At 38.3% G+C, this 144,179-nt stretch overlaps 2 protein-coding genes and 1 long non-coding RNA gene across 7 annotated transcripts; 1 reads left to right on the forward strand and 2 right to left on the reverse strand.

Annotated features, from left to right (window-relative positions):
• Positions 1-22,210: 22,210 nt before the first annotated feature.
• Positions 22,211-47,214, reverse strand: LOC104056756 (Y+L amino acid transporter 2). 5 transcript variants are annotated; one of them, XM_054057694.1, is made up of 11 exons: positions 46,216-47,209; positions 43,792-43,932; positions 38,509-39,026; positions 35,349-35,474; positions 32,445-32,589; positions 31,369-31,492; positions 30,782-30,885; positions 30,378-30,474; positions 28,633-28,782; positions 26,596-26,779; positions 22,215-25,858 (listed from the first exon to the last, which is right to left on the reverse strand). In XM_054057694.1, the coding sequence occupies exons 3-11, from the start codon at positions 39,008-39,010 to the stop codon at positions 25,767-25,769; spliced, it is 1,524 nt and encodes a 507-aa protein (XP_053913669.1). In that variant the 5' UTR covers positions 39,011-39,026; positions 43,792-43,932; positions 46,216-47,209; the 3' UTR covers positions 22,215-25,766. The 5 variants fall into 5 exon arrangements, with proteins under 5 accessions (XP_053913672.1, XP_053913671.1, XP_053913669.1 ...); XM_054057696.1 differs by lacking the exon at positions 43,792-43,932 and having other exon boundaries at positions 22,212-25,858; positions 32,445-32,493; positions 46,216-47,214; XM_054057695.1 differs by lacking the exons at positions 43,792-43,932; positions 46,216-47,209 and adding an exon at positions 45,458-46,139.
• Positions 47,215-49,804: 2,590 nt separating this feature from the next.
• RIPK2 (receptor interacting serine/threonine kinase 2) lies at positions 49,805-73,601 on the reverse strand. Its single transcript, XM_009558041.2, has 11 exons — positions 71,727-73,601; positions 68,621-68,774; positions 67,331-67,486; positions 64,274-64,431; positions 61,421-61,470; positions 60,912-61,073; positions 57,742-57,827; positions 57,486-57,575; positions 56,751-56,856; positions 53,695-53,874; positions 49,805-51,903 (listed from the first exon to the last, which is right to left on the reverse strand). Exons 1-11 carry the CDS (start codon positions 72,515-72,517, stop codon positions 51,578-51,580), a joined length of 2,259 nt encoding a protein of 752 aa, XP_009556336.2. The 5' UTR covers positions 72,518-73,601; the 3' UTR covers positions 49,805-51,577.
• Positions 73,602-78,545: 4,944 nt separating this feature from the next.
• LOC128851319 (uncharacterized) lies at positions 78,546-88,437 on the forward strand. Its single transcript, XR_008448657.1, has 3 exons — positions 78,546-79,108; positions 84,430-84,593; positions 85,844-88,437. It is a non-coding gene; the product is annotated as an uncharacterized LOC128851319 (long non-coding RNA).
• The last annotated feature ends 55,742 nt before the right edge of the window (positions 88,438-144,179 follow it).

Genomic DNA, 144,179 nt, shown 5'->3' on the forward strand with positions numbered 1-144,179 from the left:
AAAGGAAACCAAAAGAAGAACCATACAAAGGGTTTTATCCCTTTAAATATTTGATTTCTAAATTTTAAGAAGAGCAAAGTACCCACCGATGGTTTGTTATAGCTGCACCTCCATAGCAACAACACTTCGACCACATTTTGCAGTTGTGTGTGAACATGCCTTATAATTTTAAGTCATACTATTTTAATTGTTACAGTTATTAACTCCTTCATGACTGTAAAAAGTGGAAGACTTCAAAGATCTTGGAATTTAAATAGTAGGACAGGAGGCATGACCAGTCTGTAATGGGATAGGCAGATGGAAAGCAGAGACTGCATGTGGCAGGAGAGGGAACCAAAAGGGAGTTCACGTTGTCTGTGTGCATGTATGTGTTCTTCAGCTACACCTCCATGTCCAAAAAAATGACAGCATCCAATCCAAAAAGCAAACTAGATGATTAACAAGTATTGCAGAAAGATTTAGAAAGAACAACAGGATTTTCTCTTATGTACCCAATATATTATCAAGCCTCTCCTAAGCTTGCCTAATCATAACTTTCCTCACACTTTTCTAACTCTATCTTTTGTTCTCCTTTGTGTCTTTTGTCTTGTCTTGTTTTTCAGACCATAGGAATGGTCTGCAGCTTGCACTTGTTTTCACATGTGTTTGAGGACAAAGTGGGATTTGACTTGGATGGTGACTTGGCAAATTATTGGAAACACTTGCAAGTAATGACTGTACTCATAGCTTGTTTGCTTTTCTAAAGGAAGCTTGTAGTGCATTATATGGGCATTTTTATGGACCAGTTTGAGGAAAATATGCAGCTAAAAGCAGATAAATAAATAGTAGAAAATATTCACTAAGCTCATATATTTTGAAAGAGAAGAGAAGCGACAACACAGTCTACTTGCAGTAGCTGTGATAAATTCCAAAAAGAAAGCCTGGAAAAAGCTGCTTTTTAGAAATTTTAAAGTCAGTATTACGTAAGGACATTCATTCCTTGAAGAACACTCTGATTTGTCAAAATTAGCAGTTTCACCACTGAAAATCTTTATTTTTTTCAGGAGGCTGTAGAGGAAAGTTAAACATTTGGCCACCTCACCTTGTAACTGCAACTTGTGATTTTGATGGTGTAGGTTTTTTGGCTGTAGGGAGTCTTCCACCGTGGAAGTGCAAACAACTTGAGAAGAAGTAGGAGAGAGATAAGAAACTCCACCTGGAACGGGCTATCTGATTTTTGCATTAAATCTGCATGAGTAACACAAGTGATGGTGAAGCTAGATAAGAGAATTAAAATAATCAGAATGAACCATGAAGCATTACCTGCACCCAACAGTAAAACTTGCTTCACCTTAGCAGCTATGTCTGAAGGAAAACAACAGCAATGATTTGGATGGAAAATATAGGGAAATGAAATCTGATGGATATTTAATAGTTATGCTTTAAAATGATTAAGTAAAATGCTATGTTTTTCTAGTGTGTATAGGATGATCATCATCACTTTGTCCTTCATTTTCTTACTCGAGTACTGAGTTCTACAGACTTTGAGGGAGAAATCATGTTTTTTTCTTGGTTTCTACAGCACCTAGTACTATTATACCTTAATCTGGATTGTAATCGTAGGGAATACTATAATACAAAGACATATTTATGATTATATTTTAAATGAATAAACAGCATTCTCTACTGGATAGAAACAGATGCAGTTATATCCCCCAGACTGTATTTATCTCAGTAGCCAAATATAGTTTGCTGGTGACCAGATGTACTGATTTGCATCCTCAAAGAATATTTTTAGATGAATGGATGATGGAAATAAAGTCATCTGGCTCCTCGGTGGGATTGCGTGAAAGTCTGTTGGGACAAGATAATGGGAACAATTGGCACAGAAGCAGAGACGGCTCTTAATTTTACATGTTCTTAAGTGGCTTAGTGTTTCTGCTATAACTTTGTTTCGGGCTCAGCGTTCGGTAATGCACATAGGTCTCTGCATTTGCTTAAAAAGCCCCATGTTATACTGCTGAAACAACAGATGAAAGACTCACTGATAATAGCTTTATTCAACCTTGCTGAAAATGTTAAGTCTAGTGACAATAAAGGCTTAACTGTTCTACATGCCAGCCAACTGGCCTTTGCATATCACAGCAAACAATTGCAAGCATTTAGCATTTCAGTACACATAAACCAGAACTACTTGGGAATTCAGGATATGGATACATACCCCTGATGCACTCACTCTGTAGAATCGTAGAAGTACACATTGTTGTAAACAATACTGGTGGAACCTCATCTTTGGAAAACTGCATGTTATGTACATTTCAATTGTACTGTAACACATTCAGATGAAACTGAATATGTTGCTTCAGATTGTACGGGGGCTCTTAGACAGGCTTTAGGCTTGCTCATTTTGCACTGACCTGGCAGAATAAGGAAGGTATGAGACACTCTGCAGCTTCTATAATCCACCTGGAACTGGAGTCAGGAATGTTTTCCATTTGCTGCCCACAAAGCCCAGTTAAGTGCAGCCTATGTCAATGAAGTGGAGCCAGCTGGTTTGCTTGCCACAGCTGTATCAGCTGGTTTAATGAAAAGCATCGTCTTTCCTGTTGAGTGTTACCTTATGCAGGTCTTTTGTGGGGCAAAGACATTGATAAATGAGAACAAGACTTTTAGGAAATTGGAATGTAAATAGGATAGAGGATGTTATTTGCACTTGTAGTCATTTTGGGTCTCTGACCTGCTCATGCTTGTAAATTCTACACATAAAAGCTGCTGTAAAATAAATCAGAGACCACAGAAGGAGGAAGGTGGTGCTTTATCTGTTTTGAATTTCATCTTTGTGATTTTTGTCTGAGCTTGAATCACTAGTTACAATTAAAATTATTCATCTTGTTAATACTATAAAAAGCAGATTTTTTGTTTGGTTTCGTTGATTGGTTATAGGTACTTATATTCTTGTTTTTCATAAGTTGCTTTATGTGATATAGTCTGATTTATTTTTACTCTTAAGCTATGTTCTTTATAAAAAAATATTTTCCACTCAGCATCAGCTGTTCATGACTTTGGTTTAAATAGTTGAAAATACTGATGACACCATTTTAATTTTAGGTGTGAAACATAATCTCCTCCTCCTCTTTACATTTAAGACTCTTTTGTCTCTCCAGTCCCTTTCTCTGACCCTTCATCACTCAGACCACCATCTTATGAACATCTGTGTTCAGGTCACTTGTGTTAAATTCTTACTTCCTACAGGAGTTCTTTTTCCCTCTCGTTCATGCTAATACCTTTCCTTTATTTGCTTTTATTCATCATGATTTATCTAATGTGTGATTTAGAAATACTTCAACTGAGAATAACAAAACTTGATCAAGTTAGGAAATCATCTCTTTGTCTTAGTGGAATGTAACTGCACATAATTGCAACTACAATCAAAACCTGCAGGACTCTATTCATTTATGCTTAGACTACCTGGGAACTCTAGAATCAATCCTTGGAGATCCACTAGCCAAAATTTTGCTTCTTCTACTCTAGTCTTACCCATGGCAGAAATGGGTTTTTATGGTCAGTATGAAACACCAACAGAAAGGTCTTATCGCACGCGTTGGCAGATAGTGACCACGCATTTTCAAATGAAAGATCACTGTAGCATTTAATAGAGCAAAAGCAATGTATCACCATAATCTTTCCCTTGTAAACTGCTGAGCTATAGTCTATGTATTTTATTCTGGCATTCATTTACAAAATCTACTGACTTGATAATTTCTTGGCATTGCTTACAGACTAAGGCCCAGTGGCTTTGGCCATCTATTATTTCCACAGTGCCTGATACCAGCCCCCTGGAAGTTAAAGCAGTATGTTTGTAGTACTCCCGTTTTTTTCAGACTAGTAGTTCTGAAGTTATTTTAACAAGATTTCAGTTGTTGTACAAGGGTAACGTTATGCCAGCAAGTAGTTTGCAAAGTTGCTTTTGGAATAATTTTTGAACATGCAGTAACAATCTCTTTTTTGAACATATGGATCTTTTTTCTCTGATTTATACAAGTTCTCTCCTGCATACTTAGGCTATTAGTTTAGGGTCTTTGGAGTTTTCTGTGTGGCTTGACTTGTTTATTTGTGCTTTGAGAAAACTGAGAGGGCTCCTGTTACTAGCTTCTGATGTATTTGTGATTAAAAGCTTTCCATTATATGAGAGAAAAAAAGTATTGCAGATGCCCAGGCTAGATTCATCTAATCTCCTAGGAAAAATCACTCCATAGCTGTATCCCAAAGAGAAAGAATGCTTTGCTGAGGCTGGGATCACATGCTGTGTACTGCCAGGGTCCTAATCCAAGGCAAACTGCAATGTTTCATAGCATCTGTGAAAGACTTTACAGTGCTTGGGGCAATCCGGCATCCAGCCAGTACCTCTAGAATCACTTTTTCTATGGCAATCTTTGTGTTAGAGTAACAGCATTTTTACTTTTAGAAGAATACGGTAAAATTTTCAAAGATGTACTTGTCGGTCACTTTAGTTTTGAAAAACTAGCTGCAGGCAGAAACATTAAGTATTCCCTTAAATGCCACCTATTCGTAATATTTGGGACACATCCTGCACAGCTCAGCTGCCTTGTCACATCAAATGATTGGAAGGCATTTTGACATCATTTAGCCTCTGACCTTAATTTTCACTCTCAATAAGCAGAAACCAAAACATATCCCACAAAACACTGAGAAAATAGAAACTGCGACTGTGTCATTCCAAAATGAATCCCTATCACTACAGATGAGACATTTCCCTGCTTTCACACAATAGATGCTTTTATTTATTACTATCAAGACTGGAGCCAAACAGAACAATCTCTCTTTGTGTACAGATAGTTCTTTTAATTTGTTAGTAGGTTGATCCTTTTAAAATTGCTAATTAGCTGAGCTGTTATTAATGTGACTCAAATAACTGGAAAATCTCATAGTCTTATGATCACAGGGCTTTTCAACTGACTAGTCTGCAAGCAGCACTTGTTCACCTTGTAAGAAAAGTGGTATCTAGCACAAAATAAAAAACCTAAATTAACGCATACTATTCAAATTGGCAATAAAGGAGTGTTCTTAGTATAGCATTTTAACACTTCCCTTACTTAGTTAAACGCTCAATTAGTTTCTTTAGCAAAAAAATAAAATACTAATTGCAAAATTAATAGGGTTTTTTTTTAAAGCAGTTGAGATTTCTTTCATTTCAAAGAGTCTTGGGACGTACTGAAGCATCTTACTTGCAATGGAAGTCCTACTATTGAACATACATCCTCATCTATATTTTGTGTAGTCTTTGTTACATAAGTAAGTTCTTCAGTTCCCCAGTGCTGGTTGGCATATCTTTGTTTTCAGTGAGTTTCATTGTTACTAAACTGAGGTTCACTTTATGTATTGTCTGTAGTAATTTAAAAATAACTAGTAGCATACTTTGCTCCAGTCACTAGTTCTTTGTATGTTAGATGTCTGTTTTCTTTTTTGAGGTTTATGATTAAAAAACTACTGATATTCTCTCCCCTTTTCCTTCCCTCTCCCTCCCCTGAAGAAGCAAAACAAACCATTGACTCTACTTCAGTTTTTAACTGGTAGACTGGGAAGTGAGGAGTTGTGAGAAATCTTCATAGCTTCTAAATCAATTTGTTGTTTCATACAAAGTCAGCAGAGTTCAGCTCAAATTACCAAATCTGCAGTTGGTAATAATTGATGTTTAGTTAAACAGTAGTTTTTGTTTGAATCTTTACCTTCTTTTGGTGGAAACAGTTGGAATCTAGTTGTTTTCTAGAAATGCCTGAGAAGAGCTACCAAAGAGGAGAGCAGAAGGCAGTGGGAAAAATATGACAGGCAAGTGCAGCTTAGTAGTAAATTATAGCTTCATAACAAAACTACCTACCACCAGGATATTACATAATCTGTTTAATTGAGTTAGATAACAAGTGTACAATGATACAAAATATGTGCTTAAGGTGATAAAAGTTACTATGGCCAGACAGATCAAGTGAACAATATTGCCAGAACTTTGTTTATTTGAGTGAAACTGAGGGATGTTATAAAAACTATATCCATGTCAGATTTGCTGGTCTAAGCAACTATGTTCTTGTAAGGATTCTCAGTTGTATCATCCCTATCAGCTTTTGAGTCTTACTTTTTACTATGCTTGTGAAAGATGTCCTTATTGAAATTACTACAATATTACTTTACCAATTCTCAGTTTTAGTGCTTTGCCAAATACCTGGGGGGGTAAAAGCATTCCTGTGCAATGAGGCATCTCCTGACACTGTAGAAAATAAAATGTTATATCCAGATAGGCAGGTGGAAACTGCTGTGTGTTTGCTCTGCTCTTGGTCCATGGTGTCCAGATTTTAATTCTGCTCTAGTCTGACAGCAGGACAGTTGTATAAGTGAAACATGTCTAAGCTCTGCCATCTAGGCAACTTCATTAGCACAAACACAACACTCCTTTAGTGAAAAAGTTCCATGTAGCCTGTCTGATCCCATCAACAGAGCCTAATCATATTTTAGGTAAGAAATGCAATCTAATTGGTGGGTGCATTGCTGCATGAAGGAGGTGGCAACTGTGCAATTGTCAATACCTAAATCTGCTGTTGGTACAAGCGTTTTCAGATTTTAGTCCACAAGCCTTATTTAGGTATGGCTCCAGTTCATAACAGCAAATTCATCAAAATGAATGTAGAAGAAGTGTAACATAGAAGTCTGTTCTGCAAGTATTGCAAGTAATTCATTTTAGAACAGGAAAAAATGAATTTTGAGGACAGGACCATATTCCACAGCAGGTCATTTTTTTACTGGAAATCTCAGACTTGGTTTAATTTTCCTTTCATTAGGTGTCACATCATGACGTGACTGTTTCAATAGATGCTACTTACAAAAGAGCAAAACTTTAAGCTGTTTTTTGGTAAAAAACTCAGGAGGAATTGTTGTGGCTCGGTTACCTAAGAGAGAGCAGCACAATCATCTTATTAGAGATGTGCATGTCAATTAGCATTGTCTTGTACATTAATTGCTTTCATTTGTGTTGATGAAGAAAGAGCTCATATATAAGCAGATTTTGGCAAAGAAAGGAGAGCTAAAGTTTGACATATTGTGTCACCTGAACGAATTAGATTGTATGTCACAGTGTAAAGATATAAATGATCATAAAAATAAATGTTACACAGTAAAAAGTTTATTATATTGGCAGAACTATTAAAAGTTTAATTTTATTTCTATGAATATTAAATTTCAAGATTATTCAAGTTGTGAATGTTCAGTATAAGGTACATAACTATCAAATATGAAAAAGAGCAATAAGGTTTCAGCAGGCCCTTCCTCGATGATTATCCACATCTGAGGGAAATAAATCTCAGGCTCAGTAGTCATAGGGGCTGCTGAAACTTCAGAAGGTGAGACTGTTGTTAAAGTTCATAGTTCTATATTAACAGCAATACTTAAAAAAAATCAAATCCACAAAGTTGAGGTTTTGGGGGGCTCTCTGTGTTTGGTTTTAGAGTGAGATAGGCATTGCAATTGCTTCTAGGTGGTGTTAAAATTGAAGAGGTGAAAAAAAAGGAATTACACTCGTGACATCAAGGCTGAGATATTTCATATGTTGGGGTTGTTTTTTTCTAACAGGAAAACTGTAAACTGGCAGTTTAAAGCAATATTTGAGAAGGAATAAGATCAAGAGTTACTGTACATGAAATGGAGAAAAGAAACCCCTACAGGGCATCTAAGGAGAATTATTTCATGGAAGAAAACCGATTCAGAATATGTTGTGACCATACTGTGTTCTCACTGAACAGTTTGATGCCTTTTCCAGGACATGTCTGCTCCCTGTTGCTCAGGAGATACTGGGGAGCTCAGGACTGTTGTATTAAATACCCTGAGGACGAGCGCAAAATAGTCATTCAACTACAATAGATAATGCACATCTCAAAGCTTTTAATTTGAGTTCTGTGCCTTTATGGAGTGGAGCACCGAAACAGGCATTCTTGATCCTTTCAACTAATCCTCTTTTTATAACACTGACAATGCTGTTAAATTGCTTCTCTCTTCCCCATCAAATACAATTGCATTTGAGTAGAAGATGATGCTTTTTATAGATATGTGCTTATGCTGGAATTCAGATGCCTAGTTGGTGTCTGACTGTCCTTTAAAGAAGGCTGAAGAGTGAATGTGTGACTAAAACTCTGATGGATCCAAGTTGGATGTTTTAAAAATATGTGTGAAGATCACCCCACGCGTCACTTTAAATAGGCATCTTATTCAAGGAAACAGATACTTGAGAAATAGGTCTCTGTTAAAATACTGTAGTCAATGAAAGATGTTTGATGGGATAGTGTTTGCTTTGCTTTTAACAGATCAGACATTTAACAAAGTAAACGTCTGATCTATATGATGTTTCTAGAAGTCACCATTTTTTTTTGTATTTATGGACATCCAGTAAAAATATTTGTATCTCTTTTATGTCCTCCCTTTTTTCTTCCTACAGTGTGTGCTTGTTCAAACACTCCTGGCAGCCTGCCTCTCTGTGCTTGTATTCTCCTCTGTATTTGTTTGGCAAATGATCTCCTCCTTTTGTTACAGCTGAGTTTTCTTTTCTGTTTCTCCTTAAAAAAGACACTCCTGACAGATGTCAGCCTTTAAAAGAAGGAAAAGGAAACCTGGAAGCAAAACTATTCAACCTTATATCCTCTGTGTTTGATTAAGCATAAGATTCAGTTTAATACAACATTGTAGTGAATTTCCCACAAATAATTCCAATTCAGTTCATGAGTTTATTTGACATTTAGTGTCATTGGTTGGACACAGCTCTCTATTCTCATCTTACTCTGGTTCTGAATTTAATTTTTTAATTAAAAAGTTTTCATACGTTTTTTTGAAACCACAAGTTCTCCCACCCCTTCCCCTTCACTGCCCACATGCACTTTCTGTCTGAGTTGCAACTGCTGGTTGGAATACTATTTGGAGTGCTCTCTTCTTCTCTCTCTGAGACATCAGTCTAAAAAAACAGTGCCTGGTTTGTTTTAGCTTTATTTCATCACTTAAGGAAAGACAAAAATAAAATATCTACTGATTGACCGTATCACATGAAGAATAATGGTGGTTGTGCTGTTGTTATGACAGGCTAAAACCACAATCAAGACAGATTTCATTGGGGGAAGCAATATCTTTTAACAGACAAGCTCTTATCACTGGCAAAATCAGACAAGTTCTTGGGCGTGTGAGTCCTTCCTTATATCTGGAAAAGAAGTAGCAAATTTCAAAGCTATGTACAAGTTGACAGCATTGTCTTAGTTGTGTCTCAGACCATCTCAAAGAGAAAGTAGGTCCTGTTTTTGACGGAAAGAAGTTGTTGGAGAAAGGAAGAGGGAGGAAGAGGAGTCTGAGAAAGAGAAACTTCAGGGTAGTGGTGGTAGATTTTAATCTCACAAAACCACTGTGAGTTCATGGCTTTTCATATCTAGCAGGTTTGTGAAAACACCCAAGTTGTTGTAGGATTCCTTGAGGCTCAGGACTAAAATTTTCAAAATGCAGTGATGATTTTCTAATAAATGGTCCTTCCCTGATAACTGAGTGCTTCTGTCCTTCGCAGCTTGCATATGCTCATTCTTTCTGATGCATAGTAGTTGCTTAGTTTCACCCGCATAGTTTCCCTGAGAGCACTTGATGAAATGTGTTACATCCCCAGAATTACAGGCATAGGAGTTGATTCTTTGGGGTTAAGGGATATTTATTGTGTTGGTAGTGGAGAGATATTGGTTACATTTTGCACTTGGTAGGGGCCTAAATATGTTTCATTTGTTTGGGCCACAGGCAGCTTGCTTCTCATAACGTATTTAGTAGGTTGGGGCCTGTGTAATTAGAAGAGTGGTTCTGGAGAGCTCTTATTTAAAAACAGGATTATCTTCTAATAAATCTTTCAGTGGTTGCGTGTACGTATGTTCCAGTAGGTGAAATTGCAAGTGGGAGGGATGTTTTAAGAGCTTGATGCTTTCAACATTTTGCACACACAACAGTTTGACTTGCTTTTCTACTTACAGCAGTCAATCTGATAAAGTATATTATTAAAACATACAAACAATATTAATATGCCCTTGCCTTTTAGAAACAGGTCTTAACAGCAGGAAAAGAGGATAAATAATGGTAACATTAACTTTGGTATGGTCTACATCACCATGTGTCCAATATGTTGATTCTACTATGGTTAAAACAACATTTATGCAAAAGATCGAATCACTCTTTGGGGATGGATTTGCTAATAGTGTTGCATTTAACTTACTCTCTAAATCTTCTTGTTTAGTCAGTTTCCTGACATGATAATCAGTGTGTGATCATTTTTAACATTTGCTAACTTCATCTACATCTTGACCTTTTTCGCTCCTGCTAGTTATAGTCATTCTTGGTGACTACTGACCATGCTAAAATACAATATCTATACCATTTAAGTTAACAGCCCGCACTATTCTGTTCACTGTATCTAAATAACTGGAGAACTGTGTATAGCACTTAGGCCTTTTCCAAGAAATGCCTCCTCTATTTGGGCAATGATTTATAATCCAATTCTCTTTGGTTCCTCATAAAGCTGTCCCATGATGTTGTCTTCTCTTTCAGCCAAAAGTTTTCCTCGAGTGCTTGTTCCCTGAATCTCCAGATGTATGTTCTGCCCTAACAAGACCAAGTTGTCCACAAAGGTGAGCCTCAAGACTTTCATCAAGTACACAGTACAGACGTTTGCCTTTGTGATGCTTGTAATATCAGTATTAAACTGATTTATATTAACAATTTGGTTTAATATTAAATCTTGGAATATTTACCGAAGTGGTGCTATGTACACTTGTAATTCTTTGGGGTTTTGGGATGTAGCAGCACTTCCACAAAGCTGTCATATGCCTTAGTGGAATACAAGAGAAAAGAGCTAGTATTTATTTTGAAGCTGGTCTCACTGTGTCACATCTGAGAGAAGTATCTCATCAGCCTCAGGATGCAGACCCCAGGAACTTCCAGTTTGGGAGTAGGTTTGGACAACACGTTTTCTGAGGGTTGGTTGGTTAAAAACTTAGAATGGTATGTAGAGGTGAAGTCTGGGCACGCCATGGATTTTGGATAGATATAGAACTTCTCCATGGGAATATAATATAATATAATATAATATAATATAATATAATATAATAATAATAGTAATGATGTAGCATGGGGAGTTGCAGCTGTTTTTAATCTAAAGTACTTCTCAGTCTTGAAGTCTTATCACTCTACTACTCACTACACAGACACATCCAAATCAATTCATACCATGGAATTTTCTTATCTCCAGCTGGCACAATGTGTTTCCAAAATACCTTTCCTTTTTCCATCCTACAACAACATGAGAAATGTGGAAAAGCCTGAGGTATTTAATAATGGTATAGAGAGATGGTGGTGTTCTCAGGGAATAAAAGCTCTTGTGACCTGTACTTTACAGTTTGATTTCAAAATACTGACTCCTCTGAACAGGAATGTTTTGTTTTCAAATTACGTCTTGTTTCACAACAAAACTTCCCACAGTATTTTCTGTATTTTCCGTCTGGCTTTATCAGAGCCTATCCATTCTTTCAAAGTAGAGACATAAGTTGTGGAAAGCCATTTGTAAAGCTAATGACGTATTTAATGCAGTATGTAACATGAAATTAATTCTTAGTGCTCTTTGGAAGAAAAACTCTCTGGAAAAAAGTAGTCCACAGGTTTATAGCTACAGAGAGTCTCCCAGAGTGACACCCCCGGGGGTCCTTTCCTTCCCTCAGGCAGGACACTGACTTTAGGGCCTGAGTGTACGCAGCTAGGGATTGCTCAGACATCATCTGGATCGCAGCCTCTGCAGATATCCAAGATTATGTAGAGTTCTCTGTATTACATAGTTGCATCCTGTACAGGACACACTCCTGAACGTACCTGCCCAGAATTCTCAGGAGAATCTAGGCACAACAACTTTGCTGCACACCAGCTCTCAGTCACCATTGTGGCCAAAAGTTTTGAGATGACCCTTCCCAGGGCAACGCAGGGCTATTTCTGCTGAGGCTTTGGCAGAGTGGAGGAATGGCTTCCCTTGCAGCTCTTTCGAATGCTCTCATGCGTGTGGCATGCAGTAGACACTAGACCACCAGAGCGCTGCTCCATGGTAAGGCTTTAATCTCATGCTGGTGTAATGAAATGATCAGTACTTACATCATAGAATCATGGACTGGTTTGGATTGGAAGGGACCTTTAAAGGCTGTCTAGTCCAACCCCCCTGCAATGAGCAGGGACATCAACTCGCTCAGGTGGCTCTGAGCCCCCTCCAACCAGATCTTGAATATATGAGCTATATTGGCCAGTGGCTCAACCTCTTTGACAAACTTGAGCTGATTGATGCAGCTGTACTGATGATTTTATCTGGTGTTTATTGGTATAAAATACTCAGTTGGGAAAGCTACACAGAATATAGGCATTTTTAATGCTACCAAAAAGCTTTTAAAATTTAATGTAACTTATGAGTGCTGAAATACTACATAAAGAAATAGAAATACTTGACTGAAGAAACACTTCACCTTGTTCTTTTACAGTTAATTTTTCTAATGCATCATTTATATTATAACAAAGTACATATTCTGTTTATTTGGGTTTATTTCCACCTCCTTTACTGATATTTCTCTTTGGCTCTGAAATTATGATTCAGAATATGTCTTGGTAATAATATCTTACCTGAGATATGAAAAAAAGGTTTAATTCCAGATGACCCATATAGGATTGTAAAGTATTCAGATTTGTAATCTAGAAAAGAATATTTTTTCAGTGGTTAGAAAACAATAGAAAACATATAGTTTTGTTGTCAGCTGGGAATACTATACAATTTTTCTCCAGTAAAGCAACAGCTAAAAAGCTGTTTATTATAGAAGTGCAAGTTACACTAGTACTTTGCCATTATTAAAAGGGAGAATTGATAATAATTCTCAATTAGAAAATGGATTGTTAGTCAGCACTGTTTAAAGAGATGTCATGCATTATAACCATATAGTAATTAAAAAGTAAAGGAAGATTTCTTCACTATTTTGTTTTTCATGTTCGCTGCTGTGGACTCCACATGTTCAGAGATGGGTCAAAAAAATGGCAAAACATCATTGGTGACAAGATAACAGGGTAAGGTTTTCACTATAGAAACAAATTTATCAAATGTTCTTAGACCCAATATAGGCTTTGTTCACAAAAGAATGGAGAGTAGGTAGACAGCATAAACTCTGAAGCACCACCTCTGTTTTAATTTGGCACATTTAGCTTATTTAATGAAGATTTATCTCTTTTAATCGGTATTAATCTTAGGAGTTGTATTTATTATACGTGGCTCAGGGAAACCTCTTTAAAGGCAGAAATCTCGAAGGCACTGCAGAAACACAGTACTGTGAACCAATTAGTTAAAGAACAGAATTGTGTTCAGACATTTCAAGACAAGTAAGCCAAGGAAAATTTATGTAATCAGTGCGCTTTAAGAGAAGCTAGTGACTTAACATCTGACTTATAACAGTAATCATATAAAGTCCTACACACCACCGTGTGCAGGTCCTCCACTTTCCTTTTTTTAATCAATCTCTTGCCTGCATGTGACAGCATTACTGCTGGGTACCTCAGTCACAGTTGTTTAGAGGGCTTTTATCACTTGTGTGTATACAGCTGAAAATCTATTGTAACACAAAGTCTTCTGAATATTTACCCACTTGGCTTGTTTATACTCACAAACTGCTCAGATTAATGTCAATGATTGAATAAATAAAACTAATCCCTTTTTCACTGACATCTTAGCTTTCAGCTAGGAAATCAGCTTCCGTGTGTCTGACAAGTGGGAAGTTCTTGCCCTCACATTTACAACCGGCAAAGAAAGTTGAACAGATCGTCCCTTGTCAAGGACTCACCAGAAGAGGGTAAGGTAGCTGTGAAGAGCTATTTTCTGCTGCTGAGTCCCTGTGCTTTAACCCCAGGAACAGATAAATGAATGCAAGCAGAAGACTGACCTGAAAATAGCAGATTTTCAGTCAAGATCACTAATGAGGATTTTAATTAGTGGAGTAAGCCAGTGTCAATACAATGAGTAAACCAAACTCCATGACCTAGCAGCCTACTTCTTTCTGAAGGAAACTGTATTGTAGATGTGTAGATGTCAGGCCTTTCTCAGCTATTTTTTACCATTTATTGGCAGCCTCCTGAAGACCTGCTAGTCCAGTCTTTCATTCTCGCCATGCAACTTGGCTTTCCCAATCCCAGGGCTTGGTCCTCCCCAGGCTGCCATCACTCACTTTTCATCTGGTCCAAGCTGTGGCCCGCCATGGGTTACAAAGGGAACTCTTCATCCTGTGTCAGTGCTTGTGGAAGTCTTCTCCCCAGCATCACTGCAGGCTTTCTGTTCCCGGGATCTGGCTGCCCCTTGGGTAACAACATCTAAAATAAACTTCTCAGCGAATGTCTCATCCCACTCTGATTTTTATTATTTTAGCACATTAACCATTGTGCAAAAATTGGCATCATCTATAGTATTACAGGTTTAAATTTCTGTAGACAATTTAGACATATTCTGTGATGCAATGGAGTCTCTGTCCTTTTAGTAGCATAATCACTAGTGGAAACAATTTGCTTCACTGGGGTTATTTCCGTGATGTCAAGTCATGGTTACAGCAACAGAGATGCTTTCTAGATGAAATTTTGTGTATATGCAATAAAATGGGGAACTTTTGAACATGCAAATAGCTCAGGATGACTGCATGCGCTATAAACAACAGCCTTGCAACAATCGCCAGCAATCACAAGTGCGATACAATATGAAAACACCGAGCAGGAGACTTCCATGTCCCACAGAGTTTGTAAACAAAACTGGGTGAAAGGGAGGAAAAAGGCTGAAATACAGTAGAGGAAAGGATAGTGTGGGAGCTGGCAGTCATCAGGCCAGCAGCAAGGACGAATTAATGTATCAGAAGAGAATAGAAGGACAAACAGGTAAAGAAGTTTCCTTGCAAGCTCCCTAGGAAGGGAGGAGAACAGCTGGAGAGAAAAGGAAACGGGGAAGGCAGAAAATAGCACTGCTTTGCTGGATTCTGCTGGATTAGTTGCAGAGTGTTCCTGTTTGACTGCACTGAAAAAGCTTTACTAGCCTGGGAAAACACACCATAAAATGGCTATAGGGCAGAGCTAGTGCTGGTTCTAAGAGCTATTTCACCATTAGGATTATCTGCCTTTCTCAATAGCAGTATGCAGGAAAAGTTCCCATATGGAAAGAGCCTGCACAGGACTAAGTGAAAAGAGTCTGCTGGAAACAATGTGTGGGTGAGGGCCGTAGGAAGCCTTTACAGCTCCATCACACCTGCACTTCATACAGGTGAATAGAGACAGAAATATAAATTATTCAGGAGTGAGAATGAAGAAGAAAATTGTCAGGCTAGGTCTTATAAAGAAAAAAAAATGGAATTAAATCAGAGCAAAATGTCTACTGGCTATTTACTTAGGTCAGTAAAGAACTATGGGTACAGACACCAAGTTAATAACCTTTTCAAACCTTCAAGGTGTTTTCTAGGTGCTGTTGGAAATGAAATGTTGAATGCACAAGAGATAGTCAAGCAATTGAAGATAAAAATAAAAAATGTAAATTATTTCCTCGTGTCTTGGTTATACAGACTAGTAAGTGGCAATAGAACAGTGTCAATTTATATTAACTTCTACCATTTATTAGCATATAGTATTGTGGATCTGTTTTTGTCCAGCATCAGTGATGTGCTGGTAATTAAAAATATCACGGCTTCAAACAGTTCTTTAGTTCAGTAATTTGTCTTCTACCTTTTTACCTGAATTCAGAGTGAATGAAAAGAAAAAATCATAAATGCTTACCAAACTCAAGCAAAATTTTCCAAAGATTACTAGATTTATTTTTCTTATCTGAAACTTTTTGAAAGAAGCATAATTTTTCTGAAAAAGAAATAGCATTTTTTAATGGTGTTTGTCAACATGCCTTGCAGGGGCAAGCAGTTTGCATACATATCCAGTATTTTATGCACCTTTCTAAGCACAACCCACAAACTTTGGAGCCTATTTTACAGAATTCTTTCCCTTTCTTACTCTTCCTTTCCTTCCTAGACAAAGCTCAGATCAATTAGGTGTGAGTTTTATCTGCATTGCAGGTCATTCCTACCAAATCATTAGCTCAGGTCTCAAACAACTGTCTTCGTTATATGGAAAGGTGCGAGGAAGTTAAGTTACTTCAAGGAGACTTGTACCACCCATCACTCATCTTGTCAGTGAAGAGGACTAGATTTACTAAGGCAATGGTGAGGCAGAGCTGCCCCTTGAAAATATCTTCGGTCAAATTATCAGCTAGAATTACTCGTTTTGGCCCCACAAATATTGGTTTGACTTTTGGTCCATTTCTAATAAGCTCAGAAGTATTAGTTTTATTTCAAACTGTGGTCTAGTTCTTAACACACTTACCCAGGTGCAGATTCTCTTTTTAAAAGTTAAAGTAACATGCATTTGGAAGACACACACGATTCATTTAGGACACTGTATCCGGTTTATTCCTAAAATGGAACTGTCTTCTTACCTTCCTTGAGTGGAAAGCTATAATAAAAACTAGAAGTGAGGTACCAGGTACCAGTTATAATGATCAGTCTGCATGAGCACCAAACCTGCAATTATAATTTGCAGGTTAAGTGATTACACCGCAGAAAATCTGGGAACATAATAAAGAGTTTGTTCAAACTTAATTAGGACAAGTCATTACAGCAATTTTGAGGGGGGGGGGGAGAGGAAAAAGGAGGAAATGAAAATAAATTGCTGTCCTTAATATTGCATAAAGTAAAATCACTCACAAGTGTTCTAATTGTGGCAGTGAAATGGTAGAAAAGGGAAAAGTAGGAAAAAAAAGCAAGGGAAAGAATTTTAAAAGAAGCAAACTGTTGCTATATGAAGGGAGAAAGGAAAAAAAAAAAGCAGGTATACGGCTTTCTTAAATCTAAGTAAGTTTTTTGTTACCATGGCTGTAGCAGAAAGGTTTATGTTGCCTTTGCACGCTTGTTGCTGATTTCTTTCTTGGTTCCATATCAGCTCATATACTGTTGGCTCTCTCTGTGCTTCTGTGGCAACATTTGGAAGGAGTTTATGAGGAGGTAAAGGGTGGTGCTGAGAAGGTATAACCAGAAGCAGCCCATCAGCCAGAGCTGGAAACTGCAGGCTGACCAGCTCTTCTTTCCGACTTTCTCAATGAAGGTAATTGTTAAAATCTGTTAATTGTATTTTTCACTTTAAACTGTTCTATATCTTTTGTTAAACCCTAACTTCAATCTTTTGATTCTATAGCATTCTCTCTTTTTTTAAAATAAAAAAGCAACTAATAAAAGAACAAAACTACTCAAACAAATACCTTTTTTATGCCTCATTATTGCAGAGGAAGGTTTGACATGCGACTGAACTATAAACAGGGAAACTAAAAGGCCTTAAGAAAAAAAAAGAATTCTACAGTGCTATACTAGATCTTATGTTTTGGTTTTTGGTTTTTTTTTTTTTTTTAGGTTTATTCATTCATATTCACAGTAAGAGTCATTGGGCACTGGAACAGGCTGCCCAGGGAGGTGGTCGAGTCGCCTTCCCTGGAGGTGTTTAAGGAACGGGTGGATGAAGTGCTTAGGGACATGGTTTAGGGAGTGTTAGGAATGGTTGGACTCGATGATCCAATGGGTCCTTTCCAACCTTGGGATTCTGTGATTCTGTGATTTGGGAGCCTGATTTCTGACTTTTGAACAACAAGTTAAGACAATATTGGTAGGAAAGTACTGCTGTCCTCCCGTGTCCCCCACAGGCACTGCCCAACCCTCCTGATGCTCCAAGAGCTGAACAGCACAAGCACATAGCTCACATCACTTAAGCACTGTCAGCGTCTGGTCTGTCAATGCAGGGGTTACTTAATTAGGATTATTTATATCTCAGTAGATGTCAGACTCTGGAGAGTCTTGTTCTGATTGTGGGATGCTGAGTATCTGTCTTATTTATGCAGAAGGCTACTTGTGCCCACCTTCATATACCGAGCACAGCTGCTGCATAGTCTACCTGTCTATCATCTTCAGCTGTAATAAAGCTGTCATCATTTATGCTCAAGTGCTTGTGGCACCACAGGAATGCTCTGGTGTCTATGATCAGCCAGAGCACAGCATTTCTCTGACAGTGCCCTATAGTGAACTTACAGAAGAAATGTATATCCTGGCCCTACTTCACACATAAAAGTCATTCTCAGCTGACAATTTCCTAGTGACCACAACTATATTGCAGACTTTTCATTCTGCTAAAGCAATGTGATAGAGTTATGAGGCAACTGAAAACCCACACTAGTTGATCCCAGGGTGCTGGAGGCATGGCGGTGACTCATTGTCACAGGCTTTTGCTTGTAGGTCTTGTTTTTAGGGACCTGATCTTGCAAAAGCACCCTGATCTGAATCAGCAGCAGAAGCGGATTGCCTGCACTGTATTCAGGAGGCTGAGTTACCCCATCTTAGCCTGTGCTGATACATCTTGCCAGTCATATGATAGGTGAAACTGCTGTCAATCTGCATCCTCTCTCCTGCCCTGGAATTTAAATAAGACATTCACAGATTGGTTTAGAAATGCCACAGATGTCAATAGGACATAAAACCTATGGCGCAGGAGGTACCAGACAGCAATTGACGCTGGCATTTTCAGAGCGGTTTGAGAAATCATAGGACTGCAATTATTGCAGTTGGTTCTGAGAAATGGGTGAGGAATGTAATTAGGTAAAATTAGCAAGGTAAGCAAGGTAAGGAGCGAAGGCACCTTGTGCTGCCCTACACATCCCCTCCACGCCCTGCATTGCTCTTTTGTGAAATCATGGGCTCCGCTTTGTGGTCCCAGCACCACTGCAGCAGTGCAGCACCATCTGCTGAGAAGCAACTCACCCTGCATTGCTCAGGCAGTTGCTGCCAGAATGTCCTCAAAAAGGGAATGGCTTTGGGTTTGGGGCCATCTTTTTTTAAGTGCTGTGTTAGTCTCTGTACTGAGAAATATCTTTTTCACATCCTTCTCTGTAGTGACAGTAGAGGTGGTGAGGGTACTGAAAGTGTGGGCTGTTTATTCTCCTTCTATTACTGTCCATTGGGAAGCAAGTTAAACACAGAAAGACTTATTAAAAATGCTTATTTTGTTTGTAAAATTAAAAAAAGAAAGATGTGTAAATCCTCAGGTAATGCTAATTATGAATCTCGATTAACTGTAATCCTTTTCATCCACTGTGAAATGGTCAGACCAAATTTTGACATATTGATACATGAGAATCAGTTAACACTGTTCACCCCTAACCTAAAATAGTGTTACTTTGAGAGTATGTGTAGCTGAAGAAGGCTGGAATAGATCCAGCAAAGCAAGCATGATTTTTTGAAATATTTCTGCTATTTATTTGCAAGTTGATTCCAATACTATAGTAGTATACTTCTCATGATTACTCTCTAAACCATATACTTTATGTAGTCAGCTCATGAAATGCCTTAAAGCAAAAAGAAATAGTTTCCTTGATCCTTTTTTTTGCCCCACACTCCCACAGTTTAAACTTCTTTTGGCAGTCATCTACTACATGACTAGTCCCCAAGCAGCAGCTAGATTGCTTGTGAAGCTGTTTGTAAAAGTAATTGTTTTCTGCATTCTAAGTCAAAATGTTTGCCTAGTTTGTCTTCATGAATTGTAGAAGCAGAAATTCTAAAAGAGGGAAGGGGATAAAATCAAAGTCACATTTCTCCTTGTGATTGCCTGAATCTCTTCTGAGCAGTTTGGTCTTACCTGTTATCTAGTGTCCTGGGTAAGGAGGAATAAGCCTATGCCTTGAGTGTGCGAGGTACTCAGTTGATTTCTTTGTTTAGTATTTTATTGTGGAAGAAAATAATTGCTGTTTGCTGAACAGAGTAAACATCTCCATTCTTTTTATTCTACAAAGTTTTTCTGCAGAGTAGTCCAATAGTCCCTGAAAATTTGTTGTACAGCCTAATTTTTACCTGGAACAAGAATCAGATCATATAGATTAGATAGATTACTGAATAAACCTTAATCTCCAAAAGGCCTCAAATATTTTAGAAAGTTGGATTGCTTCTCTTCTAGTACACAAAATATACATGAAGTCTGGTAATCTATACTGTCCAAGAAAAGCAGAAACACCTTAGTGACTTGTAGGTGTCAATTCAATAATTAGTATATCTGTCTTTTGATGTGTTAGTTGCAGTGGATGTTAGGAATAAATCCTGCTCACGGGCATCTGTTGCTAAATAGGAGCCAATATAATATCTGAAGCCCGGGCTGATGTGCTCGTGTCATGCACAAGGTCAGGAGGTACATTTTGGGTCAACTGGAATTGCTTCAGCATGAGTGACTTCGTCCTTAGACACAGTGGTGCCAAATAGTCCTGCCTAAATGCATGTCCCACAGAAGCAAGAAGAGGAAAAGCTCATGCGGTGTAAGATGACACTTTCATGAATGACCTAAATGCCACCACTTGCAGTTATTGCTGACAGAAGCTAATTTAGTGTATCTTCGTGTATCGAGAGAATTACTGGCAGCAGATGGATATCATAAACTGAGATGAAAGGCAGGGATGGCTTGGTATTCTAGGAAGTGGGCAGAGGTAGAAGATTACTCCAGAAGGCAATTAAAGCAGAAGTGAATTCAACAGTGTGATACGGGAAAAAACAACAAATATCTATAGAACAAAGGCCATAGCTGCCTGTGTACTGCTGTCATATTGGCAGGAGGTAAACAGGCAACTTCTTTGACCTAAACACAATATTTTCCAAAGGATGGCTTTATAGATAGCTCTTCATTAGCACAGACACTTGGAAATTTCACAAATTTTATCTGAGAAAGAGATGATACAGGAAAAAGGGAAGTAGAGGGTCAAAGAACTGCTCAGGCATTAAAACAGAGCAGTTTTAATTTTTTTCATTTCCATAAAATAGCTAATTTATTGCCATAAAATATTTACTATCTCTTGGCTATTATTACCTTTATTATCAAATAATTCCTGATATGTTTTTTTATTGAACTGTAGCATGAACCAATTAATGCTTAATGTGGAGGTTCTGAAAAGAATGTTCATCATCCTTTTAAATCCTTTTACTTCATATATGCTGACATATGAATGAAAGAGCCAGGATGAGAAAATCTGTTGTGATACAGGCACAAAGGTAGTCCTATAAGAAGAGAAATGTTTGAACTTTAACCTCATCTTCCTTTGAATTTTCAGCAGGCTGTTTTACAACATTATTTAGGAAAAGAGGCTGAGACACTTCACTGTAGCTATGCTTGTCCTCCTTAGGACTTTTGCTGTTGGCAGCTGTATACATACTGTGATTGTGCAGCTCTGAGCAGGTCTCAATACAACATTCTCTCTTTTTACTGAACGCATCAAACAAAGGACTTCTCCCTCTTGTGGAGTCAAAAGTAACTCCACTGGAAGTTTTAAATTCTACTTTTATGACCACACACGTGCTGAGACAGGCAGGACCTAGCTCCCAAAACAGCAAGAGAAAGGTGAATTTAATTTGCAGTTTTCCTTATATGTGATGTTGTAGTATGGGTAAGAGCTATGGCTAATCGCAAATAAGGTAATATTGTCATAACAAGCTTATTTTGACGTGAGCACATATATTGCTGAATTAATCTTTGTTCTGTTTGTATGCTGAAGTGTATTTGGTTCCCTCACTTGACGCACACCACATTTTGGGTGACCAGCTTTTTAAACACCTAATTTCTGCTCTGTTTTTTATTGAATTGTAGTATGAACCAATTAATTCTCATTTATTCTTTCTGTTAGAAGAGGACTGACTATCATTTGCTTTAGTGTTTACCTCTCCTGTTTCGAAACCAAGGCCATGTAAATCAAATTCCACTCCCTTGCTTTGACTCAAATGCTGACCATTCTAGGTGGCTAATAGCCAGACATTTTAGTAGCCCAATTGTTTTCATGTTTTTCAGTGACATTCTTTGCATTAAATGTGTGTTCCTAAATAAACACTTCTATTATCTTGTAGTTAAAATCCAGACTCCTGCTGTACGAAACAATGAAGTTATTCTCCCATTACTGTGCTCATCTTGTTTAGGTTTGTGTTTTATTTTCCTTGTTTGCCTTTTTTTTTTTTTTTTTTGTTTTAGAGCTTTTGAGGCACTTGCCAAATTATAGCACTCCATATAGTTGCTTGGCTGTAACTTCTCATAAATCAAAAAACAATCCTGCAGAAAAAAAGTGGGAAGATTTACAAATCCTGATAGCTTATCAGCTGGAGAATAGGGACTTGACAGATCTAGTACTATAGATTCAAAGATTGTGCAATAACATTTCTAAAGTTCCTGTTACACAATGACGGTACAATTCAAGAGAAGATATTTAGGAAACTTCTTCAGTGTCAAGTCACACATACGCCACAGGCACTCCATCCTGTAACAGAGCTGTGATCTGGCCCAGTGTCAGGGCGTGCATCTCTCAGGTTGTCTCAAGCTTCAATATCTTCATGCTACCTTGTTTGTGAAGGCATTTCTTCCCCTCTGCAGACAGGAAGCACAGAGCAGCCCTTACAGCTCTTCAGGCTCATGGAAAGCCCAGACATCTTCAGAGTTTCTGTGGTTGATTATCTTTTCTCTATCAACGCCAACTGCTGTTTTCCTTTTCTGACACAGAATTGGAATCTGATATAAATTCCCTTTTCCGTTTTTTGTTCAAAGAACTGTGGTTCTTCACAAAAAGCAAGAACCTTGTGTTTTCTTGATTCCTAAAGAAGAGCTAGAACTACTCCCAAGAACTGTATTGCCCCAATGTTTACCCCCGGAAGACCCTCCCTCAGCTATGGGTGTGGGCTTTTCTTCAGGGTTTCCTGTCAGTGCAGCCTGTCAGGCACCTGTTACACACCGCAGCGCAGCCCGCACCTCCACAGGCTACATCTTCCATAGTCTTCCAGTGTTATCTGTACCTTAGTCCCTTCCACCACAGAGATGTCAGCCTCCTAATAATTTATCTTTCCATAAATACTAATTTCGTTGTGTTATGGAGAACACAAATAACTGTCAGTCTTATTGCTTTCCTGGGAAATCAACTTGCAACATGTGAGGCAGAGCAAATTTCATTCACAATACTACTTTTATGCTTTAAACCCTCATAACTACAGCATTTGCCAAGGATCAAATCTTTATTTAAAGACTTTAGCATCTGTAGCCTGCTTTGGATATTTGACAATAACTTAAATGTATTATTTATCAGGAGTGAAACATCAACAAACACATTAACATTTCTGAGATTCCGATCTCCACAGAGAGTTTCGATAACATTATTCACATTTATGACCTTGCATCTGACTATTGCTTTCCTTCTGTCCAGAAAGAAAGAAAAAAAAAGGCTTCTGTGTCATACCCAGAAAGTTAATAAATTCATGCAAAAACAGATTTTGGCGAAAAAAAAAAAAAGAAGAAAACAAGAGAAAAAGAAAAAGTTTCTCAGCTCAGAGTTCTCTATGGGAATGGTCTTAGGCCGTGGCCTTTATTACACTACCTGCAGTGCCTGCTGTCTGTTACTACCTGAGATGCCACCTCAGGTGTCTCAAACCTCTTAGAAACTTTGGTACAGTAAGGAAAAACTTCAGAGAATGGTACACTGCTGTCTTGATGTGACACAGCTTGGTGCCAAGCATCACTTTGAACTCTGCAAAGGCAAAGACTATCACGTTTAGTTTGGCAATGATTTGTAGAATTTGTATTCTTTTTGTGCCCTGATACAGTCTGTGACCACAGCTCTGTCGTTAATCAGTGCTTTGTAAGACATGGTGTTTCCATGTCTTTTCCATACAATTGTTGAGCAGGATCAAAATGGGGCTATACTGTAACAGAGGTATGTGTTTTGTGTGTGAAGAATACATGGGTGTGTTCTGAGCTGAGCGAGCTAGACTACACCTTAGGTCTTCTTTCCTCTTCATGCTTTGCGATTGCAATACTTAAATGATTTTAGTGCTCAAAAGCTGTGGCTTCCAAAAAGAAAAAAACGCACCTTTAATATCTTCACATTTACCTTAATTTAGTGCACTTTTATTGTTCATACTTTGTACCAAAAGAAAACCCCACTGAAAGGAAAGTGCCACGGTAGATGACATTGAAATGTAAATGGGAGGTTTCACAGGACCCCTGTCAGCAACCACTATTTTGGAGATGCATTAAATTACAGTCCTGCAAATGACCTTACAATGTGGAGAGGGAATGAAGAGAAGTCTAAGTAGCAACAATTGCCTTCTTCTCTATTCCATTTCTCTTTCTGTGGGCCGACATCAAAAAAAGACAATAATGCTAGAAGTTACAGGGACCTACACAAGATAAAATCACCTTAATTGGCATTAATTGAATAGAAAAGATGAAACTCGAATTAGAAACAATGTATGTTATATTAAGATATACTTACAGAAAGGAAGTATGAGTTACCAAAGAGGATAATAATCAGTACCATATATCAGTGAAAAATATTGTGGCTGGAGCAGCTGTTTTTATGATCTGGGTTGGAAGGCTAATGTTTTGGGGTTTTTTTACAAACAGTTATTGCCTCTTCCATTTCAGGAGACTAAGAATAAGAACTAGTTGCACATTCCCATGTGCCATACTGAAAAACTTAATGTGCAAGAGACTGATCCGTTCTTAACTGCCGTTTTCTTTCGTGGCAAATACTGGTGTGTCCACTTGTCCAGTTCATGCACCTGTGCTGAGTGTTGTGCAACCACTACCTATGTGATTTGAAGACCTGGCAGTGAACACTGAAGGCTCTCTGTGTGCTCAGTAGGGGACCTGCAAGTTACCTTTGCCAGCAGGAACTGGTGAGGCCTGGAGGGTTGGGCAGGGGCTCAAAGGGTTGTGTAAGCATCAATAGTTTTTAATTTCTCCTTGCAAATTCCTTAAATAAGTTTCACTGTTGAAAAAATCAGTATGATTCAAGAGGTCACACTTTGATACTTCTGGGCAAACAAGAGACACTATGAGAAGGTGAAGTATTTTCCCTGAATATACACTAGCTGGAACATGACTCAGGTCCTTACAATGTTCCATGGCAGGTTTTTCTGCTGGAAAGAAAAAGTATTTCAGGTACAATGGCATAATTTGTTTGTTGAAAACACCTCTTCTGCAAAAGGGTGATCAATGTGGGATACTGTCAAATGAGAATTTCTGATAGAATTAAAATGACTTTAATGTTTGTTTTTCCCCTTTTGATACAATGTGCATGCTGAGAATTACTCATTAAAATAGTTTAATACTATACTGACTTAAGGCATGTCACTAGTTTGAATTATGTATTTTTTTTTACTTTGGCTAAGAATTTAGTTATAGTACACCATGTCTTCTACTTCCTACCTTGGGTTTTGAGACTTGAAAACATCTGGTCTGTCTTTTGTTATATTTATCAATCTATTTCTTAGGATTGTGACTAGACGTAATGCTTTTTATTACAATTTTGCAATTAATCTAATGTTTAGCACTTATTTTCTAATAAATGTTCATACGCTGCTTTACAGTTTCAAAGCGTTACTCATTATTAACAAACAGATTTTTTAAAAAAAATTCCTGTAGAACCGAGTGGTTTATAAAATAAGTACAAATTAACAGACATCAAACTGATGAATAATGCAATGGTTAGTGTTTTAGTATAACTGAATACATGGGGTGAACGTCAGATAAAAATTGCTCCAGATAGGAAATGTCAAGGCACAACTCTCAATGTCAAGGCAACTCTATTTATTCTTGGCTGCTGTAGGTTCCATGTCTATGTCCAGGTCCGACAGAGCACAGTAGAAAAGCATCTGAACATACTTTGTTGTTTTAGCTGTAATACATAGCAAAAATGTGTAGCTGAGACAAAGTTACAATATATCTTAGACAAATATATGGATTTTGAGGATTTGAAAGCACCACACAAATACTAGGAAAATCTTAAAACATTTGAGTCAATTGCATTAAGCACATGTCTTAAATAGCTAAAGGCAAAAGGAACTCAATAGATAAACAGAAAATATCCTTTAATCAGACTTTCATTGACATTTTCATTGAATTGTCAGATTGATAACCAAGTTCAAACTGAATAAAAATATTAAAGTTTTGCCTTTCAAGACTGCCTGAATTTGAGGAGTGGAAACTACCCTTCAGGCCAAAAAATCATTATTTCATCATTTACAAAACTACATGGACTTCTCTGACTCAGATATTCTATTCCTTGGACAGAGAGTGAAACTATTATGCCATGGTATTTCTACTTTCCAGGGAATCAGAACACATGCATTTAGTTTTCACAGGCCTACATGACTTTTATTGAGCCAACCCATTGAAATGGCTCTACACTACCAATGTCAGATGATGACATTGTATCCAAATATTGGACTGTTTTGTTCAGGTGTGCATGGTTTTGTCTCCAAGACCATGTGATGATGCAAATGATCTCAGGCATGGGCATTTACAAAAGCATGGCAAAATTCCATAAAGAAAAAAGGAAAAATATTCTTTTTTTCTTCTGATAAAGCATCCAAGATTTCGGCACACAGGCAGAGAAAGGATGATATTTCTTACCAGAGAGCCACTGTAGAAATTTAGGTCGTTTTTCAACTGGCAGATAGACTCCCACATAATATGCAGGAATGCCTGAGAGGGCAATACCAATGCCAATAAGGGAATTGATTGTGTCACTGTAGAGAGGAACTATGATGAGGAAAAGTGAACATAAGCAGTATACTATAGGGAAGATGAGGTTAAGCTGTGGAGATGAAAAGAAAAAAAAAGTTTTCACTATTTATTAAAAGATACAGTAAATATTGTAAAAATGTCAGGCTTTGCAGATTAAAATTAGACAAGTAATAAATAAAAATGTAGCTGTTGACCATGTGACTACTATGTACTGAATCCTTTGACTGCTTACAGTCACTACAATTTGCTAGCCTCTTGAGTGTGCTCCTGAGAGCCTCTTATCTGTTACATTTTATCTGAATATTTTATCATTTCCAGCGCTGCACAAGCTCAATTTCCTTCCACATTAGTAAGAGATCAATCCTTGAAAGCAGTACTTTAAAATTGAGCATTAATTGTTAGTTTCCCCTCTAATTTCAACTGCAAATTTTTAATTGTAAGTTCGATTGAGAAGTAACTCAGCTAGACTTTCCATTACTGTATTGATGCTACAGTATTAACTGACTGAGGTACAACCATTTTGCCTGGGCACTTACCAAATATCGTATGACAAATAAGGAAAGTTTCAATAACTTCTTTATGTATTTATTTTTCATTAAAATATTTTTTACTGGCTGTAGTAATGAGCCTTCTCAAGAGTCCAGGAATATTGAATATTATTTGAATGTTTTCTGAAACTCCCGAGGGTTTACTGATATAAATATTCCTTTCTCCTTATAAAGCTCTAAAATGTAAGTTGATGGAAACCAACTGCTACATTTCAGTAAGGGAGAAAGTATGTGTGGAGTTGTGACTTCAACTAAGCTGGGAAGTGCTGATAGAAATTAAATGATCATTACCTACGATCTGATTGTAATCCTTGATTTAGTAGAGTCAAAGGTAAAACTGCCAATAAGGCAAGACTTAATCCTTAACTTCCACATATTTTGAGGGAAAGTCTGGAAATGAAGTGTGAACGTGCTTTAGGAAAATTTGTTCTTGAAGACTGCAAGGTATTCTAGCAGTAGGTGCTTAAGATAATTTACCCCTTTGTTTGAACCGTGTTTTTTAAAGTCAGGATATTATACTTAAGTGGGAAAAAAAAGAGCTGGTAAAATTAGAGCAGAGGTTAGGACACATGAGTGACAAGGAAGAAATATTTAGATAGGGTGTTAATGTGGATTTCTATAACTTTTACTGCATCACTGCAGAGCTGATATGCAGCTCATGGAGCCAACAGAGTGCAGGAAAATGGGAGCCAGCTCATGGGTTTGTGTGGCTGGTGGAAGCTGTGGGTTTTTGTCTCTACTTCCTGGATAATCACAGGATTAAAACTAGAAAAAAGTTGTAGGTGCGCTTTGTTTCTGTGCAGTTTCCCTCTCCTAGCTGATAGTCAGATACTCTTCTGCAATCAGTCATCAAATGCAAATTTTACTGTGTGTGACCACTATGTAGTGGGAGGGAACACTCAAAATATATCTGATTATTTCAGATATTTTATTATTCTGCATGAACAGATTTTGGGCCATTTATGGGCTTTGGAGGGATTTTGCTGAATTTGTTAAGTTATGTAAGTTTGATCAGTGTGTGAACCTCTTTGGAGGCTCCATCACTAGATCTGCTCAGGTCCATTGTGATCAATACATAATGGGGTTGTTCTAGGATGAGCTAAGAACCCCAGGCATTTATTTATTCCTTATTTATTTTGAAATACAGTATTTATGAGGTTGAATGAAAGGAAAAAGAAGTGATAAATATCTTTTCAACCTCACAGCAAAAGTACCTGAACTGATAATCTTGTGTTTTGCTTCTTCATTTCTTATCTTATATGTTGAAAGGATGGTCTGTAACATAACTAGTAATGTTATGGTTGTAGAATTAAGGATCACATAAACACATGCATTAGCTGGCTTTTAGGGATTGTTTCTTCTCTTGTTTACTTACTTTAATAGGCCGTGGCCTATGCGGCTGAGTGTATCTCATATATATTAGTCCTGCGATAGACAGACCCACAAAGAGCCAGTAGTTGAAGCAGTAGTAATTAATAAGGAGGAAAACATCTTCCACAAGGAGATAGAGACAAGTCATTAAGCCCTAGAGATAAGAAAGACAGACATTTTACTGTGAAAGTAAAACATGTCTTATAAAATAAAAAGGTAGTACAGTTATAAAAAGGCTTGTTGCCTACATATTTGTCTGGACATAGGAGATCAGGCCCTTGCAAGAAGGATACACTTAAACTCTGACAAATCTGCAAATACACTGTGTGATACATAACTCTTTCTTAAACATAGCAGTAAGACCGTCACATCTGGCTGAAGAGGTGCTGGGTTCCTGAAGTTATGTGTCAGCACCAGCAGGAAAAGGAATCATAGAATCATAGAGTGACTAGGTTGGAAGGGACCCACTGGGTCATCGAGTCCAACCTTTTTTTTTTTTTTTAATTTATTTATTAATTAAATTCAGAGCTCTGTTCCAGAGAAATAAAGTGGCTTTAATACCTCTTCTGGGGTAAAAATATGCCGCTTTTTGAGCTTTTGCATCACCCGGATTTGGGGTTAAGAACCCGGCTTTAGGATCTGGAGAGGAAATGCTCCTAAGTAGGCCAGGTGAGGAGCCACAGACTCTGCTGTGCTGTGGAGAAGGCTGTGGTTTACTCTGCTGTTCTGGTTGGCCTCAGTTTGAAAGCAAACTTCTAGCTTAGTTTTACTTTTGAAAGCTTTCATAGTTCACTCATGAGACCACTAGAACAAATTCTGTGGTGTGCTCTACTGTCTGCATGGAAAGATCTAAAATAGTAGGAATTAAATGTCTGTTTTAACAGACGAGCTGAGTGAAATTGCACTGTGGAAAACATGAATGCTTGTGTATTAAGAGAGTATATCTCCTCTTACTGGTGCAAACAGAAGCCATCTGAGAAGAGTATTCATAATTACATCGTAAATGTTAGAAATTATTTGATGTTAAACAGGACCAATATGATAATCTATTCATAAGCCATATGTAACATAGGGCAATGAAAGACATCAAAAAAACCTCCAAGTTCAAATAAACAGCAGTGAAATGCTTTTGAATGATTCCACATTCTCTGTTGATGGATATCATCCCTCCTACCTTAATCTGTTAGATTTATGGATTATTTATTAAGATCACCTGCACTTAATCTATACTTTATGGTCTTGTGGCACAAGGGTAATTTGTATAGTGACAGCAGGAAAAAAAGTGAAAATGGCCACAGGCATCAAATGGTAGGTACTTAATTTTAAGTGCTTTCTTGCTCCTGTTATAGTTAGAGTCCTAGAAAGCAGCCTGTGGCAGGATCTAAGAGATGTTCCTGCCATATTATTCTCCAGTGACGCTCTGGAAATTCATGTAAGGCTTAAACAATTCCCATCTATACTGTTACATATTAAGCCATTCTCTGTTTTGTAAGTAATGCTGTTGCACTTACTCCTCACTAGTCTTATTCAGAGAGCATATGTGAATCAAGGCGTTCTCCCTCCACTGAAAAAAAAAACAAGACACCCTCTGCCCCCAATGTGTTTTAAAAATTGTAGGTCTTTGAGGAAGATATCTCTCTAGTGCAGGAGAAGCCCAGGTGAAATATTGAGCAGAGGTGAGGTGTTGACACTTCCCATGTTCAAACCCATGGCTGCCCCAGCTGGGCAGGTGTCTGGGCTCTCACTTACATTGAAGAGGAGAGCAGGGACTGGTGTGAAGCGCTTTACATGAATCAAGCTCAGACTGTCAGGTAGGTGTCCTTCCCTAGCCCCAACATAAAAAAGCCTGAAAAAAAGAATAAGAAAACTCAACCAAACAGGGAACCAACGAATAGCTTGTTGCTTTCTGACAAAGGCAGCGTTAATTCTTATATTACTTTATTGTAAATGCTGCTTTCTTCTGAAGTGGCTTTGGTTTATCAGTTTATGCTGATCATAAAACACTGAAGACTATAATAATCCTTCCATCATAAATAAACAATTTGACATGGCAAAAATTAACTGTGATGCTTTTATTATATAGTAGTAAATAATGTGGATTAATGATAAATTATTCTTTTTCAATTATTTAAAATAAACCTTCTATTTCATACCTAGATGCTGCAATTATTGATGAGTTTAAGCCACTATAGCAAGACATGGCCACTGATACAGGAATTATCCACTTAGCGTGACTAAGGGTTTCACCGCCAAACGTCTGTAACAGAAAAAGAAAATAATAGTGAGGCTTGTTACATTAAGCATATAAACAATTCTGAAAAACTCTCATGAAAACACACCAATATAATGTCATAACCCATGCTTTCCTATAAAACCCAATAATGATCTAAGAAATTAGAATTTGGAAAAACTGATCAGTACCAAAATAAAAATGACAGATACATTAAAAAAAGATTTTAAAATAGTACTTTGTTTGTCTGGCCCTGGTGAAAGCATCTTCTACAGCAAAGTACTGTTAGGAGTATGTTTCACAGTATATAAGAGGATTTCCCAAGATCAGATTTATTGGACATGGACTTCTTACTTTATATGCACCTTCTAATATACAAAGTTTATAACAAAGGAAAAACCTTCAGCATGGAAATATTTCTATTGATTTACCAAGGAGTATGCTATCTGAGATTCTGCTGTAGTGCCATCCATACAGTAACTTTTGGATTAGTTATTTTATACAACTTACCACAGCTACAGCATCACTTGTGAGGAGAGCTGACATGTCCAAAACTACATAGTACGCTATATTAGTCAGCAAGTAAATAACTGTCACAATAGGCATTGAAATTGCAATAGAAAGAGGTAGATTTCTGCAAAAGAAAAATGGCAAATTTATTTCATGTGGTTTAAATAACAACATTTAAATAGATTGTTCCTAAATTTAAGCATTTGTGAATGGATACCTCCATCACTTTTTTGTAATCAATCATTTTCTTACCTTGGTATTACAAAGTAAAGAGCAGCCATGTGTGGAACAACTCCATTAAACAGCTTAGTTGGCTGCTTGTGGGTCTTCACAGATTTTAGAGTAAAAACATACATCTATACTGCAAATTTCACATACTATCTTCTATATGAAGCAATTAAAAGAGTAATTAAGCAATGGGATGCATGCTTAGCAGTTTTCTTGAGTGTAGCATTTTTTTCCTGACTCATAACCTATGTATGTCTCAAGACAAGGAGAGCAATATTAGTCTGAGTAGGTGAGCTCACTTCTCTTACAGGGTGATTATCACTACAGAAAGGAGGAGATGGTATTCCCAGTGCTACTGTGGACTTTTTTATTTTTACCTAACCTTTCACCTCTAGTAAAAGTGAAAAATTTGCCTATAAACAGTAAAGCTGAAGATCACATGATAAAACAGTAATAAACATGGCACACCCTTACTCTATTGGTGCAAAATAAAGCAACTGTTCAATCTGACTGAAAAGCAATAGGGAATTTTAGAGGGCTAGATAGACCCACACTTTTTCCTGACTTCAGCAGTGATTTGTTCTCCTCCTTTAAAAATTCTAGCCTGAAGTGTAAAGTGTATAATACATATATGCAGACAAGTGATTAATTAGTGTGATACAGTTGGTGAGAGAGGAAGATAATCAGGAAGAGTTCTCACACATTACTTCTTTGGAAAAGAAGAAGCTTTTTGCAGAAGAACAGTTTGACTAACTTCCAATCAGAAACAAATACAGAGCGGCTTGTCCTGCCATCATTTGTCTTACCAGGACGCTCTTCAGTGATTCAAAGGAAAAGCACGTGTTTACCTTTCAGGATTCTGCATTTCCTCAGTGACATAATTGAGTGTGTCCCATCCTGAGTAGGAAAAGAGGGCAGAGTAGAGAGCCAGTGCGATCATCCCTGGGTCTGTTGCTGAGCCCTCAAATGGAGCTCTGAGGTTTTCTGTTTCTCCTGTAGAAACGTCAGGTACCAATTGCCTGTTACATTTCAGGGATTACGATGTGGAAGGACACTATACTAAAAGTCTCAACTAACCGAAAGGAAAGGAATCCCCACTGCATCCAGGTTTTATTACTGTTTCTAAAAGTGCACAGCTTATATTTTCACTTGACAAGGAGGAAAGTTTCAGTCTGACCTTCATACAACTGCACTTGAACAGGGGAACAGCAGAAGACATTTTCTGTGTTTATTATTTGGATACGACTTGTGTAATTCTACCAGAATCCAGAGCATCTCCTCTCCTGGCATTGTTGTCTGGCCTACAGAAGGAGAGAGCTGTGCTGAGGTCGTGCTATGCCCTGTCAGCCAGGCAGAGTTAGTTGGGAAACACAATTTCAATTCCCGAATCTGTCTCATATTTCTTCTTCATATCTGTGCTTTTGTTTTCACCAGATGAATTAGTGACCGCTGGAGGGAGAACTCCTGGAAGCATAGTTCTCAGTGGGATGCTCTGCCCTGCAAAAGTGTTCCCCAAAATTAAGAGGAGACTTGAAAATCTTTCCTTTCAAAATTCTCCTTTATTTTACGTCAATTTGTTGAGACAAAAACCTGCAGAATGCTGCAAAATAGATGAAACATCAACGGAACTATGTGAACTCTTCTGGAAAGGGGAAGAAAGCCCTTACTGAGTTTGCAGAAGGAAAGTCAACTCTCTAATATAAATGTAAGTGGGTTAAGTATTAAGGAAGACAGAAACATGCTGAAGACTCTGTTAGGAAAGAAAGTAATCTGTTGTAAGATGAAACAACTTCACTCTGTGGTTAAACTAAGAAGTTTATAGATCCCACAAAAGCAATTCAGTCCGTAGCAGTAACTACAAGGAGACTGTGTGAACTGAAGAAGGTGAAGCTATGAGATGTACACACACTTTGAGGAAGAAAATTGTTGAAGGAAAAATAAAATAAAAAAAAAGGACTGAGAAAAGCTGTTTTTACTAAAGGCAGCTCATATTCAAAGTCAGATATTTCCACAGTGTTTTAAAACACTAAGTGTATCTGAGCACATTAGAAGGAATACAGCAGGGCTAAAACATTGCAACTGTTCTTTAAAACAGCTGCTCAGTTTAAAAGAGTGCATTGACCTGATCACAGCTTCCTCCAGAAGTCTGTATCATTCCTTCTGCCAGTCCTTTCTGCAGTTAAGTGCTCAGTTCTACTTAAACAAAGCAGACACGAGACCTTTATTACCACTAAAAGCTCTCAGCATTTTGCTTTCCTCACAATAATGTTTCCTTTCCCCTTTTACCCTCCCTGACCCCACGGAGCAGTGCACAGGAACTGATGTAGGCTCTATGGATGCAAAAGCAGAGTGAATGGTCCCTGGGCCAAACTGCACTGCAGCAGCTGCATGCCAGTGAGCGGGTTGGGAGTTTTGAAGGTGGCAATTTGACAGCAGAGGTAAATTTGTGACTGGGAGGAGAGGGCAAGGCTGTTATAGGGGCAACATCATGGACTCACACCTTTTTTATAACAAAACTGCAGCAGCTTGTTTTATGTGGGGAACTACTCATTCATGCAACTGTGGCCTTTAAGCACCGGTTTTCTTCTGCATCTTCACATTCCTGCCCTTAGGACTGGGTTCATTTGTTCTATGTTCTTTAGACTTGAACAAACCAGTGACAACTGATGTGCATGGATGATGGCTGAACAAAATGTTTTCTTAAAGTCTGGTGTAGCTTTACAGTGTAACAGCTGATGTAAGTGCAGCCAAGGAAGGGACAAGATCAGCAAATATGGAAAAGCAAGCATATGCTCATTGGGTTTTATAAGCCAGTTTCACAGGAGAAAAAGACAATTCCTAAACTGAAGAGGGAAAACCATCTTTATTTTAAATTAATAAAGATACAATGACTATTTAGGAATTTAATGGGAAACGAAAATGAAAAAACCTTAGTAACTATGCAACAGAGCTAGAGCTGGAAGAGACTTCATTGTCCCAGAGTCCCAAATTAATGAAATTAAACGTATTGTCATATGCAAAGATCCGGGGTAGTGCCAGAATAAACTAGTCTCCAGCCTTTCAGTGTATTCATTCAGTCCAGTTTCTGCTGATACGAGGTGGCTCATTTGTCCTGTGATGCCTTATGATACCACAGAGACTGACGAGACTGCAGTATTGCAGTCTTCTCCCTTGTTTCTGCGATCAAGCACACCCTCTCACCAGCAAGGGAAAGGACGAGTTCCTCCCTCTCCAATCCTGTCCTCTCACAGAGTGCTGTGGCAGCTCTCTGCCATGGGCAGGGCTGGGAGAGCCAGCAGTGAAACTGATGGGAAGGATGTGTCAGGCAATTTCTGCTGCGTTTTCCTGTCATAGGACGAGTAGCAATGCTGTTCTGTAACAAGCATGAGTCAGAGACACTTAGACTGACTTTAAACTAGTTAGCACTAAACTGTCCCTGCCCATCGCAGGTGGGTTGTAACTAGATAATCTTTAAGGTTCCTTTCAACCCAAATTATTCTATAATTCTATGATGTTAATTCAGCTGCTATCTGGTATTCAGCTCAAGCAATGCAGAACTTGTAGAAGAATAATTAAACTCCCATTGCTTAACAAGCTATAAAATTCCCCTGATCTCCCTACAGGGGACTGTTTATTCTAGAATAACTAAACACTTTACATATGTAAGTCTTAAGGAGTCTGGACTTCCGGAACAGATCTTGAAACTCATATATGAGTTTTTAAGAATTTAAGTAAAAGAAAAATATTCTTACCTTTACCGATTTTGTAAAGGCCAACAGATATAACCAAGATAAGAGCCATAACTTTTGCATATGTGAAAATGTCTTGTACACGGGTTCCCCACTTCACGTTGACACAATTAATAAATGTTAAGGAACCTGTAGAGAAAAAGAATATGTATGAGAGGAGCACTGATGCTTTACATCACATAAACCGCATTTCAAATACATCCTTCCAGATGTCACCACTCTTTCAAGAAATAGAACAAAATAAAATTTCACCATTTCAGGACCACCCAGATTTATTAAAATGAGTGAAATACCTGATTTAAAAGTTACACAATAGTTTTTCTTTGGAGAACACTCTTCATGATAGTAGGTAAGACAAAATACATCAGATTTATGGGTATAAACTGGAGAGGGGCAGATTTAGACTGGACATTAGGAAGAATTTCTTCACCATGAGAGTGGTGAGACATTGGAACAGGTTGCCAAGGGAAGTTGTGGATGCCCCATTCCTGGAGGTGTTCAAGGCCAGGTTGGATGGGGCCATGGGCAGCCTGATTCAGTGGGATGTCCCTGCCCATGGCAGGGGGAGCAAAACTGGATGATCTTTAAGGTCCATTCCAACCCTAACTATTCTATGATTTTGAATTTCAGGACTAACTCCTGCTCCTTTTAAAAAATTTTTACATTTTATTAAAGCCGGCAGAGTCACTCACATGCGGAAGGTGGGATTTCTCAAAATCTTTTATTTGTGCAGAAGTCTTTCCTGAAGTTCTCTCTGCTGGCTTGGGCTCTAGTCTATGTACAGAGTAAGACAAGGCTCTGCACCAAAAAGTTAGTGAATTGAGCCAGGTCAGCATGCTGTTACTCTGTGCACATGGCTTGGGAACTGTGCCATTCAAACTTTGACCCAAGTCTGAAGATTACAGGAGTACTTGATTACAGAGTTCTCTCAAGCTTCAGTTTAAATAGAATCTAATAACAAAGTTGAGTGGTTGAAGACAGTGGGTGGGATCAATTAATTCTCCTTTCCTTCTTCTACCATATTCTTTGCATTCATTTTTGTTACAGAAGTTAGGCTCCAAAGAGTGGCCTAAGTGCTGTGAGGAGCGCTGCTGCTTGGCTGATGGCAGGTCCAGCCAGGGGCTGAGCCACATGCCCATCTTCTCTTGCTCTAGCACACACACACACCGCGTAATGGACAACTTATCTCTCTTGCAGCTCCATAATTCAAACCAGAAGTAGACGAGAAAAGGAGAGGGTATACATGATGTGAAGACCAGCTGCTGGAGAAGACAGCAGGCTGAATGCCACGTGGGCAGTACAATGCACTCTCAAGAATGCATCAGAATGGACTTTTTTCTTCTCTAGCAGTCTTGTTGGTTTTTCTTTCTGTTTCTTTGACCTGACTATAACCCAAACTTCAGTTTTGAAATTAAGAAAAAGGGGTTTGTAACGCTTAAAATGAAAACCATTTAGAAACTTTTCTATATAGTAAAGAAATTAGCATCCAACCACAGATGCTTACAAAACTTCTTGCCTTCATTATCATGAACAACTCGTCATATTTGACAGTGTCTTATCAGCTGTCAAGGTAATATTAAATCTATTTACAGAATTGGAACCTGATTTCCCTTACTATTTCCTATTAATGTACTAATGTTGTGCAATGGGGACAGAATTTTGGGTTTATTCTGGCATTAAAAAAACCTCAAAAGGTATTAAATGATTGTTCATGCTCAGTGTCAGCTTTGAATATAATTTCGAACAGGACTGTAAATGACTTCTCTAAACGTTGCTCAAGTAAATGTAGCAGATACATTGATATATGATTTTATGCTCTATAGTTTAAAAAATCTCATTCTTAAAAGTACCACAGTATATATAAGTAACTGTTAGAATTATAGGTCTATGTCTTGAAAATTGTAAAGTAAGTGTTGACTGAAGTTTTTATTACTGAATGTTCAGAATTCACTTGTGATGCTTTTAAGTGCTATTTGAAATACTGCAAAGGATGTATTTACTGCATGTGTTTATGACACATGACATCTATCATGTGCTGCAAACTCTACTTAAACTCAAGGCAATGGGATCTTGCCATGGAACTCCCTGTAAATTCTACTAAACATATAGATTTAAGCAAGTTCTCTCTGCTACGTTGATGAACTGCCAATTAAACCCATGTTCCTGTGCCCTACAAAAATTATTTAAGGTAGTAATGAAACTACTACCTGACACTGCCAAATTGCATATCACAGTTAATATAATAAAATGTAATTTTCCCCAGGAATCTAGGCTTTTATTCAAAATGCTTGTTATAAACTTAGTCAGTGGTGAGGCAACTAATTTAATGTATGGGAAAGCAGCAGCTGCCAGAAACACCTGGGGCATCAGCTCAGAAGTTAGAGGAACTAGAATACGCAGCAGCTGATTCAGATGAAGACTGAATCAAGAATAAGTAAGAAAATGAGGGCTTAGAGAAATGTCAGCATTTGAAGGCTGCTTCTCTTAAGCATTAGGATGTCATGAGATGCATCTCATGATCCCCAAAACACTGGAGAAAGAAATTCTGATCTAATAAATAACTGCTTTCTGATCTAATAAATAACTGAGTAGAGAATTTCAGTTGATCATTTCTTTTGGAATAGGTTAGTTCTGAGTGGTCATGATGGTCTCAAGGTGTATGTTGGAGCCTTTTTTCAGAAGTGAATTTCCTCTGCACCACAGTGCAAGAGTCAGTATACTTGCAGTCACGACAAAGTCAACTCTGCAGAGTATATGATTACACTATACAGTTTTTCTAGAGACAATACTCGTGTTAGCCAGAGTATTTTTAATTCTGGAAGAATTTTTAGATTTTTGTTCATCTTTTATGATTTGCAAGAAATAGAAGATACAGAGTATAGGGCAAATGTGGGCTATGAATCAGGGCAATGATCTGTAGAGATATAAGTTTCTTTAATCAGCAGTCATAGTTTCTGCTGGCCAAATTGTTGTAATTCTTCTCTCTCTTCTAATAAACTCAGCCTCAAATAAAATCCATCTGAATAAAAGATTATTCTTAACAACGTGTTTTAGAGAGGCAGTAATTAATTTCACAAAAGGTGAAGGAATAGAAATTGAGAAAAAACTCTCTGGATACCTACAATTATAATTCTTAACTTCTAGGAACCATAAGTTTACTTACAAATACAGGCAGCTGCGATCAACCTGACTGCATCATAGGGTGGCTCACAATGAGGAAAAATTGGTTGAACAATATAGTTAGCAAATGTGATTGCTATCACTGCTTGCGTTGTTGGTTCGATAATTAGCAAGGAAGACCACAGTCTGATGAAGGCCACAAAGGCACCAAATGCTTCCAGGATGTAGGCATAACTAGCTCCAGATTTAACGATGGACGTTCCCAATTCAGCGTAGCACAAAGCTCCGAACAGCGAAAACATCCCACCAAGTGCCCAGAGGACTAGAGAGAGTCCATAGGAAGCACTGTACATTAAAACACCTCTGGGTGACACAAATATCCCAGAGCCAATCATATTTCCTACAATTAAAGAAACTCCATTTAGTAAAGTGATTTCTTTTTTCATCTGCATTTTTTCACTTGTGTCTTCCGTATCGTCCACTTCAGCTTTTCCATGTTTAGTTTTGGATTTTTTATTGCAGCATATTCGCCAGGGGGCTGGCATCTTCAACTATCAGTACCTGAAAACAGGAAGAGGGAATATCTTTTGTAACACACGTGGCATCACAGACATGGAGAATATAGTTTGCTTATAAGGCATAGATATTGCAAAGAACAATTATTTTGCCTGGTTTTATCTTGTAGTCCAGGAACCACATACATATGTGTGTGTGTGTACCTGTTCTGTACCTCTTTAATGGATACATGTGAGCCTACAGTCCTTGGTTATACATTGTGAAGCTTTCATGAACTCCAGGTTTACTTTTATTATTAATCTGGAATTGTTATTGTATATTATGTTATTGAAGCTGTCTTCAGGAAGAAAGAGACATTGTAACCCTGGAAATATGTTCTAACACAGCTGGAGTGTCCCCCACAGGTATACCTTTTCCTAAGCTTTGCTTTCATCCCAGGAAGATCTCTACTAAATTATTATTTGTTTCATCAAATCACATCCATCTGAAAATTGCTGAGGAACACAAGAGAAAAGAGAGAAAAAGATACCCACACCCTCCAGCCTCAGAAGGTTAATGTCAGTATGAAGATAAAGAAGAGAGCTTTAACTGTTACTAGAGACGAGATTGCTGTCTCAGTAAATAATGTGGCTTGCTTAGTTATTAACCTCACTTGACTTCTGAGTAAAAGCCACAAGCGTGCAGAGGGATTGGGTTTTGAACACCCTGTTCCTGGAACTCTTTTGTATATGGGAGTCCAACAAAACATGTCAGTAAAAGCTTCCCACTCCTGTGCTTGCAGGGCAGGATCCAAGCAGGCTGGGAGCTGGGAAAAACAACATTAACTGCGTAGCTGTGAGGATGAATCAGCCCTGTGCACACATCGCACACCCTTCTGGGGCTGATGTCCTCAGGGATGGGGAAGGCAAATGTAGCAGCTGGGACTGCAGCGACTGTCTGTGTTCTTGGGTCCTGCTGACTCATAACAATGCTTAATTGGAACAATGACTTTTTTAGGTGCCTGTCTCAAAAGAAATTAGTTTAATCTTCCCTTCCTGTCTCCTAAGACACTCTACGAGAATTTCAAAGAGAACTTCCTCAGAATCCTATGAACTAAAGCCAAGCTTTCCATGTAGAACAAAACTCCTCCACGCAACACTGCCCAAAAACATTCGATCACAAATTTATACTGTTAAAACATGGGTCAATAGCCAGTTTAAAACAAACAACCTGCCCTCCACAAACTTCCCAAAAGATTTGCTTTCCTTTGTAATGCATGTCTGTTCTTGCGGCCCTGATTAATTTATAATGATGTGGGTTTTTCTATCTTTTTTTGGTGCAGCTCAGTTTCCTAGTTGATCAAATAACTAATGAGGCTTGATAAGGATTAAAGATTAAAAGATATGAAACCCTCTTTAAAGATTAAATGCTTTTCTCAGCCCAATGGCACTTTCTCTAACTGTGGGAACAGTGGAGTGAAGTTAAATATTTTTCCTTGCCACAGGTGTTCAAGCATGACTGCTGAGTCTCCCATCTTTTGCTGACCTTCTCTTCACATGCAAGTAACTCTTGATTTTCACTTTGTCCCTCTAAGAGTAAAAACCACCACTTTGATATGGGAAAGGAATTTCAGGTATCCAATACACCAGTCATATATCTTAAAATTCCTGATAAACATTCCCAGTTTCCTGACACTAACACATTTTTTCTAATTCTATGAAAGAACGGAGGCAAAAAAGGTCACCTGCCATCCTACTTCCACTTAAATATCAGCTAATACTTCCAGAACCTCCTGTCTTTATTTCTCCTTTCCATGGCTGTGAGAAACATTTGCAGTAACCCATTTGCAGTACCTGATTGCAGCTGTCTGGAGATCCCATCAGGACAGCAGCATGCTAGAAATTTGGGCAGAACTCTGTATTACTACTTCAGCAGCAGAGCTGGTTTAAAATCCACTTATGCTTTTTGTACTTGGCCTGGTGTTTTGTGGTTTTTTTCTTTTTAATTTTTTTTTAAATGTGGGTCATTGAGAATTCTGTTTCTGAGCCAAAATGTACACACATTTAAGAGGGTGCTACTTTAAATGTAGCTGTTCTTGAGATTATATGAACATGGAGCAATGCAAGTAGTAATCAAAACAATGGCTATTAGTTTTCCTGAAATGAAGTCTCACTGATAAATAAGATAAAGTTATTTTCCTGTGAAGTAGGATAGATAATGCAATTGGTAGGTTGTCACTAGGACAGGTAACTAGTGTATATTATATGAAACCTGAACTTTGATGTCAAATCAGGATGATCCAGTAGCTAAGGTGAATTTGAGCATTTAAACTAGCAAAGCTACTTGAGTCTAGTAGAACTTTTACAATCTGTAGCTTCCGTAAGAGTGCAAAGGTAAAGATTAAATTATTTTCTTCAGTAACACAATGTTTTGCGTATTTTTTTTCTTCTCTCTTGTGCTAACAAAAGATTATTTCAGATCTCTAATGTGTAACCAGAGCTGTGTAGGGAAATACTTCTTTCATAAATAAGTGACTGTGGAGGAAACCATTTTGAAAGAAAAACAATCAGAAGAAGAAACAGTTCAAACTTTTGTACTTTGAGACATATTACATTAACAAAACTTTTAACTAGACCCTGAATTAAGTCCGCAAATAGGTATAGCCTGGGAATCACAGGAGAAGAGATTCAGTTTCCATAACCAACATGTGTAACTTAACTACAGTGAAGCTATCACGATCTATATCAGCTGAAATTCTGCAAGAAAGTAGTAACGTGAGAACAAAATGTTTTAAACAGATTCTGTTTGTCCCTGCCCTCTCCCCCCCAGCCAACAGTAACATTCCCACTAGCTTTGAAAGTGCACTGATTTCATTCAGTGAGGTAACAATGTTGAAGTTGTTACTGATTTCTTTATTCATGATATGTCTTCCTTAAATTAAAAAAATGTTTGACTGAGGCAGGACTTAGGCAGTTCTCAGCAAAGTCTTCATGCTATTAAGAAAATCAGTGGAATAGAGAAATAGTCTTCCGTACTGATCTTACTGTATAACACCAAAAGGAGAAGAATTTTCTATCAAATGTGTGAAGTATTTACTGCAGTTGTAATCCAGGCTATGATGAAAACAATTTGAGGATGTGCTTAATATCTGTTGCCATGGTCTAAAACTTTCCCTCATTTATAGCTTCTAGTTTGTTCCTACTGAACCTGGCCTGTAGTCCTGCCCTGCTGTTATCACTGTCACTACATCCTCATGCTACTACCTCCCCTTTCTGGAACCATCACTGCTCCTTCTGCCTTGAACTGGTGTGCCAAAAAGCTTAAGCTAAGAAGCTTAGCTGTTCAAACATGACTCTGTTCTCTTTCACCTGGGAATCATTGTAGGCTGCATTTTGAGGATAACCATAATCTCAGTGAGAGCCAGTACTAAGGTCTGTCTTGGATAGGGGTTACAAAACTGTAACGTCTTATGAACTGCTTTCTGTCCAGAGGGACAGAGCTGCTTCTATTTGTTAGCTTTTGATTCAAGAAATAGAATCATAGACTTATAGAATCATCAGGTTGGAAAAGACCTCTTAGATCATCGAATCCAACCATTCCTATCTGCCACTAAACCATGTCCCGGAGCACCATATCTACCCGTCTTTTAAATACCTCCAAGGATGGTGACTCAACCACCTCCCTGGGCAGCCTCTGCCAGTGCCCAATGACCCTTTCTATGAAAATTTTTTTTCTGGTGTCCAGCCTGAACCTCCCATGGTGGAGCTTCAGGCCATTCCCTCTTGTCCTGTCCCCTGTCACTTGGGAGAAGAGGCCAGCTCCCTCCTCCCTGCAACCTCCTTTCAGGTAGTTGTAGAGAGCAATAAGGTCTCCCTCAGCCTCCTCTTCTCAAGGCTAAACAACCCCAGCTCTCTCAGCCGCTCCTCATAAGACTTGTTCTCCAGCCCCTTCACCAGCTTCGTTGCTCTTCTCTGGACACACTCCAGAGCCTCAACATCCTTCTTATAGCGAGGGGCCCAGAACTGAACACAGGATTCCAGGTATGGTCTCACCAGTGGCGAGTACAGGGGCAGAATAACCTCCCTGGACCTGCTGGTGATGCCGTTTCTGCTACAAGCCAAGATGCCATTGGCCTTCTTGGCCACCTGGGTACACTGCTGGCTCATGTTCAGTTGGCTGTCAATCAACACCCCCAGGTCCCTCTCCTTCAGGCAGCTTTTTAGCCACTCTTCCCCCAGTCTGTTGCTGCACAGGGTTGTTGTGCCCCAAGTGCAGGGCCCGGCATTTGCCCTTGTTAAACCTCATCCCATTGGTCTTAGCCCAGCGGTCCAGCCTGTTCAGATCCCTGTGGAGCCTCCCTGCCCTCCAGCAGATTGACACTTCCTCCCAGCTTAATGTCATCTGCAAACTTACTAAGGGTACGTTCAATGCCTCCGTCCTCATCATTGATAAAGATATTGAACAGGACTGGACCCAGCACTGAGCCCTGGGGGACACCACTTGTAACTGGCCTCCAGAGGGAGTTAACTTGATTTACCACCTCCCTTTGGGCCTGGGCATTCAACCAGTTTTCCACCCAGGAGAGTGTGAGCCTGTCCAGGCCAGAAGCAGACAGTTTCCTAAGCAGGATGCTATGAGAAATTGTGTCAAAGGCTTTACTGAAGTCCAAGAAAACTACGTCCACAGCCTTTCCCTCACCCAGTAGGTGGGTAACTTTGTCATAGAAGGCAATCAGGTTAGTTTGGCAAGATCTGCCTTTCATGAACCCGTGTTGACTGGGCCTGATCACCCGGTTCTCTTGCATGTGCTTCATGATAGCACTCAAGATCACCTGTTCCATGACTTTCCCCAGCACTGAGGTCAGACTGACAGGCCTGTAGTTTGCTGGATCCTCCCTCCGACCCTTCTTGAAGATGGGTATAACATCAGCCAGCCTCCAGTCCAGTGGAACTTCCCCAGTCAGCCAGGACTGCTGGAAGATGATAGAAAGGGGGTTGGCAAGCATGTCCACCAGCTCCCTCAATACTCTTTGGTGGATCCCATCCAGCCTCATAGACTTGTGAGTGTCTAATTGGCCAAGCAAGTCTCTCACCACCTCCTCTTGGATCATGGGAGCTTTATTCTGCTCCTCTAACTCCTACATATTTACACACAGGGAACAACTTTCCTTACTATTAAAGACTGAGGCAAAGAAGGCATTAAGTACCTCAGCCTTGTCGTCATCCTTTGTCACAGTTGTTGCCTTTGCATCTAATAAAGACTGAATATTCTCCCTGGTCCTTCTTTTACTATTAATGTATCTATAGAAAGATTTTTTATTATCTTTCACTGACTTGGCCAGTCTGAGCTCTAGTTGGTCTTTAGCCCAATGCTATACTAATAGTAATAAATATACTACTAATAATAAATACTAGTAAATAAATCAGGGGATCTCTCTTAGAGATAAAATATTCACTTCAGCAGATTCCCTTGGAAACTGAAGGTATTTAGAAAGTCATCCCCTATCAAAGATATTGGAACATGCTGGATATTAGATTTACTCCTTAATCTTTGAAGGTCTTTTCTTTAGGTGATTTAGGTGTCTACTGCCACATACTTTCTCAATAATGAAAGTCTGCTATGCCATCAATGAATATAGCAAAGTCAAAACAGGCAATAAAACTGATAAAACCCTATTATTTTCTAGTTTCTAGTAAGAAAGTGAATGATATCAAGGATGACATTAAAAAACCCTCACATTTTAATTATGTTCCAGTAAGAAAGTGAATGATATCAAGGATGACATTAAAAAACCCTCACATTTTAATTATGTTCGTATTAGAAATCAATATATTTGCACAAAGACATTTTAAAAATCATGAGAAATCTCTTATTTCCTCCAAGTACACTCTAGATATTTTTTTTCTGCATGTAGCTGATTGACCAAGAAAATTTAAAAAAAAACCCCTGACTATATACATTTATATTAATGGCTACTGGAACATGAAATCAGATGAGCCAGCAGCTTTCAACATGACCAAAAATGTGTAGATCAAACTTCAAAACACAGTCCCTCAGCATGAGAATAAACAGGTCTTAAAGGAGTATTCACTGCAGATTATGCATTGACTGTTTTCCAGTGTGAAGAGAGATCAAGGAAACAAAACAAGATTATGCATTATGAAGGAACAGCATAAAATAAAACAATCTTGCAATAATAATAAAAAACGACGACAACAAATCCACCGATTTCCTCTGAAGAAAGCATATCCTACTCAGTAGGAAAGAAGCAGATTTCCTTTGATTTTTTAAGTCTATGTTTATAAAAATATTCTGTGAATTAATGCTTCACATGATCCAATCACATTACTGTGGTCAGAGGCGGGTTTTCCCATAGGAGGGACTTGTTCCACCCCAAAATATTCCCACCCCAAAACAAATCACAGAGGATATTTGAGATGGAAGCTCCTGTAGTCCAAATCTAAGAAGGGTATTAAAAAGGGAAGGCAGTAGCTTACCAAAAAGTAGGTGATACGCTTGCTTCCTTTAGCAAAAAGTCTACTGTAACTGAATAGTGACTCTCTGGCTGCTGCTCTAAATAAGCACACATCTGTTTCACCAGGGTGGTAAGTTACCACTAGTATGAACAGCCTCTTGTCTCTCTTACTGTATAACATTCCCTTTAGCTTCTATTTTTATTACAGTAGCATGCATACTAAAACCTCAACTGAGGTCATTAGCAAGCAGAAGCAGGCAGCTTAAATAGCAGCTGCTTTCTACTCCTTAGAAAATTGTGACAGAGATAAGACAAAAGGAAGATTGAAAGGAAAAAAAAATCCTTCATCCATGTTGTACTGAAATCAAGAACAACACTTTCCCAGATGTGAAACAAATGCAGTCTAATTCCTCTTTGTTAATTTAGAAAGCTACTTATGGCATAACTTGCCAAAACAGGAAGATTTTCAGAGTGGGGAGACTAGCAAAGAGTGGCAGTTAACTGAAAATCACAGGCATTACTTAATTTCAAATAACCTAATGTTCTTCTGTTTACTTTTTTCCGATATATTTTCTTTTAAATTTAATCTACTCATTGTTAAGTATTTATTATGTCACTTATTTTTGTTAAACAGAGACTTACATATCTGTGGCTTTTCTAATAATTTATGATGATGTGTGATACACAAAACAGACTGATCTGGCGTTAAGATCTTATATTAATTAAATTAGCTTTTAAAAAATCTGAGATAAAAATTAAGCAAAGGGAAAAACTACTTACCCAATATATCCAGCTTTGTCTTCTGAAACAATATGTTGCCCTGTCTATGAGGAACTTTTGAATAGCCAGTATGATATCCAGCACAATATCTACCAAAACCAGTAAACATGCAGAAAATATTCGGGGCAGAGCAAAAGAGTTAATCAATGCAAGAGCACTAACTTGGGTTTTGGTTTTTTTTTCCATGAATGACAAGGCCAATAGTAAAGCAGGAGAGTTGCATCATGTTGCATGCTCTGTACCCATAGTGATCCAAACAAATCATAAAAACAACCTAAATCTTTCTATCATAAATTGGTGCTCCTCCTATTTCTTCCTTTTAAAGTAACATCTTATAAAAACATGCTTTCTTTGATTGATTGAGACAGGCCTACAGTTAATATTTACACAGAAGTGGCTGTGTTTTTTTAAAACACAATCCAAGCAGGTATATGGCATGTATTTAGAATAAACAGCCTCCAAGTTGTTTTATTTTTATCTATGAAGGACAGTTATTTATCCATTAGAGCTCTCTAGTTCTGCCTGAAAAGATTGCACAATTTCAGCTGCCTGAGTCTGTGGTTAAATAGACCAGGAAATTTTTTGGCAATAGAATTTTTTTGCAGGGATGTTTGTCTCTGCTGGAAAAGCAGAGGCTTTGCGCCACATTCTTTAATTGGGGCCTCTGTAATCTCAAAATCTTTTTCTTCTGTCAGGGCAGTGTTTTCAAACTATAGCCTAAAAATCAGAATTCTAATTTTCAGGAATGTATAATTACTTTCACTTTGAAATGTGAACTTGAATTTGGCCCATGTCCGATTTGGGCCACCAAAGTGGTGTTTTGATTGTCTGCTACACTGAGGAACTCTGTCATCAGACAGTTGTCCCCTCTAAGAGCTGGAGAGCATGTTCATATATTCCTCTTCTAAGCCAGTTTCAGCCCTTTGTTTTAGTTATGTAGAGGCTGCATGTTGGAACATGAAGCAAAACATTTTCTGTGTTAATGCTTCCATATTACTATTGCTCTGATCCCAGTGTTTGTGTCCTACTCAACGTTTCACACAAATCTACAGTAACAGCATATAAATCAGTGTTGAACAACCATAAAGCATGCAGTGTGCATGAAAAATATTTCATTCTTAAACATGACATTTCTGAGAACAGAAAATCTTAGTTCCTTTGCAAAGGAAGGTTACACTTATCTTGCATTTTAACTAAGCATGATAGGTAACATAAAGAAGTTAATGTGACTTACTTTATAACATATGTTTCTCATTCACTTTACAGTCTTGCAGAATTTGACTAGCACTTCTGCAGTGAGGATTCTCCTCTGCCAACTTACAATTCTTCTGTGTGTTATAGCTATACACACACACACGCATTTGCTTATGGAAAAGCAAACTGAAGTACTCTTGCCTTAATACGCCTGTAACATTTTCTAGTTTCTTGCCTACACTTCCATTACTGCTTAGGAAGGCTTTTCATACCTTGATCTCAAAACAAGAGTACTCCAATAATTTCTAGAGCCCACTTCATTCATACCATTGCCCAGCAAACAGCTCAGCTACACCACTGCCAAGTCCTCTGCTTCCTCCTGTTCCTTACCTCTGTCCCTCTGCATCTTAGTGCTCAGCCAGCGCAGGCTCTTATAGTCCTTGTCTACAACAGATGCACTTAAAATTAACCCTGATAGAAAAAAAATCACCAAACACCCTCTGCTATTGGCTACCAGAGTCTGAATGACAAAAGCCACCATTTGTTTTGTCTTGGTAAAATCAAATCTTTACTTATTTTCTCATGAAGTTGTTGCAGGATAGACCAATAGAGCACAGACCACATCAAGGAACCTGTACTAATCACGTTAACTCAAGATGTGGGAGCAGAACATGAGCATCAGCAAAGTACTGCACATACAGCAGTGAACTCCGTAGCTGGTCAGTGTGTCAGCAACATAAGCAAGGCTGAGCTCGGGTCACACTTGCTTGTCATTATATGCACATGCCAGTTTAGGTTGGCACGAGTGCAGAGCATTCTAAAGCTTTCTTTTCAAAGTGTAGCAGGACATCACCAAGACCAGATGGCTTCCAGGTGAGGGCAAGTATAGTAAAGAGAGTGAATAATAATACCCTATTAATGCAAGATATTCAGCGTAGTCAAAATTAAAGATGGCTACAGATACTCAAAACACTCTACTAAGTGACTAGATGTTAAATTGACATATGAAATATTTCTGTTTTTCCCCACGTATATGTAAAAAGACATTTATATATTTTAAAAGCTTCTCAATGAGCTGTTACAACTCAGATATAAGTTCTTATTGTCAGAAAGAACAATGCTCTGAAACATCAGCAACATTCCTCCCTGGAATGAAAAAGCTGAAAAATCTGTTAAGAATAGCTGTAAAGAAGTGAGAAGTGCACAAAATACTGTTGTGTATCGGAAGGTGTAGAGGGAGGACCAATCAGCTGTTCAAATGGTAGTCTTCCTGAGCGCGTGTAACCCTTTCTCTTGGAGAGCAGGGTCTCATCTGCCACATCCACTGTAGCAGAAAACCCAGACTTGGGCTTCCTGACAGAGAAGTTGTGCGTGAACTGTGTGGCTGTGCCTGACTCCCCTGTTTGAACACAGACTTGCTGCCACAGTCAAAACCAGTGCTAAGTGTTCCACTTGGTCAGAAAATCCGCTCCTCTTTTACAGGACTGGAGTTAAACAATAGAAGCATCAGATTTTAGCATATTTTTCCATCTGTTTGTCACGTCCACACACCCTTTACATACCTTGTGTGGCTCAGGCACACAGTGTCCACCTTCCTTTCCCCATCCCTACTCCAAAACTTTCTCCTTATCCTCACGCCTATATCCCTCTAGTCCTGAGTGTGGCTGCCCCTTCCTCCATTTCATTCTAACATTTTGGAGAGGACAGGTTTATGGATCCTACTCCCTCATGGAGGGAGGCTCAGGGTCCAAGAAGAGGAAGACAGGACAGAGTTCTTCTATCTTCTTTAAGTGGCCTCTGGGTTTCCTTGGAGTGTCAGGCTTAGGGTTGGGGGAAACGGGGGGTGGAGTGTGGTGTGTAGAAAATTACTTTTCGTGTAGCTGTGCCACCTCTGGATGACAGCAGATGAAGAGGGCAGCCCATAGCAATTGCAGCAGCATGACAGCACCGTGCCTGAATGTGACTCTAGACCAGATTTATCATTATCAATCATTATTATGATTGATATTACATCATAACATCATATTATTAACTGACCCAAAGCTGGGGGGAGGGGAGGCGAGGACTGCCCCCAGGCAAGAGTCAGCAGGCAGACTTCAGAAAGCAGCAGGATGTTCTTTTCCCTCAGTCACGTATCCTATCAGTGGGTCCTCATCTTTTACGTGCAACATTTCTTCTCTACTATGAAGACATTGGAGGGTGAAGACCTACCAAAATTGCCTTAACAGCACCTGGAACAGCTCTGTGATGTGTCCCAGACATTCTTCAGGACCCTTCTACAGATCCAAATGACCTCTGGAGAGCAGCAGCTCATAGGGAGCGGGCAGAAAAACTGTAGCAGGCTCACTGGCAGGCTGGAAAACATGTGAGAGGCAAGTGAGTGCAAAGGTGCGATATTCCTACCCTGCATGACACAAATCTTTCTGTAGAAATAATAAACAGACATGGCATAAACAAAATGTGACGTGCAGTGAAGCACATAGTTCTGGCACCAATCTCCTGCTGGCAAGGCAGCTTTCCTCAGAGCCTGTCCCTGCTAGACATCTTCAGGTCTGCTCTACAAAAAGCACCATTGTCCTGATCTCAGCTATCTACAGCCTTCAGAGAAGCAGGATAAAATAAACATTCCCAGTTTATGCCAAAAGTCTACTTAAAAAACCCTAAAAATACTTCATTCCTATCAAAAAATTATACATCATATTCTTGTGATTCAGTTCACAAAATAAGTTAAGACAGATATTGAAAAATATAAGCTGTTGGCAATTAGAAATGCCCACACTGAAGCTTGAATCACTGAAATAGAGCACATCTTGCATCTTCATTGGTTTCTAAAGAGCCATCATTTAGGACCTCTCATTTATCTGCTCCTTTTTTTATGGCAATGTAGGTAGATTTGAGCTTTCTTTTAACAGAACTTTTGATTTTCCCAAATTTTAGATAGTGTTAGCAGAATTTGTAATTATTTATCAGTCTCTGTGAAAATCATTTGCTCCTCCTGTTTTCTGACATATTAAGACCAGTAATTTCTTTATTGGGTTTGAAGCCACCTAGGTAAAAATTACTAAGGTTTTCCGAAATGAGCTAGAAAACCCCACCACATACCTTCTATAGTCAGGTGTCCCAATATGTACCTCTTAGCACCATCCTTCAGATAAAAAAGGACAGCAGCGATGTTGTCCAGAGAATACTAAGGCAAGTCATAACAGGAGAGAAACACGCACGTCACTTCCAGTCTGGCAGGGCAGTGCATGCCTGATCTTTGCACAGACCCAAACTACTGCTCATCATGTAAATACAAAAATTAAAATTGAATTAGAGGTTTGATCCAGCAACATGAGATGAGAACTATTTATGGGAGATGACAAAACCAAGGGAGGCATTAACTAAGGAAACATAAAAGAGAAATTACCTGAAGGTTCCCTTCTATAAGCTGTATGTGAATCTCCTCTAGCTATGACTTCATGAGGAATTTAATGAGTGTAACCCAATAATGTAAAAGGCTATAGCTGCACCCTTTCTAATATATCAGTTCTTAGCACAACAAAGATGATCAGCACAATGTCATCCTCACCCTTGGGCTCCTCATTGGTTATGCAGTGGTCTGAAGTGCTTGTCCTGGCAACAAAATGGGAAAACCAAAACATAATGAAAAAATCCTGTAAAAATGCAATGTAAACTTCCTCCCACCTACCGCTCTCCTCAGATATCTTGGGAGGAGTAACCAGTATGGCTGAAAGAAAACTTATTACGAATACAGCATACAAACCTCAAAACAGAGCACCTAGATTCCCCTGCACCCACAGTGAAAAAGACCAAATGGAGATAAACCAATACTCCAAGTAGAGATGGGTTGTCTCAGTCCTGTGAGTTGGAAGGAAAGGATATGTATAAACAAAAAACATATAAAACATGCAACATTTAATGTTTTTTCTTTGTCAGATATAAACAAAAGACTTGTATGAAATGAGTCAATAAAGTGTCAAGCGTTTGGCTTTATGACTGCACTCCAACTGATTAATTTTTAACTCGGCAAATGCAGTCTAGATGAACTCAGTGTCATTTCTGAGGCTCTTTAAAGGCACAACAAAGACAAGGCAGTACATACATAAAACTACTCTATAGAAACAAATTCTGTAATAAGAAATATTCACATATAGAAAAAATAAATTTAAAGATGCAGTCTTAGAGAATTAGATACAACATCTGGATAAGGTTGAAGTCCAAGCTGTTTGTTATCTTTCAACTTTTGTATTATAATTCTGGCAAATTCCTCTCCTTGGCTATCTGAAGTGTCAAGAAGTTGTCTGACTTTTGATGTCCTTGTAGGTTTTGTGCTTATAAGTTCATAGTCTTCTTTCATGAGTAAAAATCTTGACAGAAGAGCATCCAGCGACTGGTTCAAACATGCTTCAGTCATCTGATCAATAATTTCTTCTCTTTTGCTTTGGATCCATTGGTGAGCTACATTCTGTTGTATGGTTTCCAGAACAAAATCTGAGATGGAGCAAGATAAAAAAAAAATAGTTTTTTAACTGTCAGTAAATAATGCCACAGAGCAAAGAAAAAGCTGAGAAAGAGCTTTTTAAAACTTGGTTTTGTTCAGTAATACATTAGACTACTAAACTTGCTTTTAACATTTCATTATTTTATCTATATTTAAAATGTTCCAGCTTGACAAATCTGGTAGTTGGAGTATTTATTTTATCTGAATTGCAGAACAATTTAGGCTGGAAGGAACCTTCAAGGAGGCCGGTCATCTGGTCTAACAGTCAGCTCAAAGCTGGGCCAACTTCAAAGATAAGTCAGGTTGAGTATCTTCACAGGCAAACTGGTTTAGTATTCAACCCGACCTGGCGCTAAAAAGAGAGAGGTGGTAACTGCACTTTCCTGTGTTTTTTTTTTTTTTTGAAGTTTACTGAAAACTTCCCTGTAGTTTCCTGTATGTTTTCCTCAAGTTGAGGATTTGCACAGTGAACAGGTGCCAATTCTTGAGGAGAGGAGAGACAAAACTATTTCAGTCAGAAGGGACCTACAATGATCATCTAGTCCAACTGCCTGGCTGCTTCAGGGCTGACCAGAAGTTAAAACGTGATTAAGGGCATTTTCCCAACACTGAGAGGCTTCGAGCATCAACCACCTCTCTAGGAATCTTGTTCCAGTGTTTGACCACCCTCTCAGTAAAGAAATGCTTCCTAACGCCCAGTCTAAACCTCCCTTGGCACAGCTTTGAACCATTCTTGTCACTGGATACCAGGGAGATGAGATCAGCACCTCTCTCTCCATTTTCCCTCCTGGGGACACTGTAGAGAGCAATGAGGTCACCCCTCAGCCTCCTTTTTGACGAACTACACAAGCCCGAAGTCCTTAGCTGCTCCTCACAAGACATTCCTTCCAGCCCTTTCACCAGCTTTGTTGCCCTCTCCTGCACGCATTCAAGGACCTTCATATCCTTCTTAAATTGTGAGGCCTGGAACTGCACACAGTGTTCAAGATGAGGCCACATTAACGCCGTGTACAGCTGCGTTATGCTGTGTTTAAGGCAGTCTGGGATGCACTTTGCCCTTTTGGCTGCCACGCACAGCGCTGGCGCACATTGAGCCTGCTGCTGATCACCCAGGCTCAATACCAGTCAGAAAAGGGATAATGGAACAGATCTTTATAAAGTTGCATGTTACTGTGTGGCCCATGAAAAAATATCTCTCTGAATAATTTATCATGTATTAAAGTTTCTTTTTGTTATTTCTTGGAAGGTCACTTATAACAGTTATTTGATGCATTGCAGTATCTTGCAGTGGGCTCTCAACTAGCAGAGGACACTAAAGGTGTGATGCTGACACAGTTGCTGCTTCTCTTTGCTCTGCCATTGCTATGAGGAAGACTGACAAGCCAAAAAAGTGGGAAGAACCGACAGATGAATTAAGCCCGAGTTAACTTTTATTCCTGTTCTGCTGAATTGCAGTACTGCTACAGAAGTAGGTAAGAGCAGAAATCATACAAGCAAATGGAATGGGATAAAGAAGACCAAAGGCAGCAGGAATTAAGTTTGCTTAAAAGGAAAAGAAAATACTAGGAGATACAGGTACATGTACCAGGTCACATTTTACATTTGTTTCACTTACTTCGTAATTTAAGGCTACAAGGATATAATTACTTTCATTCTTAATTTGCAGAAAGCTTTGCTTTCATTTTACAGATGAACAATTCCAGTTTCCATTTCATACATACATACATTTGATATTAGGACACTTACTGTGGGTCCTGAAATTAAATCAGTGTTTGCTGTACCTGAAGGAGTCGGTGATGACCGCAGCACACATGATGCAGCATTTGAGGCACCTGAAATATTCTTGTCAGATGAGGGAAAATACCTGTGTGGATGCACTAGAAGTTTGGCACTCTGAGATACAGAGATATTTTCATCCGTGCTCAGACTGCTGAGTGGGTCTACACCCCCAGAATTTCCATCTTTAAAAAAGAAATAAAAAAAAAAAAGAGTTGTATTACTTCTATGTTCAAATAAAACACTGTCATCAGAGTCTATTTAGAGTGATTCCATTGAAGTCATTATAACCTAAATTCAATTCAAATACAACCCAGCATTCCTTACACTTAGGTTTTGAGTACACTTATGTCCTTTACCTTTTACTAGGGCTTGACCATGGGTTTTGGAGTCTTGTTCTTTTAAAAGAACATTGAGAGAATAAATCCAGTAGATGTGAACTTTAAAAAAGATCTGTTTGACAGAAATTTTTTTCAGGGACTAGAAGAACAAAAGAACTCCATGTACTTGGAGAGGTAGTTAGGAGTCAGCATGAAAGCCAACAAATTTATTTTGATAAAGCTAGGCAGCATAACAAATGTGGAAAGACTGAAAGAAAGATACAGGTGGAGGGAAAAACAGGAAGACCAACAGTGGCATTCAGTGGGAAGCCAATGGGAGCTTTTGGTAGTCCATCAAAACAGCACCTGACTTCAAGAACGTTTTATGTAGATGTTTGCAGGTAAAGAGAAGAAGGTTGGTTTATTTTAATCTGGTGGTAAGGTTAATATCTTCTATTTTTAGGTTTTTTTATGGCAGAAAAAGACAGTGGATATGAAAGCAGCAGTAGGAACGACTCAAAGAAGAGATGATAAATAGCTGATAAGAAACCAATTAAAGTGCATGTGCCTAATTCTAAATACAGTTTTCATGACATTCACAGTGTCACTTGATAAAGAGCTTCAGAGATGTTAACTAAGAACCAGAGATGCCGACGTACGAATTATGATGAGCATCTAAAGACACAATAAGAACAGGTGTCTCCCTGGACAGCTCAGGATTTATAGATACCTGCTTCCAATGGCAGTATTTGAAAGTGTATTCCTAGATCTGAGTGTTGACCTTTGGAAAAACATGGCTATAAGTACAAGGAGCAGGAATTGGAGAATGTGAAAGAAATGTCACTCTCATTATTTAAAAAATGGTGGACTATAACTCACAGTAACAAGTATTTCATCTCATTAGAGACAGAAAATAAACTGGTCAGAACTATACACTGTGAAGCAGCAGACATCTTCTGCATGAATGAGAAAGGATTAGGAGATGACTGGTGTGAGTGAAAGATCATTTTAGAGAAGGATTTTAAACAGCTCTGCTGGGATGGTTTGTTAGCATTCTCTACACACTCATCTTTAATAACATTAGAGACAAAACTACTGGGACTGTACTAGTATGGGACAATGAATTTGACCAGTGACTACAGCATAAAAACTAGAAAGATGGTAATGAACTTTGCAGATGTTATTAAGAAAGAACGAGTTGACCTAGATTACTGAGAAAGAACCTAGTTGACCTGGAGTAACAGAGGTGGAAGTTTGGCAGCACAAAACATGAGATCTAGACTTTCTGCCTCAAGCTGGGGCAGATTTGGAATTAAGACAAGGGAAAAAAAAAAGAAAAGACCCTAGGTACATTATTATGTAGTAAAGGATCTTGTGAAAAAGGAAAAATATAATTCTAAGATATATTAAAGTTCTTATTTCAGGCAGAAAACCCTTTATTCTCCCTGGAATTCCTGCTATATCTATATCTTTCTAGTACACAGAGCACTAGCCCAGATGTGTTCAAACAGGAGCTAGAAGAAAGACTGCCTGTGCCCTCCTGCAGAAATAGTGTGGCCAGCAGGAACAGGAAAGTGATTTTCACCCTGTACTCAGCACTGGTGAGGCTGCACCTCGAATACTATGTTCAGTTTGGGGCCTCTCACTACAACAGAGACATTGAGGTCCTGGAGTGTGTCCAGAGAACGGCAACAAAGCTGGTGAAGGGACTGGACTACAAGTCTCATGAGGAGCAGCCGTGGGAACTGGGGTTGTTTAGCCTGGGGAAGAGTAGGCTGAGGGGAGACCTTATTGCTCTCTACAACTACCTGAAAGGAGGTTGTGGAGAGGAGGGTGCTTGTCTCTTTGCCCAAGTGATGGGTGATACGACTAGAAGGAATGGCCTCAAACTGCACTAGCGGAGGTTTAGATTGGACATTAGAAAAAATTTCTTGACCAAAAGGGTTACCAACCACTGGAACAGGCTGCCCAGGGAGGTGATCGAGTCACCATCACTGAAAGTGTTCAAAAGGTGGGTAGAAGAAGTGCTTAGTGATATGATTTAGTAGTGGACAGGTATGGTTGGGCTTGATCTCAAATGTCTTTTCCAACCTAGTGATTCTATGATTCTATCAAATACATGTTTGCGCTCTTTCAAGGGAAGAAACTCAAGTGCAGTTTCAGTTTCACAATGTATTGCTATTTCATGTGTGTCACATTTTTCTGCCTTTGTATGTCAGCAAAACCTCAAAACTGAGTTTTGCCTGAGAATTTTGCCAACTTGCAGTCAGAAAAGGTGACAGTTACAAAAGGTCTGTGCAGATACTTTTGCAAGGCAATCTATTTATTAAAGTCATCGTATTTATTGATCGAGACATTGGGCTGTATTAGAAACTTGCAGTTTAATCAGGTTTAAGAGTGCCTCAAAATGTCTGGTCTTTTTATCTTTAGAAGTAGTTCACAAGTGATTAACTAGACTGACAATAGTCTTAAGGGACAAGTAAATGCTATCTCTGCACTCATGACCCTGAACAATAAAACTGAAGCTGTGAGCCGCAGGAATTTCTCAAGTGACACGAACAGAAAATCAGAGCTAAAATACTCCATTTTTTTTTCCACACAGAATATTAGGTTTACGAAACACACCTCTTTTTTGACATAAATGAAGATCCAACTGTTCTACTATGCAAATGCAGTTTTACAGTGGGAGTGTAAAGCTGCGATACCAACTTATATTTACATGAAGTCATGAGTATCTCTACCTGATGAGAGGATATTACACTTAGGAACAGACTCGAGTCTTGATATATCTGAAGAGATACTCCGAAGGGGAAGTGCATCACATTGTATGGAGGCAGAATATGTTTCCTGAAATGATTCCAGTTGTATAATGAAACACACATTATATAAATACAAAGTTGCAATGATTTACAGATTACTTTCCCATCACTGTCTTTTCCTTACTATCTAAACGCTCAATAAACAGCACAATCATAATACAGTAAAACAGAAGAAAACTACGTAATCCTAATACTTGATTTTTTCCAAAGCTGACAGCAGTTTTGTATAGAAATGTAACTATTAGTAGGAATCAAAATAAGCAGCATTAAGAAGCAGCATTAAGGATCAAAATGTAAAAGCAAATCTGTATGACACTACATAAGCAAGCTCCATAGAGGTCTAAGGGAGCAGAAGACAATCTCTTACAAGTTGCAGATATGATGTGCTGCATTCCTCCTTTAGGAACTGTCTTTCCCATGCTTAGAGGATATACTAAATATGCCATTCTTATTTCTGTTTACCCAGCCTTTATTATCTTGACTTGTATGGCTCTGCATATGTTACAGCCTGGCTCAACTAAAACATTTTACACCTTTCCTGACTGCATAAGAAATTAAACTGTAGAACAATTCCCCCTTACTAAATTAACTCTCCCTTAGAACTCTCAAGACCTTGAATGATTCCAACATACCAAATGCAATATGTAAAGTATTTACCTCTTGGGAATTCAGAGGTATATTTAGAGATATCTGCTCCACATCTGCTTTCTTTTCACTGTTGTAAAGACATCGTGATTCATATAGTGACTGGAAGAAACATATTTACCTGTATTAAATCTCTACAAGACAAGATGACAGCTCTGTACAAACACTGGCTTCAGCCAGATTCAAGATTAGATAAATGATTACATTTCTTTTAGCAAGCAAAATTTACCAACTTATTTGACCAACTCATGACTGTAACGCCTCTTACCTTTGATCTCTTTAACAGAATCACTGCTTCCAGCATATCTATTTCTTCAAATGTTCGCAGGACTGGCTCAAGGTCTATTAAACATTCTAAACAAAGAAAAGAGTACTTGGCTGAAGAATTTAATGTGAAAATTAAGTTTTAATTTTGCTAAAGCTGTCTTATATTTATGAAAGTAATTTGTATACTAATGCTATCAAACTACTTATGCTGCCAAACAGAAGTTTCTTGCTTTCATGTGTTACAAACACGACAGTTTTATATCACCAAACCAAACCCTGTCCTGATCCAGCCACCTCAGCACTCTGTATCAAATGAGATCCAGGACTGTGCCGGACTAAGTCTTGCATTCCTGGAACGGATAGATTGGTGGGTTTGCTGTATTTCAAGGTTTTGCCTTGCATAATAACCCAACAAGGCTGGTTTGCTGAATGGGACCAAATAGCACAAGACCTCAGAGTGCTGTCTTCCCACTCCAGCAGAGGTGTAAAGATTTACATGAGAAAAAACAAACAAACAAACCCCCACCACAGCAATATCCAGAATAGATGCTGTGAGGCAGAGACAGAGAAGATGGTGATAGTCCAGGCACTGACTTATCACATTCAGTGAATCCAAATGATAGCGTACTCATGCCCACCAAAGGCAGCACGTTAGAGAAGCTACAATCATCTGCTCGCATAGGGAGGCACATGACAATTCAATAAGCACGTGACAACCTGTGCTATGCTCACTTGCTTTCCCATGCTGAGAGGTTTACAAAACTAAATATTTCAATTTTTTAAATGACTGTATTACAAAAATGCCTCATTGAAACTGTGCTCAAGTACAACAAAACCTCAGGAAAGGATGATGATGTATCACAATTTTACTGCACTTCTTTCAGCTCCACTAATTGGGCAAAACCCATTTACCATAACACCAAGCCATCACACTGCATCCTTACTAACAGATATTAACTTTTCCCACTATCATCTTCAAGACATACAATCAGTACTGGGATTCTTACTTTCTTACATCAGCTAAAACAGTTTTACAGGTTTGGCACTCCATTTGCCCACATTGAAATACTCTCACTGTTAATTTTTGTTGATTATAATTCAATTGTAAGTACACATCCAAATACATGATGATAAGTAGTCTTTATCCCTTCTTTCTACGGGGAACAGAGAGGTTAACCAAGCATTTCTATTTAAAGTTTATTTGAAAAAAAAGGAGATTTGCATGTTTTAGCTTCCCCCCACCGCATGCTATGGTAATTGCAAAATTTCCCAACCAGTGAGCTTTACTTCTCTTCATGTGGCAACACTTTTTCAACTTCCTTTTTCTTTTTATGATAGTAAATTACAGGAAAAAACAATGCATGTTGTCTTCAAAGACCATCTTACTACAATCATGGCAGTAATGACAGAACTCAAGTTAGCTCGCACTTTAGTACGTATTCCAGGTAATTATCCCTTCAACAAGATCATAGAGTTTGACTACTATTTTGTTTTGGTTAATTGACACAGAAAAAAAACGAATACATAAGGAAATATCATGATGTGTCTACTCTTTATGATTTAAAAAAAGTACTATAAATAGATACATTTCCTTGCTTGAAAAAAAGAATTCCACAACTTACAAACTTACAGACTCACGCCAAAATAACTTGATATTCAAAATGTTCTGAATGCAAAACCAAAAATACCTCAAAAAAGGTCATATTGGACTGTAAACTGAGTATGAAGATGCTGTTTGTGTTTGGACGTGTCCCCATTTTACCCTCTGCCAAAGTGATGCAAAAAAAATTAAGCTAGGGACATTTCTTTCTAAGCTATCTGAAGAGCAATTTTTTAGCACTTTCCAGCTCAAAGGAAGTATGCCTATAAAGGCTTTCAAAATAACAAACAAACTTCTGTTTGCCAAAGCTACAAATTAAACATTGAGATTGCATCTCTCTCTACTGGTAACACTAAAAAAACCCCAAACCAAACAAACCCTAGAAACAAACCCAACCACATCCACTAAGAAAGCCCGGTATTTCAGGATTAAGTAATTGCATCTTCAACCTAACCAGTGAGAAACTTAAAATATAGAATGGTTTAAGCCAGAGCTCTTTGTACTGTTCCACATTTGAATACTTTCGGTATCTCTCTTACTCTACATTTTTGGCTCTCCAAGGCAATTCAGCTTTTGCTATTGAATGAGGATCATGTTTTCTAAAGAAGTAGGGAGGTAGTTTTTAAAGGACATGCAAAGCAGCTGCAGGAATCACTGTTAGCTTCACCACACTGACTTATGCTACCACCACAGCACTGGCAGGAACAAATTTCACAGCTGAAAACAGGTAATCACTTTCTGCCAATTTTGATGAAATTAGCTTTAAAGAATGGCCAAAAAGAGCCAAAAGTCAACACAAATTAAGCATATTAAGGACAAATTGTTATAGCATACACATTTGGACATCAGATAGGTCAGTGCAACAAATGTGGGTCTACAAAAATCAAATCCAAACTTTTCCAGTTCACATTATGCCATTCTAATCTTTGCAAGCCTGCACTTCAGTCTTACTCTCTTAATTCTGCAATCCACTACAAAAAAGCCTGAAAGTATCTATATTTGATCTCATGGACAAAAAGCTGAACATGGGAAGATAAAGTAGGCACGTGGCTTCAAACAGTTCCTGTTCTATCTGGGAGGTGGAACAGTCAAAGAAAAGTCTCAGTGAAATGAAAACACAAGGTGAAGTCACTACAGATTATCTGATGTGCAATGGTTTGTTGGTATGTTTGTCAGCTTGCTCATAAATCCCACAGTACTCATTATATATTTCACTCCCCTCCTTCTTAAGAAGAAAAATAAATTCCTTCAGGAAGAAACAAAAAATCAAAGTGCAAACAGTTAAAACAAATCATGCTGCTTTTTTAAAGGTAAATTAGAGATGGCAAATACAAAAGACTTGAACTAACATCTTGGTTTTATGGTGCACTTGTAGTTCCATTCATAAAAATTTGTTTACAGACACACTGGCAGCAGAGAAGCACCTTATCATACTTGTACTCAGTGATACTGTGTATCTCTTGACATATTTACCATTTCCTTTTTCTGACTATAACTTTGCTCTGGAAGTGCCATGTTCAACAGAAACCTGGCAATTTAAAAATTTTTCTCATTATGCAAAGCAAACTCACTTAAGAATGATGGTCTTTCATCTGGGTTTTGTGCCCATCCGCTTTCTATCAATCTTATGATGAGTGCTCGATGAGGAACGTCCACTGATAAACTTTCTTCACTTAAGTCTAGTCGCTGTCCTTGGGACACACTATACATTATCTGCAAGGGGTTTATAACTTCTGTCAAAATAGACATCATGTATTCATTAGAAATATATGCAATACAAATAGCTTACTATAGGAGGAATAATTTAGTTTGCAGACACAGCATTTATAGTTCACCAAAATAAGGTTAAGTTCTTATTTTATACAGAAATGTATTTTTAATTTATCAAATAACACTGTAATTAAAAAAAAATATAGAAAAAGAGTCTAACTCAAAATGTCACTCAAAATGTTCAACAATTTTACAAGTTGAATCATTCATTAAAAGGTAACACCTAAAATTACGCCCCCAGGTAACCAGGTCTCAGGTTTAGCCTTTTTATAATGCTGGAAAAACAAACTAGAGGAGGACATGGTCTTACCTTCAAATGGCTGTTTCCTTGACATCACCTCCCACATAATAATTGCAAAACTGTTTAAGTATAAAAGATGTGATTTTAGATTACCAGCACTTAATAACATAATGTGTTCAGCTTTACATTTTTATTAAAAAAATCTCATTAAAATGATCATGTATGGCACACACAGGACTGACTATACGTAACTACAATGATGACCTGAATATAAGAAGACTAGCAGGAATTTTAACCAATGACTTCAACTACAACTAGTTAGTAATTTTAAGAACAGAAAAGCCACATGGTATATAAACTCATTCCAAATCTGTATTGGTTCTGCTTTACTGATACATTTTGAATCACATACAAGTAGTTTAAACCTCAGTACGCAAATTACAGTGCAGCCCAGAGTCCCAACTCTTCTGTCCTTGCCGCAATACTGTGGCATCTCCCTAGTCAGACTGACGCACTCTGATGTTCCTATGGGAAGCAGAGTACTAGCAGGGAGGATGATGTTCACCCATACCTCTATTCCAACACAAAGTAAAAGTCAGGGAAGACATGGACTTGCACGAGGAAAGCACTCCAGCTTCCCCCACGGACATGCTTTCAACATATGCATTCCTCTATATAAGGAGAGATGTCACATACAGCATTCACTTTACTAAACAGACTGTTGGGAAGACCACCCTGAACCACAGCCAACAGACTGAACACACATCTGCTTATTCAAACTGGTGACATTTTTTTCCATTCACATCAACATGAATAGGAAGTGGTTCAGTGAATACAAACCTGCTCTACCTTCAGTAGACTAGTCACTTTCTTCAGTCATCAGGATATATTAAAAAAACATGGAACTTCAAATAACTTTGTAATTTAAATTCGACTAGACAATTTAATTTAAAGGAAACATTCGATTCATTTATTAAAAAATAATCAATGCAATTAAAGCAAATAAAAGAAAACTAAAATATGTAAAAACTCCAAAGCTGGCTTTCCTATTCAAGAATAGGAATTTGATGTGAGGAATAAATCCAGTATTCTAAAGCTAAAAAGAGAGAGCAAAAACATTTCACGGCTTATGAATGGAATTTCCAATGTCAAATATATCCTCATAAACTTACCTCTACTCCCTCATATTTTCAGTAAATCAATTTAAAAATGGATTGAAAAGCTTTTAAAAAGTTACTTAAAAAAACCTGAAATCCAATTTCCATTGAGGCTATAAAAAGTAAACTATGCAAAGAATTAGTTTTTTTCTAAGGAATAATTACACTTATCAGAATAAGTGTTTGCTCAGCTACTCAAATATATGTGTACGAAGACAGTATTTTCCTACATCACTAAAAAGTACCAAATTTTGCATACAGGTTACATTTAACTGCCTCTAAGCATTTCATCTAACAGCTACCATTTAGGAAAAATCAGAAAAAGTAAGTAAGAAAGAAAGAACTGATTCTTCAATCATTTCTGCTGATTCCCCTTTACACTATTTCTGTTTTCCTTTCTTATTTCTGTCTCATAGCATATCCTTCTGATCCTGAGCACAGATCTTCCTGTGTGACCTTTCCCGTGGTCATTTCCTTCACTGTCTCTCTACCTTCATGTCTTCCTGCCTTGAACTACCACCTCTCTTTATGATGTTGTCTCATTTTCTTTTCTCTCTTCTCCAATTATCCCTTTCCTTCCTAATTTATCAGTTTTCTAAGATCATCTCCTGATCTTCTATCTCTTATTTTCTCCCATTTCGGTTGTTGTTCCTCTGCACACATTTTAGTTTTCTTTATAACGAAAATCTGCCTTCCTCATCTCCACTCACTGATTAAGTCATCAGCCACACTTTCAAATCCTCTAAAATCAAAAGCCATAAGAGATAATGTCACACTGCTACTTCTTTCCCCATAATACTCAATTTTTCATTTTCAATGTCTTCCTAGTCCAGATTGTCTCATCAAAGGGTGAGGAAAGCAGCTATGTTACCATCTCTATTCTTCAGACAAGAATGTCAAGGAACTTTGTGTGTCCACAAAGAGTAAGGGTTAATTAAGAGAAATGGTGTTCTCCCTGGAAGTCAGCAAGACCCTCTGAGACTGATTAACCTCTGACCAAAATACAATCCTGTCAGAGACAGCTAAGGTCAAGGTGGTAGAATGCAACACAGAGACGGACTTTGACACAGTAACACGACTCTTCAATATCCCCTTACACATGACAATTCCCTCCACAAATGTTCAAGCAGTCTTTGAGCTCTCCAAACCTTTTCAGATTAGCTAACCATAACTCTTATTATCCTAAGAGCAACTGCTGTTTTGTTATATGGGTTGTCACCACTCTATTACTTCCTAATCTATTACCTCTAGCACTCAGAACAGATCAACATGAAACTACCTGAACTTCCATAAAGCAAGTTTCTCCTCAAGGAAGTATCTCTAAATACTTCTTCCAACTTCGTTACCCCGTTTTTTCATAACCCCTTTCCAAAAATACGTTTTCTTCTTTCCCCCGACTAAATTCCGCAAATTATGTTAATTGACTTGCACAAATTACAAGGGTAAGTGCATTGAGATAATGTTATGAACACTTTTTCCCCTCCCCACATTGTCTCTACGTGTACACTCATTTACAGAAACCAGTCTCCTCTGTCTATTTCTGCAGTCTAGCTTAATTTCTGGAGCATTATACTTGCCACAGTGTTTCCTAAAGAAATTGGTGATCAAATCCAGCTACTACTCAATTCTATTTCCCTCTGATTCATTTTGCATACGACACTTCTGAAAAATTTAATAACATTGCCAAAAATATGTTAAAGTTCAAGTTCAGAAAACCAAATATGAACTCAGATGGCAAAGTCCACTTGAGAACAATGCGAGTTACCTGTAGATATCGTGTTTTACACTTGCACGGGTTTTCTGACTGGGATTGTAATCTTCAGGTGGCATGTAGATAATTGTCCCTCCTTCTGGCAAAGAGGTTTCACTTCGTGATTGCGACATGGATATGACACGCCATTTTGACATGCCAAAATCTGCAATCTGGAAAGAACACATCATTTGTTCCAAGAAGAAAAACTGGATTTATCTGCTGACCATTGTTAGAAATACCTGAAATATGTCTGAAAGAACAGGTCACTAGAATTCCTTAACCTGACACAAAAAACCATGTAGTTACCCTAGCAACAGGAAACACCAACTCCAAATCAGAAAGCATTCCCAAGTCACAATTCATGCTATCCCTATAGCACTGCCCTATCCTGTTCTTCTAAGGAAGGACATATGTACTCTATAGCTGGAAAACCTGCTCTGGGAGTCTGTCCTGTATGAAGAAAATCACTTTATTTGGTTAAAAAAGCAAACAAAACCTCACTGAGTACTTCTAGCTCCCTGGCTGTGAAGATAGAATGAATTTAGTGTAAATCATAATAGCTCAACATAACTTAGTGTGCTGCTATGACAAGACAGTCGCTCTAACTGAAGAATATTAGGGCACTCCATCTTACCCCCAAAACTATGAAATACTAATTAATAAATAACTTCAATTAACAAATTTGAAATACTCTGCTACAAAATACTGCTGAATATTTTGTTTGCTGCGCACTCTGGGGCCTTGTCCCTTTCTACACAGCTTACACTATATTGACATAAAGAATCAATTGACTTCAGTTTACATTCCCAGACATCTACGAGCCAGGGAGCAAGATGTCAGATTAGGCTATGGATAGAGGGACAAACAGTGAGAAGAATAAACTTGCTGGCTGAGCTGCAGAACGTCTGGCATACAAGGGAGAATGACAAGTAGCCAGCTATGAGATCTGCACTTGTCCTGCATGTGCATAAGAGAAAAAACATTTTCAACAAAGATGCCTGTGCAAGCACTCTGGCAATTTAGATAACAGAACTCACCTTTCTCGAGAGCATACAGTCAAAATCCACTGGGAAAAATAACTCTTTTTTTTTTTTTCCCTACAACTCACTATCATCAAGCTTTCCTCACTGTAACTGGTCACTGTCTTGCTCTTTCAGCAGATCTGGGGCAACACTCTGTGAATTATGTTGATGTCACTTCTATACATATGCAATAAATCTTCTATTTGGCAGGCACAATAACCTTCCTTGCATTTCCTGCCAGCCATCCTAACTTACAGAATCTTGCTTCACTCCAAAAACAACCACTTAAAACCCCTAAGGACAGGCACACAGGGATTCCTTGCAGGAAATAGGGCAGGTATGCAAGAGTTAACCTCTTCCCATCTATTGCTCCAGCAAAGGAACTGTTTAGATGTGGTCAGGGAGAGCAGTGCCAACACTGTCAGGGATTAAAAAAAGAGTGGATAAATACATTCCTTGGCCCAGTTCCCCAATCAGGTTTATCAGGAAGCTCAAGGGATGGCAATACAAGCACAACTGAGTGGGAGGAGGTATGACACGCTGAGGGTGTGAGCTGTGTAAGGCAACTTGCTGCCAAGAAAAATGTCTTTGCAAAGGAGAAAACAGAAATCATAGAATGGTTTGGGTTGGAAGGCACCTTAAAGATCATCTTGTTCCAACCCCCTGCTATAGGCAGGGACACCTTCCACTATGCCAGCCCCCATCACTCGAGCCCCCATCCAACCTGGCCTTGAACACCTCCAGGGATGGGGCAGCCACAGCTTCCCTGGGCAACCTGTGCCAGTGCCTCACCACTTTCATCATGAAGAATTTCTTCCTAATATCTAATCTAAATCTTCCCCTCTTCAATTTATAGCCATTCTCTCTTGTCCTATCACTACATGCCTTTATAAAAAGTCCCTACCCATCTTTCTTGTAGGCCCGTTCAGATACTGGAAGGTCACTATGCGGTCTCCTTAGAACTTTTTCTTCTCCAGGCTGAATAAGTCCAACTCGCTCAGCCTGTCCTCATACCGGAGGTGCTCCAGCCCTCTGATCATCTTTGTAGCTCTCTTCTGGACCCGTTCCATCAGCTCCATATCCTTCTTGTGTTGAGGATTCCAGAACTGGACACAATACTCCAGATGAGGTCTCACAAGAGCAGAACAGAGGGGCAGAACTACCTCCCTTGACCCGCTGGCCATGCTTCTTTCGATGCAGCCCAGCATACGGCTGGCCTCCAACCAACCAAATCAGCACTGGATCTTTGATCTTTGCTCAAAGGATTCATAAAAAGATTCATCTCATGATAACAACTGAAGCATTCACCATTCAAGTATAAATGAAGTGCAAAATATCTCATTTCTCATTTATTTGAATAGTAGATTCTATCAATTTTAAAAACAGAGGATCTTTTGCAAAAAAACCCCAACTCTTACAATTATGGAAGCAACTAAAGGTTTTGTCAAAAGTACTCCTAGTCTTTCTTTCACATCGTGGCAGTGATATTTTAGAAGGCAGAATTAAAGTTTTAAAATAATGTAACTTCTCTATACATTTGCTTGTTCTAAGGAGCTTCACAAAAGCCATCTCCCAATATGTTCTGACTTCACAGTTATATTTTACACGTTCTAATACTACACTAACAGAACATATATGTGCATATTGCATGATAAATATCAAGTGGGGTATTAACATTCAAATTGGACTTATTGTCCTTCAGAACTAACTCGTCTGAGCACCCTGAACAGGAACACTTTTTCTTTTCTCCTCAGGAAGAGGTAGACCATATGACAGCATCACTGCTATTGAGTATTAGCTACTGTTATAGCGGAAATAGCCTAAATTCTGGCTTTCTGGTCTTTTCAGATGTATCAAACCCACACATGAGCAAAGCACAGATTTCAAAAGAAAAACTTCAAAGTTCTGTCTGCAAGGACAGAAGAAAATGTCTACCAAACGATTACATCCCCTCTTTATGGTCACATCCTCACTCTTCCTTCTCTACAATAACTAAAACACTCTCTCATTCTTGATGCTGAAGAACACAGGCATTAAATAACTTTACCTTGACATGAAACTCATCATCCAGCAAAATATTCTGAGTTTTCAAGTCATGGTGCAGCAATGGAGGATTCATGTTGTGCAAATAGTTTACTCCCAAAGCAATTTCATAAAGAATGCGGAATCTCAGGCACCAGGCAACATCAGGATATACATCTTTCTGCCAAGATAAAACCATAAAACCAGAATATAGTCCTCTGTTCTGATCTAATAGCACAACACAAAGACTTTTACAAGAAGAAGAAAGAGACTTGGGACACAGTCATTTTTTGAAATCACATACATAAACTCCTTAACAAATTGTAACTAAGCATTAAGACTGGTTACATGTTAAAACAAATAAATAAATGTTAACTATGCAGTTATGCTTCCATTTTCTAGCATTAATGTTTGTGACTGGTATACATGACATAGGACATTTACTATATTACTTATTCACATAGAAATAGAATTTACAGATGAACCTTTGTATGAAACTTGCAACCCGCAGATTATAAGTACAACACAAAGGAAGACAAGAATTGTATCTTCAACAGACATTGGTGTAAAACGAAGTACAAATCACTACCTTTATAAATATTAATACATCAAGAAAAGAGCAGTAAAAATCAACTAAAATCTTAAAGGTTACATTGACACTAATGCCTCTATGAAAACCATACAGCTGAGCTCTGTAGGACATGAGATACGTATTGATTGAAGGTACAGACAAGACTGCAGTGCTATTGAGATACAACTGCAGTAGTTTTACAGCACTAACACTGGATGCTCTGACCCGGCTAATGGGAGCAGCTAGGAGTTCAGCACAGGAGAACTTATCCATAACATTAAGATTTGGTAGAACTATCCATACCTGTTTAGATTAGCAATACCTAACTTCTACAGACTGAAGTAAAAAACTTCAGTTTTTTTTAATAAATATTCAAATTCAGAAAAAACCCTCATGTTTGCATGACATTTACATTGGCAATAATTCTGAAACCGAGGCTGAAGTAAGCATAAGTATTTCCGCTTCTAATTAGAGAACAACCGATATTTTTAAAGTGATTGTATTTAATAATTCAACGTGAAGTCAATTACAGGTCATAACATTAAAGAAAAAGGTGTAATGAAACTACAGTCTGCTGGGCTTGGTTATGTTTTTGGGATACAGCAAGTCTATATGAACACCAAACACTAACAGTGATAATGACTGTCTTAATTTGAAATATTATTAATAATACACTTTACTACTTTCCTTAAGCATGGAAATCACAATCTATGGGAAGCAACCATGGACTGTAAGCACACTTACCCCATGTAAAAGCTGGTTTAATGACCCATTTGTCATGTATTCTGTAACTATCCCCAGAAATTCAGACTCGTTGCAAATTCCCAGAATTGGTAGGATGTATCTAAACCTGGCTTTGTGTAATATCTCTGCTTCTTTTAGAAGGTGGTTTCTATCACTTAAAGAAAAGAAAATAGACAAAAAACATTACCATACTAATACTAGGAAAATAAAAGCAAACGTTGGGTTCACTATGTTCTCTTTAAAAAATTATGTACCTATACACAGTACCACCATTTGCTTCCTACTATGCTGTTTAATATCAAGATACTGTAAGACAAACTGGAATCTGCAAATGCAAATACAACATAGCTTCCCTAGTTTTGTTGCACCACACAAATCTCTATGTCTATTACACATTTCATCCATGTTTCCAGTAAACAAGGATACAGTCAGAACTTAAGACTTTCACCATCCCCTGTAACCATAATGGTAATAATCGACTACATTTGTCCTATATTACTGTTCATTCTCAAATCCTGAGTTTTCACTGAGGCCTAATATTAACCTCCTACAGGATGGGGATTTTAATACTCACAATGCTGCAATTATTTAAATTTAGTGGACACTGATACGTATTAAAATGGTACAGGTTAAAGGAATGCACCTTCAGTTTCCGAGGGAAAAGAAGGACCAGTTATGTTTAGTCTTCACATAAATTGTTCCTCCACACTAGGGCCATGTTTTGGATCAACCTCCAGAAAAAAAATTCCCTGGTTGCACAGGAAGTGACAAGGGACCAGCCTCACAATGTCCAGACACCAGAATCTGTCTGTGTGAATGCGCTCTGTTATAATCTAACCTTTTATTATTTAAGAGGATAAATGTGAACTGGATTCATCTTTACCAATTCAGACCTTGCAGCCTATGCACATGAGAAGCTCAAGTTTTATTTAAAAATGAGTATCCTGCTATCTCTAAAAATGTTAAACTTTTTGGCATACCTTATATCTCAGTCTGATTCAGAAGTGGTACAGCTGTGCTGGGGCACGGCTGCATGCAAGCTAAGGCTACGCCAATCAAGATCCACTCAGCACAGCACTGCGTTTATGCAGCTACACAGCTGCTGGCTCAGAGTCAGCCTGCGTTCACCAGGCTAAGGGCACGCATGGAAGAGTTCATGGCTGTCTGGACCCTTTCACATAGCTCTAGCCCTCACAAAGAAAATGCTGTTGGAGTATATGAGGAAAAGAGGAAGCCTGGAAAACTAAAGCCTGCTGCTTCTAGACAGGAGAACTTAGAATTAAGATGGATGTGAAATTAAAGCCAATTGTTGGTCCTTATCTATTCCATTGAAAAAACTTTCTATTATGGCAAACTCTAGGAAATGATGAAACTAAAAAAGCAGACTTCACGAAAAGCATGTAGCAAAAGACAGCCCCCTCCCTTCCTCCTGCTCTCCAAAAAAAATAGGTTTGGGAAAAATAGGGGTTTCCCAGACTGTGAAACACATCTGCAAAGGATTCAGCTGTAGCCCAGAAACAAGTTGCAACATACCAAGGTCTATTCCTGTATCTGTAAGTCACTTCACCTTTGTCTGCTCCATACCAGGACAGCACTGAGTAATGCCTAAATTAGTACAACCCACAACAGCTTCCTGGCTTTGCTGTTTGGCTGGTCACACATCAAGGTCTGGTACATGGATACCCAGCACAAGCTTCCTGTTTCAGGAATTCACTGCACTGAGAACTCTTCCCTTTTCTTAACAGCATTTACAGAATGGCATTTTATGTTGCCTACTACATAGCCAACAAATCAGTTGCTACAGAGACTCAGGCATAAAAAATTTCCTATAGCTTTCGGTTTTTAAGATAGCTTTTCCAAGCTTTGCATGGTATATGCTAAATGACTTAGTTGTTTTCATTACCTCAGTTGACTTCTTTGTCAAAATTTCACAGGTTAGATATCACACTAAACTCATTCTTGCAAAGCTAAAAATAATATTTACTGGTTTTGCTGAGCTAAGTTCAGAGGATAAACACTGCATTTCTGCTTCAAAGGGATTTAAGCAGACATTTAAATTAAAAAAAAACAAAAACAAACCCAACAATAAATTTGCCAGAGAACACAATATTCCTGCTTAAAAACATAATTGAGATTCCATTTCATTCTGGCAAGATTTCAAAGATAAAGTCTGTTTATACATACCTATGGAATAAGAGGTTAGACAACTTATAACATCTTCTATTCTAGCGTATTGGACTACAACTTTTATTATTTTGAGATTAGCTGTTCTGCCTGAACGCATACTACCAGATTAAAGAAACCCGAGGCAGTAAAGATTAAAGACACCTAGATAAGATAGAAGAAGCAGGTTTATGGTCAGGTAGGCTTCAGACAGCTTAAGAAGGAGCAACTTTACATTGATATGATAAAGAATCGGCGCGACAGAGAGTGAACAGGGCAGAGAAAGATGAAAAACCATTACATGCTGCTTCAATAAACATGCTGTTAATTGGGTCCTGGGAAAATGAGGAATACTACTGCTACAAGCTGAAGAGCTAATGGAAAATATCAGTTGTATGTGGGGGCCTACAAGCCTATTATTTTAAATTAGCTTGTCTCAGTACTGTGAGATCTGGGGCAAAACAAAAAGAAAACAATTGAGCCTTGCCTCCGAGAAGTGTTTTCTAGGACCCAGAAGCAACCTCTAGCGGATACTATAACATATTCCTTATATTCTCTCTGTTTCTTGCTGTAAACAACAAATTTATACTACCCATCGTATTTTATATTCGTATAGTAATCATTTGTATTTTATTCAATATCCCACCGATCCTTCAGCAAAACAACGAGCAGAAAGAAGGCGAACTGCGCAAATCCCACCTTGAGTTAGAACCAAAGTGTGCACTGCGTGAGGAATAAAGCCCTCAGAAGAGGTAACCCGCTCGGTGCCTCCCGCGGAGGACGAAACCGCCCATTTCCAGTGACGGACAGAGGGAAGCTCCGGGGCTGGTAGGTGCTTTCTCACAGCTGCAGCTGCAGCTGCCTCCGGGGGTGGCACCGCCCCATCGCACCCCCTTTTACCCCCACCATGTCCCCCCGGACGGTCCCCCTCTCACCCCGTTACCTGTCTAGCAGCGGTCCTTGCAGGCATTTGAGGGCCACCGGGACCCTCCAGTCAGCGTGTCGGGCGGCGGACACGGTACCGTAAGCGCCACGGCTGATAAAACGCAAGTCCGGGAGTTTGCTGGAGGGGATGGAGGGAAGGGCGTAGCTGATGGTTCCCGCCCGGCTTCCACCATCCCCTCCGCTCATCCTCGTTCTCCGGGGAGGGCTCCACACCGCTGGGGCAGCCGCGCCGCCCTCTGCGGCCCCGAGAGCCGCTCCGCTCGCCCTCCTTCCCCGCCTCCTCCCCGCCTCCTCTCCAGCCGGCTCCTCCTTCAGCCTCACGGAGCCGCGAGTTCGCTTCCACGCGGAAAACGTCCTCCCGCGGGGGTTCCCGGGTGGGGAAAGGCGGAGCCGCCGCCGCGAGTTTTGCCAGGAGCGGTCCCAGCGCGTCCCGGGGAGCCGCGCCCGTCCCAGGACATCACCGGAAAACTGTGCCGGGTCAGCAGCCTTCTCTTTCGGGAGAGCCGCGGAGTGGTACCCGAGAGCATCCCCCGCCCGTCCTGGGGACGTGGTACCGAGAGGCATCTCCCGAGCCGGAGGCAGGGGAGAGGGAGAAAAAGCATCCCTCTGTGTCCTGGAGGCAAGGGAGAGGGAGGAAGCATCCCCCTCCGTCCTGGAGGGAAGGGAGAGAGCATCCCGCTCCGTCCCGGAGGCAGGGGAGAGGGAGAGAGCATCCCGCTCCGTCCTGGAGGCAGGAGACAGAGAGAGAGCCCCGCTCCATCCTGGAGACAGGGAAGAGGGAGGAAGCATCCCCCTCCGTCCTGGAAGCAGGAGAGAGAGAGAGCGCGAGCATCCTGCTCAGTCCTGAAGGAGGGGGAGAGGTGAAGAGGAGCATTATAGCATCTTTAGCTATGCTTTGCTAGTTTAGGTTTTAAAGTAGCTATTTCACTTGCATGATAACGGTGCTTTGACTGTTCAAGTTTTAAGGTAGCTATTTTGCTTACAGAAGCATATTTTATTCTTGATAATGAACATGTGTTGCCTGTGCCTGGCCAGTTAATCCAGATAATAGGGACTAGTGCAATGGTAAGAGACAGAAGAACTCCTTAGGACCAGGATAAGAAGAAGAACCAGCTAGGACCAGATGCAACCTTGAAGAGGTGCCCAAGCTGTCTGAGAGCATGTGCAAGAAGGAGAGTTGAGAAGTGTACCGTGAAGGAGACTGTGAGCCTTCCTCCAGGACCCCCCTGCCCAAGACCCCCAGAGGGCAAAGCACGTGAACCAAAGGGAGGGAACTTATGTAAATAAATTTTGGGAAATGATTATAATAGACACGCCTGTTCCAGGAAATGTAATGAATATGTATGCTTTAGTGTAATAAATAGGTGACCGTTCTGTTTCTCGGTGTGCAACATAGGTGGAGCTATCCCCCTTGCAACTGACGCATCAAATAAAACATGCCTGCTTTATTGCTCTTCCTGAGTTATAGAGTTCTTCCCACACATCAGAGGGAGAGAGCATCCCCCTCCATCCTGGAGGCAGAGGGAGAGTGAGGAAGCATCCTGCTCTGTCCTGAAGGCAGGTTGTGTGCTGTGTTAGTTCTGTTCCTGAAAGATGATGTAGGATGCCAGGGCTGAACTCACCCGGGAGCGCTGCCCGTGGCCCTCCAGAGTTGTGATTTCTGCCTTAACGGGTGTATGTTCATTGCTGGGGTGAAGGGAGAAGAGAGCTCTTGCATTGTCTTGTCTCCTCTGTGTCTCTTGTAGGAAGAGTTTTCAAGATAGTGGCGTTTCAAAAAGGTTATTTTGAAATTTCCTACCAGTGCAAGTTCACCCTTGCCCCTGCTCAAAGTGAGTGGATGCGTTTGTGGTAGCTCCATGTGAGGGTTATGCAGAAAGGCTTGTTCACCACATTAAGTTCTTGTGGACTAACAAAATGCTTTAATTTAAAGTTAGGAGTCTGTAACTTTCCACAAGGAGTGACAGATTCACGGGATGAAATGGAGGTGCCTAGAGCAAGTCCCTCACCTTTCAATGTCTGTGGATCTTGGGTTAAAAAAACCTGTGGCTTCTCTTCCTGTTTCTCTCTTCTCTTCTCTTCTCTTCTCTTCTCTTCTCTTCTCTTCTCTTCTCTTCTCTTCTCTTCTCTTCTCTTCTCTTCTCTTCTCTTCTCTTCTCTTCTCTTCTCTTCTCTTCTCTTCTCTTCTCCTCTCCTCTCCTCTCCTCTCCTCTCCTCTCCTCTCCTCTCCTCTCCTCTCCTCTCCTCTCCTCTCCTCTCCTCTCCTCTCCTCTCCTCTCCTCTCCTCTCCTCTCCTCTCCTCTCCTCTCCTCTCCTCTCCTCTCCTCTCCTCTCCTCTCCTCTCCTCTCCTCTCCTCTCCTCTCCTCTCCTCTCCTCTCCTCTCCTCTCCTCTCCTCTCCTCTCCTCTCCTCTCCTCTCCTCTCCTCTCCTCTCCTCTCCTCTCCTCTCCTCTCCTCTCCTCTCCTCTCCTCTCCTCTCCTCTCCTCTCCTCTCCTCTCCTCTCCTCTCCTCTCCTCTCCTCTCCTCTCCTCTCCTCTCCTCTCCTCTCCTCTCCTCTCCTCTCCTCTCCTCTCCTCTCCTCTCCTCTCCTCTCCTCTCCTCTCCTCTCCTCTCCTCTCCTCTCCTCTCCTCTCCTCTCCTCTCCTCTCCTCTCCTCTCCTCTCCTCTCCTCTCCTCTCCTCTCCTCTCCTCTCCTCTCCTCTCCTCTCCTCTCCTCTCCTCTCCTCTCCTCTCCTCTCCTCTCCTCAGGTAGGAGCCAGAGAATGGGGGAAAGGAGCGAAGTTTTCAGGCTATGATATTGGTACTTCAGATAGCTTTACTATGTTTTTCCAATTTTCTTAAATCTTGAACAATTTCTGTCCTCCAAATGCTGCAGCATTACTAACATACTGAGCAGCCATATAAAGCAAGTGCTGACTTACTGTTTCCAGTTCTCATTTAGCCTGTGTCCTTCACAAACACTACGTGGTTTTCTGGAAGTGTGATATGCAGACTTTGGCTGTTTATACATATGCCTCTCTGTATTTACCATGTCAGTAGTACTATTTGTCGTACTATTTCATCTTTGATATATAAGAAAGATTTTATTTCCTAAAGAAAGTAATATGTAATGGACATCTGCAGTGAGCATGTACTACAAAACCACTGTATAAATACATACTTACGATATTTCCCATTAAGAGATTATGAATGCCACGATACTAAAAATTTAAGACACTGTACAAAAGCTTATTTGCGCATCTTGTTCCTTTGTGTTGTATTGATTTCATATATATTTGTAATTCTAAGTATACCAACTTAAAAGGCAAGGGAGTTATTTTGATTATAAAAAGGGACAGGTTTGTAATAGTGCCAAGAGTATTATGATAATCTTTATTTAACAATTGTTTTGTTATAAAGTGTAGAGAGATTTTGTGGCTTAGAGCCTTGCTTATTTTCTAAAGAGCCTGTCCATTTGCCTTGAAGTCGGTAAGTTTTGGACAGCTAAGGCAATAGTGGGTCATTTTCTGCTAGTTGAGTGGAAGCAATGTCGACATTTTCATCACAGTAAAGGAATGCAGGGTGAGTAGCAGGAACAAAGAGTTGCTGCTTTCTATAGATCTTTAGGAATTTTGTCAGAGTTTGAAGACAAGCTTGCCAGCAAGGGTGGAAATGGAAGAGGAATGTTCAATTTGATCCAAGTTCTCTGGCTGTAGCACTGTGGTGAGCTGTGTGTTTTGTTGACACATCAAAACTGAAGTTCCAGAAAGATAAACTGGTGACTTGGAGTTCCCAAGAAAAAGAGGGGCTTCCAAAGGGAAAAACAGAGTAAATAATTACTGCCTGTGGAACTTCCCCTTTTTTTGCTGAATTGAAAGGTATTCTTTAAAATGGCATAAGTGACATCACAGGTGGCTTAATGTTTCATTGTTGAAGTTACATGGCATAGACTGCAGCTAAAATATGAAAGCATTTCAGTGCAATGTAAAGCTGTCAGACCATGGCAGAGCAGCTGTGCTTGTGGTTGCAGAGGCCTTTAGCAAAGCACAGAGCCATTAAGCTGTAATTTGAAAATGTGCTGTTGACAATAGAGAAGATGCCTGGTATACTAATAAAAGCAATTGATAGAATTTGATAATCACCTTTTAATGTGTTACTCGATGAACTTTTTTAGGCCCTAAATAAATCTGCAGTTTCTGACAGTGCTGCTGCTACATTTGAAGGAACAGATGATGTAATCTGTAATTTGCCCTCTGTCTCACAATATCAGGTGATAAATGACCTGGTACAGCAAACTATGACTCTCACATTGCTTTTTATCTATTGGACATGAGAATAAAAATGTACTCTTCATAGGCCAAGAGATGTTTCAAAGTCCTTCACTGTGATTGTAGACCTGTTCATGTGGCCTCCCTCAGGTAGATCAGACTTTTGATAACCTGAAAGCTGTTGTTAAATACTGTTTCAAAATAATGGAAACAATATTTAGACAATGTATGAGGCAAACAGCTGCCTCTTGGTTTCTTCTTTGAATTTTTAACTGCTGAGAGTTCTCTCATTGACTTTTTCATTCTTCTTAGGAAGACTTTGTCCTGGCTCTTCCCTTTACACGGGAATTTTCTGAAGGTCCATATTGATAATGAGATTGGCAACGGTCCACAGCAAAGAGGAAATTCTGGGTTTTTTTTTGTGTTCCTCATTATTTGATTACTGTGGTAATGAATGTAATTCCCTTTCCTGAATTTAAAAAGCATTTGGTGAAACTGGTTTTGAAAGTGTGACAGCTATGTTGATGACCTTAGTTTCAGCTTGCGAAATCCAGAAGTGCAGCTATTGTGTCTTCAGTATATGATGACATGGGCTTATAAAATGCTTTACACACCTTGTATCTCAGTATAAAAGATGAACTAAAATAAAAACAAAAATTAAACACATTTTCCAGACTAAGTGGTATTTGCTTTCTGATATTCTTCACGGTGAGCAGCATAAGATGGAAAAAGCTTTTAGATTTCTGTTGTAAATTGGTATTGACATAATTATTAAGAAGAGGGCACAAACTACAGAAAGGTTTTTGTTTTCTTTTGTTCTGGTAAGTGTGTGTCTGTGGAATTATTGCTACCTGAGAGACAGGCCTCCAATGCATAGATGTGCATGCAGTCTTTTATAGTGCCATATATAGTTTTTAAATATGCACACTACATGCATATCTTTTCTAATAGAAAGACTAATTTTTTTCTGAAGTAACTTGTTGCAATCTTGTGCCCCCATCCAGGAGAATTTTAGTGCCTTCATTTTCATGGACATTAAACACCAAATCCAGTTGTGTTGGTTTTAAAATTTGCCAGATTAACTGAGTTTCCACAACAGCACAGGAAGTTGTATGGATCTCTGTTGTCAAGGCAAGATGCTCATAATTAGAGAAGCTCTGGTTTCATGATGCAGTATTAAAAACTAATTTGATCCTAGCCAAAGAGAGGTAATTTTGTCTCTAAACAAGTCAATTTGTTGTGGTTTCAAATACTTTCCTTTCAGTGCATTTTCTCTTTCTGTGCCATTTTTTTAGACAGAATAACTTTCTGGTTTGTTCTCAGTTGTGAAAGTGTAATTTGTACAGCCTGTATGGCTTAGGTCTGGCCTTTTTAATCCTTTTTATATAAATGTATCTGAGTTTGATGGAACAGCGTGAATTACACTGAAAATCAGGGATGGCAATTGGATGATCTTGTCTGATCTCAGTGATGGAAAGACTATGCAAACCAGTCAACTATATCAAACACTTGGGATTGAGGATGGATCTCAGTCTGGATGTATCACCTAGCTGTGAGCCATCTAGAAAAGAACTGGAAAGACTTCTACTTATGCATCATATTCTCCCACCTCAGCTGCCTCCTCTTCTTGTGCTGTGCAAAGCGATGCAATATTCAGAGAGGACAGCTACCGATAGCCCAACCAAACCAAGGCACCAGGGCTGTCATGGTCACCATCTGTCCTGCCTTACAGCCTTACTTTGGCTTTGTCAGGGCCCTTCCTTGTTTTGTTTGTTTTGTTTTTGTTTTTTTTTACTACTTTTTTCCTTTCTTCTTTTTGATGCTATTTAAAGGTGTTAGGCAAGTAGGATTGTTTTTATGGCAGGATTAAAAATGATGGGCCCAGCAAAATGGAATTATTATCTTACCCACAAAATCTGTAGAGGATTGTATAGGAAGCTGCCGTCTTTTTAGCAAGGTGGTAAAAAGGCAAGTAGTAAGTAGTTAAAATCAAACTGAGAAAGTGGCTATGTCTTGTAAAGATTGAGTGAACATTTGTTTGGATCACTAATATAATTTCCTGCTAATGCTTGACATCCATTATCAAGATTTACTGAATATGACTAGCCTGGAGACAGGAAAATGCTAATCTTAAATACACTAATATGCATGACTTAGATAACACTATTTACATGATCATATGTAGCAATATAAAGGCATGGCAATACTCAGAACATGGATATATGTATTTAGCTCTCATACAAATTTACTACATTTTAGTCTGTTGGACTTAAACATCAGAGAGCCTGTTAAATATTCTGAAATATTTGGGGAAAAGTCATTATTTTCTCTTAACTCTTGATGGATTTTATTTGTATATTTAGAGTTGTATGAAGGACCCTGTTTTAAAATGTCAGTTTTCATTCAGTAATCACAATGCCTTTGTCTTTCTTTTTAGTGGATTTCCCAAGCTTTTAAATAACAGGAAAATGGATATTTGGTTTATAAAAACTTTTTTTTTTTTTTTTTTAAAAAAAAAGGCATATTTTGTCGGAACATTTTGTACTATCTACACACCAGGAATGAAGGAATTTGGTAGTAAACTCTTAAATTCTGCTTGCTCTTACCAGTGAGAAACTGTTTCCAGTCCTGGTGTTTTCAAAAAAGACCCTAAGCCAGTCAGGTGTTTGGATTCTGGCTGAGATCTTGTTTTGCCTGCTACCACCCTGGAAATATGATGATACAGTTGCTCAAATCTATTGATAATGAAGACTACAACAGAGAACAACTGTGGAAACCAGCATCTGTGTAGACTCCTACCAGCCTTAACCAACACTTCCTTCTCAGCATGTGCCACACACCAGCTGGGCCATTCAAGAACATCTGAATTATTTTGGAAATTATTACCTGTCATTTTAAATGACTGTTTATGCAATTTTGCATTAAGAAATCTGCATGAAAGTACTTGTATCCAGCTGTTGCAACGTGACCATGCTACCCAGCTGACTTAATCAAGTGGCAGAGCTGCCAGGAGCTTTTCTAGCCATTTGGAGGAAAGGAAGGAATGCTTGGGAGTACAATACTTTAAAGTCACCTGGGATTTTATTTCCATCTTGTGCTACAGCTGTGGTGGTGCCCATGTGGTGATGACACTTTGTAAGTATAATGTCAGGATAAACTCTGTCGCTCTCTTGAAGATAAATACTTCCCTTAACACTGGCAGCTTAACACAGCCACCCCACAGTTGAATCATTTTGATGTTTATTTGCTGCTTTCACTGAGCTTCCTCTTTTCTCCTCTTGCCTGTGGGGCATAGGCAATTTCATGATGCCAGTCCTCTTCCTAGTCACCTGCTTTGCATGAATGCATTGAAGCTTTCTGTGTGCAAGTAATGCAGAGGCAAAAGCTCAGTGGGGAAGGAGGAAGGGAAAGAAGGTGATACTTTGATGGATTCTGCTTGGACATAACAACAGGATGGCACTTGTTTGTACATTTCTCACCACGTGCTGTCTTCAGTTCTCTGGGGCCACATGGAGTCCAGGTTTCTTTGTGCTGAATCCATGCTAATAAGCATGCACTGGAACATTTCTTAGCAAGGAGGCCAAGCTGGCATGGGATGACTGTCATCCACCCAAACTAGAGAATCTGCATAAGAAATGTCTGTTAAGAATAGTTCCTAGCTCTAACTCCTGAAACAGGGGGATTGTTTAGGAGAGTGGTGTTTCTCCTGAGCCAAAAAGAATTATTCTAATATTTTTCTAACAGAACACTCTTCTGGCAGAAGGTCAAGTGCCAGGATCTAGAAGCATTCCCTGCCACCTCTGAATTTACTAGCACAGGTGGGTCCGCTATGTTCAGGATTAGGCCACGTTAATTTTTTAGGCTGAGGTATTTCCTCAACTGCTTCAACTTTTCCCTTCCCCTGCTTCCAGGTTTTAACCTTTATTTTGATTTTCAATAAAAAATGCTGATGGTTTTGGTGTTTTGCACAAAATTATTTCAGCTGACAACAAGCTGAAAAATTTACTTCCAGCAGTGCATTAAAGCAAGAATTATTTTTCTCTCCTTTTTTTTTTTTTTTCCTCATCTTAAATTTAAACTGTTACACAAGTGTGGAAGATTTGATGCAAAGCACCACCTAGTGTCAAAAATCTCCCAGGTCTGTATTTACAATTCCTAAAGTTACATAATCTGTTGGAGCTCTATCCTGTAGTTTGAGTAACTACAGTTTTCTCCAAAGAGCTGTCAGGCTGTTAGTCATGACGTAAAGGATAACATTCGTTACTTTACTACAGGACTGCAAGGAGACGTTTAGGTAGCCAAATAGATGTGTAGAACCAGGTGGTCAGATTGGGACTCGAAATTTTAAAACACTTGTATTTGCTTTTTTTTGTTTGTGTTTTGTGTTGACACTTCAATAAGGGTAAAAAATAGGTGTGTTTATTCTACAAAACCTGTGTGTCTTGAAATCAAATTAAGGCGCAGCCTATCTGTAAGTGAAATGAGGAGCCGAGACTTGTAGAAACAGCATATTTAGTACAGTACAAGACTGAATTTTCAATAGCCCAAATTTTCAGCTCCAGTTTTGAAAGCCTTCAGGCTTGAACAAAATCAAATCTTGCCCAAAGTTTGTGATTCTGAACCACCTCCAATAGATACTCTTTTGTTTAATTAAATGTAATTTTTCTTGTGTGAGAAAATTGTTACGGCAACATTTTTTTTTTCCTTTTTAAAGAGAGAAATAAAGCCTTCCTAGTGTTTGTTGACTACAACATTGAACCCTAATCACTGATAATCCAAGCCTTAATAATTTTGTTATTAAGTGCAGTTAATTCTTGTTCATTCAGCGGCAAGTAATTCCTGATGAGTATTCTGCTGAAGGTCTGTGATTTTTAGCAACACTACTTATGTCTCGAGGAATTAAAAGTAAGCCAAAATGAATCAACCCTATTAAAGATTTCCTCAGTTTTGAGGCATAAACACATGGCCCTCTCTTCCTGTTTGTATGTGTAATTAGCATGTGCCATCCTGGAATAACGTAAGGCATATTTTCAACACAAATATAACACTTTGGGAGCTGATAGATTCCAGAAAAGGATCTTAAAAAAGTTAGTCCCCAAATAAAGGTGAAATACTTTAATGGGCAATGTATAGGTAAAACAGATATTAAATGAGGACCCCATTTACCAGCCCACATGCACAGCTACCAAAACCAGCTCTTAGAGGTTTAAGACCATATAGCAGCCTTCAAAGAAATTTGCAGAGGAACTTTTTAAAAGGATAAGGGGTAATGGCTTTAAACTGAAAGGTGGTAGATTTAGATTACATACAAGGAAGAAATTGTACAGCATGAGGGTAGGGAACCACTGGAACAAGTTACCGAGAGAATTTATGGATGCTCCATCCTTGGAAGTTCAAGGCTATATTAGATGAAACTTTAAGCATCCTCGTCTATTGGAAGGTGTGCATGCCCATGGGATGGGGGTTGGAAGCAGATGATCTTGAAGGTTCCTTCCAAACCAAACCATTCTGTGAGTCTATGAAAATATTTCAGAGTCCTGATCATTCGTTATGCAATTTTTAGCCAGTTAATTTTCTTTTCAGTAAGACCATCAACTCAAACAGGCTTGCAGCAAGAAGGCAGTAGCCTCAGGTTGGCTTATGGAAGATGCTGAACTCACTGAAGGCTTCTACTCTTATGAATGTCATCATGCATTGCTTTTCTATAAATCACTGTTTTATGGGCTGTGTCTGCCTGACCATTAAAAAGAATCATCAGCATTTTCAGGTGTCCAAGTATCCCATACTTCATTGAAAAACATGGTCATTCCACATTTTTGGAGCACTAGTCCAGATTTTGTTTTTATGCTGTAGATGCTTGCTTCTGAGGTTTTGGATGCTTTTGAAGGTCAGGTAAAATGAGCTTTGCTGCTGGTGGAAATTCTGGGAAACCAGAAGAAAATTGAGAGTATTTCAGGACTCAGTATAGCTTAAGCTGTAGTTGTCTGTCAGGATGAGTGGCCAGCTGGAACTCAGGAGGGGACACCCTGTGAGCACTGGCTCCTGAAAGGTTCATTTGATATGAATAAGCTGACCTTCATATGTAGTATGGTTTAGGCAGAATTGCCTTAGACAGTAAACCCATGCTGACTACCCCCATCATCTTCTCTTCCTTCACAGGACAAAGTGGAAATTGTTTTCAGCATCTGTTGCTCCATCATCTCCCCAGGGCTAGAGGTGAAGCTGGCAGGCTTAGCGGGGGTCATGGGAAGAGGCTGCACAGGAGTATGGTGTGCAATGATTCAGGAAGAGGGAAATCCTGGGTACTCTTTATTTTCTGGGAAGAGCAACAGGGGTAGACCGGGGTATGTTCTTTTCCAGAAAAAAAGAGGCCTGTGATGAAGCAGTCAGTGAAATGCTGGGGAAGGGATGTAGGAATGCTCTGCAAAACCCTGGTCAAGACCAGCCCATTCATTCAGCTCGCTTCCAGGCTGTGTACGCAGGGGAAGCAGTGGGTTTCAGGTGCTCCACAAACATCCTTTCCTGGTACGTGACTAATACCTGTGCAGATGGTCCCTTGGGCAATGCCACTCGCTGTTTTGTTTCTCTCTGCTCTCCATGGCAAGGACATACTTAGCCACCAGCCCCACTGGGGAGTCCCCATTGCTGCCAGCGTAAGCAGTGCTCTGACATGGCAGACTTGCCCCAGGGACCTTTGCTGTCCTCCACAGGGGCCCAAATTAGCCCCCAGAGTGCCCTAGAACCTTATCTGGGCTCTGCAGGGGCCTGTTGGAAGCCTCCACTGCTCTCTAGAGGACCTGCATTCTGGAAAATCAAAAAGTTTAAACAGGACAAATTGGAGGATGGGCTCTGGCACCCATTTGGTCTGCACAGACATATTGTTTGCACAGGTATAAAGTATTCAAGGAGCAAGAGCACAGAGAGTTTAGTTGGTCTCCTGTCAACATAGAAGCTGAGTGAGGCGAAAGCAAGCACCAGGTACAAGTGTTGGGGAAGCACTTCTGGAGGCAGAAGTTAATCACGTAATTTGGTGCTGGTCACACATCTGATGTGTAAGTGCTTGCATGGTTTGATGCCAACCTTTTAAGGGTGCAGCCCATCCTGTGCCACATGCTCTGCCTTCATATTCTGTCTTTTTCTGTCAGTACATTAGGAGCATTGCTGTGTTGTACATGGGATTATGCTTAAAATGCTTGACTGCGTGTTTAAACTGCATATCCACAATTTGTAATGAATTCACCTCTGTATTTGCTGTATAAGCACTGCTCGTTGACGTAGCACTGTATACTTTTTGAAATCTACACTTTGGCATTACCATGAAATTACCATGGCATAATTTGGAATTACCATTATAGCAGGGCTATAGTTACCATTACCATGCTATAATTACCATTATAGCATGGCAATACGCAGCAGCAATTAACAATGATGACCACTCGATGTCACTGTTGCCATACAAATTCTTACTTGGAAAAACCCTTGTTAGCTGTGTTTTGATATTAGTGAGAACGTGAGTGTGCCATTTCAGATAAGCAACATGACATCTTTTCAAACATCTGTATACATAATCAGCTTTATTAAAACAGTCTTGGGGATATATCTTTCTTCTGCGTGTTCCTCAAGTACTTGCAGAATATACTTGTGATATGCATTTTGTATTTTTCATAGAATCTCTATAAAATATAGACTAATTTAAGGTGCCATCTGTGCTATAAATCCATAGATTGATGTTTTTACTTATCAATATATTTTTAGTGACTATCCCTCATACACAAGCACATTTAAAGAGATCTTTGAGTGTTTTCATAGAGTTGTTTATTTTATTGCAGTTTTGAGTTTTCATGTATATCTTATAGTGATAGAGGAGAGCACATGACTTTTAGGTAAAGCAGCTTGATAAATTATCAGCTTAGGTAATTATTTGGCAAAATTTGTTATTAATAATTGTGCTTAGAAGATGTGAGAAGTATCTTAAAATAATTGCTTAGATGTTAATTCTTTTCTAGTGTGCTATCCGATTAGTACTTTTTTTATGAAAGGAAAATCAAAGCGAATGCTGATGGGTCCAGCATTTGCCTTACTTGGGTCATGTTCTATATTTCTTAACTTCAGGCCAGCACAGAGTGACTGAGAAATAGATTAAAAGGAATCTCCTTCAGTATACTTATGTTAGTGAAACCCTGCAGACATGCAGAGCAAGTGTCTATAAGACAGAGCCATTTAGTTATGATTGTCTAAAACCCCAAAGAAGCATGGACTACGAAGGCTAAAGACATTTCAGACATATAGACATTTCCCCGAGTTAGATATTTCTTTTATGACCTCTTCAGAAAATGCATGAAGTCTTGAAGACTAGTTGCTTGTCAGCACCATCTGTCCTCTTTCAGCATAGCTTGAGCATCTGGGAACCTTATCTAGCTGTGGAAAAAATGGTTCTGTCCTTTTCTTCCTTTTAGTGCCAAAGCTTGCATGAGAAACCCGGTATTACCTTTGCCAAAGCAAACGTACCCTGAAGAGTGGGGTTGGGATTTTTTCTTCATTTTCCGTCTTACTTGATCACTGGTAGATCAGCTTGGAAGCCACAGAGACCTGCAAAACAATAACAGCCACCATGGGAAAGGTACTAAGAACTGTGATGAAAAATGTGTCTTGGAAGACAAGTCTTCCTGACGAGGCACACGGTAAAAATCTGTGCTCTGCCTCTTCAGATGCATGAAAAAGATAAATGCTTTAAACTCAGAAGCCAAAGGAGGACCCTTTGAAATTCAGGCAGAGTTGAGTATTGCAGCAGAGTACAAGCGTTAATGTCTGTGTTCTGCAGCTCTGCCTCCATTATTCTTGTACTACCTCCCCCTACTAAACTTGTATAATAACCACTGAAGTTGTCTTACAGAAATCTTCGCATAAGCAGGTATGCAGTGAGTAGGGCCTGTTCTGCTTCAACCCATTTACCCAGGGATTCTCTATCCTGCATGTCAATAAAACAGCAGAATTCTCTGAACATTGCGACTACATGTTATTCTGAGTTAAATGCTGAATCTACCTTTCTGGAAACCATAAGTCTGACCTGATTTTAAAAACAATAATAATAGAAATAGATGAAAGTTCACCGTTCTTGATAGATAAACCCTAAAATATGGGGGCACTGCTCATGATACATAATTTTATGGTTTTCTGAGAAACCAAAAAAATATTTGATCCTGTAAATCAGTTAGATTCCCCCTCACAGCAAAGGAAAATCTCTATTCATAACAGACACTTTCTTCCAATGATTTTATAGTATCAAAAACATTAATGCACTGCCATTCGGCCCTCAAAAGTACTGGTCTATGAAATGGTTCTTTTAACAATCATGTATATGCTAGTTATATAATGAATTCAGGAGTAATTTTAGGAGCTGCTATCACATGAACAGTTATTACCATGACAGCACGTTTTTAAAATTTTGCAGATTATAAAAATATTAATGATTTCTTACTATCTCCTCAGCAGCCAGACTGCCTGAGGAGGGTCAATTGCGTCTGTACAAAGTTGGTAAATAGTGTATACCTAGAAACCTGGAGACATAGATTTTTAAGTTAAGGCTCTGTGGTCAGCATGCAATCAGCATAATTTTTCTGTTTACATGTAAAAGGATTTCAAAATAAGGTGGTTATACATACAGAAAATAATATTTTTGCAAACTATATAATGTAAAACAAAATATCTGTAGGCAGGAAACATTCATGTCGTGACATTAAAGAACTGTCCCTGAAATTCCCTGAAAGACTGGGAAATACTTTTTCCTTTTATTTTTTGCAGTGAGATGAAGGAAGGTATTACTGAAAGGGAGATAATGGCACTTTTCTTATTTCCTGTTTTTCCATGCAGCAGTGGAGGGGAAGTCTGTGGTGTTGGGGCACAGCCTTGTGCCGATGCCGTTACAGAGCTCTGCCAATCTGAGCACAACAGGGAGTCCAATGCACTATGCTCCTCTTTCTGGCACAGCCACGCTCATGCTCATGCATATGCATTAGCAAAGTTGCTGAGCAGGCAGTCAACATCCCTGTGATGAACCTGTCAAAAGCAGAAGAACGGGACATGTTTCTAGCCTGACAGGATTTGGCTGCTGCTGCAAGTGGAAGAGCTGGGGGCTGTTTAACTTGCACCGAGCAAGACTCAGCCCATCAGCCATCCTCACTGCAGTGATGATCCCAATCAGGTGGTATTTCACTGCGGCGATCTAACACTGGAGCGAGTTCCTGCTGGTCAGCAAAGCTGCATAACCCGAAGTGACACTTTTGATGGAGCACCATTCAGAACCGGAGGGGAGGGAGGGAGTAGGGTGGTAAGGAGCTTCTGTGACAGCCATGAGATCCATTATAAAGTCAACTTGGCGGGTAACGGAATTTATAAATACAGATTCATAGAAAGATTCACTCCTTTGCTAGCGATTTATACTTCGTAGATACTGGTACATTTTAATGTCACTGAGGCTAAATATATCCTGATGAAAAAATTATGTGTGATTGATAGGTATATCTAGCTTTATAGACAAACTCTTTTATTGAAATAAAACTTAGCAATTATAGCTTGAAGTTATTAGTCATAAAGTTTTCATAAAGGAAAAAATAATGCAAATGGATGAACATACAGACACACACCTGCAGACACATACTCAGAAGATAAATTGATAACTACATGTAAGCTAAAAATTCTTACAGATAATCTTTAATCAACATTTAAGTGTGTATACTTCCATAAAAGGGTTAGAAAGAGAACCTTTTCTTGGTTCCCTTCATTACGGTGGGCCTTCATCAAAGACAGCCACAGATACAGACATCTCCTAGCCTGCAAGTGAACCTGATAATACTGATCATTCCCCACCAGGACTGCCTGTGGCAAGATCCTGTGCTAACTGGGGTTATAGTACTATTTGTACTATATTTCTAAGAAAATTTAGTCTATTAAAACAGAAAATACTTCATGCTACCAGTTCCGATTTTGTTTAGACTTTCATTGTGTGTCAGCAAACACAGCCTTCCACATCAATATTAAATACTGACATCTTCTGCACTAAAATAATTTGGGACAATAAATACTCTCTTAATATTTTTCTGAAATGCTTTGACCTGTTTATCACAAATGTCTTTTAATTGGACTTTAGAGCTTAAGTTTTGCACCGTGACTCCCCTCTCTTTGTTTTAGTAACAGTCTTGTGAATCTTCTCTTTAACTCTTCATTAAAATTTATTAAAAAGTTTCATCCTGCTTGGTAAATTCTTCTTATTTATGTTTGGCTGGCCGAGCTCCATATGCTATTTTTCAGTCATGTTTTTTAATTGTTGTTCTGAACCACAGATACCTAGGAGAGTTGCTAAGGTATGCTTCCATAATTTAGTGTCCTTTTCAAAATATTTCCACATTTGTTTATAGATCTTAATTATTCTGTTAATGTGTTTTTCTCATTTATAGATATATAGTATCAAACTTCAGTTTAAATGGCTTGTATTTAAACCCCCTTTTCCAGCTGAAGGTGTTTTTTGGTCATATGTATCATAGGATCAATAAAATTGCAAGTGCAATTAGCAAAAGCAAACAAATATACCACTCTCCCTTCCTCAGTCCTGGAGATACAATGGCTTTCTTTATAGCCTTGTATTTAAACAAATCGTAAAACCTAAGGCACACTCTGAAAGAGAGAAAGGAACACTTACTGATATGGTACTCTTTTTCTTAGTGAGGTGCCAGGTGTCCCAAAAGAAAATGTGGTCATATTGTTCTGCGTGTGTACAAACATAGGAAAAGAGGATTTGTGCTCTGAAACAAACAACTCCTGTAGCAATTAATTTACAAATATATACAGGATCTCTGCTTTCCCCACGTATGTTTTCCATAGTTGATTCTAGAGGAAAATGCAATCTAAGGTATAACTCTCTCTAATAAAAAAAAAGAAAAAAAAAGTATCTTAGCCATAAACACAGATTAGGTATACATATGTGAATTCGGTAGTGAAGTTAAAAATACAAGAGATAATGTAAGGCATTTTCAAAAAAAAGTAAGAAAATAAAAGCAAAAGGAGTTAAAATAATAGAGGTTGGGTACACTGGGGCCTTTACTTTTGCTCTTACATATATTTCCACAATATATCAACAGTGGAGAAAATGCAGTAAGCAATCAGAGCAGAGGTGTGAGGAATGAAGGCTATGGAATGCTTTCTCTGAAAATAATGTGATTTCTGCCCGACTGGTAGGCATGCTATGGAACTTAATTAAAGTTTATGAAGCCCATCAAGGTCTTTGGATAAAAGGCATAGTATTATGAGCTTGGAAATTTGTGATTTCCACTGCCAACAACTGGAAGACTAAAATATCAAATGCTTTTTTCTTGACAAGCCATCCTTGGTTTGGTTAGCACTAGTTCTGAATGTCAATTTATCCACAAGGAAATCCAAAGGGGCTTGTGACTGTTTGGTTTTATTACCATTTATATGGGGAAGAATATTTTTAGTGATATGGAAGGTATTGTTAGTCTGAAATGCCAAAGTAACTTTCTCTTTGTGTTTAAAATATGTATTTACTCCATACTTCATTTCATATCCTGTTTTCTTATCCCCTTCAAAGTCTCCCACTGAAATAGATAATCAGTACCATTCAGTGAAAGTTCATATCAGGCTGCAGTAAGTTCTAGGATGTAATTTTTCAGCTCATTTAAAATTCTTATTTTCTTTTCTGGGTATATTTTGAAAGGCTTGTGCAGCAGGGAAGTTGCAAGAATTACACATAACTATGACTGAAGCTTTGTTTGTTTATGTTTTTATAAATAATGATTTATAAAAAGAATCATATGACACAGAGTGTAAACTGGTAGTCCCATGTACCCCAATCTGGCTGTGCAAACTCACATAGTTTGTTGTGTTCAAGAATCAAGTAGCGGAGCACCAATTTTATATGACTCATCACCTGTGCAAACTTGTGAATGCTTAGCCTGACAAATATTTTTATTCAGTTAAGCCCGTGTTATTGTTTCTGAGGACAAAAACCTTTGTGATTTTAGTATTTTATTCTTGACAAATGGTATCTCACAGTATCTGGCTGCTTAAGGCAACTTGGGCAGGATTGAAACCACACAGTTTGGTGTTACATACATATTCTAAGTAAGAAGGTAACCTTTGAATCATAGATGTACTATTTTGACAGAGACAAAGTGTACAAAGTCCAGTAAAATAAGATTGACCTATTATATCTGATGGCATCATAAAATTATAGTCACTAACTCTGACAAAATGACCTATAAACTTTCTTGGTGGAATTTTGACTGAGGAAATAATGATCTTACTGAAATTCGTTGTATAAAAAAAAATTAAATTTAGAAAGATCAGCTATTATTTTAGACTTCTTACTCGTAGTTGCCTATTTTATTTAATTATCATAATTTTAATGTTTCTTTTGTCTTGATGAGCATTGTACTGTTTTATTCGTGTTTATCTTTATATTGTATTAAATGAGCCTATGTGGAACGCAAGACTTGAACTGATCACTCTGGTTCTTCATTAATATATTATTTGGTTTAGTTATGTAATTTTCTATATAATTTAAAATAATGTTTACTCTTAGATGCATTTTCAATATGTAATAAGCCCTTTATGTAGTGTGTATGTTCTTGTATCTGATATATTTCTTCTGTGTTAATTAAAATACTTATTTTAGCCAATTATTTTTGCTTTTTTTTTTTTCCTTCCTGATAACTTATTTTCAGTTTTGTGGTATTCTAATCCCTTCTTTTAAAGAATTTTAGAATTATTAAATCAAATTAAATCAAATAATCAAATCCTCATTAATCACCATTTTTTTCAGTTTTAAAACAGGTTAACATACATGCACTCATTTTAGTGCACAAAAACATTTGGTTTTTCAGTTTGCAAAAAACCTAAATGTGAAAGTAGTGCAAACTACATAGTGTCTATTAGATGGGTTTATAGAATCTGTTTGGCGTGTTGTGAGTGTGATCCAAAAGTATCTCTATGTTACTGAATGAATGGTTGGATCCAGAAGCATATTGTGGGATGTTGTCATGACAGGGATGTGCAGGACAGATGTACTCTACAGAACTCCAGGATAGTTCTTGTCATGGGTGACTGTGCCTTTGAAGGTCTTGTTAATTATGCATGTACCCACATTTCTTGGGAAAGACTAGGAAGAATAACTTAGTCAGCCCGGAATGTAATCCAGTGGGAAAGTAATATAAATAAAACAACTAATTTGGCTTTAAGCTTACATCCAAAACTCCAACCTGCAAAGCTTTGTAGGTTGTTTTGTACATTGTTTCACACTGTGTGCAATTCAGAAAAATAGTCCACAAGATGAGTTAGGATATTCATACATGTAGATAGACATCCACGCATGGATGTGTTTGACTGGATGGCTATCAACTTAAACTTAATGTCAAATAAAGTGAATACTTTTATCTCTACTCAGCAGCGGTATAAGTGTCTAACTGTATTGCTCCTTGGAGCCTATAGATATGATGTTAATTAGTGCCAAGGGCTGTCAAGTGTTTGTACTTGTGTTTTAAGAAGGCTATATGATAATAGCTGGTCATGTGGGGAAAAGCAAATCTTTCTATTTATTTGTTACTTTGAAGATGTTTCATTTAATGTCTTCTGTCCTCTCTAATGTACAGAGAATCACATTTTTAACTGATACTACTTTTAAACAGAAGACATCTTTTATATCAGAAGTAGCCATTATATTTTGAACTATTTTTTTTATTTTTGCACTGTAAACCAAATTTTTTATCTGTTACATTACAGTTATACTAGCTGTAACTCAATATCTTCAGCTTTTCCTGTCTTTACATTAAAATATATTCTGATTTTTTTTCTCTAGTTTGTTTTAAATAGGCTCAAAAATTTCATTGAAGCAAAAATTTGGAATCTCATCATATCTGCTTTTCTGGTTAAGACCTGTTTGCCATCAATATGGAATCAGTCATGATATTTCTCCACTAAAAATGCCCCCGGTCCAAAATCTTTTTTTTATTATTATTTTTTATTTTTTAATTTGAAAGTTGCTGTTGATATGAAACATTTTATGTGCTGTATTAAGCCCTCTGCCCCCGAATCTGAATTTTTTAAAAAAAGTCCCAGAAAAACTAGTAAGGTAAATATCCTGATAAATATCACGTCTCATCTGGTACATCATATTGACAAGAAACTAAAACTCCCTGTAAAATAGAGTAAAAGAACATTTCCTTGTAGGCTGTGCTTGGGGACTGATGGTTATCTATATTTGAGTATTTTGGATGATTGCTTCACTAAGATGATGGTCTTCACTTGAAGGTCCTTTGAAAATGTATAATAGTTTTAATACAAGTGAAGAAAAGTCTGAATTTACGATTCCTAGTCTTGTTCCATTAGACATCCCTACAAATTTTTTGGTTAATATGTATAAAGCTACTCAGATATATGATTGCAGTATTAAGATGGAAAGTCTTTGTTCTCAGAATGCTTCATAAGAGCCCTCTAAAACCAACTGGGCTCTAGAGTGCCACCAACTTTTATTTAAATGATGGCAGTTTCAATTTAATCCCATTATTAGTTGTAGTGAAGTCAGCATGACCATGAGATTTTGGAAAATTTATTTTTACTTTTTCTTTAAGATCTCCAACAAATATGCTTATATTCATGTATTAGTTTCACACTAGTAACTTTTTTCATATATGTCTTTGTGTAGCTAATTGTAAGTCTTCTCAGTTTTGCTGTATCTTCCGTTGGTTCCACATACTGTCAGTACACACAGAGTGTCCAGTTAAGTGTGGCTCAGAGCAGATGCTCAATGAAGGTGCCCTAGGTTAAGGCTAAATAAATAATGTTCTTAATTACAAATCTGTTTCCTCCCTAGACCTTGCCCTATTAGCAGATGTCACTCTTAGAAGTTCTCTTCAATGCCAGGCCTCAAGGTGAGTTTCCAAAGTAATGAATATCAGGAGCCAGTCTAACTGCATTCATATATCTCAGCTGAGACTGCAGCCTTTCATCTTTATTTTCATGCTCTCTTCTTTTGTTTTCCTTAGAATCCATAGATAAGCTTAGATAAGTTTCTGCCTACCTTAACAAGTGTAGTTTTTGCAAGTCATTAAGAGTAAGGTGTAAATCAAAGTCTGGATGACCACATTTAAAACAGTGACCAAAAAAATTTTCACAGAAAGTCTGCCCAGGGAGGTGGTTGAGTCACCATCCCTGGAGGTATTTAAAAGACAGGTGGATGAGATACTCAGGGACATGGTTTAGTGGTTGATAGGAATGGTTGGACTTGATGATCCAGGAGGTCTTTTCCAACCGAGTGATTCTGTGATTGTGTAATCTTAAGAATCTTCCACAGTACTGAGCACAGTACTTACATGTACTTAGATGCTAGGAAACAAATCAGTTAGAGTCGTAATAGGGTATATTAAAGTTATACAACAAATAACAGACAGAGTCAATGAGTCCATCAATGACAACTCTGATGCTTCTGATCAAGCCTTTAGGTGAATCTTTTGATCCCTTATTTTGTACTGTGCTTTAATTTAGCTTTGCTTTGTTTTAGTATTTTTGTCTTAGTCTTTCAAAATTCCTTAGAATCAGTGATATCATTAGCTCTGTATTTGTTTTCATTCTCTTATTTTATTGTATTTTCTTCCCAGCATTTGTCTATTCATATTATTTGCCCTGTCCAGAATTTGCCTTGTTTTACTATTTGTCGCTTGTTTGGCAGCTCATACTTCCAGACCTTGTCATTTCCTTTTGCATTGAATTTCAATATTTGTGACATGCATTTTTTTCTGTGACTCATAACTCATTTGCTTCCAGTGCTTCTCCAAATGGCTACAGGATAGATTCATGGATAATGTGGAAGGTCGCAAAGTCCAGAGAGATGGCTCACTATTCTTATCAGCATACATCATCTTGATTTTAACTGAAAGGCAAGAGGGGAACAGAATAATTCAATGCATTAGACAATGCAGCTTTCTGACATTGACTAGCATTAAAGTATTGTCACTGGACAAAATTCCTTGATACATTCCTCAGTCATTTCAGAAAGACCTAGTAAATATTTGATACCTGAATATATTCAGTACTGATTTTCAAAATGCTTGTATGTCGTTATTTGGTATTGTTAAGAAAAGGACATCTCTTAAAATACTTTCTGAATTGTACATATTGCCAAATAGAGTGCAATTAAAGCATACAAGGTTTTTTATTTGCTTGAGAAGGTAAATTAGGAGGAATCCTTATATATAAATAACTTTTGATTGTACTACTATGCATTGTGTTTCTTTAAAGGGATGTTTTGTAGTGCTTCATAAATGTAATATAACTTATATGCTTTGTCTTATGAATTTACAGCTGAATTCAGTATGAACAAAACATGGTAGGAGAGAATTTACAGTTAAAAGTACCTGAGTGTCTTCTAAAAATCCATAGCTTCTATATGGTGTTTTCTTAAGCACTCACTATCTATTTGAAACACAGAGGAAGAACAAGGACTATGTTAGCAAAGAGCAGGAAGATGTAGACATTCCCAGTGCTGTCAAGGATCCAGTTGTCTGGGGGGGAGGGACAGTAATTACAAGTGTAGCACACAAAGAACATGAAATAGGGTGTGGATGCTCAAGGGTGATCTGTGCAGGATTTCAGTTTCATAACTTCACTGTGTGTTCTAGTTTAGCTGTTTTTGTGTTTCACTTCAATGCCTCATGAAGGGAGATGTCTGACAGCTCTGAGCATTAACCTCCTGCTACCTCTGCCAGCACCACTACTTCCATAGACCTCTCTGCATTCTTGAATTCTTCTCTCCAGTGCAGTCCTTTCTTTTTGTTTAGTTCACTCCAGGATAGAAAGTGAGCAACAATCTACTCCCCATGTATCAAGTGATCTAGTTTCTTTGCCAGTCATAACACTGTTGACCTTGTGCTCTCTCCCATTTATTCTTACATCAAGAAATAAGAACAAGTCTGTAGTCCCTGGGAGGATATATGACTAAACTCTGGAAAATCTTTTTTTTCCTGCTTCCCTAATAAGAGGTAAAATGCCAAGCTTCTAGGCCCAATACCTAGTGTCATTTTGACATGTTTATTCTCACTTCTTATTCATAAAGTTTTCTGAATACCAGTAGATGTCACTGTAGTCAAAAGAAAGATCCTAGCAGATTTTCACTGTGAGTAAATATGCTTTCCTAATAAAATACAAATGATAAACCTCTGTTATTTCTAGTATTATTCCTTTTTTTTTTTTTTATTTGGCAGATCAAATCTGTGAGAGGATGAAATATGTCTCAGGAAGGAATTCACAATTTTAGGTCCAGGTTATGAACTTATTCTGAAAGTCAAGTGGTTAGAAATTTCTCAGTAAAATGGGTTTTAATTGGAAAAAAGAAGCTACTACATTGAAATAGTTTGTTGAAGTGTGATGCTCTTAACGAAAAAGTTGCTATTAAAAAAACCCAAACACCCCAATTTCTCCAATGTACAGTAGAGTCTGTTCTACATTGGAAATGGATATCCAAGGCAAAAACACTTCAAACTCCTTTGACTATGGGGTAGAGTTCACATACAGAGGACTGGATGATCTGGGTATTGCTTCATAGACAGTACTTCAACCATCTTTTGGAACAGGAGGAAAGGAGGGACCTCAGCATTATACATGAGGTGGAAGAGCATCTTTCCTTTCAACTCTGATACCTTTGGAAGGGATACCTTAGGAAGGGATACCTTAGAGAAAAGGATGATGTCATAATTAAGGCTGAGGGCTATATGTTTACATTCTCTTTGCAATTTGCTAATGACTTTTTGTTTAATGAGGAGAACTTATTACCTCCATACTGCATTTTTCTCATCTTCAAAATGAGGATAATACCCACCTCGAGGAATACATGATGATGAATTTATTAACTTTTTTAAAGGAACATGAGACCATAAAGGATCATGTGAGTACAAAGCACTGCAAATTTCCCACTCCTCCGTTACAGCAAGTTGTGTTAGGCAAGCACCTAATGAAAACATAATTTCAATTTCTTCTTGTGATTTTTTGTGCAGATTTGATGTTTTGGTGTGTGTGTATCTATTGTACTTTAAAGAGATATTAGGACATTTCAAAGTTGTTAGTTAAAAAAGCAGACCTATTTTTTAATATTTCAAGAATTGACACACTAGAAATCTAGATGTCATTAAAGGATCTGTTCTGTCCGGACTTGTCAGCAGATTTGAACTTCTGTCTTTTTTTCTGTCTACATTTCACTTGATATGTTTACCATTCTGTAGCCTATTACTGAAACAAATATATGAACCTTGGTATGGTAGATTTTAAACAAATGCCTGAAGCTTGTTATTGAGTAAATCTCTGTTTCTTTCAGTCATTTCTATTGGAGATACTCTGATTCATATAGATAACTACATTATCTATTTGGAGAGAGCACAAGGGAAGATGACTTAATAGTCCAGAGAGCAGAAAACCTGCTGGGTATGTGGGAGTGTGAGGTTCAGATCCCTGAGCTGAAATAAGCAAAGCAAGAACATCATGGTTGGTTTCTTACTTCCATGTGCCTGCCTGAAACTCTTTTAAGGTCAGTGAACATCTGTTTTCCGTCAGAGTTTGACCAGATAAGCCTTGTCCTTTAGAAGTAGCATGAGTACTTCTCAGTAGTACTTTTCCATTTCAACACATCAGCAATTTCTGACCAACAATTATTTCATCACAAAATTCTCTGCCAGTTTTACTTCAAACAAACCTACTCTGCAATGAAAAAGCTCAATGGTAGAACACATAGGGAGTGCCTTGCTGAACGAAAAGAACATTTGTTTAACTAGCTCTCTATATGGCCCAACATCATCAAGATTAGAAGTTCCTCGTATGTGGACTGGGGGTCATCATGGAATAATGTTAAACATTAAAACTGATGAATGCATTTTTGTGTGACAGTATTTTCATGAGCAGCAAACACTCCAGGGATCTTTTCAGTTAGAGGATATGAGCCATACCCATTGTAGCAGAGAAACTGCTGAGTGAAAAGGGATATGTTCCATGGACAGAGACATGGCTTTTTCTGGCAGTACTTTATTGCGTTACGTACCTTATGATGTAATGGTGTAAAAATATGGGCACAGAGGGGAAAAAAAAAAACATTAGACAGGACAACGTGAAGCAGAGAGTAACTGTAGGTTTCACACAGGTGAATATTTGAGTCTTCATTAAATAAAGTAGTATTTGTACTGGCTATGAAATTAGACTGTTGCCAGACTTGGGGTAAAAGAAGAAAAAGGACAATACGAAATACACCTACTCATGGCAAAAATGAAAAAAAATATGCTGTTGCAGAGAGAAGTAAATGTAATAACTGATACTGTGCTTAAGGTCAGACTTTGCTTCAGCAGCTGCCAAGGTGTTGGTGTTGGAAGGTGTTGGAAGAGTGCTGGAACTACAGAAACTCTGCTTGGCTCTGTACCATCTCCTGTCTTCTCAGCAGAAGGAATCTTTGCTCCTGCCAATACAAAATAGGTCCTGCTTTTATTCTGAGACAAAATGGCACTACTGAATAAAAATTAAATTAACTTAAAAATCCAGCCCAAAACAAATGAGGGAGCAGTTTACCCAGGGGCTGTTCTACAATTACTTGAAGTCACCAGCAAGAATTTCACAAAGTTCAATAGCAGCTAATTCAGGCCCTTAACAGAAAAGAAGGTATGACTATGTTTTATAAGTTTCAATAAAACCATAGCTAAAGAAACATAAGAGCTGTTCAGTTATAATACCTTAATAATGATATCTTGCTTTGCAATTGAAGGAGGCTGGGAATGTAGTCTCACAGATGTGAATGCCCTAAAGATACAGCTAGATAAACGCTCTAGACATAAGGTAGACACATCTATGGACCTTATTGTTCTAGTTTGGATCAGGAGCAAGACTGTGAATTCCTCTGCTCTCCTTGGAGTTCACACTGTAGAATGGTCTCAGAGCATGCGGACTGATAAAAATTCTGCAGGAAGATACTGTGCTTTGACTGCTAATGAGCATTGAATGAGCAGACTCAGACTAGATCTAGTTTTCAGCAAAACCTTTAAACTGGATGTGGACGTCACATCCTTGACGCCAAACCTTCTACCTCCCAGATTCTCTCCTTTTTGAAATACACTGCCTGCTGAAGTAGATGTAGCTTCAACCTAAATTCAGTAATTTGTCTCCTGTCCAAGAGATGCTTGCAAAAGAGACCTGAATGCCTATGCACGTGTCAAGGTCTGTGAGAAGTCAGCCTTCATTACTCCCTATCTTTTCCTTTTGTATTCACACATCTGGTCTTTATTTGTGGCACGTAGAAGAAAACACTCCTTACCACTTCTTATTTTTCTCTGTTGCTTGTGATAAATGTAAACACTTTACATACTGGTCTATAGAATGACCAGAGGACAGAAAACATAGATGATGGTGTTTTCTGTCATGTTATTTACATTGCATGAGCGCATCCTGACACTTCCCTCATTGTCTGGTGAGTACTGCTTTTGCAGTTATGAGATTCATTCATTAAGAACAATTTTAATGACTAACACCTACTAACTGCAGTGATTCATCATTGGTTGTCTTCCATAAATCTGCCTTCCAGAAATCAGCGTTTAATTCCCTAGACTGATTTATGCAACTGTTAGCTGGCCAAGCAGTAAAACCAGGGACATGGGTCTGAGGAAAGGGGTACCCTGAAAGTGAGATGATGGTACCTGCGCAAGTAGCCTGCCACTCAGTGCTTTGCCAAATGGAACAAGGAATTCTCATTCTTTTTAAAAAAATAAAATAATGATTGGGGTTTTTTTTATTAATAGACAAAAGGAATTTGCCACATGGTAACTAATATTGCTATAAAGATGTTTAATTCCAAGCACTTAATTTGACGATACAGATTCTGCGTTTTACAAATTTTTTTCAGCTTTGCATTTGATTCCAATTTTGTTTTGCGCTGTATTATCGGATCGGGAGTTACAGTTCATTTTCTTTGCCCCAAATTCAAGCTATAAAACTCCAGCTTCACCAAAATGTAGGAAAGTCAGTGCAAGTCTTTCTACTGACTTCAGTTGGTATAGGAAGACAAATATGAGCCATACTATGGCCCTTCTTTTACCTATGTTTTTAGTAGTTATCCTTCTAAGTGGTCCTACTGTAGCAGGATAATAATAATCGAGTGAGCACTACTTTGGGGTTCACAGACTGAATATCTTTGAGATTAGAAAGAGGAGAAAGAAAACTCAAATTGTCAAAAAAATAGAAGGAACGGACTGATAGAGTAGGTCAGGAACAAAGATCCTATTTATGCTGTGACTCCCAGATGTGAGACGGACAGAATACCTCTAGAAATTCAAGTTGATTTTACTTTTCAGCCTGTGTTCACTGAGTATCTTTGCATTCTGTATTCCTGAAGGGATGGGAACTCTTCTACTGGACTTCTTTTCACCAGAACATGATGCAAAGCAGCACCTGATAACAGTGCTTTGATGGACTGAGTGCACAAAAAGGCCAATTACATTGATTCTGGAATTAGATATAGTTTTCTGGACCATTTACATTCTCAAGAGATACAAAGTTGATTTTTCCAGACAGGATATATAATAACAAAAGCTCTAGTTAGAGTGGGGAACAACGCTAAAGACAAGCTCTTTAATCAGGTCTTTTAAAACTGCTGCAACTATCTTGAAGAACACAGCAGAAGGAGGTGCTATCAGTTTCTTTGAAGAGGCACCAAAACCTATATATATGCAATGAATCATTAAAAAATAAGACGCTGACTTTGTTAACAGAAACATTACTAGTCTCCTGCTAATAAAAAACTAAAACGATTTCTGAAATAAAGGAAAGTATATTGTACTTCCATACATACTTCAGTAAGTTTGCAGATGACACTCAGTCTGGGCAGAAGTGGCCCTTGAGGGCAGGAAGGCTCTACAGAGGGGTCTGGACAGGCTGGATTGATAGGCTGAGACCAACAGTATGAGGTTCAACAAGGCCAAGTGCTGGGTCCTGCATCTGGGACACAGCAATCCCAGGCAATGCTACAGGCTTGGGGAAGAGTGGCTGGAAAGTCACCTGACAGAGAAGGACCTGGGGGTGTTGGCTGACAGCTGGATGAATATGAGCCAGCAGCGTACCCAGGTGGCCAAGAAGGCCAACAGCATCCTGGTCTGTATCAAATAGAGTGGCCAGCAGGACCAGGGAAGTGATAGCACCCCTGTACTCGGCACTGGTGAGGCTGTACCTCAAATACCATGTTCTGTTTTGGGCCCCTGACTCCAAGAAGGACATTGAGGTCCTGGAAGATGTCCGGAGAAGGGCAATGAATCTGGTGAAAGGGCTGGAGAACAAGTCTTAGAAAGAGCGGCTGAGGGATCTGGGGTTGTTTAGCCTACAGAAGAGGAGACTGAAGGGAGATTTTATCACTGTCTATGACTACCTCAAAGGAGGTTGTAACGAGGTAGGTGTTGGTCTCTTCTCCTAAGTAAGAAGTGACAGGATGAGAGGAGATAGCCTCAAGTTGCACCAGGGGATGTTCAGGTTGGATATCGGGAGAAATTTCTTCACTGAAAGGGTTATCATGCACTGGAACAGGCTGCCCAGGGAAGTGGTTGAGTCACCATCCCCAGAGGTATTTAAAAGATGGGTAGATGGGGTGTTCAGGAATGTGGTTTAGTAGTGGACAGGTACTGTCAGACTTGATGACCTCGGAGGTCTTTTCCAATCACATGATTCTATACCACTGCCCGATCCAAATGTGCCTTTAGAGGAGGTCACTTGCTTGTGCTTGAATCTGGTGGCTCTTACACTTTTAAAGGAGTGCTTGGATATCAGATGCCTGCATGCTAAACTGAGATTGCTTCAGCAAGTCTGAGTTACGTTATGTACCTGCTGTTCTGCTCTTGGGAGCTGCAAGCAGGAACAGACGGTGACTCAACAGCCTTTTCAAGATACTGTTCACAGTAACACTGCATGACATAAGAGCAAAAAAAAAAAAAAAAAAATCCCTACTCTATGTGCTATAATCTTCCTACACACAATTCAGGACTCTCCAGTTGTTAGTCAAACATTGCTGCCTCCCTCAGACTTCCTGTGCCCTGCATTGCTGATTCAGAGGAAGTTTACTATAGAACTTCAGTCCTGGGCTCAGTAATCAACCTGCTGACATGCTAACCCTATGTGCAGATTTGCATTTCAGTGACTGCAAAGCCTAGACATATGGATTCAGTCAAGGTCTCCAACTCTGCTTGGCACCAGGAGTAAGAAACTGAGGTCTGTTGGACTTCAGCGAGCACTACTAGCCCATTTCAGGGCAAGGTCAAAGAAAACTTTGACAAAGGTGACTTAAATCACAACAGAGCAGTGAGAAACATTTGTACCAATGTTCCACGGATAGCTGGACCTCTCTTCCCGGTCTCTGGTCTCCATCACCTCCCAGGTTCGTGCCGACAACCTGGCCTCTGTTTGGGTGCTGCTATAACTCTGAGACCCTCCTTGGAGTGCCCTAACTTTCTCACCTTCTCTTGGCTGCCTTCTCTTGCTCGGAGCTCCTTCTTCGAGTGATCTCCTCCTTCGAGTGGTCTCTCCTAACTGCTTTACCACTCCAGACTTCCTACACCCTTATCACCTTGTTAGCAGCTACCTCAGTGATTGGCCACTTCTTAGGATCTCACAGCTGCAGCAATTAAGTTAAACTCAGCTGCCCCACGATTATCTCTTGTTTACATTTTACATCATTTTACAACATTTACATTTCCCTACACCTATGCACACTTCTTTCAGCTCCCACAGCCTCTATTCCCAGTGACAGGGTGATAACCAAAACTGTAAGAAGTTATGGTTGGTGTGATTCCTACTTGCTTTAATATATTCCTACATTCTGTGATTGTAGCTAGCCTGTTGATTTTGGCCTGGTTCACATGGAGTCAGCTACCGAGATTCAGGTGGAAGCTATGACTAATGACTGAGATACAGGAAAGATTAGTTACAGCTCTCTGCACTAAGATCCTGGTCTGCTTTGTCACATCTAGGTGAGGAGGATGGTGGATCAGCATCATGATATACATACTGGCTCACTTTCCCTGATAAATCCATGCCTATCCTAAGCTGGGGCATTTCTGATAAGGATAATCTGACTAGGCATCATACTCCTGTGACAACCCAGATTCGCATTGAGTCCCTCCCAAACCAGCATCTGTCTCAGAAGTAGCTTTATCTCTCTTCTGCCAAAATCTCCTCTCCCGAGAGGGCTTTTGAGCCTAAGGACCAAGATCTTGAGACCTCTGTTTTCATTTTCCTGGGAAAAGGTAGTCAGGTATGCAGTTTCCCACTAATGTCCCACATATTAAGCATGTTGAAATTTTTATTTAGAAACATTGTATCTCTAGATGTGTCATTTCTTGCTTTTTATTTCCACTTGGACATTTATACTTTTTCTTCTCATAATCACATTGGAGCCGCTGGTAAAACAACTGAGTGTTCAGATGGCAGTTGCAATGCTCACAACCTGATATGTTATAGCACAGGTTACCTTCTCTGTGCATGCTGCTATTTCATACATTACAGTTGTATGGATACTTTTAGATATGCACCTATCGCAAGATGCCTTCCTGAGGCTTTTTCAAGTATATCCAAAATGTATTTGACTTTTATTAAAAAAGAAATAAATAATTTAAAAAAATCCTTCACATCAAGATGTTTCTTGAAACGAGACAGTCGCCAGCAAAGACACTGAACACCTAAAATAAAATAACAATTATTTATTCTGACACTTAGAAAAAGATGTTCAGGAGTTAGCTAATCAATTTAAAAATATGTACAGCTAGAATTTACAGAAAATTCAGGGCAGCATAATGCAGGTTCTCTCAGTGTTCAATATTGATTATTATGCTAATATGGGCATAAAATTTTGAGCATATGACTGGAAGAGACAAGGTCACTATCTGTAGACCGTCTGGTTCATCTATGTCGGAACAACCAGAACTGTGAGCAACTGGGGAAAAATCTCTAGTTCAAAAGGCTGCAGAAGCTTCATATGTACTTAATACTCTCAACTGGAAAGCATTTCCAGCACCCTTTACTGAATTTATAGTCTTATAAAGGCTGTATGTCACAGCTGTGCCATGGGAACATCTCCAGTTTCTGCAATAGCATAGTATGTATTAAACAAAACTCACTCAAAAACTGAAAAGGACTTTTTGAGTCAAATTTAAGAGAGAAGCCCTCTCTTGATAAGTATCTGCTTTAACCCTTAGCACCAACCCAAAGCAACGTAATCCACTATGACTCTCAAATGTATTTTGTAAGCCTCCTCCCTGCTGCTATGGTGGACCTTTTCAGCTTCAAAGCTGAAAGGATAATGTGCCTCCCCTAGACACTTTAGAGACTAGACTTTACTGAATGCTGTAGATTGCTTCTTCTCCTCTTCTAGTTCTTGAGCATGGATGACTAGCCCAGTACATCATATTCCAAACAAGACCTTACCAGTACCTTATTGCAGTGGCACTTCTGCAATTCCCCATCTCTTATTGGTGTGGTGCTCAGGGCATTTTAGCACAAATAGCCACTCAATTCTAGAAGCATTTTATAAATTTTAGTCACTTAAAAATGATAAAACTGAGGTACAAAACATTTAACTTGCAATTTCTGTAGAGATGGGAAGGTCAATGTGGGATTTTTATGCAGGCAGGAAATTTTACATGGACTGTTTCTTTTGTTCCCTTTCCTATTTCCTCACGTGTTGCCAAAGTGATTTTCCATCAGCACTTTGCCACTTCACTCTAAACAGCCTTTTAGTTCTTCAAGTTCACTGTATATCAGTAATTGAGGACACTTTTTACCACTTTCTTCAGCTAGAAAGAAAGGTTTATCTTCATCACATTTTTTTTTCCCTTTATTTACAATCAACATAATTAACTGATACGTGTCACATGTAGGTCTACTGCCTAAAGGCACTATTGTCAACGTGTAAGACCATTATCAAATTACCATCGCATTCTAGAGAGAACCAGCTGTCATGGTATGCCATAAACCTTTGTGAGTTTAAATGATGCGTTCATACATGATATATGATTTATGTGACAATGTGACAGACACAGAAATCCCTCCTCACTAAATGCAATCAAGATACTTCACTTATGAACATACAATGCTTCATCAGTTTCAGGAACAATGTTTAACTTGATAAAACAGAGATGGCCATACTTAAAGGATATTATAACTGAAATTTTAAATTCAGTTAAGATGACTGTCTAGGATGGGATATGTGCAAATTCTTCACTATCAATAAATGCTTGTGAAATCACAGCCCATCACCTGAACTGCAAATGGCTTACTTCTACATAGACATTCAGGTCCTGGAATGTAAAATGGTTTTGCATTTCAAGTTAAATAGGCTACTTGCAGAGTGGATATAGCAGGAATAAGTTTAAACTAGTATAAATCATTGTCACCTATCTTACGAAGCACAAAATCCTTGCCATGAGAGTTGCTGTGCTGCACCCCAACACCACAGTGTCACTGTCATGCACAGAATATTTGTGAAAACCTTTTGTTTTATCTCCTGCTTTGCTTCTATTGATTTCTAGATTCTCTATTGCTGCATTCAGTGCCTAAAAACTCTATTATTTTTACAGTGTCTTTATTGGTAATGTTCTTTTTCTGGACTCAATTATATTTTTTCTTGACCAGCTTTGCAAGGCATTCCATTATCATCTGTCCCACATTAAACTGTGTGAGACTTTACTGGGGTAAAAGCAGGTGAAGGGTTTTGGCTCCTGTGTTCTCTTTACCCTCACTGCTACATGAAGACTCCATACTTCTGCACAGGTAATAATGAAACTACAAAAGAAGAATCATATATGTTGCTTGATTTACAGTGGTGATCCTTAGCTTCTCTTTTAGACAGAAACTGTTAATATTTCTCCAGGAGTGAAGAATCTGCTATTCAGCCCAAGAAATGAAATAATATAACCAGTACTGAAAGAACCGTTTAATGAGGGTGACGTAACACATGAGCAACCTGCGAATTTATTTTTGTGGACTTGGTTATCGAGATATTGAGAAGATATCACTGATATTTCTGTCACTTAACAGTGTCCTTTGACTGCTTTCAGTTATAGACTTCATTACCTAACATGGAAGTACAAGAGGCTGAAGCACATCTTTCCTATTCCCTAATCCCTGCTTCTGACATAAATGTGGAGATTGAAAATCTTTTCTGCATTTGGCTATTATAAGACTTCTCTATGGATGCATAACATTCACCTCCACCCCTGACCTCTGTGAATTTGGCTCCTGGCTGGAATCCTGGCAGCTGGCTACCTGTCAGCAATTTAATGGAAGGATCCTGCCGTCATCCGCTTCAAGCTCTCTGAGCAGGAAAATGAGATGGAGGTTTCATATTTCAAAGAACAACAGTGTTCAGGGATGGTTTTTTAAATTGAAATTCTGGCTGTGGGAGTCATTAAATAAAGTTCTGCTTCTCTTCTAGACTAGGAGATCAAACAACACAGGCAATAGGAGGAATATTTGCTCACTTATGGTACATGTGCAATTTTTGCAGATCGGTTGGCTTCACTCTGCAATTTACTACGAAAAGGACATAAAAATATTATTGACATATCTGGTTTCATGCTGAAAAAAATCCCATTATATATTTTTTTCCCTCAAACTGTTTTTGATTTTTTTTCTCATTGACATCCATGCTCTAAACGTGGTTTTTCTGGAGTCTTTTGCCACCTCCCTCTGTTGACAGCTGATTAGGGAATTTTGACTAAGTGAACAATATTTGATTTGAGAGATCTCGTATGGAAATAATTCATTTTCACTATAATCAGGCCTGGTAATGTTGAAAAACTCATAAAAGGTTATGGATAATTTAGTAGCTTCCAAGATCATCATCATGAAGTCTTGACTCCAAGACAACCACAGAAGCAAAATTTTCACTGTATTCATCAGACTAAACTTGGGAGCATTGTTTTTCACTTTAGAATTGAAATCATAGTACAAACCCCCTGCCCTACTCATGATCTATAAAAGGGAAGCAGATTTTTTTCCAGTTTATCACATCTCAGCTTAAAAAGATACAACACTCAAAAAACCCAGAATCATCCAGCTTATGCACCTAAACTGAAATTCAAATTGGTTTTTTTTAGAATGCCTAAACAAAAGTACATGTGCATTCATAATCTTCAGTTTGTCTGAGTTATGCTGATTTGTTGCAGGTTGAAATATGGAGTATTTGGATAGGATTTCATTACTTAAGCAAAAACGTGTTTGTTAATAGAGGTCAATGTAGTATATTTAAATAATTAATTTCACAATTATACTATTTACATGTACTTGGTAGCCGAAGTAAGAGAGAGAAAATTGTTTACTAAATAAAATACCAAAAGAATTTCTGTTACTTCCTGGTAGATTTAAAGTAATAAACTGGGAATGTCTCTGAATAATCATGATTTAGAAAGGTTTACACCATTATTTCTTCACTTTAAGACATTATTTATTATGTTTTCAATAAAAAGAAGCCTCCAAACTAATGGAATGCTGGATGTTTTATCCATATAGGGCAGAAATTATCTGAGCATTAATGATGAAATGTTAAAACAAGAAGGGCAACTCTGGGATATACCAAAACAGAGGACTCATAACAAATAGATAATTTTCTATACTGTGTCCTGTAAGAAACATGCAGAACCCTGTGATCACAGTACAAACCTTGGAAGGCCACCTACTGCATTGCACGGAGCAAACCTCTGGATCATAGGAATTTATCAGCACAGTCGTTTGGGGATTATCACCCAAGCTATTGAAAAGGGCCATTGCAAGAACCATTGCAACTGAGAGTCAAATCACCATTTAGCCTGGAGTTGATCATCCTTTTTGAGAGGTTTAATTCCCCATGTGAGTGCTACTCTATGCAAAGACACCAAATTTTTTTTCTAAGCAGCACTATGAGTGTGGAACAGCTGACAGAGGGATTTAGACAGGATTTAATATCTTAATGTAAGTACTTCTAGCAAGGTTATTCTGCTCTTTATGTGAAGTCACTATTTCGGAATTGCTGGTCCTTTTTGCCATTTTGCAAAGACATAGAATCATAGAATTATGGAGTGGTCTGGATAGGAAAGGACCTGCCATGAGCAGGGACATCTTTCACTAGATCAGGTTACTCAAAGCCCTATCCAACCTTGAACACTTCCAGGAACTAAGCATCCACAGCTTTTGTGCTTGAAGTTGTGAAGAAGAACACAACTTGTTCTAGTGTCTCCACCCTCACTGTAAAGAAGTAATTTCTTATATCTAATCTAAATCTACCCTCTTTCAGTTTAAAACTGTTGCTCCTTCTACTGTCACTACAGGCCCTGGTAAAAAATGTCTTTCTCTGTCTTATAAAATCCCTTTAAATATTGAAAGGCCACATTAAGGTCTCCTTGGAGTCTTCTTTTCCCCAGACTAAGCCTGAAGGCTAAAATATCCTCTAAAAATCCTGCTAGTATATTTCAGAAAATAAATTATAGAAAAATTTGGCTTGCTACAACACATAGAACTGTCACATTTACTTCTTGGAAATCATAGAGATATGACCAAGAACAGCAGATCTGTCACACTTGAAGCTGAAATGCCTCCTCACAGCATGACTGATTCAAGGTTAGGCTAACTTTGGAGGAGCAATTCAAGCAAGAATTAAGCCTCTGCAGTGGAAACGTATATGTAGAAAAAACCTTTCTAAAGAAAATTGTATAATCGTAGCCAGAAAAGTCCAATGATTTAAGGAACTACCCATGAGAAAAATCAGTATTTCTACAGTGTCAGAATTTTCTATTAAAAATTTAGAGTTTAATAAATCCTAAGCCTGATTTTTGATGCTGAGCTCTCACATTCTTTTGAGCTTAAGGTTCACTTTGCCCTGAACCATTTCTGCAGGTAGGTGGGCAGAGCTGAGTTTTGCCACCTATAGACTTTAAAAAATGGGCTCTTAAAAAATGCTGAATGATCTGCTAAGCAGTAGTTAATACGTACTGTTGTTCATTGTTGGCCATTGTAATTAATGCATAATAAAATGCCTCTTTCTGAGATTGTGTGCGTGAATAGCAGCTGAAGAAAAGATGAGAGCTGCTACTGGAGCAACGCTATTTTTACAGTGTGAGAAAGTAGACTTGGCAAAGGGCTCTCGCTGTACCAAGTGGGTCCCACTGGCAGATGAAACTTTAGCGAGCTGTCTCAGTTATCACATTATGCATCTGTTCTCCCTGTAGTTGTATCAAGACACTCAGGGCACTGGTTGGTCTGACAGAGCTGTGGGATTCAAGCTAAATTACACCCCATGCCAGGACTGTATATGCTGAAATAATAGGAGTTCTTCTCCTATTATGAGATTATTATGAGATTTAAATTTATGCTTTATTAGAATTTGCTTTTCTAATAATGTTGCTGTTTTAATGGGTTCACTGAGTACTTTTCATCCACTTTTCTAGTGTTAATTATACAACAGAAACAATAAGAATGACATTGATAATGAAAGCTTTGTAATACTTACTGTCCAAATTATTTTTTACATTTTAAGAAGGCACTGCTTGTAATGAAATTTTTACACTGTTTTAATCTTTTTTTCTTTTTAATGTCCTTGCTGCATTTTAAAGTTTAATAGGTTTATTTTCTGTGTCAATAATCCACTTTTGCGTGTCTTGTGAGGTTGTATACTAAGTAAGATCTATTTGTGTTAAGGATGGTGACATTTAACAAAGACTGGCTGCAAGATTTGTTCAGTACTTTTGCCAAGCAGCAGTACGCACACCTAGAAAGCTTCTTAAAAATACCTTGTCAAGTTTTTCTTCTAGTGCCATTGGCACCTCTCCAGCTGTTCTTTCCACTGTTCTCTTGCAGAGTGAAGCAGCTCTATTGGTTTGTAGCCTAGTTTCACTTATTTGGAGAAGACATCCTTGCTGGTATAGAATGATTGTGGAGGGGAAGTTTGTATGCTTGGCTCCTGCTACTCCTCCCATCAGCCTAATTCTTCATCATAGCACTGGTATCCATCCACACGAATTATAGAGCGCTGTAACACCCTCAGTCCATTTAAACACATACCTTTGCTGTGGACTCTCAGACGTAGAAGCTGATTCCTCCTGAGTGAGTGGTCCCAGTCATTGTAATGCCTGGAAGGTGGCATTTGCCTCTCACCTTATGGCCCAATGTATAATCCATTTTAAAAGCATCAACTTGTGCATGTTGCACAGTGTTTGAAACAACCAAGGGCCAATTCACTCCTGGCTGCTCTGCATATTGTTTTGGCTGCGGCCAGGATAATTTCTGACCTCACTATTTCCAGGGATGCACCAATATGCATGTCAAGGGGATCTGCCAAAAAAATGTTAGCTAGTGTTGAAGTGGTGCCAGGGAGCATGGAAATGAGCCATGGGGTCAGCTGGCAACTACCGGACCCTTCACATGCAAAGTATAAAGACTTCCATGTCCGAGCCTGAGAAGAGAGCAGGAAGAGGTAGAGGAGACATTAATCAAAACAAGAACAGGCAACAGTGCTCAGGGAAAATGACAGCAACAAAAGGGAGCGGTGCTCACCAGGCTGAAGTTTTTTGTCAGAAAGTTCAGGAAGCAGCTGCTGGCTGAAATGAGTCATCTCCAACACCACCCTGATACACGGCAGGGTGTGCATACAAAGCAGTCATGGTGGAATGGGTATCCAAGGGTGGTTAATATAACTTCTTTCCCTCACACGACCTAAGTTAATATGATCTATTATTTCCTAGGGATTATCAGGAAAATGAGTTGTCGGTTTGTGGGAATGATGAATTGTACTCTTTGGCTGCAGATAGGATGTATATGGATAGAAAGAGCTCTCTTAAATGATGTGAATTCAAAATTAAAATTTATGGGTTTTGACAGAACATTCAAACCATAAATACCATGAATTTGATACCTTGCAGATAAAATGTATAGAAAAGGAAAGTTCCAAATTTTATTAAATACAAGGGAAGGTATTATATGTGAATTATTTAAAGATTTATAAGTGAGTATACAATGGACTTCAGTTATGGATATGTGGATGCTTTGAACACTGACAGGCTGACATGGATGGGAGGTGTACAGAACTAGCAAAGAAGCCAGGATATTATTAGGCAAGTCACCTAAGATTAGGGCAAATGGGCAATACAAGAAGCTGATGATGGAAGGTGAGCTGTCTGGTTGGTGGGCTGGTGCATACATTCTGTTGGAAGGTACTATGACTCTAGATTGCTTGTGTGGCCAGAAGGTGTTTTCCAATTGCTGAGGAAATATCATGGCAGCTGTCATCTGGGGTGTGAATGACCATGTTAAGATTTGTGAAGCCAATTTTGTTGAAAAGACCAAGGAGTAGCGACTGAGGCTTGAAATATTATTCTGTAAAAAGGACAAGAAACTGTGTGGAATTTATATTCTGAACTCTGGGGGAAAATTTAGGATAGGGGTCTGGATCTCACTAGATGAATAAAAACCACAAAGCAAATCACAGGAGTAAGTAGACACCCAACCGAGAACAGGAAGAAGTCCTGCTCAGCAATGCACTTATGTTTAGGAGATCAAGAAGTATGGGGATAATGTGAGACATGACAAAAGTCAGTCTGAGCCAGATTTTGTAAAGGAAATTAAATAAATAGCAAAAGGTTATTCAGCTGTATAAATAAAAAGAACACAAGAAAGCATAAGTGAGTCCACTACACAATAATGACAGAGCAAAGATTAAAGATAACCTAGCTGTGTCCCCATAAATAAATGAACACAAAGTACAAACTGATGCCCTTGGAGCCTAATAAGAGGAATTTCTTCTTTAGGCTGGAGTTCATTAGCTAGTTGTGGAAAAAAATGATATTTTTGTCCGTAATAGTAATTACAGGTCTTGCATGGACACCAGTGAGGTGTGTATCAGTAGTTAGTAACTCTAGTTTGTTACCAGTTCACTTGTAAAGCATAGTAATATTGATATGGAAAGCCATCATTAGCTCTATAGATAAATGACTCACCTGCAACTGGGTGAAGAGAAACAATGGGATGGAGGGGTATTGACTACAGGTGTATTTTTTACAGTTGGAGACTGTTCTTCTGAACCTTGGAAGTTTCTGACAGTAAGACAAAATGACAAAATTGAAAGTTTTGGTAAAGTTATGACTATTTAGTAATCACCATTATGTTGCAGGCTGTTTGTCCTAAACTGTTTTCTAATATTGCTTACAGCTATGAATACTTTTATTCAGAGTTCTTTTAGAGTTAACATGAATGAGAAACTTGTTGATTTAAGACAGTCATTTACTATTTTTAATCTTCAGCATTTAAATTGACTTCGTTTTCTAGGACTCTCTCTTTTTACTCATACAGCTTCTACAGCTATGCCATCTGGCTTAATGTCATTTTTTTCACCTGAGACATTATGCTTGGTTCAAGAAAAATGCTTGGAGAAGCTTCAAGACTTCATCTTTGGCAAGGCTCTGTGCTAGAAATTTGAATTCAAGTGCTTAGTTTTTTACTTTGGCTCCATGGCTTTGAAAGAAGAGCTCACTCAATTTATAAGCCCAATCTCAAATCTCTGCTGTGCAACGCAGTGCACAAATCCCCAAAATATGAGTTTCCCAGTAAGCCCTAGGACACTCCTGCACACCTACTGACATCCCAGCCTGCACTGACAGCATATGTGGAATGATCTTGGAGTTCAAGGAAAATAGAGCAGAGTCAAAAATTACACAGACAGAACTGGTGTAGATTAAAAAGCTGAATATAGAGTTGGCCTCTAGTTGCTCTTGCAGTTCAGCCAGTTTCAACCTTCCTTTCTGCTATCTGCTCTTCTGTCTTCCGGGTAATTCAACGCTGACATGTAAATCTCCATATGGAATTACAGGACACTGATAAACACACATCTGGAACAAGGAAGACTCATGAACCACCCGATGTGAATTGTATATAGGAAAAAAAAAAGAGACTGCAAGAAAGACAGAGGAGGTGGCTGATGGTGACAACAATCCTGGAAGTCTGCACAAAAAGAGGCCTCTGTATCCAACAGAGCTGGCAAAAAAATGTGAAGTCCTAGAGGTGAGTCACCTAGCCTTCTCTATCGGCTTCGCTTCTGCACTTATATAGGCATAAGTGCACGTTCGGGACACATGCAAAATGGTCTGCCTCACACTGTGCATCCAGATGTGACAGCAGTCACAGCATATGCTCTAAGACTTAACACCAGTGAAGAAAAGTTATTATATCTGTTCTATATGTCAGGCTCGTAGAGACATCCTGAAATATGTTAAATTTAATGTGAAAGCCGTAAATGGTAAATCCATCAAAACCAGGATGAGTTATAAATTTTGCAATCAAATAGAAGTGTTCCATTTTTTTGTTTCTGTGAAGCCTTGGAAATTGTTCTTCTGGTTTGGGGGAGGGCTTCTGTGAAACAAATGTAATTATTAAAAATATTATGCTTTGCTTTTGGATCAAATATTCCCAAAAAAGACATATTTTACTCCATTAATAATCTTTTTTTTTTTTTAGAAAAATAGATCAACTTCTTAATAAGGGCCCTTAGACAGACTCTTTTTCACTCTATTTCAGCTAAAGTGTTAAGCCTTGTGTCTTTCTATAAGTTTAAAAATATATTAAAAATACATATGCCACTCTCTTTAACCATAAGTGAGAAAAAAGAACAGTTTGACAAGTGCTTTATGGCTACAAATCCTCAAGGAGCTGCCATTTAACACTACCAAAAAAAACCCCCAAAACAGAGGGCCAATTTCATCTCATAGGACTGCAAACTAAATGGCGAAACTCTGTCGGAGACTACTGTGCACAGAAGAGCCAAGGGGAGGATTTACAGAGCCAACACTCACCTGTGCGTAGTGCTGCACTTCAATCACCTTGCAGATAAGATCAAATACTGTCTGAGCTGAGCTCCTGGTACAGCCTCTTCTCCTGCGAGAGAGAAATTCAGTTCTTACACTTGCACTTTGAGGTGATGAACGAAATTGAGGTATTAATAGGTCATTACAGACTCTAGGAAGTAGGAGTCTAACACTGGTGGAAGGCTTGTACTTCAGCTTGGAAACTTTGCATGCTGAGTGATCTTGAATAAAGAGCCAGTCTGAAAGTTTTAGATGTGTGGTTCTAACCATTTCAGGAAGAGCTTTCCTTGGAGGCATGAAAGCTTCATTTTTATTCCATGCTGTTCCTAAATTCTCATCCACATCACTGGAAAAGAGCATACAAATTATGCAGACATTAACCCAAATATATTTGGCTGAAGATAATTATTCATAGCAAATTAATGACTGTTAGGGTACTTTGGTCCAAGAAACACTTATAGGGTTCAATAATTTTTACATCTGCTGTGCCTACTGTCCTGAATTAAAAAAATAACTGATTTTCATTACAATGTTACCCATAAAACAGGAACTTAATGTTTGGTTTATCCTGGAAACTTATTAAACTGTAATAAAATTGTACATAAGCTAAGGCTGGCCTTTTATTTCTGATAATGTTTACAAGTCACTCCAGCTTCAGCTTTAGCTCCTTGATTAAAAGAAATTGTCTACCTCTACACTAGTGGATATCATTGATTTCCTCTGTTGGAAGCAAAAAGATTAGCCATCCTTCAAAATTTCTTACCTTTATAATCCTTAGTTTCGTTGCTGCAATCCTGTAATTATGTCATGTTAGGAAAGTGAAGAAATACACTTAAGGGGAACAAGAATCACCATGAATTCCATCCTGCAAATAAAAAAAAAATGCATAATATGTTAGGCAGGGAGTACTTTAGTCTTAAGACATTCATTGCTTTATTCCTACCTGTTCCCAGGGAATTTGTTTGTCTAAAGAAAGTGTCTGGCCACTCCTGGAAGCATCTGGTTTCCATTCTTCATTCCACATATTCTTACAGTAACTAATTAAAATCTGAAAGAGTTGTCCTCCTTTTACAGGTGAAAAACTACAGTTCAGGGACAGCAAGTGATTAACTAAGTAACAAATGCTGTTGCAAAACAGGGGCTGGAACTCTACTCCACAGGGTCTAAACTCTACATACTGAATTAACCATAAAATAACTAATTTGTCTCTAACTAGGATAAATAAATTATGATGCTATTGCCAGCTGATACCATAACCTCTAACAGCTAACATTTCTAGTGTAATATGTGCTGCTGAAAGATTATGATTAACTTTATATTTATACTGCAGGCATAAATTTATTATACAGCATTTTTTAACACACCACAAAATCCTTGGTCTGAAAGAGTTTTAGAAGGTTACACATCCCATCTCTCTGATCCAAAGCAGACATAACTGCACTTGTGTTATCTCTAGATAAACATTCACATCAGACTTCCAGTGGTGCACATTTCACAGCATTTCCAGTATTTTATTCTGGTGCTTTACTACCTTTATATTACAAAAGTTTTCCTGCTATCTAAGCTGAACCTTCCTCACTGTCTTTTAAGATTCCCCTGTTTACTCTGGACATGAAGAAAATTTTATTCTCTCTCTTACTGCATTTTTTGGTAGTGATTTGTATACAAATAACTGCCATGGTCTCCCTCCAGACTCTAGATTTATTTAGACTAAGCAACCTAAATTAATTCAATTTTTGACACCTAAACACCTAAACATTCTTGCTGATCTGCTGTGGACTTCCTACTTTTGTCCTTCCTGAATATATTTCAGGTAAGATCTCAGTGGAGATAGGTAAAAAGGAAGGATCTCTCATGCTGATCAAAAGAAAACTCTTGCTACAGAAAGCTATCTATCTATCTATCTATCTATCTATCTATCTATCTATCTATCATCCATCCATCCAGATAGATATAATTTTTCCTACCTAATATTTTTGTAATTTTGTATGTCAGCCAGTAAATTTTGGGGCATGGCAGAAAAATTGGGGGAGATGGCTTTTGTGAAGAGAAAAATTTTCTTGAGTATCATTGACTTACAAGGCTGAGTGGGTCCTGCTCGTGTTTTTTATTGGCATTTAAGCCAGTGTTTGCACAATATATCTTTGTTTCCCAGTCCTCAAGCAATTTGAAGTTAGCCTCTATGACTCCTGGCTCTGGAAACTAGCCAATAAAATGAAATGGAATCTATTGTGCTGGGAATATTTTATATATGATACTGTGCCCTGCTGTGTTGTTTGTCTTCATGGCTACTATACATTGCTCTTAATTTATCCCTCTCAGTGTTGCAAAGATCAATGCCTCAGCACAGTAGTTCTTTATATATTCTCTCCCTAGGTATACCTTATGTAAATTAGAGATGCATTATCCAAATATTGCATTGTTGATGCAAGACAATTTGGGGACGGTTGTCCATTTTGTTAGAAAATGGCAGTGGCAGAGGATGTGTGGACCCAAAATCCACAGGGCCAAAGCCGAAGGCCAGAAACATCTCTAATCTAGAGCAGCTCAAACACTTGGCTCCTGCAACTTAATAGTGGTCAAATGAGCCAGGGTAGGACCCTGAACTTTGCTGGTTCCTTCAGGTATACTTTGTTTCTGGCGTACTGTCTTACTCTTAGAGCAGAATATTTTGTGTGGTCTGATTAGGACTGTTGTTTTTTTTTAACAAAGAACAATGTCTAAGAAAACACCAAGTGTGTGGCAGCATCTCTTTGATGCTCCCAGGCAAGCTTGAGTGTTAGGAAAGGAGAAAATGGATGATAAGTCAGATAGCTGCAGAAGTCACCTGTCTTCTAGAAAACACAGTGTAGCCAACTCCTTCACTGACATGTGGACCGAGTCAAGAAGAGGACAAGCACATAACATGCAGATTGATGAGAAGAAGGCACAGCATTCAACTGTCTCTGGGGCAGTAGAGCTAAAAGTTTGTCAAGGAATAAGTATATATATGCATATCATTTGTTACCAGTAAAGGTGAACAATGCTTTAAAATTCACATAATAGTTCCTGCAGATTCTATTTTTGGTTTAGAATAAGGATAGTGTCATCCTGGACCAGTAACTGTTCCAGGATTTAATTCATTTTTGTAGAACCTGTGATCAATGTATGCATGTGGGAGCTTAAGTACTTGTAATCAAGACATCATCTTCTCATGTATTCATTTTCAGGTAGCTAATCTTACAGTTTCTAAACTAAGATGAAAAGGTAGTGCTTCAGCTTTAAAAATTTCAGCATAGTCTAGTTCTTTGAGGAAAAAAAAGCTAAGGTAGAAAACAGACTTGAGTTTGCAGGGTGAAACTATGTGAATTTAGACTACCTCTCTAATTACGTAGAATAATTTTAAAGGGAAAAGTACACCAGTATTTCCATGGTTTACTTAATGTAGCTCTGAGGATTTTATTTTCTGTTAGCTAAAATAGTAGGTTAGAATGTCTGTTAACAGAGTTTTGATGCAAGAAAATATCTCTAGAAAACAATGTTTCAGATCTAATATTCTTAGTGATCAGATGTCTCTGGTGTATGTACGCAGTATACGCCTTTTATATGCACAAAAGATATTTGCATCCAAGATACTGCAGTACTTCTTTTAACAACAACAGTCATCCTTATGATCGTCCCTATTTCAATCTGCTTTAAGTTTGCTTTCTGGATTAATACATTCACTTCACAATTTTAAGCAAATATGGAACACACATGTATTTAACATACATGGTTAGCCATTTAGCAAGCTTTTATTTTTTTCATATTAAAGCACTGTAACAATGGCTAACAACTAAGGAGAAAAAGCAGGGAAATCATTTCCATGTCAATTATAATAAGAAAAATATTTTAAATGGAGAAGAATGTTTGAAAACTAAAATTTTATTGTGAAAATCTGCATACCTTGTTCGAATACTCTGTATAGGAGCAGCACAGACGGTTGAGTATTTCTGTGACTAAATGTCATCACTACTAGGGATTATTAATATTTTTTAAATATATTGTCTTTTTATTGTTTCTAATAGTTTTTTTCCTGCAGAATCTCAAAATATCCTACACAAACTAACTGTTCCTATGTAGTACAATGATTATTTTTTCAAATATGATTAAATGCATTTATTTGCATCCAAGTTAACTAACAAGACTATCTTACACCAAAGGGAAATGAAAGTAGAATCCTGAACCATGTTGTACCTACAGTTTATTTCCAGTTTGTCAGATGAAAATGTTGTTGAGATATTAATCTTTGATGCTTTGTCTCCCTCTCTAGTTTCTAGACAAAAAAAATCACCATGGATTTTAAGGAAAAATAATTTCAAATAAAGTCAGCTTTTCAGTAAATTACAAGATGATGGGTTAATACAACCTCTTCCACCGAAGAAATCCATTTACTTTTCCTCATATCTTATTTGGAACATTTGCCAGCAGATTTAAGATTAAGCAGAGAGGATTTTTTGCTGGGTCAAAGCCTTAGAGATTATTGTGACTGGAAAGGTCTTACTATTTTGCTATCTCTTTCATTTCCTATTTCTTGTTATTTTTGATAGCTCCTTCTAAATTAGTAAATATCTCACTTTAGGGAGCAAGATTTGTGACCTGAAATGTATTAGGCTTTTCCAAACTGAAAATGCTGAAGTGCAGAAGGAGAAACATTTTATTTCAAATGCACTACCTCAGCTCTTATCAAAGTATAAAAGCAGCATGAAAGGTTGATATTTACAGTTTACTGTGCATTTTACCACTGGTACATTGATGCGTTACTATAGGTCTCCAGCAACAGGACTAGACTACCTAAGGAGTCAGGTAACTCTAAGTATGGTTGCAGAACACATCAGTCTGTAGGATCAAAACCTTAGCTCATATGAATTGGGAGAGAAAAAGCAATATATCTTAATTCCTTCCAACTTCTTTACAGTGCTAGGAACACTTTGACTTTCTAGTTTAAGTATCTTCTTGAGCTCTTGAGCTACCAGCTACTAAGAGTCCAAGTAAACTATTTAGATGTGCTTAGGATATGAGGATAATCCAGGCACATTTTTCCATAGCAGGCAATGCTTCACTAAATCTTTAGATAATTGGAAGGGTTTTTTTAGGACCTGTACAATGTATGTCTTTTCTGAGAATGTTTCTGCAACCAGATTTTTTTTCCCATTTCCTTTCTCTGCTCGCAGCTAACAGGAACACAGTCCTTTCTCACAGTAAATATATCCTTTGTGATGGGAACAGACTTAGTAAAGAACTTGCTTCCTTTTTATATGTAGTTTATGGCATTTCTGAGTTTTCTTAATTCAACTATGGGAAGAAGAACTGAGTAGCAGAGTGAAGAGGAGAAATCTTCCTGACCACAGATGTTTTGCAAGCTCGAACAACTCCTGAGAAGGATTTTACTATTTCTTGCACATTTCAAATACCGTGTATCTAACATGAGTAACATCATGGTGATTTGCAGGTATAACTCCATAAAAAATGGAGAAGATATATTGGTTTAATCTAAATTAGATCTGCTTAATAATACTCAGTGATCTACGTATACCCCTGATATTCCAACTTCTCAGCAGCTACAGTGAACTGTCATATTAAGATCAACTAAATGTTTTCCTTACAAAAACACAATAAAAGAGAAAACACCTTCTCTCTTTTTGGGAGATGTTTTTTTCACTTTCCTCCATACAGATTTTTTAGCCAAAACATTACTAACCTGAAGATCAACATAGGTTATAGTCTGCCTCAGAACTGTGACTACTTTAATGTTCTGTATCTTGCTAACTACTGGGATTTAAAGAATCTTATTCCAATAAAGCAAGTTCATGGTTGGATTATGTATGGAAAATATATTTCTGGTCTCCTATCTGAGCAGAGATGGTAATATAGAAATATTGGCAGGATAGCTGACTTTCCATGGTCAAAAAATACTTGAGGGCAATATCAGGGTCAGCAAATACGAAAATACATCACTTTAGATAATTTGGTTTCATTGTTACTGTTATTTAAGTTATTGTTATTATTGAAGTTATGATCCCCTAGTAGACTAGACCAGTAAAATTGAAATGTGTAAAAATTAAACTTCCCTTAAACTCTTTTCTATTTTGTTATGTTTTATTCATCTTGGCCACAGAAAAAGAAGGAGTCGGTTTCTTTTTTTTTTTTTATAGCAAACAATGTGGAGGTATAATAATCATAATTTGCTGGAAATCATGTGGAATCACCTAAAACGTGCACAGTCAGCACCTGTAGATATTAAATACCAGACTCAAAGCTGTAAAATATTTCATAGCACATTAGCATGTTCTCCATTGCCTATGTGTGTATCATACAGATAATAAATAAGCATTAGCTTTTTGTGCAGAGAAGCGGCTCCGCAGTGGCCTGGGAGCATAGGCTCCTATACTAGTCCCTTCCATGGTCATCAGTGTACATGGATAGAGATATAATCATTGGATAAATGCAGATGAAAAAGTGGAAAGGTGATGAGCTCAGGAGCTTGTGACAGTCTTCCAAGAACCAATGAGTTCCAGAAGTTAGCAGTCTGATCTGCGTGAACGGAGAAACTCAGGATACCAAGGTCCAGACAAAGTGTAGACGGCCACCAGCATGTATGGGCACCCACAAGGAGTTGCACAGTTCCAGCCTCTTGTGGGGATGGTAGCTGCTGTTTGCAAAGAAAGACTACGGGTTTACATGCACACCTGGTGGGACAAGAGCCTCTTGGGGCCTTTCTGAAGACCAGCCCAGGAGCCACAGGCACATCAGGATGAGATGCTACTTCTGCAGCTGGGGTTCACATCTGCACTGCAGTCAGGTGATTGAGAGATGCCAAGAGTGCATGAGAGTGAACTCCATGAGGAGGAAGTGAACGTACTATGTAGACAAATGCTTGCTATTAATGGTTATAGCTTGATTCTATTAACAGTTACTGCTTAATTAATAAAAGGTGTTTTACTAGGCAGTGGTTGTTACCTGTGTTTTTCTCTGACTCAATCCTCTATTAAGGAAAAGGAAATCTAGAGGTAGTGTATATAGTGGAAGGAAATACAGAAGAAAGGTGGATTTAATTAGGGTAAGCATACTAAAATTCATGTTTTTTCCTCAAGAGTTACATAGAATTCCTTTTCACAAAAGCTAAAACCGATTTTGCTGTCATTTCTGTGTGACCAAGATTTCACTTTATACTACATACAATTCTTCATTAAAAAAAATACAATTTAGATATTCAGAATTCGTGGTGGTCATGAGTCTTCTTAGTTTTGATCTGCTCAAAAAACACCAAAACAAAAAAAATTGCATCTTTTTAAAAAACGGGATTTACTTGACAGGGGAGAAGACTGAAAAAATGGAATGGGGAAGAGATTGTTTACTGGTTACTTGAAATAGTCAAGTATGAGAGTAAATCAACTGTTTTCTATAATCTGGAGGTGATCTAGATATATTGTACTCTAGATGGACAGGAATTAATTAAATAATTATATAAAAATCAAGAATAATTATCTGAGATTATGTTTTAAAAAATCATCACAAGACAAATAATGAAATTTTACCTAGGTAAACTCTGTGTGAGATTAGCGTTTCAAAAATTCAGAACACATTTTCACCCTCTTTCATATGCACATGTTGCACAATCCCTTGATTTATTCCTGGGTGATCTGGAGGAAATTTAGCCTTCTCCATATAAAGATAATGTTTATAGTTATATAAAAACTTGGTAATACCAACATGTGGAATAATGCATTCATCACCTAATGAGAAAACTTCATATGTCATAAAATTATCATAAAATTAGAATGAACGCTAGAATGTTCATAGTATTTGTTCTACAGGTAGGAAACCAATTAGTAAATGAGTTAATAGAAGAACTAGACCATCACACACAAGCATACACAGAAAATAGTAATTCTGAACTGTGAATTTATCTATATAGATTGGCAATATCCATTTCACAAGAAATACGGTGATTTTGAAATTTCCTTTTGTTCTGATTTAGAAGAAAAAGCATTTCTGGATTATCTGTGAACTGTCTCAGAAATTCACAGCTCAAGCAGAAGTTACAGTGCAATTTCAAACTTTATTTATTTAGAACAGTAAGATAAGACAAATTTATTGTCAAACAACTATCATTTCAAACAAAGAAAAAAATATATTCTCCGTGTAAAAATTTTTACAGTATTACTGAAACTCTTCAAAGCTCTCCTCAGTGTGTTTTGTTTAACACAGCTATATTTTGGGGAAAAGCTTTATTTTACTGCCATAAGACTTCTGAAATGTTTCCAGCTCTCTTGAGTGCATCTCCACCTGCCTCTGAGTACAAATTCCAGTATTTTACTGCTAGCTCTCTACAGCTTATTTTCCTACTGCAACTATACATCTCTACCCTTCGCTACTCGTAATTTCTGCCTTCTGATTTTCTGATCTTCATTTGCTTTCTGATAGCATGCTTACAGTGAGTCCAGAAAAACACAGGAAGCCTCTTTGGACTTTTTGGGAGTGGGACAGAGTGAACACAACAGCAAGAAGTCTGATTTTGTGTTGAAACATTCCGAGGAGAGAACTGTCTCTTTAGATTAGAGGATCCCAAATTTTTGTGGTCAATGGATTGTTCTGAATCATCAAAACTTCTCACAACCCCTCAGTATGCACCCTCACTTTTGAATCAGAGGTGAAAGCTCTACAATGGGGACATTATTCCAGGGATCAGTTATGCCTGGTCTTACGCACTTGAGCCTCTTGAGGAACTAGAAGTTTCCAGACACAACTTATACAGGTGGGTATAGGCAACTTAGAGACACCCATACCGAAAGACTGGTGACTGAAAATACCAACCAAGCTTTGAGGCTGAGCTTGCCTTCTATTGCCCAGATTTTGTCACACACTGGTAGAAAAAGTCATATTTTCCTTAACCAGGGTACATTATGTTTGATAAATAAACCCTGGTAAATGGATAACTGGGCAAGCTCAAACCTCTACACTCCAAAAGTAAAAACATATCAGCAAGTATTCTGCTACGGACAGTGCATTTTAAATCTCTGTTTCAGGTTTTTCTTCTCATCCTGAAGCCCTCCAAGAACTGAGTTGCACCCATCCCCACAGCTAGGAAGACAAAGTTCTGCCCCAGCTTTCTCCAGCTGCAGGTGGGACAGGGTGGAGGGTTTGAATGCAGAAAGGGATATTGTAGATGGTGTGAAAGCAAAACTAACAATGGCAGAAATGGAGTGTGCAGGATTGCCCTTCCTTCCTTCTACTCCTTGTGAGCATTTGTGGCTGTATGTTATTTTTTACCCTTGTCCAGGTCTTCATGTGCCTTAAGATGACTGCATTAGCAAGTAGCTGAGGACAAAGTTGGAAGGTGTTCTAATTTACTTGCAAAGAGCCAGATAAGGAAATTCAAAGTCTGAAGCTAACAAGGAAGACAAGATGGGAGAGAAAAACCTGCTTTTCTCTGTAGCACCTTTGTGAACCTGAAAGGACTATAGACTACATAGACGGTGCAGTAATGATGTTTTTGCATTACTTTGCTTCTTTTTTTGCTTATTATTGATTTGAAAGCATAAAAATTATCATGTTTGGTCTTATCAACCTGTCCAGATTCTGACAGAAGGAAAAACTCAGAAGAGAATGTAGGAGCATGATAAATACTATCATTTGCATTAGAAAGACGGGTTGTCATCCAGAAGGACCTAGACAAGCTGGAGAAGTGAGCCTGTGTGAACAGCGTCAGGATCAACAAGGCCAAGTGCAAGGTCCTACACCTGGCAATCTGCAGTTTCAATACAAGATGGGGGACAATGTTATTGAGACCAGCCCTGCGGAGAAAGACTTTGGGGTGCTCATTGATGAGAAGATTGACTGGCAATGTGTGCTTGCAGCCCAGAAGGCCAACTGCATCTTGGGCTGCATCAAAAGAAGCGTGGCCAGCAGGTCGAGGGAGATGGTTCTGCCCCTCTGTTCTGCTCTTGTGAGACCTCATCTGGGGTATTGTGTCCAGTTCTGGAATCCTCAACACAAGAAGGATATGGAGCTGATGGAACGGGTCCAGAGGAGAGCTACAAAGATGGTCAGAGGGCTGGGCTGAGGCACCTCTGGTATGAGGACACGCTGAGAGAGTTGGGCTTATTCAGCCTGGAGAAGAAAAGGTTCCAAAGAGACCTCATAGCGACCTTCGGGTACATGAAGGGGCCTACAAGAGAGATGGGGAGGGACTTTTTACAAAGGCATGTAGTGATAGGACAAGAGGGAATGGCTATAAATTGAAGAGGGGAAGATTTAGATTAGATATTAGGAAGAAATTCTTCATGATGAAGGTGGTGAGACACTGGCACAGGTTGCCTATCGTAGCTGTGGCTGCCCCGTCCCTGGAGGTGTTCAAGGCCAGGTTGGATGGGGCCTCGAGCAGCCTGGCATAGTGGGAGGTGTCCCTCCCCATGGCAGGGGGCTTGGAACTAGATGATCTCTAAGCTCCCTTTCAGCCCAAACCATTCTATCATTCTATGATTCTATGATTTTTCAATCTTTTTCCTTGCCATATCTCCCTGTATTTCAGTAGTTAATGCCCTCTTACCAGGGCAGATTGTCACATTTAACTTGTAAAATCCTGCTATATTTTGAAAAAGAAATAAAGCATTCATTACATGCAGTGAGAACCAATTTTGACAAATAGATATACAGTCAGAAAACAAATACAGTCCCACCACTTGAGACGGCTTCGTGACATCTATTTCCAAGAACTGGTAAAGATTTGTTATAAGTGGAGCAGGACAGACTCTCTCTTTCTTCCTGCCTGCTGAAAGTAGGACATGTTTCCTCTCTCTCTCTTATAGCCTTTTACATAATGGCAGAGTATTTTTCCCTTTGGAATGTAACAAAAATAAACATAGTAAATCAGCAATAATAATTTCCCTGTTATCTTTCACTTCCAATCATTTCCGCCCAAGCTTGCTTGTTCCTGTGATTTTAAACATTGGGACCAACTGGGTATCTGGCATGTTTGCCTTGTGCATTTGTATTTTCTGATGAAGGCAGGAGAAAGCTGAGAGCAGAATTCTTCTTTACGTACAAACCAAGGATGAAAGAAACCTTCCTTCATGATTTTCCTGCTGAATGGGAGTCAGAAGGTTAAAATATTGCTTACTATGCACAGGAATTATTATTTTTCCAACAAGCTTGTCTAAATTAATCACAGAAAAGGAACATAAAATTAAGCTTAAAATGTTTGTTTTGTCTTTGGAAAGGAGGCAAAAGATGAATATTTTTTCATTATTACCACTTACTCCCCTAGGGGTAAGGTTAGGTCAGCATTTTCAGTTTAAACTCCTGTTTCCGGAGGTTAACAACTCAGCTGTAAGGCTTCAGACTCAGTTTAACATTTGGCAGAGTTGCTGCCTTGAAATAATACCTCTGGTACATATATATAATACCTTCTCCCAAAGGATCTCAGAGCACTTTAACATACTGAACTATGTAATATCTTGTTTCATCCATTGTTAAAATGCAGATGCTTTTCAGGTGGAATATAATCTCAGAATACAGAGATCTATATGACAGTTTAGGTAAGTAAGGATTGATCATGCTGAACTGAAACTACAAGAGGAATTAATATACTCACATACCTGCAACAATTAGAACATTTTGGCTTTGCTGATATTTTAAGTGGGTCACATTTTCCTTTCCCCTAGACATGCTTTTGTAGTTTCAACTGTAGTACAGCAATGATTTGAGATCATATTAAAAAGACAAAACCTTGTTTTTATTACTTTGAATTCTTCTAATTGTCCCCAATTGGAAAGCCCTTTCTAGTACCTTTCTGTTCAATAAGATTATGCTCTTAGTTATCTAAATGTGGTGTAAACAAAATGGAACAATTTTTAAAGTACAATAAAATTTAAACCTCAGATTAAGCTAATAAAGATTAAACATGGCTATAATTAGCTCAATACTTCCTACTAAAGAATCAGCATTTTGTCACTGACATGAAAAAAGAAGATTATTTGTCAGTTTGCTACTTCAGCAAGATGAAGTAATAATGTCAAGAATTTGTCAAGACAGACAGCAGTGGTCAAAATTTTCAAATCCATGTACCTGACCTTGCATTCTGGTTTGTTGTTTAGTCTCTGAAATAAATATTGGGTTATATTGAAACATGCTGACCATAATGGGAATGCATCAAGGAGCTTGAGCTATTCATTAGCAGACTGCAATGAACATGGGTACCTATATGAAAAAAAGTCATTCGGAGAGGATGTGGAGTTAACACATCAGGATACTAGATGTGAACATGTCAATGTGAATTCAGGTGACTCATATGAGGTTTGAAAATGTGCTCTTTGCCTTATTTTCAGGAACAAACTGTTAAATGATTAACTTGAATTAAAAAGCGTGCATTGATAAACTAAGCACCTAAAACCTATCTACCCCCATGCAGTACTGTGTAAGATTATATCTGTACCACGTAATAACAGAGGCACTTGCTTACAGTCAATTATTTACATGTTCCTTGGCACTGTTTTCTCTCTTGCCACAGAAATAGCATTTATTAGGGACAATGCCCAAGAAACAGTTTAGACATTGACGTCCTGATCTGGGAAGGGGAGAATATTCAAAGACTAGAGTTTAGCCCTGGCTTGCTCTGTAACTATGGTATGGACATCGCCCTGGGGATCTCAGGTGCTGAGCCGCCAGACCTCAGTGAAGCCTAAGCAAGATCAAAGGACCGAGTCACTGCATCGAGGGCGGTTCTGAGGAAAGAGTAGAAAATGTTAGTGCTAAGAAAGGGAAGCCCAGAGACTCTCAGTTCTTCAGTGCCTTGGTGGACCAACAAGATTGCTATAATAGGTGCTTAAAGTCAGCCTAAATATTGCTGTAGGCCTGTAAGTCAAAGGAGGTTTAATATGAGGATGTAGCACATCTAAACATACGTTATGAGTAGTGGCAAATAAACTCTGAATTGAAAAAAACTCAGCACTAACCATGGATTAACCTTCTTGCTACTACTAATCAATTTATAAGGTTGTGCCAGCAGACTCCAAGTGTGAGCTGAAAGATTTTGTAGCTGGCCATGACAGATGTTTTACAGGTAAGCAAATGCTCTGTTTCCGATCTTGTTTTTGGTGGAATAAATCCCAAACAATGTCAAATCAATTTCTTCAAATCAAAATTAAGCCAATAACAACTTAAGAAAACCTGGGATATTTCTCTGGTGGTTAGGCTAGCTTATAGTTACTTTATATCAAAAATAAAGCTTATGCCTTGATGGTATTCTTTGAGAAAACATTAAGGTAACAAACATAGGTCTATCCACATAAAAATGCCTTTGTGGCAGTCAATTCAAAGCAGCTTTGCAAACTTTGTAGCCCCGAAGCTGCTGATTCTGAGTGACAGGTAAATCAAGTCTGGCTCTTCTCTTACAACCTAATCTCTCTTAGATAGGGAAAAATGTAAAAGGGCCATAGATCAAAGAAAGCTCTATCTGGCAAAAAGAAAAGACAGGGAAAAAGATGACCTAAATTTTCAAAGTGATTGATGATTTTGGGTATTTCAATTTTGAGGCTCCTGATCTGAAACTGCTTAATGGATCTTGATAATCAGAGTGCAGTTGCAAAGCATATTGTGTTTGAATTCCCATAGACAGTCTTATTAAACACCTCTAAATCTAGATTCTAGCAGGCAGGATCCAAACACAGAGCATTTTAGTGCAAAGTGGAATATTGTAATGCTCCCAGATTTTTGGAAAACATTCAGTAGTATCTGAGGTTTTCAGAGATATTGCAACAAAAATATCTTCCTTCCTATTTTTCTTTTTATTTTTTTGTTCAAGAGACATCCAGTCCAAAGCTCTCTAATCCTCTTTGCTTGAGTTCTTTGGTCTCTGGGAGCATTCAGTGTGGTTTGGTTACCCTTGCTCTCCAATTATGGTATGAGCATTATCTCCTCCAGTGGCAAATCCAAGCTGTTTCTTTCTGGTTGCTTGTTGTTTTACATAGAAACACTTTCAAGCATTCCAATATGTACATTTACATGTACATTATGCCTTGCTTGTTCCATCCATTGCCATATGGATGGGACAGAGGATTCCTCCCCCCTTAGAGCTCCAGTTCATATCCTCCCAAAGCCATTCGGTTTGTTCTTTTGTGCCAACAGCGTACCCTGTTTTCCCTGCTGCTGCCTTTCCTCCTGGGTTTTCTGCCAAGAGAGTAAACCTCCAATGCTTTCTCTTCCCTCTGACAGATAAGATGGTGTCCCAGCAGCCTTGTCCTCAAGGGATGAAGTGCCAGCAGGATCTCTGTCTCTAGCTTGGCATATGGAGGCTCATCCTCACCCTGCCTTATCAGGCTCAGACCAGTAAGTCCCTGCATTTCCATAAGGAAGCACAGCTCATCTTGGCTTCCATGTTACAGCTGTCACCCTGACCCATGACCCCACAGTCCCTTCTCCCAGCCTGGCATAGGCCAACACTCAATGCTCTGTCCATCAGCAACACTCAGAGTGTCACCTGTCTGCTTTCTGCTGAGATCACTGCAGACTACTGCACACTTTCCTAGTGACACAATTCTCAGACACTGCACACTGCAAGGTAAGGTTTTGAAAACAAACCCCTTTTATCCTCCCCTTTTGCCTAATAAATAAACTTCACGTCTCCCTTGCTAAGCTGGTGTACTGGACTACACTTCTGTGGGTAGCAGAGGAGCTGTATGGAATTTGTGTTGTTTCATAAACAGGGACAAACTGATGCTTGTTTTCACAATCTAACTTCAGCAAGGAAAAAAATAGAAAGTTAAAAACTATAGGTAGTTAAGACATGACATATAGTAGGACATTGCAGAGCCTTCACTTTTCAGCTTCCCTACTCACAAAGAAAAAAATAAATAAGTCTGTTTTTCACTAATAATTCAAATAAGTGCAAGCCCTGCCCTGGAGATTCTGCCTTCAACAAGCCCTCAGAAGTCTAGTTCAATGGCTTGGGAGCACATGTGGTGGGTTTACTGTAAAGCCACAAACTCTAGAGCCACCGGGATGCTTGTCAGTTGTACAACAATCCTGCAGAAAGTCTTGGAGGGCTTCAGCCCTTATTTGCTCATGCATCAGTGAAATGTTTGATGACTGAAATCTTCCTATAAGAGATAATTTTTGATAAATTTTATTTTTTCATTAAGAAACTCCTTCAGCAAAACGTACGCACAATAATTCTGATGCTAAATAAATGAATGTCTTTCTAAAATTGTGACTATTATCAAGGCACAGTAGATGGAGACTATGGGGCTCTCCCTGCTGCATGCTTTGCATCGAAACCTGACTCAAGGCTTTGTTTGCCTCTTTGGGGCTCTTTTGCCAAATTACCCTAAACAGAGTGCTTCATTGCTTAAGTCCACATGGAATCACCTTTCATGGATTATAAAGCATATGAACACTAGGGTTATCTCTTGTTGGATTAGGAACATCCACTGATTTTGTCCTTAATATGCCCTATTATTAAGAATATTTACATATGTCTCTGGAAATTATATGATTCCATATGGTATGCAATGACTAAACTTAACGAGGTGCTTTATGGACACAATTCAACATTAACTTTGAATTTCCTGGCTTTTGTTGATTTTTGTCACAACCTTAATATTTTTCAAATGCAATCATTATATTAAAAAAAAACGCTGTATTTTAACCAAGATTTATTATGCCCAAGTGAGACAAACCAAGTTTTCACTTTTCAGTAACAACATGATTTATTTCCATGCAGCTGAACAGTGAAAAAAATAAGAGACAGACTTAAATGAAAAATAATACTTCCTAACAACAAGAATGGAGACCTTTACAGAAACTTAAAAGAAATCTCAATTGGCCCCAGGAATGACTATATCAAGTCTCTCATTCTGACAGGTTTGTGATATACTCTGCTTATTCTTAAGTAAAATTTAATACGAAAGCATTGATCTGAGTTGCTATTTTTGAAGTCTTCTGGAAGATCAAGGATTTGACATTCCCTCGTGTATTCAGCTGCTGGGCAGACTCAGAATCACTGACACTAAGTGGTCAGCTACCATGAACTCCTTAGAAGGAATTACTATTATATCACTTACTCTTTTGCCATCTCTTCTCTCTGTGCAAAGGTACCTAGATGGCAACAATATGGCAAGGCATGTGTTCCCTGAGCACCATGCACATGACTTGTAAGGCTCTCTATCATATATATGTATATATATATAGGACATTTTGATATTCTCCTTCACTCTATTTAAATATAACTAGAGGCAGATCCAAGCTGGGACACTTCATTCACTTGAAATGGAGGGTGATGATCTCCAACTGCTGACAAGAAGAGAGTAGAAAGGCAACATCCTAGACAAAGGTGTCAAAGTCATAGAATGGTAGATATTGCTTTATTCTAGATAGGAATCATAGGTATTGCTTGGTACGTGTTTGTTCCTCTATGAAGATGGAAGAAGGAACAAACAAATAGATGAAGCAGGTATGAAGGCTCAAACCCACTCACATCCATTCATTTCTAAGGGTGGCAGAGTCCCATTTTGCAGCTGTTAGTTACTCTGAGCCTCTTGGATAGCAAATGTTTTCCTTTTGCATTCTTCTGTTTTCTATATTTCATTCTCTGGAGTAAACCTGGTAGAGCCATCATCTTTATCCACCTGGAAAAAGATTATGATTTATCCCTTTATTTATTAACTGCTTTAAGACCCGGGCCATAAGTCTCAACCCATTAATGAGACTCTGTACCTCCTATGAAAAATATCCATTCATATTTCCCATTTGGAAACAGTTAATCTGAGTTCATTGCTTGCCATACTGTACTTCTGCTTACTATCTTACCCTGCACGCTAACTCCCTTGTTCTTTCCTGGGTACACAGGCAGAGACACAGAAGACTGAGACCAAAACTGAGCTTTCTCCTTGCTTTCTTTAGTCCAAAGTCCAGTGTCCTGTGTTACGTATCAATAGTGTGGAACTTCTTCACTCTTTTAGGCTTATTCTTTCTCCTTTTTGGGGAAGTCTGTTCTGTTAGTGCATTGTTTGCACTGTTCTAGTGCAGCAATTCCCATTTTAGGACTGAAAATTCCACGCTTTCAGGACTAACACCTTTTTGAGATCATGACCTCAAATTTGTTAACTGCTTTTCTAGTGTATTTTCAATGATGTCACCTTTTCAGACTATCATATCTGCTGCCTTTGTAATGGTACTCATTCCTAACATGGTAGGACTCTGTTTTTCAATCTCTGAGCTGCTGTGCAGATATCAAATGCCTCTCCCTCTTTGACCGTGCAGGTTGGAGAAGGCTCTAGCACTAGCCATGTCAGGAGCGGGTCCTGACAGTGTGTTACGAAGTCAGATGCCAGCAACAAAAATCTGCTGAAAGGGATTTTTTTCTCGTTCTCCATCTCACTCCCACCCATGCATTCCTGCTTTTTGTTTTGCACTAGCTTGAACACTTACCAGATCCCTGTGAGCCACTTCAACATGTTAAAGCTGCAGAAAGCAAAACTAGAAAGTTTGTTGATTTTATGCCCTGTTTGTGAATTAGACTGGTTAACAAAGGGACTTAAAAGAAGCCGGAGCAAGACAAAAGGGAGAGGTCAGGACTGCAAAGCTGGGGAGAATAGAGGAGTGGATGTGATAGATTTCTGTTGGGGAAGGAGGAATAGTCAAGGCAGAATGGATCTGTGAAACAGAAGATTTAGAAAGTTCCCCAAGTCAGCATAGGACTGATGTGCCACCAGACCATGTCACCTTTTGGGAAAATACAATCTTGTTTCCAAAGCAACCTGTGCATTCTCATCAAAAACACTGACTCTCATCAAAAAACAGCAGAAAGCTGCTGGTTGTACTTGCCAGGAATCTCCAGGAATGCAGAAGAGATCACTTCCATTTTGCTCAAACTGAGCTGTACAAGCAACTACCTTGCAAAGTGAGTGGATGTCTGTCTGTATTCTAGATGATTTTTCCTCATGATTGTTTTTTGAACACACTCTAATGTCTGATGAATAGACAGAGCAAAACCAAAGTAACACTGCCTACGGTGTCCTTGAATGGTGAGACTGTGGTTCCCTGATTATCCTTTTACATAGTTTCTCCATAGTCAAAACTCATAATTGCCAGTGAAAAGAAGCATAAACCTTATCTATATTCTTGAACTCCCTTAACCTTCAAAGCAGATTGGCTGCTTATGGACTGCCTATTGGGAATGGTTCCCTGCTTATGATATTTTCTCCATCATGCCCAGGAATAACTTGGCAGTGTGCAAGTTGGCATAGGTCCACAGCATGCAAACATCAGTTCTAAAAACAATACAGTGCCTGGCACTCTTTACAAATACAGCTCTAGTTTGTTTTACATGTTACAATTCTTTAATTCTCTGCTTGAAATTTCATCTCGGGTACTTACACAATAATTATTCTCCAGTGGTAACTGGTACCATTCCTCAATAAAACAGTAGAAAACTATTGGAAATATTTCAGCCTGTTCTTTGAAGGTTCGATGAAAATATGAGAGAAACACAGAAAAAATTTACATTGGAACATCTCTGTGGAGGTCACCTGAGCCAATCTTTGGCCTAGAGCAGAGATAGCATCTAGGACCACTTTTCTGCAAAGCATCCAGATCACAGAATCACAGGATAGCTAAAATGGGACGGGACCTGTGGAGGTCATCTGACCCAAAGCCCATGCTCAAGCAGGGCTGCCTAAAGCCAGCTGCCCAGGTCTGCATCCAAACAACTTTTAGCTTTCTCCAAAGAGATTTCACAACCTCTCTGGGCAACCTCTGCCGGTACTCAGTCCTGCTCATGGTGAAAATGTGTTTTCTGTTGTTCAGAGGGAACCTCCTACGTTTCCATTTGTGCCTGTTCTCTCAGAAAAATTCCAAGGTCTACACACAGACTTCTTAAAAGAAATAACAGAGACTACTGCAACAGCTAGTGGGTTAAAAAATGAATAACAGGTTGATCTGGGTGACATCTGGAAGTTCTTTTCGACCTCTATTCTATGATTCTTTGATTTATGCCAAGGTACATGATTTTGCCAATGTGAAAAAGTAATTGTGAGGTCCTGCCATCTTGTCATTCTTAAGCAGTCATAAAGAAGAAACTGACTTATAGCTGCGTGAAATAGAACTGAAGGCATCTTAAGCATGAAATGATTGTTTTCACTGATTTCTCAAAAGATGTTTACTGTACTAATTTCAATTTTGTCTTATCCAAAAAGCTAAATCCAAATTAGAGTTAAGATCACTTGCAGAATAAAAATCAAACTTACTTAATTCTTATTTACATCAGAAGTTACACAGACTTAAAAGCTAAAAGTGGAAAGAGAGCAGATCTAATTGACTTAGACAAAGACTGGGTTTGGGTTACTCAGTTTCCCTTGTGAAGGCATGCAGTTGTTGACTTATGCACATGCAATACAGTTAGCAGTCGTAAGTGGAGCACATCTAGTATTAGATATTCCAGAAAGAAGATGAGTGTTATTTTCTGACTTGAAAATTTGTAGTTGGGGAAGTTGAGATCAGTACCTCTGAAAAATCCCCCTCTCGAGATCTCACTCCGTGAGCATAGCTAATTCATACCTGTGTCAGTGTATGCGTACACATATGATAGGTACAGTAGAAAAGAGAAGTTCCTCTCTGTGCTCACAGAAGGATTCTGAGCTCACATGATTTTATTTTCCTTTACTCTGGGGTCATTTTGTTTTCTTCTCTGAGCTTCTACAGCCATTTTTTACACCAAGGAAACTAATGCAAATTATGTTTTTGATCAGTGCATATCTAAGAGCAGTTTGGGTCTCCTGTGTTTATTCTACAATATTGCTTCTCTTCAGATAGATAGACCAGACATTTATATTTTACATAGGCTTTCTACTGTCAGTAAGAGATTTTATATTTTTGCGCACAGCGGTTGTGCATGAATGGCTTGAATCAAATGAGCAGACAGACCATTTGCGGTAAGTTGAAGTTGTTTCTCTAAGGATTATGTCTTTTCTAATAAAGCTTCTAATCTGCAGTCAATAACAGGAGAAGGAAAAAGGAAATTTGTAGTTCCTGACAAAAATATGCAGGACCTTCTTTAGGAGCCACAGTAGATTCTTTCTGCAATACTGTGTCACATTTTGATAATTCTTCAGACTGTTTTTGCAGTTCTGGTGTAACCTATCTGTGCTATGAATTTTGGTCAGAAAACCAGAGAAAGTAGTTTTCTTTCTTGGAGCTTCTGATGTTGCCAGTAGTCAAGATTTCAAAATCTAATTTAAGTTTGTATTGGAACAAACTTACCAAATACTGATTTCTTTTTTTCTGTTTTTGGGGATGTTTTTTTTTTATGATTGGTTGATTTACTGAGCATAAAATTTCAAGCTATTTTGTTTTGATTTTCTTCAAATGTAAAGTAACTTAGACAACATGTCACTTGTGTGGTTAAAAAAAGCAAGTACCTTTCTGAAAATCTTAAAATAGAATATTTCAGCATTCATAGAGATGCTCAGATTATTTTTTTCCTAAAATTAAATTCAAGAAAGTCACTGTATGTTCCTAAAATTTTTGATTTTAATGGAAAAAATTCTACTAGACTTCATCCAAACAGCTGTATAGATCACCATGAAAGGGCTGGTGCTGCTCACCTCTTGCAGTTCATAAATGAAATATAAATGGTTTAAATATATTATTCAGGCAAGCAGAAGCTCATCTACTACCAGTTGTGAAAAGATATTTTCCTCCTTTCAGTAATGCAAATGATTCTGATCAAAACTGCCAGATGTTCCTCAGAGAGTGCAGCAGTTTTTTCATATCATCAGTTATTACAATGTAGATAAGCATAATGATAAGATAAACTCATTTAGTAGCAGGGATTAATAATAAAATAATTTAATTAAGACTAGGATCTGAATCAAAACCTTGACTCCAAATGCCCACTAACTTATGCAAGGAATTTCATAGTCCAAATCATAAAACTCATGCTCTTCACTAATTTTACTCAAATGAACCAAAATTGTCAGTGATACTGCACTTTATTTTTAAGCAGTTTATTAGTTTGATTTACTCTGGTGATTGCATTAAAAAAACTTTTAGTAGGCAAAAAGTTACCAGAAATTATGTGTTATTCTGCAGCTTTATCATGAATGGCTGTTTATGTTAGGGATTGGCCGGAAAGGCTTCATTTAATTCAACCACAGCCAGAGCTGCCGTGATCTGTGAACATTTCATTTAACCTAGAATAAATAGGTAAGAAACCCAAATAAAACTGCAATTTTTGTTTCCATTTTATTTTATTGAAATGGGGTCCTTTATGGAGATGAAGGCTATTCAAGGTTGGATAATAATCCACAGGGTACTTAGCAGAAAAGAATGAAATAAACAGCCTCAGGCTTAGTTTTAAAAAATACATAACACCGTATCACTTATTCAGATAAACTTCTAGCCCTTTCACTTGAAGAAGTTGGTGGAAAAAGTTTGGCAATAATTGTTCAAATGTTTAAACTAATTACCTGGGAACAAAATCACTGTTGTGATGAGCGAGTCTGGTGAAGTAAGTTCCTAAATCAGAATCTGAAGCCACAGAGTGCATTTTTGTGAACATTATGTATTTTCTTGTAAGGACATAGGTCTTTAAAATCTTTTGGCCTCTTTTCTGTTTCCCCCAGACCAGTATGTTTAAGGTTAGAAATGAGTACAATTGTAATGCACAATTCTGCAATTATAGCGTTTATCATTTGATGTTTTAAAAGCTTTGCAGTTGGACATGTTTTACCTTTTTTTAAAAAAAAAAGAAAGAGGTAAGCTGAGGCCTAAACAGTATAAAACTTGAGATGCCATGTTGCATTTCAACAACCAAGTGATAAGTGCCAGCAAGCAGCTGCAGTCCTTAACCATAGCCCATTCTCTTGTTGCAACTACAGAGAAAGAAGGGAAGGGAGGAGTAGCAGGAAAAACAACAGTTGGGGAGAAAAAAGGCAGAGAGAGAGAGAGAACTGGCAGGAATAATAAGTGGAAATGAAAGGATAGAGGATTCATCCATCTATGATTCAAAATGTAGGCGTACCATCTTTTCTTGTGCAGTGTAGGTTACAACTATTTTTAGACTCCAGAGAAGGTTTAGGTGAAATTCTTTGTAACTGTATTTGTTGCCGAGCCGTCGCCATATTTCTGTAGCTGGAAAGTCCTTCAACACTTGAACAAGAATATACAGCCTCCAGGATGGGATTCAGTCTGGCTAATTTATGGATGGGATTCAACCTACCTAAGTCTACCAAAGTTTAGTCAGAAACACACAAGGTATGCTAACTCCCAGGGAGACATTCAGTATGTCTCTTTTCCAGGAGAATTTCAGTTAATTATTAGGCTGGAGTAAAGCTTCCCTTTGCAGTTCTCCACCGAGCCTCCACATCTCTGACATTGCTGGCATTGTGGCTTACCTTCAGCTGGAGGACTAAAACATTCTTTCTTCCTTTGTGCAAATTATAGTGCTGGTATGGTATTCTTGAGATGTGGTTAATGTAGAGTGCAGCCCAGGTGTCCTCTCTTCTGGTAGGATGGTCACATGAAAGCAGGTAGCATCTTTAATTCTCCTACAGATGGATTTAATTGTAGGCCTTGTCATGAGAAATGGGCTGAATACTGTTGTGTCTTTGCTTTTAATTATATAGATACACATATAATGAAGACACCTATTTTCACAGTGTACTTTGGCTATTAGAGCCTGGGAAATTTTTAGACTACATAGGAAGATACTTTATAAAGTAAGGAAACCTAAAAGTGGCCTGTTGACTGCATTGACTGTGCAGCTTGTGAGGGTTGTAGTCGTCTACACCCAGCTTCAATCAAGATCAAGAGATTTCATATATTTTAACATTTCTTGTGTATACCAGAGCCTCATTAGAGCTGGGAACCAGAGTACATCCTTTCTTCTTTTCCTCTTATTCTAAATGCAAGCCCAGTCTTGCTTACTTAGCATTACCATTCCATTTTCCTCCCATTCTCTGTCTATATATGGAAAAAAAAAAAAACACCCTATCATTTAACGAATCATTTATCGAGGCAAAATACATTTTTATCCTTCAATTCTGATCTGCTCAAGATGACAGGTACTATTATTACGATGACTGACTGTGCATTGACATAAGTTGATCTGTTTTCTTTTTTTTTGGAAATAAAATGCTAAATCTGGAGCATTTATTTTCCTTTTTTTTTCCTACTGTTGAAAGAACAGACTGTTTAAAGAAGCCTAACTACTCTCTTTCTCTGAGCATTTAATGAGAGGCAGCCAATTGAATCATTTCCATCACTCTGAAGCTTTGATTCCTGAACCTTGCATATGAGTGCTTCATTGCATTTTCACTTTGATTTGATGGCGGTGTCACTGCTGACGAAGACACTGAAGAGCAGCAGAAGGGCAAAGGTACAAGGAATAGATAAAATTAAATGACTTCTGCAGACGAGTGCTCGAAGACACATATAAATGTTTTGAATTGGAAAACATTTTTGATAGAGAACTTAAACATGAAAACACCCTCCCCTGGTCTTCATTAAGAGCCCTGTTACAAGACCTTTTTTTATTTGAGACTCTTCTATTCTTCTCACAGATGTTAGAGATGAAACCTCATGAGGATCATCATTAAATACTCTGGAAGTTTTTGCTGTAGTAGGTATTGATCTTGCCGAGGGATGATATGAGGTTGGGTGAATCAACAGTTTGACTATGGTATTAGAGGGGTGTCTACATTGCAAACACCTTCATGTTAAACTCCTAAGGGCACAGGAGATGCTCATTGCCATACTTGTAAAGTATAGAGTGTCTAAGAAACCTATTTATTCTTTTTATTGAACTGTTTTGGAGACATTTCACTTATTAAATACTCTCCTTTCTAAGCTCTGTTTTTGCAGGTTTAATTCCATAAAAATTATTATTATGTATAGACAGATTCAGCTTTGGGGACTTCTTTGCGTTACTCTGGGTCAAGTGGCTGTTGAAGCTGGAATCCACTTCTATGAAGAAAACTAGGAAGAAGATATGACAGTTTATTGCCTCAGTATAGGCCTTACATGGTATACGGCCTTGTGCCAGCTCTTTGCTTCTGGCTGAATTGAACTTTAAGCCTTTGAGTCAAAGATGCATATTGGAAGCTACCTTATTTGGGGAATGTTCTACTTGACTGGGGGTAAATTAAAAGTTAATATCTTCTTATTTGATCCAAAATGAGTTTATGAAGCAGTACTGACTGCTTTATCACAATAAATGATAGATTCTGCTTTAAGTGATGCCTGAAATAGCCATGAAACTACTTGATCTAATTGGAACTGTTTGATAGTAAGTATACTCATTTTTAACACAGGCAGGTCTTTCCATCGTTATAGCTGGAGAATTTTACTTAGAGAGCTTTGTGATGGTTAGGTGGAGATTTCTGCCATTTATTACTATAATTGTGGCAAAGATAGTAGTAAAACTTTCTATCTTATTTATTCCAGCAGAATAGACACATAACATCACAACAATATCTAATGTTATCACCATGCCAAAATAATCATGTTTTAGTTGCTTATAATTTTAATAATTTAGGCTGAAACTCACTACTTTAGTGATATGTTACCAACTGAAATGTTGGGAAATTTTCAGCTGATCAGTTTGCAAGAATGGAGGTAGAAAAACTATTCCCAGGTTGGAACCATTTCCAGTTGTGCTCCAACAAAGTCAGTGCTTGGAGCGAGGACTTGGAATTCAGCAGGCAGTTTCTGTGGTGTTGAGTATGGAGTTCTTACTTCTTCCATCAGTGTCAGTTAAAATTTGATTGAATCACAGTTGCAGAAGATATCTATGGAATTAATCATTTGGGTCAGATGATGATCAAAAATAAATTTAAACTTTATCTCATGGTAAATTTTGAAACAGAAATGGAAAATTATGGCACAGCAAAACCTGCTTTCTTAACGCCATGGAATCTGTTGTAATCTTCTCATCCTCTCTACAAATTTCTCCTTTCCTTCTGTCTTTTATTTTTGTATTTGCCTTTACTTGGGGTGAGCTATGTTGCCCTACTAATGTCAGTGATATTTAACTATGTGATTAAAAAAGTTAGGTCCAGATTTGGTATTTGTCCCATTCTTCAGTGATCCGTATGCAATTGTTTGAAATAATGTTACTGTTCATAAAAGACATATTTCTTGATAAGTGGTACTAGTGTGTTTAAGTCTAAAGACTTCCAGCATGCTTCTACCTGTGTGTATACATTGTCTTAATAATGTTTTTATTTTAATAAAATAGAAAACTTTGTAGCACGTTATAATTTACTAATAGAAATTACATCCAAGTGCATTATATTAAAGAGATGTTGCATTTAAGTATGTTAATTTCTGTCATATCTTAAAATTCTGGTAACTGTAAACTAACGGCACACAAATGCCACATGATCTCCAGCTAGCATATTTTACTACTAGCAGTTATTACTATGAATTCTGCACCAAATACACTGACCTCTATCCTTCTCTAATAAGTTGTATTAACTTCAACATGTAGGAAAATTGTACAATATATTTATATTTTATAAGCATGCCTGATTTTAAGCTACACTTATGTACTTACTCCAAGCATTTTTTAGTGTCAGGTAGTATGCGCTATAAAGCTTTAATAGGGTGCAAAATGCTTCATTAAGCATTATCCAACATGTCTAAAACAAAAGGTAGGCTAAAGATGTGGTGCTTTGGATGTTATTATAATTTCCCAGAGCTTCATATGTGTAATTATAATCCCAAATGATTGATTTCCACACTTAAATGTAAGCAGAAAATTAAACTCTTAGTTTGACTTCAGAATATAAATGTAATGCAATGGCTGGGAATAATTAAGGTTCTAATATACTTTCTTGTAGGCATTTGGAGTCCTGTTAACTTTAGTAAGGTCCATATGGGATAACAGGTCTACTCAGGCAGTCTGCAGTGTGGTGCTGTTACTTGGACACTGCCAAATGTGCTGGTGTTCAGAGCCTGAGGAGTCCAAGCGCCACTATTTTACACTTCTTTGGGAGTAAGGAACAGAGTTTTAAAAAAGACTGCAGTTTGATGGTTTTCAGGATCAAGACCATCCCTGACAAACCTCAGCAGTATCCTTTTAAAATGCTTGCAACGCCTTTACTCTCTTGATAATTATATGGTAGGGACCAGTCTGTGGCCTGTGAATGCGAGGCTGCTATGAATGAAAGGAGAAATGCATGGGATCATAAGAAATCCTGAGAACAATGAATGTCAAGGAATATACTAAATGTTAATTTAGTCCTTAGATCAGTGGACTTTCAAAACTCGACATTAGTTGTAATTATCTTGCTATAAGAAAGCTACTTGTAATTTATTTCTTAACTTGTTCCAGGAAGAGAAATTCTGAGGCTTTTGTTGTGAAAAAAAGAGATGCAAGACACAGTACGCACACCTGCACTTGACACTACACAAATATAGAAATCTAGGCAACCATATTGTGGCTCATGATGCTTATCTTGTCTCTTCTCTGTTTCTTGTCATGATATTTTTTCTTAGAGGGAAGAAATGATGTACTCCTTTTTCTGTAGTATTTAGTATCATCTGTACAGAATTTGTATAGTGCTTAGTACTCAACCTGATGATCATCTTGAGACCTTTGGAAGCTGCTTAGGAAGCTAAAAATTATAACACAGTTGAACTGAAAAGTGCTGAGATGGAAGTTAAATGAGCATACAAAATTTACTGATCCAAAGTAGAAATGGGGTTGAAACTGGATATAAATTGGCTTAACAGATCAATACAAGTTCCATACACCTTTTTTTTTAATTAAAAGTCTATATAGTAGTTAATTGTACAAGTAGTGCAAATGGTCAATTTTGAAGAGGACAATTGTACAATATTGGAGAATAGCCAACAACTGAAACGTACAAAAAAATTTAATAGAAGTAAATTAAGACCAGATGAAGAATTTTGGGATATATGGTCTTGGTTCCTAGAGTTATGACTAAGACTGCTACTTAATAAAGAAAGGTTCAACTTGACTTTCACTCTTTGCATGTGCGAATATTCTTGTGCGCTTAATTTTCCTGACAACAAAGTTGTTAATTTTCACAAAACTGACAATTTTTTTAGGAGTATTTTACCTCATCTAGTCCTGTTTGAATTTCTGAAGGAGAATTTTGCATTTCTCCTCCTTGCACAGGAGAAATCATCAGAATATCTGTCCACTCCTCTATTAGGTAACTCTAGGAGGTCTCCTCTGGATCCCTTGTGGCTCTAGGAATGGTTGCCTCAGATAGAATCTAGTTATGTATCCAGATGGAAATGCAAAGTGATTTTGGCTGAGCTGATCAGCATAACTATGTTGGCTCTAAAAGTTGTACAAAAATGGGGAAAAAAAGTAGTTTTCTCACATAAAGCTTACGACAGGATGGTAGACGTAATTTCTATCTACTTTATTATTTTGTGGCAATTCTGAGAAAAGAAGAAGTCTGGGTTAATGTGAATCAAAAGATTTTAGTACTTGTTAAATTAATATACCACAAATTAAAAACAAACGTAGTGCCAGCAGAATTTCCAATGCAGTTGTTAGGTTAAATAAAAGTGGAGCTATGAACAAAGAATGAGCTTCAGCAATCACCTTTTGGAGCCTGTTACAGACGTGAAGAAAGAAGTCTTTGGTGAGAGGCTAAGGAGCATGGACAAGATTTGGCAGGTATAGATCCACAATTCCTCATTGAGTTGGAATAACAGCTTGAACTCATTTTCTTGTCTCCAGATAAGAACACATGGCACTAGCTGCAGGGCAATGAGGAACTCAGGACTGCTTTCACATCTCTGATTCAAATCCCTCCATGCACTGAAGCACCCTGACACTCCTCAGTCACCTACCATCCTTCTAACAGTCAACACCTAACAAAGAGAAAATGCTGTATCTTTGATATGCTTCGATCATCTTCAAAATGAAAAGATAAGAGCACTCTACTCCAGGCTACCTAATTGTTCATGAGAAAACAGTTTCCACGGAGTGCTGAGTCCAATTCTATCAGCCAAAATATGAATCTGAACCTAGATTCCCCCCATCTGACGTGAGTGCTCACCTGTAACATACAGTGGAGGATCACTGTTATGCTTTGTGTGGGGCACCTAAGCTTATTTGTAAATCTCATCACCCAGAAGCAGGAAAATGTGGGAGAATAAATTTAGATATTTCTTATCTCCCTCTGCACATCCAATCTCTTCTCTTCAGCTCCAGTTCCTTCTCCTGCTTTCCTTTCATCAAGGCTAACACAATAGATGGGCACCAACTCATAGGTCATTTAAGCTGTTGCGAATATGTGTTGCTGGCCATAAAATCCTTCTCTACTTGTTTCTATGAATGGGAGTAGATACTGCATTATACTTCCCTCACACAAGTGCAGTGTTTGTTCAGTTTTCATTCCTGATATGTTATCAGTATTTTGAATATATCCTTTTTAAGTATATCTCAGATATATTTCTGAATTTCTTTTGGCAGAGTTGAGTTCTCTCAGACAATCTATAATTTATTTAATACTCATTCAGAGTCTGATTTTACTAAAATACAATTGCTACTTAACTTTTTACAATCTTATTGGCATGTCAACCTGGGTATTGTGCTAATTATCATACTATTCTCCCTGGCTTTGACTATAATCATCATGTCTGCTTTATTTCTAGTCACGATATCCACATTAGTCTTTTCCTGTACAGGAAGCAATCCTGTGTTATTTTCATAATCATGGTTCCTTCCTACTTTTTGCAGTAACATTTTCCTAGGAAGTGTCCATGCAATTGAACTCTTAACATGATCATTACACCAAGTTTGATACAGACTTCCTTCATCTGTAAAAACATTTTCTGATATGCTTTCTTATTATCTTTTGAAGGTCTCTGGCAATATCCAAGGCCTGACATTTTCCATATCTCATTCTTCAGTTTAGTTCAAATATTCCTTGTTGTGCCAGCCAAAATCCTAGTGACATTTATTTCTGTTTATTCAGTTTTGTCCCTATGCTCAAACTGCTCACTCTCTTATTACTTTTGTTTAGCCTCACCCATGTGCAAACTTTATACATTGGTAATTTTATCTCCTAGTTGATAGCTTGATTTAACCAAGTCTTTGTCATTCCAATGTAATCATAATTTTCCCTCAACATATGTTTCTAATACAACAATCTTGTTACATATGTTTCTAGCATTTGTAAAACACATTTATCCTGTTCTTTGTCCTTTCCATTCACTTTAAAAAAAAATATACAGTAAGGAAAACTTTCCACACTGTCTTTATTTACAGACTCAGCATCTCTTTCTTTAACCATTACAGTCCTTACCTATTTTGCCTCTCTGAACTCTGGCTGTTAAGCCATAAAAGGAAATTAAGACTCTTTAAGTTACTTTCTTTGTGCTGTTTTGAAAGTGTTTCTGCAAAGTCTGTCCCTTTTGATCTTAGTAGGCTGTTAAACCTACACTTTAGGTATAAGACCTTAAACTGTTTCTTCTCTTCACCGAATGTTTCAAAACCATGTATCAGTTGCTAGTCTACAAGATCAGTCCCTTACCTTCTTGATTCAAAGGTTGCCCTGGAAAGACATTTAACAGGTAGATCTGCATGATTTGTTCTTTCCTTATTAAGCAGTTACCCATGCTGTCAGTCCTATCTGGGTGCTAATATCTTCAGCCTGGACTAAAATTGCCAGGCTGGAAATTAGAATATTTAATTATTTGTCTGAGTCACATATACCGCAGGAACCTTTTTCATAAATCGGATTCGTTGCTCTCCCTTTCTGACAGAGCTAGTATGATACAGAGGGGTTTGGATGATAGTCAATCAAAGACCAATCTGATTTTGGAAATGGAAAAAAAAAATCACTTATCTACTGTTAATAGCAGAGAGCGTCTGTCTAGCTATCTTGCAGCTGCCCATGAAAAGTAAAGTCTGGGCTCAGAGGACTGGAATAATTACAAGCTGTCCCTGTTCTGGTTTGAACCAATCTAATCTCCCCTCCAGCTGCTACTGCTTAAAGACAGGGCAGCACCTTAGCTATCCAAATGGCTGATTAAATTATAGATTTACCACTTTTCCCAGCACAAGAAATGCAGAGTGCACCTCCTATTCAAAAATACACAAGTTTTCTACTTGAATAAGGCCTGAAGAAAAAGTGATTCTCCTGTAACTTAGCAGATTTGTAACTTCACTCTTCCTCTCTTTTTTTCACTTTCATTGTTTAAGTTGTCTTGTCAGCTGTTCCACTCCATTTGCCTTATTTTACAACAACTACTGCTTCATACTTCTTTTGACATATTTACTGATTAAACCGTGTCACATCTGCATGTCAACCTTCTCCTGTCTAGTTACCCTGAGACATACTTCATTGCAGTTCTGGTATCTGCATTAGTAATGATTCTGCTAGTTGAACTCTGATAAAGATTGACCTGGCGTACAAGGGATGAAAAATTTGGATCCCTTTTCACTCTTCATGTCAGTAAGACACCTGCTTCTAAGCTTCCACTAAGGAAGGAGAAAAAAAAAATAAAAAAAATCAAACCTATTCTATTACAGTAAAACTGATGAGTTCAGAGAGATTGATATAGGTAGTATGTGTTTATCCAGATTGGAATATGCTTTGAAGTCTGAGGACTGGGACCATATACTTCAAAGAGCTGTAAGGATTTACAGGATAGTTTGTAAGTCTGAGAGTACCATGTGAACCAGGCAATATGGACACAGACCCAGGAATCTGGATATGAGTGTTCGGCACGCAAACTAACATGCGAAACACAAATAACATTGGTTCTTGTCTGTAGGAAAGGAGTACTCTGATGAGTAGAGATACTCATACAGATTTTGCTGTATTATTTGGTGGGGAGCATGGGAAGGAGTGCATTGCTAGTCATTCCCCGAGTCTCTGATAAATAGGGTGGACTTTGCTAACTCTTGTGTAATCTATTTTATAGTTGAAGAACTCCTTTCTGAGGTGAGATTTGACTTACTCAGAACTAAGTGGAACCTAATTATTCATGGGCTGAAATAAGAACAAATCAAGACAGAGAAGAAGTTATGTACAGATCAGCAGATCAATGAAGAGAAAGTCTGTCACAATGTAGAGAGAGAGAGAAATGTATCACAACGTGAGAGAGACGGTAAGTCAGAATGCAGTGAATAAACGCAAGTGAATGAACAAAGCAAAAATGTACAAAAACATGTTGCAGAAGTGGGCTAAGAATACAGACATAAAAGGTCAGTAATAGAGAACAAAAATATGATTATACCAAGAAAACAATGTTTAAAAATGTATTTACTTTACTTACTACTTTAACTAGAATAGTAAATTGCATCGGTGCCAAAAACTACTTAACAACTGTTAGCTTAGCAGCACTAAAAGCATAATCATGTCAATTGCATATTTGCATGATTTTTCATATTTCCATAGTTGAAATGGAACTTATCCATTATGTATCAGTACACATTTTGAACATCTGAGACAGATACTGTGATTTATCCATTAGACCGCTAGATTGACAGTCTGATGGATTTTACTTTAGCTCATCAAAGCAGAGGACTGGGAGTAAGATGAAAATTTCTAGGGTGCATTTATTTTTACTGTATCAGATGACTAACAATTGTATGTATGAAATGTTATATGCACCCTTTAAAACTTGATACAAGCTCATTATAAAAAGCCAAGTGATCTCATCTCACTCAAAAGCTAAGTGATCTTGAATGTGACATTATGATCACACATTTGGTCAAAATCCCCTATCACCTCATTGAACTAAAAGGTACAGAGGGAGCTTAGCACCTTCTATGAGTTGTGGGTCATTAAGAGGACCAAGCAATGAATGTGCAGGAAGTGAATCAGGAATGAGGTGTCACCATGAACCAGCCATGTCAATGGCTATCTTTCTTGCTCTGTCCTCAGCTTTTCAGAATAAACTAAAACAAATTAAGATGCCAATATGAGGTAAAAAATTGACTTACGGCATATTGTATGGCTACATGATACTGTCAGTTACAGCTTCACAAATTTGCCTATGGGGAGAAGTTAGCCAGTAATGCCCTGACTTAATGATAACTCTCACACTCACTTTGGAATATTCAATTGTTCTGCAAATACTGGTATAGGCATTTAGAACAAATACAGCTTTTCTTAAAAGTTTAGTTAATATTCCATGTAGGCTGCTTGCCATGATGACTAATGTAGTGCAACCTTGCTGTTCTGCATTAAACATCATGAAAATGTACATCTGCACTCGATTTTTTTCTTTCCTTTGTTTCAAAAATGCTGAGTTCTGCTGGAAAAAATTGGATGGAAATCAAATATAAGAAGCTTAGCCAGCTT

The sequence above is a fragment of the Cuculus canorus genome, chromosome 2, assembly GCF_017976375.1.
Source record: "Cuculus canorus isolate bCucCan1 chromosome 2, bCucCan1.pri, whole genome shotgun sequence".
Lineage (NCBI taxonomy): Eukaryota > Metazoa > Chordata > Aves > Cuculiformes > Cuculidae > Cuculus > Cuculus canorus.

Coding starts and splice junctions, on each gene's coding strand:
- RIPK2 (XM_009558041.2), bottom strand. CDS start 72,517: ATGCTTCCTCCCTCTTCCCTGTCTCCAGGATGGAGCGGGGCTCTCTCT. Junction 57,576..57,741: donor TTCTGTTAAAGAGATCAAAG/GTAAGAGGCGTT, acceptor TGTTTCTTCCAG/TCACTATATGAATCACGATG. Junction 53,875..56,750: donor GTGTAATATCCTCTCATCAG/GTAGAGATACTC, acceptor TCTTTTTTAAAG/ATGGAAATTCTGGGGGTGTA.
- LOC104056756 (XM_054057694.1), bottom strand. CDS start 39,010: ATGCCAGCCCCCTGGCGAATATGCTGCAATAAAAAATCCAAAACTAAA. Junction 35,475..38,508: donor GATCGCAGCTGCCTGTATTT/GTAAGTAAACTT, acceptor TTTTCTCTACAG/GTTCCTTAACATTTATTAAT. Junction 28,783..30,377: donor TCCCTGCTCTCCTCTTCAAT/GTAAGTGAGAGC, acceptor TCTTATCTCTAG/GGCTTAATGACTTGTCTCTA.